We start from the raw sequence: 117,730 nt of genomic DNA, 5'->3' as shown, positions 1-117,730 counted from the left end.
CGCGCACTGCTGTTTCTGCCAGCTTTATTTTTCAGGAGATGCTTGTAAGTCTACGAACGATGTCTGTAACTGCTGTAGAGCGCGCCGGGTTACTTATTTTGGTTTTGAAATTTTTCTTTGTTCCGAAATTTCGCAATCCAGCTATACACACACACAATTTTTCTCTAACTTTGGAGGCTTTTAGCTAAGTAATGAAATGAACGATGGCTATAATTAGCTTCCACTGCGTTATAAGCACAATTGCTTACTAAATGACATAAAATTCACTGATATATCTTTGATTGGTATGGTCATATTATTGCTCTAACTTCAAGAAACCACGCAATAAATATATTGCATGAAGAATTAAAATATTAACTATTATTTTAATTCCACTAAATGCGGGAATTCTTTGTTATAATTATTAGGAAATCGGGTCAAACTTTTTAGTTTCCTTGCATGCAACTACATGGTGTATGGATTTGAACATTGCATATGGCTTTGAACATGACTGAACATATGGCGGCCATTGAAGAGCTATATACTGCTAGGCTTGAGGAACTGGCTGGGTGCTGTTTCGAACTTATGGTTATGTGAATATTAACAAGTATTGCACAAAGGCCGTATAATATTGTTGACAGATAAAGCCTGTACAATGAGGCCCTTCTGCACAGCTCGACATAGTTTAGCTGTGAATTAAGCTGTTTTCTGCAAAAATATGAATCACCGCAACAAATTTTCAGGCATTAATTGTAAAATATTAAACGTTATACATATGTAAAAGAGGAAAAACTGCAGTGTGCGTAAAAAAATGTTTTTTAGGTGTGCTATGTCTGCTACACTGGCGATATTATGCTAAATGTTTTAATGGCAATCAATATTCATATAGTGCACAATATTGGAACTGAATGTAACAACTGGCAAAAATTATTTTTATAACTGTCCAAATTTATTTTGGTACTATAAGTTTTTAAAATGTGTGCAATATTATTTCCAGTTCCAAAAATATGTCAATAAATGTTATATTATCTGGCCGGTAAGGTTGTGTAGAAGCAGTGTTAAGCGTTTGCTGCTATAGTTTATTTCTTATTTTAAGTGAAGATCTCTGAAGTTAGCGAAAAAAATTACGTGCACCATATTCGGAAAAGTTTAACAAAATATAAGAAATTAGAAATCGGTCGAAATAACGGGGCATAATCGTCAGCTGTCATAAACATTCTGTTTAACTTTACAGCTATGTCCTTGTAATATATTTCCAGTTATTCTTAACCTAATTTGGTAAAAACAGCAGTGCGCGCGAACGCCGAAGCCTACTCATCTTGATCAAGAACTTTTTGTGTTTCGAATTGTTTTTTTTTAAATCATCGCAGCATGCCTGCCTTCCGGTCACTAGGCGACCTGATACAGAGGTTGTTTCGCCGAAGACTTCACGTAATTTTTAAAAACAGGGTTTTTGAGTTAGAAGAGGGCTCTTTTCTGCATAGCATTGTCAGCGCTGTAGTACATCAGAATACAGCCAAGACGTGCTAACTAGGAGGTTGGTTAAACTAATACTGAATAGTTAACTTTTTAACTATTACAGTTAGGGTCCTTATTTATTGAGAGGCGAGTAGCTCACCATGAGCAATATCCATAGCAGTTTTTGAAATTCCGACAACGTGCTTACCTTCGGCGCTGTGGTTTAACAAATTTTAGCTACATTACCCGCCGCGGTGGCTGAGTGGTTAGGGCGCTCCGCTACTGAGCCGGGGTACCCGGGTTCGAACCCGACCACGGCGGCCACGTTTCAATGGAGGCTAAACGCAAAAGGCGCCCGTGTGCTGTGTGGTGTCAGTGCACGCTAAAGATCTCCAGACAGACAGACAGACAGACAGACAGACAGACAGACAGACAGACAGACAGACAGACAGACAGACAGACAGACAGACAGACAGACAGACAGACAGACAGACAGACAGACAGACAGACAGACAGACAGACAGACAGACAGAAAAACTTTATTTCGAAAGTGAATTTTAGACCCTGCTGGGTCCCTGGGCCACTGCGCGGTCCCGTACACTGCATCATGCAGGTCATATCAGGACATGACGTCGGCAGCCCAAGTCACCGCAGCAAGCTGCGATTTCGGGTCTGCCGACGTGAGCAGGACCTCCTAGTCCTCACAGCTCGAGATGTCGTGCTGTCCCTGCGGGGGAGGGTCAGCAGGGCAGCCGAAAAGGATGTGGGAGAGTGTGGCGTGAGGGTCACCGCATAGGGAGCATATAGTGGGATAACAGCTGAGGGGTGATAGAGAGCGTGTCTGGAGGCGTCTGAAGAGGATCTGTTGGGTGTGCGTAAGAGAGGGGTAGGGAGGGGGCTAAGTCCGACGGTCCAAACGGGGTATTTGCGTCAGCTCCGCAAAGGTGTGCGCCCGCTACCTCGAGAATCCTGGATCGAGACTGTCCTGAGCCCGGAAAATCAAACCTCGGGCCAATTTATCGGCAGCCTCGTTTCCAGGGTTCTCAGAGCTAGCCGGCACCCACTGGAGCACTACCCTGCGCTGTGAGTTTTGGGTAGGGGTGTTCAACAATTGCCAGGCAGGGGTGTAAATCCTGCCCCTGGAGAAGTTGGGCAGCACCGTTTGGGAGTCTGAAGATGTATTGGGCGTCCGAATAAGCATGGAAGGGCTAGGGCGATGGCGGTCTCCTCTGCCTCTTCGGGCGTAGAGCCCGAGGGAAGACGGTGAGTTAGGGGTTGGGGTATGGTTTGATTGTAGGCAACTGCTACCTTTTCATGCCCTGTACATGCTGCGTCTACCCAAACGGCATCGTGGGCTTGCCCGTAATACTTATGGAGGGCGTTAGCGCGAGCTACGCGGCGAGGGATATGGTAATGGGGATGGAGTTTCTATAGAAGTAGTTTCACAACTAGAGGTGTACGGATGTGTCGAGGAATGGCTGTAAGGGTTGACTGGTTAGCCGGTATGTTGATGTGAAGGGAGGAGAGTATATGGCGGCCAGTGGTGCTCGTGGCAAGTCTAAGGTAGTGTGTCTGAAGGTGCGCGTCAGCTAGTTCCTGAACGGTGTTATGCATGCCTAGTGCAAGGAGTTTGGCTGTGCTAGTGTTACGAGGTAGGTTTAAGGCTGCCTTAGTCGCAAGGCGGATCATGGCGTTCACGCGTTCGGTTTCCGTGCGGTTCAATTTGAGATATGGGGTTGCGTATAGAATGCGGCCAAGCGTAAATGCATGCACTACTTTCATGTTGTCCGCTTCGTCTAAACGCTTGTTAAGGGAGGACACTCGGCGTAAAAGGTGCAACACGGATTGCGTGGAGGCCTTGAGTCTTGTAAGGGTATGTTCATTTCGTCCAGAATCCTGCAAGTGGAGGCCAAGGATGCGGAGGGCGGGTGTGATGGGGACAGGGGATCCGTTTAAGGCGATTTGGATGGGCGCCCCACCTTGAGTGTGTTACGGAAGCAGCCGTCAGCAGGAGCAATTTTTTGTTTACATAATAACTATGTTCTCATTCTTACGAATATTCATAACAATTATTAATAACATTCGTCCATTCTGTAATCACGGAGTTCCCGGGTTCGGACCCGACCGCGGCGGCCACGTTTCGATGGAGGCTAAATGCAGAAGGCGCCCGTGAGCTGTGCGATGTCAGTGCACGTTAAAGATCCCCAGGTGGTCAAAATTATTCTGGAGACCACCACTACGGCGATTCTTTCTTCCTTTCTTCTTTAACTCCATCCTTTATTCCTTCCCTTATGGCGCGGTTCGGGTGTCCACCGAGATATGTGGACAGTTACTGCGTCATTTCCTTTCCTCAAAAACAATTTTCCAATAATTCGCGCCAAAATAGATGCGCTTTCGAGAAGTTTCGAGGCAAAGCAACCTCTCCAGTGCACGTAACCCGTCGAAATAGCCGTGATTTCAAATATCGGTCTCTTCAGAGCCGTGTAGAAGCAGAGAAGCGACGCAAGCTTCAAGGACGTCAGAGACATTTAGCAGAGCGGACCAGCGGCCAGCGGAGCGGACGAGAGAGGGCGCCAGTGCGCATGCGCAGGACGCTCAGGAGACCAGCGGGTTTACGGCGCTGCGCACTCGCCCGCTCGTCTGGTCTTCCCAGCGGAGATCGCCCAGCGAGTGCGAGCGAGCGAGCGTCGTAAATGACCCGAATAGGGTATAGAAGCCGTCCCTGCCTTTACTCCTTCAAGCGCGGATTAGGGAAGTGAGGGTTCTTCCTTGCGAAATATATGCCTCTCTCTCAAAGGTTGCACGCCTGCAAAAAGTCGGCAGGTTACACGGCAGTAGAGTTTTGGCATTTGCTCTCAAAGCATAATGGAGATTGTGCATTTTGCTTTTCTCGAAACGCAGAAGGCGACCATCTCCTTTTGCTCTCTCCCCTTTCTATCTCTCCCTCCGTTCCCCTTCCCACGTGTAGGGCAGCATACGGGGCGCTGCCTAGTTAACCTCCCTGCCCTTCAGTTTGTCTTTCTCTCTCTCTCTGCTTTTTTTCGCCTCGCACACGCCGTCGATTAGTTGTCGCTAGGGCAAGCGTTTCATCACTAGATACGGCTAAGAGTTGGACAGTCGCGTTGCTTAAGCTGACAGTCTCGCAGCAAGGACCTCGAAGAGAGGCCCACCAAGGGAGGATAACGCGCAAGACGTTTTTGCAGGACAGTCAAAAATCCGCAGAGCTCACATATTACAGTGTATAAACCTGTTACGAGAGTCTGCAGTGCAACCTGCGTGACAGCTCTGCCCGTCAAAATATATTCACTGTGACCGAATTGAGTCCTCACTGAACGTAATGACGCATGGCATGTATAGCGTTAGGTTCCAGCATTGTGTAAAGCTCTAGGAGCTCGCATAGCTCAGTTCGTATTCACCAGCCTGGCCGACAGCGTCTCCACAAAAGGCGAAAAAAAAAACACAAAACCAAAAAGAATAATTCAGAAAATAAATAGCCCGAAAGTTATCGGGCCTTTGGAAATAAACGCAGTTGAAGCGTATGCCGGCAAATGCATGGATAAGATATTACAGCGGCCCTAATTTGTTGGTTGATTGGTTTGGGTTTAACGTCCCAAAGCGACTCAGGCTATGAGGGGCGCCGTAGTGAAAGGCTCCGGAAATTTCGACCACCTGGAGATCTTTAACGTGCACTGACATCGCACAGTACACGGGCCTCTAGAATCTCGCCTCCATCGAAATTCGACCGCCACGGCAGGGATCGAACCCGCGTATTTCGGGCCAGCAGCCGAGCGCCATAACCACTCAGCCACCGCGACGGCTCGGTCCAAATTTGTGAATGGAAGGTGATTTCAAAACACTTTTTTTCTCCCCACAGCGAGATTGCAGTTTGCGACATCGCTTTATGCGGTGAATAACGTTTCGCACTAAACGGGAGACGCCGACCACTTACGCGTACATCCACAAAGGAATAAGAAAGCTGGAACAAGTAGCAAGTCGTTTTCAGTAGGAAGACTTCTGGAAAGCCCTTCCGGGCACACCCTGTTTCGTTCTCTACTCACTGGCGGATGAGGAAGCACCGGTGACTCGGTCCTCCGATGTCCGATTCTGGCAGCAGCCACGCCGCCTGGCTCGCATTTTCTTCCGCTCGCAGAAGACGTGTTCGGCCGGATGCCGCGTGTTGCGACAGATTGGTGGCGAGGCGAGCACACGCCGACAAAGACCCGAAACGCGCCGAACGAACGAAAGCCACAGTAGTCGGGCACCTCCTATATACCATGCGGCCGCGCGGGCACAAAAGGCGATGTGCAGCAGTGCTTAATGCACTTAATGGTGCCCGCGGAAGGAGCTGTGCTTGCACAAGGTTTCTGGCGTGCCTGCACCAATTGTTACGGTGACTGCTGAAACCGCCCGTAGCATACCGTGATTTCTTTTACACGTTAGACGACCTAGTTTCCGCTTTATCTGTATGGCTTCATTTTCCTTTCTTCACCGGTAAACTGGAACTGGTATTCACCTGCCAGCTTTGCTCACTGTTGTGTGCTGGGCGCTTTCCTAACTAGTAGGATGCAATTTGTTGTGCTTTTAAGCAGTTTGGCGGCAAGGAGGACTCGCCGCTACTTCCTACCACCAGCAACTTCTTTCCCATCAATTTCAGCAAAGGGGTGCTTGATAGGTTTATGTCATTACGTTCAAAGGCTTAAGTTCTTGGATGAACTTAAAAAGTGCGAAAGCTTAGAATGGCATGACGGATTGGAATTTCTGGATTGCGCGGGTGTTCGTAGATCATAAAATTATGCACCATTTCTGATGGTCATTCCTACTACGAATGCTAGTTAATTTTTACAGCGAACGCTTTATTAGCTTTGTATAAGTCAATTAGGGGCTGCAACGGAAGTCGTAACGCGTTACCCGTGATGCTTTTGAAGTTGTGTACAGCGTGAAGCGAGGCTGCTACTGAGCCGTTCCTTTACTATAAACTAACCGGTGGCTCTCACTCCCTCCGTTCACTCGCCCCCGCCGATGGGAAATGGTGAAGTTGGAAAGAGTTAAGGCACACGGCCACCTTTCGCCTTCCATCAAAACGCGGCCGCCGCGGTCATGTTCGAACCTGGGTACCCCAGCTGAGTAACCGAGCGTCCTAAACATTGCGCCATCGCGGCAGACAGAGCCCAATAGTAGTACGTTGCCAAACTAGCAAACATCATCATTTGGAGGCACTTTTCGTGGAGCGGCGGGCTACCAAAGCATTGGGACTCTCCTTTATAGGACACGCTACACGCGTAAGACGTGCTTAAACTAGCTTAAAAAAATTTGTTTGCCGTTTATTCTGACCCGCCGCGGTGGCTCAGTGGTTAGTGCGCTCGGCTACTGATCCGGAGTCCCCGGGTTCGAACCAGACCGCGGCGGCTGCGTTTTTATGGAGGCAAAACGCTAAGGCGCCCGTGTGCTGTGCGATGACAGTGCACGTTAAAGATCCCCAGTTGGTCGAAATTATTCCGTAGCGCTCCACTACGGCACCTCTTTCTTCCTTCCTCCCTTCGTTCACTCCCTCCTTTATCCCTTCCCTTACGGCGCGGTTCAGGTGTCCAACGATATATGAGACAGATACTGCGCCATTTCCGTTCTCAAAAACTATTATTATTATTATTATTATTATTATTATTATTATTATTATTATTATTATTATTATTATTATTATTATTATTATTATTATTATTATTATTATTATTATTACTATTATTATTATTCTGAGTGTACGTTCACATTATCTCCTAAGCTATCTTTGCCAACTACGCATAAATTTAATGTCACTTGTAATAAAGACATTGAGATAGCGAATGCACGGAGAACAACTTATGCGATTGCAGCGCTAAGAACGTCAGTCGGAGTCAGCCATAAAGCTTTCAAAAGACGCAGTACAGCGCCTTGAGGGAAATGATAAAGAAGGGAGCGAAAAAACGAAGGCAGAAAGAGGTGCCATAGTGGAGAACTCTGCCGGAGCCTATACGCCAAAAGCAGCACCTCTTTCTCTCTTCCTTTTTTTACTCCCAAATTCATGCCCCCCGCGGCCTGCTATGCTGCTCCACTCCTTTCCTCCCTCTCCTCCTCACCACGCCAGCTGCGGTAAAGGTGTTGATAGAGATATGAGACTTATATGGCAGGTTCTCTCAGATCATGAATGGCAACTTACCAATGTCCCTCACGAGAAAAGTATAGACAACAGCTGTATCTTAGCGGTACTCACCTGTAAGCAGAAACGTGGAAGCTAACGAAAACGGTTCTCAAGTAAAGAAATTACGCGAGAAATTTAAATGAGAAAATAATAACTTTATGTTTATACTGAGTGCAACGATTAATTTTAATGCTATAGTCGCATGATGAAAACCAACAGTCATGTTTTTCGTGTCTTCTTTTCTCTGCATATGTTTTATCGTAAAGCTGTAACTTCCTTGTGTAGGCTTGTTTGGCGTTGTGGTCGATGCACACCGCTGGTTTTCATGTCTAGTACTTTCGTACGTGCTTGAACAACTCTAGGAAAACTTTTATTTCCAGTTCACTGTTCAAACTATGTCTAACTGTCACGGCTGCACTGCTCTAAGACCTTTTAAATGTGCTCACGTTGAATTTTCTTGTTACTAAACACTTTCGATATTGTGGAAGGGACGGCGAGGTCGTTGCCAACATATTCGATGAATTCCTTTCGCATGTCGTCGCGTACTTGACGACGGAGCTCCACTCGTTTCTTCCTGGCTGACTGGCTGTCCCAACCAGTTACAATAGGCGTGCACCTTTGCGCCGTACTCCTGTTAGTCGAAACGGTACGTAGCATTGGTGATGCCGTTGCAAGCGATGCCTTATAGCCAAGCGGATTTATTAATTCCTTCATATCTGAGGTGAACAAGATCTATTGAGCACAGTGATGTAATGACACAGTATGTCGAAATCAGGCTGGAAGAAAAGTCGGTCGTCCTTTACCAAGGACATCGCGTATGTACATAGAATATTGTATTCTTACTGCACTACAATCGACAATCATAGAGACGTGCCGACTATCCTTATCAATCATGCCAACGGTTTACAAAAATAAGGAGGACGCTTAAGCTTCGCCTTAAGGGTAGACGCGATAGCGTCTCTTCCTTGTATTGTTATTTTAATTACTATATGCACCTTTTGTGGCATATGGAACAAAGGTATCTGTGATGAAGTCATTGAAGTGATAGATGTTCTCGTTAAAATGAAAGAACATAAATTTTTACGTCATACCAACCGACATGGTTGGGGTGTTTCTGTTCTTACCGTAACGGGCAATAAAGAAAAAAGTTTGTAGCCTATGTTTGTGTGCCCGCCTGGCATGCAAAGGGCCTGGGTTTTAACTTCAATGACGGCGAGTTTCTTTTTTTTATTTGAAACATCTGGGAATATTTCCGTCACATTTCTCGGGGTCTTCCTGTCAAGCCTAGGTCACGCGTCGACAGCATTTCGACCGAACGATCTGTATACGCTGTCGCATACCACTCAAAACATGTTCGAACCCTATAGAAAAAGACAACGAAATTTTTTTTTTGTCACAACAAATATTGCTCTAGTATTTTAGGACCTGACAACAGACATTTTTCTAGTAACAACAGGATTTCCTGTAGTATTGAGCAGTCCCTTGTCGTAACGACAGAGCCAGTTCTGTCGCAACAACAGACAACTTCAAAATACTACAGAAAGATCTGTCGTAACGACAGAACGACAAAAATTTCTGTTGCATCTTGGGACCAGCGCTGTCGTATTTTTCGACTGGGAAGAAATTGTCGCATAGACGTGTCGGAGCTATAGAGTCAGAAATCCTTTACACACTAGGTTCGCAGCACGCTAACGAGGGCAACTTCCTCACGCGCTGAGGGCCTCTCGCATCAAAGAGAATTGCTGCCTTCTGCTACGGTCCGTTTCACGAAGCTGATAAGGAGATGAGCTATTGCAAGTCGTTTTGACCAGGGCGAGTTCCTAAATGACAAAAGATAACGCGTTCGCCACCTGAAATTACAGGGTATGCAAATCCGGAGTAGCTCTTGCTCTTTTACTAGAGGCCATGGTTTACGCACTGCCCGAATTAACTAACATACGGCCTTCAGGCTTCGTAAAACTGTGCACAAAACTCGGCAAGTGTAAGAGTAAAGCTGCTTTGAATAATAGGATTTTAAAATTGCAAAGTTATAATTGTTATCGCATCACACAATACCCTCGCCGGCATGCAATGCATGAAGAAAGTCATTTCATTCCAACGGATAAATTACTCTCAGGTTATTTTTCGCAAACGCTAGTTTTGTGACCCCGTGACCTGCAGATGAGCCTAAGCACTCAAAAAAAAAAGTTTCTGAGTGGTCTCGCATTTTTCCTGTTGGTTCCTAAAGCTTATAAAATAAATAGTTAACGCTACGAATCACATGGATGAAGAAAATGGACGAACAGATCCTCCGCGGCATGGCGCGGCAAGCTAGCGTCACAATAGGCGTAGAGCCACATCAGGTTGCGGGTGGAATGCTGCGGCCACAAAGAATCCTGTTGTGCCCAGCGTTTTCTCAGCCGTTGTAACCCTACTTTCTGCAGCTAGACGACTAACTAGCGGTTTAAAACCCACTGAGAGGTCAGTTCTCCAATATTCATCACCAAATCACGGCAGGTGTGAGGCTTTTATTTTGTGTCACAGGTGCCACATCTACAAACGTCTTTATACAGGGTGATCCAAATTAAGCTCACAGATTTTTAAATTTGGAGCTAAGAGGGAAGTGAACTTGACCTGCGGAATGCGGCCAGGAGGAAACAAATTGAGATAATATTTGGTGCCGTTAGGCACCTAATTCCCCAAAATATATTAATGAAATTTTTAGCCACTGCGAGTAGCGTGATTGTTAACATCGATCACAGAGAGTCGGTCGAATTTCTAAGCTACTTCATTTCGTAGCATTTTTCTAGAGCACACTTGTTCCGAGATATTCGCCTCCGGGGTTTCAACTGATTTCGTGTAATTACGCATGCAAGGTGTAAGCACGACGCAGCTTTTGCGTCGGGCGTTTCCTCCATTCGGATAGGCGAAAGTGAAAGGGAAACAGTTATCAGCTTCACCGGTCGCCCTACTCTATTGGCTGCAGACGAAACACTGCGTTACGCCGGGAGAAGTTTCGCGCCGAACTTCACCACCTTGCATGGGCAATCATAGCCAAGGTTTCTTGACAAAAGCATTTTTCAATGGGAAAGAGTTTATGAGCGCAATATTTAATACATTCTAAGATTTCACTACAACAATCAATATTTCCGCAGATATCCCGTCGGCAGGCTTGCATTATTTTGCTATTAACGTTTTTGCTCTCATCGAATGCGTTCCGTATTGATTTTCTATGGCAGTCTTGATTGCTCGATGCGAGCCATGGAAACGCAATAAAAGAAAAATTTTTGCTACATATCGGAAGAATGGACCATTATCTCCAATATTCCTGTACCAGTACCTTACATTTTTCGCGCAATCAAAATTTTTGTACAAGAATGTTGGACATATACGAGGATCGAGCCCAAAAATTTGGAAGCGGATTTCCCAGAACGAATGCGTGCCAGCACAATTCTGCCAAATGTAAATTTGTGGGAATAAGACTGCTTCTAAGTTTACGATATCAATATTCCTGATTACTGCAGGACTCGACTTTAATTAATAAGGTGCCTGACGCTGACAAATATCATCTCACTTGGTGCCTCTCTGGCCACATGACTTATGCGCAGAGGTAGAATTCCCTTACCTCTCAGAGCCAAATTTTAAGAAATCTGTAAACATTAATTTTGATCAAACTCTGAGTGCTTGTTCTTTATATTTAACATTATTTGGTTATATATCGACACATGCACCTTGGGGATACTTAATTTCGCAGTTGTTGTTGCTCCGTAACAATAAATATCTACAATTTCATGCTTTTAATTCTAATCTTGAGATCTCCTAAAATACTACTGCCGCCCCAAGACTACAAAACTCGCCGAAACTGCTCATTCCTAGAAAAATCCACCTTAATTTTTTTTTAACCAAATAGGTGGACTCACACCACTCCAGCCTTTGCTCTCCAATCACGTCTCAAGTGGGCATATGATTCATGATTTCCACAATGGGGCCGCATGACCGCTTCTCATGAAAGGCTAAAAAGAAGTCAATCATTGGTTAGTACGTAAAGTGCGCGGCAAAAATGTTTAGTAAGAAAATTTTTGCGCACGTAGCCTGCGTGCTATGTGTTAGCCAACAACCATGTTCTCTTATTGCAGACCTTAATTGCGCACCCTCTTATTGTAACTAGCTGAGTAGTATGCAAGATATATATATGCAATTCTCCTTTCGAGTCCGTTGTCAGACTCCGGGCTATGTAAATGCACACATAGCAGCCGGCCAATCAGACCGTAGAATATACTGCAGAAATTCAATAAGCGATGAAGACACGCCTTATTACGCCGATTGATCAACTACTAATTTATCCTCAGTGATGTGTACGCCGGAATACCGGTAGACCCGGTACTGCATGGGCAGTACGCCCAGATGAAGGAAAGTGCTCTTGTCGAAACGTTGCCTAGCAGACTGAGGATCCTCCTCAGCCCTTGTTCACCATGTTATGTGTGCTAAAATAAATTACGTGAGAGAGCAGAATCTGTGAAAAGCAAGTATCATTCTACAGTGTGTTCGTTCAGTCACTTCGACTTTGCATAGCCTAAAGCCACTAAAAACCCCAGAATGTCTAAATATGTGTTTCCCCAATTGTATTGACATGCAATCTTGACGCACAATTCACAAAAAAAAAGATCACCAGGAAAGAGTGCATGAAAAGAAAATGTGCGCTGCTGAATGTAGCGCGAAAATGAGCTGGAGCGCAGCCGTTCAACATATGCATTTTCAGCGCAAACATGGAGAAAATATTTGTCCTTTTCTACGAAACTGCGGCTGCACTGCAACACCACAAAAAATGAATGTGTTTTAACGTAGCTAAACCAAGAAGACGTTCGAAAGCATGTGTTCGTTCTTGCTGTTCCCCTTCGCACTCTCTCTCCACTCGGCGGCAGCTGGCGCGACACCCTCCACCCATTGGCTGCAGCTTGCGCGACGCTTCTCCGAACTAACCCGAGCTTACCCGAGTTACTTCGATTCTTCACACAAGATTTTTGGTTGGGTTTGGCCCCATTATGTAGCGGTTTCGCACTAAAAGATTGCGAAGTCACAGGTGCAGAAGTTTTAAGTCTCTGTTCACTTAATAGTATTATATATCGTTGGCACCACTGCGTCGTCTTGAAAGCCCTTGTTAACCGCAGGCTGTCGAGTCACGGGCAGTTTCTTCTGAAATGAAAAGAGGCCAGCCCTGCGAAAGACAAAAAAAATGTGATAAATTACGAACAGAAGTACTAACTTCGAATACGCACTGTCGTAATAGAAACAAAAGAAAGATGAATAAACTGAAGTCGCATTGCATTCCAGCTTACTTTTTAAAAAACAGGCACGCTAAGCACGCGTGTTGCGCCTTCCACTGCCACGTAGGCCTTCTCCTTACCACCGTTTTCGCCACACGTTCCACCGAGATACGCGAGACAGTTTTTGCGGCATTTCCTTTCCACAAAAACCAACCAACGAATTTCCTTTAACTATAGACGCTCTATAGACTATCTGTAGACTAAAGTCTATAACCGCCATAATTTCCTTACGTCTACACACAGTCTATAGACCATCTGCGGTCTAAAGTCTATAACCACCTTAATTTCCTTTTGTATATAGACTATAGACTAAAAGTTTAAAACCGCCTTAATTTCCTTTTGTCCATAGGCGGTCTGTATAGACTATCTATAGCATAAGTCTATGAATTCCTTCATTGCTTTTTGTCTATAGACTATCTATAGCATATCTATAATAATAATAATTGGTTTCTGGGGAAAGGAAATGGCGCAGTATCTGTCTCATATATCGTTGGACACCTGAACCGCGCCGTAAGGGAAGGGATAAAGGAGGGAGTGAAAGAAGAAAGGAAGAGAGAGGTGCCGTAGTGGAGGGCTCCGGAATAATTTCGACCACCTGGGGATCTTTAACGTGCACTGACATCGCACAGAACACGGACGCCTTAGCGTTTTTCCTCCATAAAAACGCAGCCGCCGCGGTCGGGTTCGAACCCGGGAGCTCCGGATCAGTAGTCGAGCGCCCTAACCACTGAGCCACCGCGGCGGGGTATAGCATATCTATAAATTCCTTAATTTCATTTTATCTATAGAGGCTCTGTAGGCTATCTGTACCATGTCTATAAATTCCTTAATTTCCTTTCTTCTATAGACGGTCTATCACAATTTATAGACTAGTCTATAACTGCTAAAGCCTATAACAGCCTTAATTTTTCCTTGTGTACAGACAATCTATAGACTATAGACGTCTATAGACGGTCTATTGTCTACAACCACCTTAATTTCCTCTGTCTATAGACAGGCTATAGACTATCTATAACACTGGCATAAGTCTATAACAGCCCTAATTTCCTTTTGGCTATAGAAAGCGTGTAGACTATCTATAGCCCGAGTCCATAATAGGCTTAATTTCTTTTAGTTTGTATATTATCAATATGTCAAAGTCCATAGCAGCCTTATAGCCTGTAGACCGTCTATAAACGATCTATAGACTATAGACAGTCTATAGTCTGAGGACCAGTCTATAACAACCCTATTTTTTGTCTGAAAGTCTAAACACTGCCTTTCGACCGAGTCCAGAACAATGTCAATTTTTTTGCACTGCATGATGAGGAGAAGTGCACCGGGTGACCACACCTATGGCTAGATACCTCCATCTTCTTCACTATTTCGGGAATTACAAAAAATTACCTGCGGTTTAACCACTGCTGAGCCTGGTTAGAGAGCGAAAGCTGTGGTGTATCGGGCAAGTAGACGCGGCTTGGCGTCTGTAACGTTGAATGCGTTCCACACACTGGATAGGCAGCGCGCCCACCCTGCCTCCCTCGCACGTTGCAGTTAAATTAATGGTTGAAAGCGAGAGGTTCCTCACCCAATGAACGCTGCGGCCTATATATTCCCCTCCAGACTGACGCCACAATGGCACTTTCCATCGCACGGCCTCACGTGGTTGTCACGTGACTATTCTACCGCCCTCTACCGGCGAATCGAAAGGTCAAAAGTCAAATGGTGCAACACCTTGTTGGGCCACTTATGGTAAGGCCTATAGGCACACTTGACCTCTGGCTCATTTGAAGGTCAACCGGCAACGCACGGTGAAAGGGCTTTACCTAGCGTAGTGAAGCTTTCGCTTCAAAAATATTGTGTGAGGACATTGCAAAGCCCTCCAGGGCACTGTTTTTGGGAGCCTTAAAAGCTCCTTTTAGTTATACCGTGAGGTATATCGTGAATACAATTCAAGAATATTTAATGCTAACAGGTAAAACGAGGAAATGCAGCCATTCCTGAAGCAAGGGTGCCCGCAAATTGTACTACATAAAACGAACACGCTCTCCCTTAAAGGAATCGCTCGATACAATTCCATTTCATTTTTTTTATCATTACTGTCCAACGCGCTTAAGAAACATTTCATCAGCGATTCTACATTTCTCTTTAAAACGTCGTGAAAACAAAGGGGAAAGACGGGTGTGAGAATTCAAGGATGTGTCCATCTCTTAGAAACACCGTTAGAAGAGTCTCGAAGAGCGTGGAAAAAGTGCTCCGACGCCACAATCACAAAGTCAATATTTCTTTTGTTCTTCCTTATACACCTGTTACTTCGGAACCGATGGCACGCTGATGTCGCCCATACCAGTTTTCTGAACACTAACACACGCAGAAGAATACTTTATGCTATGCAACTTATTAGTTACTATTCGAAAAGTGTGCCGCATACTATTCGGTGGGATATGCGGCGCGTGTGGACAAAGCACTAAGGTTTGGCTTCTATTTTAAAACCTTATAAAAACAATAAGGTTTTTAAAGCGCGAGCGGAGAATTTAAGCTTACAAACAAATTGCTCTGTGTGCTCTCTGACATCAGATCAAGCTACATAGGGCGATAGGGCGAGCAGTAAAGATACGACCGTGAAATGGGTTTCTGTTTCGCGTTTTACCCATTTTACCGCGAGACGGCGGGAAATCATTCGGGCTACAAACAACTATGTGCGCGCATGTGCAGTGTTGTCGGCGTGTTCTCTCCGGGATTACGTTTTCATCGAAATCCAATGAATCGTCCACTTACGGTAAGTCTACACGATTATTTTTTATTCATTTGGTTTCCTAAACCACTCTAAGCAGAGCTGTGTGTGCAGAACAGATTATGTGCGCAGTGACAAACCTCCTGTCCTCGTGTGTAAGCGGCGTTATAAACAGCGGAAGCCATCGGGCTCTCGACTACTGCCGCTTATGTCTGTGCCGCTATGTCCTTCCTAACGCGCGGAAAGTCAGTGGGTGTGAAACCCGTGATGGTAAGCCGCTCCACGCGAGCTGTCTACTGGCTTCGTCGTGTTCCAAGATAATGCGCGGCCAGCATTATCGCGTAGCCCGTGAATGACGGCCGAAATGGCACTATGCGTTAGTTAGCGCCGTGTGGGCTCGATTTACTTGGCCCCTCTGGATACGCACACTCACGCTCTGAGATGGATTACATTTGCTTTTTAGTCTTAGTGTTATCGCCTGTCCGGACTATGGAGTGCCATTCATTGAGAAGTGTGCATTGCTTGCTACGTGTAGACGCTCGCTCGGTGTGTGTCGTCGACAGCGCCGTTTTACCAAAGGTGTTTTGTAACGCTATAGACTGGACCACGGTACGTTCGACAAGGTTGTAGCCAAGCGCCGCTGGAGGAATGCTTATACTGCGATGGTTGAATAAAAGTCACTGTCGGCGCGAATGGCCAGCGCGTACAAACACCGCGAAGAACCTACGAGCCTGCCATCTCCCCTTTGGTTGCACTCGTATGGATTCGTCCACCTCTGCTATCCGAGCCGTTGGCTGCCACAGCGGGCCTGCGGGCACTTCATTTTGAAAGCCGAGTAAAGGTCACCTCGACAAGAGATGGCTTACATTTCGTTCCCAGAGGCTCGGTCACAAACCCCTCTCACGCGTGCACAGATTTCTCCAATAGCATTTGGGCGAGAGCCAGAGTATGCGTTTCTGATCTCAGACTGGTTCATTACAAAAACACCAATGTAACTCGGCGCTTATTTGCGCCACGAATGCAGTTCAGCTCGCGCTGTGTAATTATGGCAGCGCCTGTTGATGAAGACGTTAAATTTCATTGAAATAGTTCCTACTTTGAGCGCTTTCGTTGGTTTTTCCAGCAGCGTTAGGTTAGAGTACCTGCATGCAAGAACCACCGCTTCACTGCTCTGTTCGGGCTGCCCTTGAAGGAAAAACTAAGTGAATTTGAGACGGTACTTCATCTTGACAGTAATGCGTATGTTGTCTCAAGCTCACGTCTGCTTTTGAAACGACACAGCTGCAGCCACTATGTACGGTTCGAATTTTTCTGGATAATGAGCGCGGCGTGGAAGCGCTGCAACTCGCGTGTTTCTAAGAGCGCGCGCTGATTGATGTATGATTATGCTGTTCTGTCTTTGTGCTTCAAGTTATGGCCTCAAAACTGTGACGAACTGGTTCGCAGTCTGCCTGGGACGTTTTGCAAGGCTTGTGCCCGTTTGAGTATCAGCGTACCAGGCTTCACGCAGGGTATTTTGAAGCGCTTGTTTAAGCGGGTATAAAAATAAACGCAGCAATATTCTCCTCTGGGGATCCCTGTGTAATGATCATTGAATATTGAATGCGCATTTTATGGGGATGACATTCACAACAGCTGATAGTGAGTCAATGCTAATGTGTGGCACAATTATCCGTAGTCTTCTGCTCCAATTAATGTAAAAGGAACGCCATACAGAGATCAGTACTGGCAGTAGGTATTCGTTGCAGGGGTTTGCTCCAGGGATTATGGGTCTTAGTTAGAATGTTTTATGAAGACCGCTTAGAATTTGTCATGCGTATTTACATAAACGATGACGCCGGCGCGATGGCTCAGTGGTTATCGTATTCGTCCGGTGACCTGAAAGATGTAGGTTCGATCCCGGCCTCGGCGGTCGCATTGTGATAGAGGCGAAATGCTAGAGGTCCGTGTACTATGCGCTGTCAGTGCACAGTAAAAAACCGCAGGTGGCCGAAATTATCCGCTACCTTTCACTACAGCGTCTCTCATACCGAGTCACGTTGTGTCTTCGAACCCCATAAACCTAACCAAAATACCAAAATTATATTCATAGAACGGGATAGCCAGGATATGCCTTTCGTTGTAACGCAAATGTGTAGAGAAAGAGTTGGAATTTTTTTTCAGTTCCCCTTTTATTCTTTCCTTTGTGACGTACAGGCCGACATGGCCGATGTTTGACTGCAGACAACAGGTCGCAAGAATGCCTCTGAGTAAACTAGTCGAACCGTTACTTTTAACATTTATTTGCACAATGTGGTGCATATTATGGTCCATGTGTTGCATATTCGCAGCCTGGATAGCTTGAAAATAAACTAAATTTGTAAGTATATTGATCATCATGTCATTTGTGAAGGCCGCGTGGTGACCTTTTTCAACGGTTGTAGACAGTCTGTCTAATAGACGCCAGTAGAATTTTGTATACAGACTGTCTATAGAGAGAAATCTACTTTAAGTGTATGGCCATAAGTATATAGATAGTCTATAGACTGTCTATAGATCTGTGTCGACTACACTTTCAGTAGACATTTGTGTATAGGCTCTATAGATAGAAATGTATAGAAAGTGTGTGACCATAAGTCTATAGATCCTCTACACGCTGTCTTTAGACCTGTGTCTATTAGGCTTTCAGTAGACATTTGTCTTTAGACTGTCTATAGACAAGTCTACTAAAAGTGTATGTCATAAATGTATTGACTGTCTCTAAACTAGTCTACAAAATTTGTCTATAGAAAGTCTATAGACTTCGTAGACTAGTCTACATACATACTATTGACTGTCTAAAGAAATTTTTGTGAGGAGGCCAGCTATGGCGTGCCTCTGCCTCCTACGCTCTAAACACAAATACACCAATATGGTAGTAAAAACGCAGTAAGTTGTCCTCTAGCGCACCGGGCTAGGGGACAACTTACTCCCTTGACACACTTTTTTTTTTGTTTTGAGTGCCTAGAGCGCTCGACAGGCCTGCTTTTGGCTTTATGCGCGACGCCTACCGATAACGCCTGGTTTGAGCCAGACTGCACCTGAGCATGCGCCGCCACACTGGTGACACTGCCTCCATCTTTATCACCACGCAGGACCGCAGCCGCGGTCGCAACCGATCGCCGCTGAGGGCGCTGTAGGCCGCAGAACCAAAGCAGAGATAACACGTCTCGGCACACCCTGCAGCAAAATTTTTCCGAAACGTGTTATCTCGGCTTTGATTCCGCGGCCTGCACGATCGCTTTCAGCGGCGATCATTTGCGACCGCGGCTGCGGTCCTGCGTGGTGATAAAGATGGAGGCAGTGTCATCAGTGTGGCGTCGCATGCTCAGATGCACTTCCACCTTCGGGCGGCAAAATTACAATTGCCCAAGGGCCACATCTTTCATATTACTATTGCGATTAAACCCGTTATACATATGTGGTGCGGGTGAGGCCTATTTTTCTTTTTCATTTTGTTGCCTCAACATACCTAGTGTATCCCAAACCAGGCGTTACCGGTAGGCGTCACGCATGCAGCCAAGAGCTGGCCTTTCGAGCGCTCTAGACAGACGTGCTGACGACTGTATACATGCACCAATTTTTCGTGGGAGCCCGAAACAGCGCAGAAGCTGGTGTCAGTACATTAAAGACAAGGCGGTGATGGCGCCGCTGCTATGGCATGCGTCTCTAAGAAGCAGAGCGGCTTCTTGACGTTGCGGCATCTTTCGTGGGAGGTTTATTGTCTAGGCAAGCAGCGGTAAGTAATTTTCAGATTTTAATAAGAACCTTTTCTTGAGTTTGGCCGAATTACAGGCTGGAAATAAATGTTCGTCGATATGAGCATGTAATGCCTAGTTAGCAAGTGCCCCAAAAACTCCGTCGGCGTTGGAACATCTATCGAATTCGGCACAGTAAAGTGCTACAAACACTTTAAACTCGTTTTTCTCAGCTTTTACGTTTTTTTTCTTTCGCTGTGTTACTGGGCGGCAAATGCCGTGCCCAACTTTTTTTCGCTCTTTTCGCGGTTTTCGTCCCTACCGGAAAGCGCAATACTACACTTGAGTTTTAAGCTGTAGTCTCAAGAACTGCTTTATTGACCCGTACAGTCTGGCGCTATATTTTATGCTTAGACGATTGCGGCGTTTACCCGCTTATATACGGAATGTGCATACATTGCGCGCTGATCTTATACTAAATATCTCGGCTAGTTTGTCTGCAGTGTACGTTGGTCACATAAGCGGTAATAGCACAGGCAATGTACAGTACTCACGGATTGAAATAGGACATTCGGAGCGCTAGCCTTGCAGTGCCACGCAGGCATGTGGTAAACCACAGGCCGGCTGATTGGCTACTAGAAGGAACAATTCTGCTTTGTAGATGTTCTCCCTCTCACGCCATACCACAATGCACCACCTTGGTTCCATGAGCGTCTACGGGCGGCGCTCCATGAAGCGACGGCCACGCGCTCCGAATGTCCTATTTCAATCCGTGAGTACTGTACATTGTTTGAAGCGGCAGCCAGAGGGTGATTTCAGCTTAATAGAACAGCCCAAATTAGTGCTCGAAATCCATTTTTCGACTAGCTTCGGAGAAGCGCTGTGATCAAGCGAACAGACGGTTTGGTTTACGCTTTACGGAGGTTTAAAGTCCCAAAGCGGTTAAGGCTATGAGGGACGCCGTAGTGAAGGGCTCCGGAAATTTCAACCACCTGGGGTTCTTTAACGTGCACATGACATCGCACAGTACATGGACCTCTAGAATTGTGCCTTCATCGAAATGTGAGCCGCCACGACCGGGATCGAACCCGCGTCTTTCGGGCCAGCAGCCGATCACCATAAGCACCGAGCCACCTCGGCGGCTGCAATCACAGGCCAGAAAGCCGCGTTTAATCTAGACCTGAATAGAGTGAAGCTGGATCACAGCCGTAACGAACAGCTGCAATGCAGTGAAATACATAAGGGAACGAAGGAAAAATATTTTTTTGGATACAAACATTCGCCAAAAATTAACAACATACTTCACATCCGCTAATAAAGCATTGAAGCTAAAGCACTGCACTGCTTTAATGCAGGTGCAGTTCGCTACGATAATCGTATAAACTCCGAACAGGTATGCACTGACGACGCGGTATCGTGGCGTCAACAAACTACGTCGCTGAGAAACATACGGACCATGAGGTTTAAACCCCTCACCAATCTGCCCAATGCACTTAATCACTGCTTTTTGCACTTTTTACTTGCTTGCAGGAACATTTTTGTTTTTTTTCCCAATGTTCATTCACACACACAGTGGAATAGCAAAAATTTTCTCATTTTTGAAGCGCATTTTCACGCTCCAAACCACTGGAGTCGCCCGCGTCGCGAAGAGCGATCACCGGCTCGCTGTTTCAGAAAGAGGCCGCGTGGCGCCGCCACCGACGCTGAAACGACCTTATACTTATCGAAGCCAAGTTGCGAGGAAACTTGACCAGTTGTGTGAGATGCATTGCGTGGTCCTACCGTTTCTTTGAGGAAGGCTGTTCTATTGCCGGTGCTTCGCTGTCACGGGCAAAAAGCGGGCAGAAGCAGAGACCCTGCCCTTTGCCGTACCGCTCCCCGTCCTCTATGGTCTGCGGCAACTCTGCTCCTGCCGTCTCCGGCAGGAGGAATACGAGCACACTGGACAGCAAGGCCAAACAGCCAGTCACAAGCATCGGAAGATAGGCGTCCACATGAACCTTGAAGGAAAGAGCCGAGAAAAAAAAAACGATGAGAAGGGAAGTTAGTAATACAACTTTTACAGAGTTCAACTGCAAATACATTGCAGCTTGAACACTTTGATTGATTGATTGATTGATTGATTGATTGATTGATTGATTGATTGATTGATTGATTGATTGATTGATTGATTGATTGATTGGTTGGTTGATTGATTGATCTATTTATTTATTTATTTATTGGTTGGTTGGTTGGTTGGTTGGTTGGTTGGTTGGTTGGTTGGTTGGTTGGTTGGTTGGTTGGTTGGTTGCTTGGTTGACTGATTGATCGATTGATATATTGATTGACTGATTGATTTCCACAAACAAGCAGGTACAAGGTTGTGATGGAAAACAAGGGGCAAAAGCTGCAAAGTATAAGACAGCTTGACTCGCCCCAAGTTTAATCGTTTAGTTCCCAAGTAAATGTGGAAATATTTTTTTTTTGCTTGCGAATGCGCCTTATCATTTTTTTTCAAGCTTCAGAAGAAATCTCGTCGTCTGAAAATATCTGTGTCATGAGGATTGCTCTTGTGTTTCGATGAACCCCTTTTGGAAATCAACGCTTCCGCAGATATTCGCGGCAACGTGGACGAAAAGCACACATATCAGAAATAGGGAGCCAACAGCTATAGTATCAAAACAAATATCATATTTGCTCGGACATTGAACGCACTTTATTTCCCAAATATAACCTAGAATTTTGAGGACAGCTTTCATTACGCGAGGTGAGATGTTCAGAATATATTTCAACGGGTAAAAAGGGGACAAAAGCTAGGCAGGTGGGTTAAATACTTCATACGGTACCAGTCACTCTCTAGATAAAATAAAACGCACTCTTCGGCACGATTTTCGCACTCGAGAGCATAGTCAGCAACATTTATCTTAATCGCGTACTTTAAACTCGCGGTCCATAGTGCTCTCGACAGAAGCACACACAGAGTTAACTCTAGACAAATTCGTAGCATTTAAAGCGCAGCCCAACCGCAACAAGTTGCCACAGTCATTAATATGGCAGATCAAACAGAGAAGCCTTTTTGGGACCGGGAGTGGTTTTTATTGGTTGTTCGTCCCGTAGGGTGAAGTACGGTAACCTTCGTATTCGACAGTTGGCAGTTTTGTAGTTTAGGTAGTTGTTTTAGCGTTCTAAAACGGGCATCCGTTATCACCGCTATCAGCGACAGACGGGGGGTAAGAAAGGGATGTGTTTCACAGTCGAGGGTAAAAAACTGTGCTTTTTCATAGCATTGGCACGATGTGCGTTCCATCTGCGAGTGCATCCGTCGCGCGAGTAAATACGGTAAGCCTCTACATACTCGGTATTCACTTTGTGAGCATGCCAAGTATAGGTCAGTCTTGACTGTAGTGCTTCTTCTAGGGTAATGAGCAGACAGCGTTGTTCCAAAAGCTGCACGCTTCAAGGCTACTTTGAATTGAAGGTGGCCGATATAATCGCAACGTTCTGGAATCGTTACACTGATCTATTTTCGCCTTTATCCAAGCCGGCAACCAGCACACTTGTTGTAAGGTGGTCATACACAGCAGCACCTCATGAGAAACATTATTCTTTGGTTAGTCTCTAGAGCAATTTACAGGCAGCAGTGATTCGCGGGAGGTCCACACCGATATGAAATCAACTAGAAACAGCAGCTTCGGTAACGACTGAAATAACACAATCAAAATCATTGACAGAGCCTACCAGTGAGGCTACCTGGGCTCCCAACAGGCCACCGACATCTCCGAGCATTCTCTGAAGCAGTACAGCGCGGCCCCGGATAATGGTTGGGAACACCTCGGATGCCACCTGGACTGCGATGTTGTAGCCCTCGGAGAAGAAAAAGATCAACGTCGTGGACATCACGAGCGTCCACGTGTCCGAATCTGCAGGCACGGAGTTGAAGAAAATTGTAAGCAAGATGAATCGGAGCTAATACCTCTGACGGCTCATTCGAAAGTTTGCGGCTATGTCTCAGCTTTCGAAAGAACTTCAGCTTGGACCAACGCTAGCTTTTCTTTTCGAGTTTGTTTGTTTATTGACGGTCATAGGGAACTGAGGCTGTGATGAATCGAACAAGGGTTTGTTTTTTTTCATCTATTCGAATGCATTAAAACATACAATTGCTTTCATTACTGAATTGTTGCACTTTCAGAGTTCTCAGAAATAATGAACTCTAGCTCTACCAAGTGTTCAAAGCAAAGCTGAGCTTAGATACAATTTTAGAATGAAGGAATTGCCAGAAATTGTGGACCGAGAAGTGAAGTTTTATTTTTCAGGACGTGCCTCTGCAAATTGGAAGCAGTTACCAGAATTCTTGCCCTTCATCGGTTGGGCCATTTGAACAGGAAAACTGGCATTTTGAACAAGCGTAAAGCAAAGGTCCGATATCTCCTTTCATTAAACTTTTTTCATTACCCTTTCTTCCTTTCTTTCTTTCTTTCTTTCTTTCCTTCTTTCTTTCTTTCTTTCTTTCTTTCTTTCTTTCTTTCTTTCTTTCTTCCTTTCTTTCTTTCTTTCTTTCTTTCTTTATTTTTAATAACTCCGGTGTGATTCGAGCTGTCAGTCTCGGATATCAGCTGACTCATGTATAAAAACTGGAAATCCATAGGAACGCAAGCAATCTACGTAATCTGGTCCAACTGCAGGACAGAGCTCCAAATTAGATAACAGGGCAGACTGAACACTGGTTAGTACAGGCTAGAGGACTAGAGCCCGGCCTGAGCCCGAGACTTGGAGCCCTGGAGCCGGTCTAGGTCTGCGGCCTCAATCTCGGGCACAGCCCGGGTCCACTCATTATCGCTCTAATGAGCCCTGCCAGGCCGGCTAAGCTTGACGTGAGGCCCGGGAAATTTGCCGCAGCACCTTGAGAGGTGAAGTGCTGAATGAGTGCAAGCAGTATCCTGCTGTACAAGTCGAGAAGTGGCCGACAAAGGTGCATGGTAAAATCGCAATAACACTTGAAAAAAAAGAACTGCTTTGGTAAACGCAAAAACAGAAGAGATGGTTGGTTTGCTTACTCAGATTTTTTAGCTGTGACCTTCTCTCTGCATGGCCCCGAAGTTCCGTGAGCCAAATGAAAAGGGTTGCATACATGCCTAATAAAATTTGCATTAGCTCTAGATTTTTAATCGGTATTTTTTTACGGCCCGCGATGTCTAAATACTAAACCGTCCTCGAAGCAGTATTAATGCTATTTATTTTTTTTATCAAACCAGCATGGTTTTGCGGTTGAAGTCATTGCTGCACTAGCCGCGTTTCTATGGAGACGAAAAGCGACGGCACTTGTTTATTGCGTAGTATACGTTTGAAGGCCTGAAGTGTCATAAATCGTTATGTTCCTCTCCAATGACATTTCTCGTAGCGTAGAGATGCATAATTTGTGGAGGCGAAGGCAGCCAGTCAGACTATCTTAGAATTGACCGCTACCCGTCGACCAATCGAATGAAGGTCATTTTTCAGGGGTTCTTATGAGGCTTCCAATGTCAAGTTGTGAGTGGGAACACAAAACTGAGCAGCTGTGCAGCGCCTTCTAGCAGAAAACGCTGTAAGGGAACAAACGAATGAATCGGAGAAGAATTTTTGCAAAATAATGCACACTTTCTCGTAGTCGAGAGCTGGCGTAAGCGTTAAATGCTTTCCAGTACCGACGTAGCACATTTTAAAAACTGAACCTCGTTGTATGACAAGGCCCGTCTCGACCAAACACAACCATCCGTCCGCAGCGTCCCTCGGGCGGCCGAATGCAACGTCTCGTGCGGAGCCATGGCGCCATCCTTCGGCGAGGCTCGGAACCCGTTGTTAAACAGTGAGGACGGCGGAAGGTGGGCGCGTCTCTCGCTTTACTCCCGCGTCACGAGGACTACGCGTGCACCACTCGGGCTGTAGGACGGAGGGAATGCTCCTTCGCTCCACGCTGGCTTCGCGGCTGTTGACGCACGCGCAAATGCGGCGGTAATGCAGCACTTAGGCACCAGGCGGCAGGCAGGAAGTTTCGCCAAGTTTCCTTTAGATTCACCTTCGTGTTCTCCCCATCGGTACGGCTCCAAGGTCGCCCGCGGCGCGCCGACAACGAGAGCTAAAAGCATGTGATGTTCTAATAAACTACTGCTCACATTGCTAGCCTTCTCTACTTAATGCCCATATATAGATCTCGACTAGCCTGAAAGCAAAGGTGTTGATAAGTAAGACACATACGGTGATTGTTGTTTATCCAGATGGTAAATAGTTCCGTACTAAGACACAGGTACTGACGTACGACTGTTCGTTTTTCGCCGACATGAGTCTTTTATTGCCCTAAAGCAGAACAGAGCCTTAACATAACATCACTCACCGCTTCGAAGCAGCCACATGAGGATGCAGACCACGCCGCCGGCTAGCATGCATATCGAGCTTGGCCAGCGCCGCCCCAGTGCATCCAACGCAAAGATACAGAAGATATTGACTGGCAGCTCGGAAGCCACAGCGACCGAATAGCTGGTGTATACGTCCAGGCCCAGTTGTCCGAGCTGCACTGTAGTGCCGTTGTAACACAAGCTGATTGTGAACCTAGAGAGGGGAATAAAGAGCAAAGCCGGGCGGTGTTGTGCTTTTCGTTCCTTCGTTCGCACATAATTAATACCCTCATGGAAATTTATCAATACTATGAAAGCATATTTTGTCCCGGCTCCGAGGTCCATAACCGCAATTTAACTTATTTGTCAAAAACGCCAAACGCGACTGAAGAGTTAAAGGAGACGGGATAACGCGCCCCATATACAGCCCGTAATCCCAGATCAAAGGCAGCTGATTGCACAGCGAATAATATACTCCGAGCAGAGATGGCGCTGCTGGCGCCAATCAATACTGGCATTCCCCGTCGAAAAAAAAAACACTGCAGAATAGTGTCCAAAATACGACACAATGTTTTGACGGTTTTGTCTTAACGACAGGTTTTTCTGTAGTGCCATAGCATTTTTCAGTAGTGTCGCTACAAGGGGCAGCACAATACTAAAGAAAATTCTGTTGTTACTACAAACATTTCTGTTGTTACTACCAGTTCAGTCGAAAATACTATGAACTCATAGAAACAATAGGAATGTTTGTAGTAACAACAGAATGCTACAAATATCTTTTGTTAAAACAGAAAATTCGGAGTTTCGTTTTTTTACAGTACTTTTTCTGTCGTTTGCCATAGATATACCTCCAGTGACTGCAGTTTCTTTTTTTCAAAATTTTCGGGCTTGAATTTATTGCGACCATCATGGAATGCAGCGCTCGCGGGATTCGCAGCGCAAATTCCTGATTTAGGCACCGCGCATTCATGAGAGCACAGGCTTCGATGGCAGCTTTAAGAAAACCTACGCTGCACGCTTTAGTCTCCAACATCTTGGCAACTGGAACCAAGAACCTGCATAGGTGCACCTCGATCTGCGTTAACGTCACCTATCACAGCCCATGGGGCCAGTCTCACTCGCTACTGCTTATGACGACCTTTTGATCGTGGCTATCCTGAAGGATGACTTCATCGCGGTCTAATTTCTTAGATTTATTCTCCTACTCGCCACAAAGTAGTGACAAAAGAGACCGCCTCAAAGCGACATTTTTGCCATCTTTGTAAACAAACGGCATCTAAATTTTCCGGCCCAAAGAGGCATGCTTTTAATGACAAATTGTAGGGAACTTTTGTGCAGCCACATTAAATAAACAATTTTAGTATTCCGAGTGCTTAAAACGCTCATTGTCTTCGTTTGGCACACATGGTGAATTGAATAGCATGTAACACGGTACATGTGGCAAAATTGTGCTTTTTTCTACCTTACCAAAATGGTGCCGTAGAAAAATCAATGTCAAGCTGTAATGCGATCGGACTGACAGTGTGGCGCCTTCAGCATTTGCACACGTGTCGCGAATGTCACTAACGCTCACAAAAATTGCGGAGTAATTTATTGCTTTTTGTAAACCATGCCTGCCAAGAACATACAGCTTGCTGCTCGTGAAGCGTGCTTTTCTGTAGCGCACGCTGCAACAGCGTAAAATCACAACGCGACATTTGAGATGATTGTTCAGACCCTAAGAAGCCTAAATGATAGCAATGGAATCATGCTGCGGCCTGTCAAGTTTGTTTTTTTTTTTTTTCTGGTGAAGCCTGTGCAACGCACCAGCTGATGTACATAAGCAGCGAGATCCTTCGGATATTCGGCGACTTCATCATGAGCACAGTCCCCTGCCAAAAGCTCGGGGCCTTTTTAGCGATCATCTGGGCCTTTGTGTCACTGCCGGTTTCCTGCAGTTCAAAAGAAATGAAGTAATTAGAACCTTTGAGGGACTCGTGCAACTTACGTACATGTAACCGCGTATTTAGGCTGTTGAGAATCCATTATATAAGCATTTCCAGGACTTGCCTAGCGGTCTCTGCCTGCCGCAGTATAGGTGCAAAACAGACGCTCAGAATGTAGGCTAAGGCTATGATATGAAAACTGCTTCTCCTGAACGACTAACTTCGGCAAAATGCTTCGATGCCATATTGCGATATTTATCGTTAATTGCAGCAGCAATCACCGCGTACAGTTTGCACAGCTGTCTAAACTACCAGCCTGGGCCGGGATTTTCATAGGATCATACTTTCTTTATTGCAATTAGTAACGTTTAATGACATTGTAAGTTATTCCCAACTGTACATAGCGTGCCACGTAAAGTTTGGAATTTTTTTTAATAGCATTGTAATAAGTGTTAAGCTGAAGCAGTACTGTTTGCGGTCGGATTAAACAAGAAAGAGTATTTGATACTTTATAATAATAGATGCATAAAATGGCTGGTGGTTTAGCATTGCTAAGCACGATAAATGCCACGATAAATATGTTGTGAAGCCAGACGGCAGTACTTGAGAGGAAACGTAGCTCTCGAGGCCGCACGTCGGGCTACACGAAAAGCTTGCGCGATTCGGGGAAACACCCAAGCGGATAGAGCGCCTTTTGGGATATTTTCCGGCTTCACAAAATCCATTTACCGTGGTGTTTTACGAAGATTGCTTCGAAATAACGTAGCATACTTCGTCGCACTCTTCTTCACAGCACTCGCCAGCTGTTAACAGCCGCCTCCGCGAGTACTCTGTGAAACGATAAAAATATTTCTGAAAGTTTTAATAATAATAATTGGCTTTTGGGGAAAGGAAATGGCGCAGTATCTATCTCCGATATCGTTGGACACCTGAACCGCGCTGTAAGGGAAGGGATAAAGGAGGGAGCGAAAGAAGAAAGGAAGAGAGAGGCGCCGTAGTGGAGGGCTCCGGAATAAATTCGACCACCTGGGGATCTTTAACACACACTGACATCGCACAGCACACGGGCGCCTTAGCGCTTTGCCTCCATAAAAACTCAGCCGCCGCGGCAGGTTGTGCATGCGTTTTTATGGGCCGCGCTCCCGTACCATACCCGCAGCCGGGAGTCACTCCCATGCGCAGGTGTTCTAAAAATACATTGCCTGTGAAATGATGCTAAATACTTACACAGCCTGTTCTAGGATGAATTTAAGGTTTTGCACGTGTACTGACATCGCAGAGCACACGGACGCTAAGGCGCCCGTGTGCTGTGCTGTGCGGTGTCAGTGCACGTTAAAGATCCCCAGGTGGTCGAAATTATTCCGGAGCCCTCCACTACGGCACCTCTTTCTTCCTTTCTTCTTTCACTCCCTCCTTCATCCCTTCCCTTACGGCGCGGTTCAGGTGTCCAACGATTTACGAGACAGATACTGCGCCATTTCCTTTAATAATAATTAATAATTGGTTTTTTGGGAAAAGGAAATGGCGCAGTATCTGTCTCGTAAATCGTTGGACACCTGAACCGCGCCGTAAGGGAAGGGATAAAGGAGGGAGTGAAAGAAGAAAGGAAGAAAGTGGTGCCGTAGTGGAGGGCTCCGGAATAATTTCGACCACCTGGGGATCTTTAACGTGCACTGACATCGCACAGTACACGGGCGCCTTAGTGTTTTTCCTCCATAAAAACACAGCCGCCGCGGTCGGGTTCGAGCCCGGGATCTCCGGATCAGTAGCCGAGCGCCCTAACCACTGAGCACCGGGGCGGGTACCATTTCCTTTCCCCAAAAACCAAATTTCAAATTTTCATCACAGGTGCACTGCGAAATCAGACTGGAAACTTTTTCTTCCATGCAGAGTTGTAGGCGTTACCGAAAAAAAGTAACTGAGTACGTAACTCGTTACGCTAAGAAAAAAGAAACGCGTTACCGCCCTACGTCACCTATAGGGAAAATTAACGCGTTACCATTACCGTTACCGAAAAAATGTAGCGCACGTTAGTTTGCGGTTACTTCATGGTTATAAATTTTAATTAGTACGTCTTCGCTGCAAGAACTCAAGATAAAAATTTTATAAAGCCCATATTTCACATAAAACTTACAGCCCAAACAACCATTTTACGCGATATTTTGCTCAAATGTGCAGGAGTTTAGAAATGTTATAGTGGTCTAAAGTTGCCTGTAGAGTTACATGTGTTGGATTCTAACTGTATGGCACATGGTGAAGCCATCTTCTGAATGTTCCATTAAACACAAAATGGCACTTCATCAATTCTAACTTCAAAAAGAAAACATCGCTGAACTAATTCTGAAAAATGTGATGTTCCAAAATGCTCGGCATGCTTCCACTCTTTAGAGAATTGTGTGTGTGAGTTTTTTGGGAAGGGGAGGTAGGCGAAGGCGAGTGTGTGAATGCGTGTTCGTGCACGTGTTTCGTGCTTTATGGCTATTGTGTCTTTTTTTTTAGTTGGGTGCGTCGTGAAGGGCAGGTGTTTCCTAGCATGTGTGCGAGCCGCAACAAAGGTCGTCGACAGCACCTGTTTGTTTATTTACAACATCACTTTTGCGTGTTCTGCGCTTTTTTTTAGAAAAAGGGAACGGAGTGGGTGACAACGGGAACAAAAAGTAATTAGTAACGTGACACCTCACGTTACCGAAAAAAATTAAGGTAAGTACGTTACTCGTTAAAGGTCCCAAATGGTAACGAGTACGTTACTAAGTTACCGAAAAAAGTAACGCGTTACCGCCAACACTGCTTCCATGTATTCTTCTTTCACTCCCTTCCTTATCCCTTCCCTTACGGCGTGGTTCAGGTGTCCAACGATATATGAGACAGATACTGCGCTATTTCCTTTCCCCAAAAAACCAATTATTATGTATTCCTGAGGGCGCTAAGCCTGCTTTTCACCCCCGGTCAGAACTGCTTGCCGAAAACCCCTGGCTTGTTTTTAAATACGATGTTGGTCTAAAGAAAGACGCGCGCACGCACGCTCGAGCGCGCTCTGGTTAACTACTAATAGCAGATAGTTTTTATTCCCGTGATAATTTTTACTAATTATTCGGATAAACCTAAGCGAACCACTCTTAAGGGCTATTTGGCAGGTTTAATGGCTTCGATATTTCTTTCACTGACTACTGCTTAGATGAGGAGCTGTACATTTGCGTTGCTGTGGAATTATGAGCAGTTTTCTTATCGATACGGTCCATGACGACAGGCGAAAGGCATGTTGGAGAAGGAAGCGAGGAAGCCTTGTGGGAAGATAGGGCTATGTGAGACGCCAGTATAAAATGGCTGCACGATACCCACCGTCAAGAGCTTGTCTATCCGTTCTTCAGACACGTCCTTGCCGTTAAAACGGGTGATCCTCCCGAGGATGACGACGGCGTCTTGCTTGCGGTTCGCTGACAGGAGCCAACTGGGGGACTCGGGAACCCACCTCGGAAAATAAACGGATCATGATTGGAAAGGTGGCTCGGTAAGCAGTATTGACTACTAGAAAAGACGCATCGATGCGACAGAAGCAGAGACAGGAGTAAAGAAACCTAAAAAAAAAAAACCTTCGCGATTACAGCGCTGGTGAATGGAGCAAATTGTGGTGTAGTGGCAAAACATACAGGAGAATTTCCCTCCTGGTAAATGTGCCGATTTAAAAGCTCACATTGTCTAAAAAAAGTTGTTCCGCAAATAAAGGACGTTTATTCATAAGCGCTTCAAAAATGGTGATTTCAGCGCTGTTTCTTGTTTTTCGTGTTGTAAGCACACAGGCCTAAGGTGGAGAAACAGTTAAGCTTGCAATTAAATGCCGCCAAAATAGGATAAGGGCCTACGGTACGTGCGCTGTATTCATTCGATTCACTCGGTCGTGTAAGCTAGGGAACAAAGCACAAAGAGAGCGCATCGCTTTCATTAGCTGGAATCACATGTCACTTTTGACAGGCCGTCCACTGCGGCCGTCACGTTCAAGGCCAAAGAATCACTATCTTGTTTGCCCCATTTTAAACCTCGCTGTTCCGTTTAAATATGTGCACCTCGAACTGTAACATCACTGACATCGTGGCAAGATTACCCGAAAAACGCTTCTCAATTGCTGCGTGTTGGCGATGAAAGTTCAGCGGATATGACTATTTTTTCATTATTTCAGTTTTGGCTCTGTGCCAACAAAGGAGAGCCTTCGCTCTTGTGCGAAGCCTCATTATATCGGCCAGTTTTTCGCCTGTAATGGATGGAGGCGCTGGCCGTGCTGGTACAACCACTGATGAACGTTCATTGGGCATGCGCTTTTGCGCAGATGAAACGACCTCAATCGCTTTAGTTCACGTAAAGAATTAAAAATACCAGACACTACAGCGTTGCTCCAACTTTCTTTATATTATAAACCATTACATCTTTCTCCGGAAGATGCGCGAGCTTCACATTTGGCTCAGTGAACGACAAGCCTCAGCCGGTAGATTAAGTATAAGCCCACCAGCCTGCGTTCGCCCGTTCAAGCTATTAGCTAAGCCTTCTACGCCGTTCGAGCTCCTACAATAAGCAAGGCCTACTACACCTAACTGTTTAAGCAAGCCAAACCTACGACGCCGTTCGATCTGTTCAATCGAACTAAGCCTACTGCGTCATTCTAGGTGTCCATGCAAGTTAAGCCTATCACGTCTCTCGAGCCAACCAAGCAAGCTGGTCGCTTCCAACGTTCAAGAACTCGAGCGATGCCACGCAGACGCGTCAAGCCCGAGAGAAGAGCTCGTTCGGCGACACAGCGCCGACATTGAAGCAACTAGCGACGCAACTTCGACACCGAATCAGACACCATTACCCACAAATATCTCTTTGCATAGTGGAGGTGCGCATTAAGCTGTAACCTCACTACCACCATGGCAACGTAGTACTATAAACGAGTCTTTGTTACTGCGTGTTGGCACTGAAAGTTCAGCAGATATTATTTTTTTCCGCTACAGTTATTTCCTGGGCTTCGCATCGTTGCAGTGTGTACTTGTCTGTCGCAGTCGTTGGCGTAGCTGGCGGGTTCGTCGCCTTGGAAACCACTCGAACGGGGGTTACCTTGCAAGGAGGAAAGCTTCACGTGAGTGGAGAAACAGGCGGGTGGCTACCACAGGAACTATCCGGAGGGTGGTTACCAAGGAAGGAGGAGGATATGGCGAGAGTGTTAAAGGGTGCCACAGGTCGGAGGTTGCCACGGAAACCACCCGGAGTGTAGTTACTTTGGAAGCACGAGAAGGGTTACTACGGAAGGACGCTTTATGGCGAAAGCGTAGGAAGGCGGAACCAGAGGGTGGTTACAGCGGTAACCGCCCGGATGGGGGCTAGCGTGGAAGAATGTGAGGTTGCCCTCATATTCACCACCACAACATATTGCCGCGAATATTTGCAGTGTTTGTTCGTTTTTCAAATCTGCCGCGACACCACTTTATCGCTTTGTTTGCGACGCAAGACACGACTAGATTTATCTCGATTGATCGCAGCCAGGCAGAGCTGATTCTACGTTGTTCCGGAATATTCTAGTAACTTTGCGCTCTTTATCTCGAATGTTCGCTATCAGCTTTAAATTGAGCACGGCCGACAGCGGCGGGCATTCTGTTCGACGACCGCCGAGCACGCTTGTTGCTTCGCCGCCGCCAAGTGATTCAGTCCATTTTGGGTGCGAGTCAGCCCAATAAACAGTTCTTTTAGAAGACCCTTTCGTCCGTCTTCATCGCTGCTTCGACTGCCTTCACCACTACGTGACAATATGATAAAGTACAAATGCACTAACAGCTGTCGCTTAATGTCGCGTTAACGTGTGGTAACCGTCCTGTCAATCTGATAATAATAATAATAATTGGTTTGGGGGGAACGGAAATGGCGCAGTATCTGTCTCATATATCGTTGGACACCTGAACCGCGCCGTAAGGGAAGGGATAAAGGAGGGAGTGAAAGAAAGGAAGAAAGAGGTGCCGTAGTGGAGGGCTCCCGAATAATTTCGACCACCTGGGGATCTTTAACGTGCACTGACATCGCACAGCACACGGGCGCCTTAGCGTTTTTCCTCCATAAAAACTCAGCCGCCGCGGTCGGGTTCGAACCCGGGAACTCCGGATCAATAGACGAGCACCCTAACCACTGAGCCACCGCGGCGGGGATGTCAACCTGATTCCCCCCCCCCCCCTTTTTTTTTAAAGTCCCCTATTTTAAACTTATTTTCCCCTATATTAAACTTCGCTTTTGTGCCAACGCAGCGTATTCATTGTTGTCCTGCTAAGCCTTATTATCTCTGCATGCCGGCCTTTCCCCATACTCCCCACTTTATGAGCTGTGCATCTTTTGTTGGGCACTTCTTTATCACAGGTACGATACACTCGCGATGGCCACATTTCAATGCCAGCGATACATTGTGCTTTCATAGTGTGCTCTTTACCTGCCAATGCCTACTCGTTAGCACTTTATTAGAAATTGACCGTTACCGCACCAAGCTATACCGATTATTTTATCATGCCTGGCGAGTATCGGCGTTCGCCATGCCACCCTTTATACTCCCACTGCCTTAAGAAGTGTGAAAGTATGACGTGTTTCAGCTAAGAAAGGAACGCAGACAAACCACAGACAGAAAACGCTGTGTGCGTGTCTGGCTGTCTCAAGGCGTACATTTGCTTGTCGACGCACGTTAGAATGCGTCGTCAGAAATGACCCGTCCGCCACATATGTAATGGAAAGTGATGCGGCAACGGTTCGCAGCAGCAACTCGCCGCACGTAAAACATGAGAGGAATAACGCAGCTGTTCATAGTGTCGGGCAGCCCTGACTTTCTCGTCTGATCCATATGAGACCAAAGAGGGGCCTTTGCTCTACCCTTGACATGCTGGTGCCAGGCATGATTTTGTGTAATTGGACGTGACATCGCAGCTCTTGCGCTAGTTTGAGGAGTCATTATCCAGTAGGCAATGTACAGATGACCGTCCTCCCCCAAATGAACATTTTGGTTAGCTCGTTAATGTGTATTATGCAGAATTTGGCTACGCGAAGGTATTGGTCACATTATAAGCAAAGCAAGAATGGAGGGATATGATCAAGTTAAAAAAGATTCTAAAAGCTCACTAGTAGCGTTAAAGTTTACCTCTATATGTATATGAAACATAACTAAATATCTTCATATGTTGGTCTCATTCGGAGGTTAGGACAGGAAGCACAGAGTAACTAATGTCTCTGTTCTTGTTTCCACCCAGAAAGCATCTATATTAGTAGCATGGAGCGGCACGTGCACAGGCCTACCTTTTTCTGTAAGGCAGGATATGTTCTTTGTTTCGTAAATTCCACCTGTAGATAGTGGCTCAGTGGTTAGGGCGCTCGACTACTGATCCGGAGTTCCCGGGTTCGAACCCGACCGCGGCGGCTGCGTTTTTATGGAGGAAAAACGCTAAGGCGCCCGTGTGCTGTGCGATGTCAGTGCACGTTAAAGATCCCCAGGTGGTCGAAATTATTCCGGAGGCCTTCACTACGGCACCTCTTCTTCCTTTCTTCTTTCACTCCCTCTTTTATCCCTTCCCTTACGGCGCGGTTCAGGTGTCCAACGATATATGAGGCAGATACTGCGCCACTTCCTTTCACCCCAAAAACCAATTATTATTATTATTATTATTATTGTGGGTTCTGATTCGCCGATCTCCACGTAGGCGACTACGTTTTCGCATCATGCACGGCTCAACTAAGTAAGTATCGTTGTCAAACTTGCTACGATACAAAAGTTACCATAATACGCAAGCTTCTATGTGCAGTTTCACCGCAAATGAACCAGCGGTTGAGGCGGGGTAATTTTGAAAGTCTTCACGACAAAAACCCACAATACTGTAAAAGGCATAAAATTCTTTTAATCTCTGGCTTCCTTCTAGCATTTCGTGTTCTCGCCGAACCAGTACCTAAAATAGCGTTCTGCCAGTCGTTCAAACGCGTCTACAAACAATGGTTAGTGACTGCAGCCGCGGGAAAAACTAAACGATCACTGACAGCTCTTTCGCCGTTCATGACAGGCACTTCTTTGTAAGCATCAGTTGAGTACACTCACCACGTGACGAGGAAAAGGACGACGCCGAAAGCAGAGCTGGACACGACGAGGGCCCTCCAGTTCTGGAGCAAGTAGGCGTACCAGGGGATCAATGTGCCAAAAACAGTCCAGCTGACGCTCCATATGAAGGCCACAAGCGTCCTCCGTTCCACAACAGTGTACTCCATGACTGAGCAATTGACACAGCAATAAGCCGTATAGCATATTAAAATCAAAGATGTTCACAATAGAAAAACTGGGACCGCTTTACCTACTATATAGCCAACAAATGTTTTCAGCTTCGTCAGGGCAGATTCATTGACTTGTCGCTAATAGGTACGAAAGAAAGCAGTAAAGTAGGCTAATGAAGCTAGTCGTAGTAAAGGGTTCCTCATTACTTTAGTAATGGGTGCTTTCGCATTTAGCCTCTACTGAAATGCACATGTCTAACATTCTCCGACAAACATTTTTAAAATTGCAAAATTGTAAGACACTGTTATGGAAATATCGAAAGTAATGGTCCGTTCTTCGTATATGCAGCAAAATCTTTCTTCTAAAGTGTTTCCATCTATTGCATCGAAAAGTTAAGACTGCAACAGAAAACCAGTCGGGAATGCTTTTGACGTTAGAAAAACATTAATAGAAAAAAGTAATACAAAGCGTCGGGTGATCTGCTGATATATTTATTGTTGTAATGAAATCTTACATTATATGAAAAAATTGCCTTCATAAACGGTTTCGCGCTTAAAAATGCTTTCCTCCAGAATTGTTGAGTATTACTAGTGCTCTGGTACTCAGCGTACAAATGCTTCAGTCACTGAACCACCGCGGCGCGTTAGGGCAGCTCGGTCACGTTTCCAGCCTTGAGAAATGCCTTGTTCTGGTGTATGTTATGCAGTCCGACGAAAATATCAGCAAAAACAAAGGATCTTTGCTGAATTGTTTTGAGCACAGGTAAGGAAACTCGGAAGAGCTGCCCGTTGAGCCACCCTCTTTCATTCTCTTTTTGAACTTTACATCCATTTCTGCCGTGAAACCACTGAAACTACACAGTTTTACTCTTATGCAGTGGTTGCAGGTCTTTACTGTGAGGTAGAACTAGCTAAGAGAATAAGAATGGGGAGGAGTGTATTGAATAGGCACTCTTAGGTCATATGCCGCCGCGGTGGCTGAGTGGTTACGGTGCTCGGCTGCTGAGTCGAAAGACGCGGGCTCGATCCCTGCCGTGGCGGTTGAATTTAAATTGAGGCGAAATTCTAGAGGCCCGTGTACTATGCCATGTCAGTGCACTTTAAAGAACCCCAGTTGGTGGTTGAAATGTCCGGAGACCTTCACTACGGCGTCCCTCATATCCTGCGTGGCTTAGGGATGCTAAACCCTATAAAACCAAAACCATATTCTTAGGTCATGAATATCAGCTTACAAATATCCCCCAAAAAGGATATGATGATTTTAACTTTGTCGTCATTGCCCTATGCAGTTTAAACTTGCAGGTCCAACAAAAAAAAAAAAGGCTCGAAATAATTAAACCGCGGATCGCGTAGCACGCTACAAAAATAGAAAATGGTAGCGGTAAAGGTAGAGACAGCGAAAAAGGAGCGGTGGTGATACAACACTTGCACAACACTTGCAGCTTGCACACGGAGGTCGGAAACGGATAATTTTCACACACCGACGAGCCACGAACAATTGTAGGCACTGAAAGCTGCACTCTTTGGGTACAAAATTTCACGGCAAGCACCGCAGAGCTATACGTAATAGGCCCGTTTCTTTGCCACATATTCGTGTAGATGTCTGCCAGGGGAAACCGCAACAATATGTCGGGTGTAGTACGCAATAACCGCGCCGGAGTATGCGAACATACAGAGCACAAGTAGTAGGTGCGAGTGAAAAACAGATGTTACATGCGGCTTCTTTGCGTGGGCTATATGAAATGCTCAAGCACTGGTCATTAAGTGCGCGCAAAAAATAACTCTTAACACTAAAGGTCTGTCACCAATATAGATTGGTTAAGCCTCGCTTTTGACATAAGAAATAGTTTTCTGCATCCTAAAAATCACGGACATTCTCGCGGATGCGCTGCTTGGCGCGTGCAGCAGTAAGAAGGCGTATACCGTTTGCGGGAGGTGCGGGGTTCGATCCCCCGTACCTCCGGGTAGCCACCGGTGATACAATGGGTATACAAGCTTCCCCCTGGTCTAGTGCTCGGCTTATTTAGGGTGAAATGCTTGGGAAATGGGTCTTTAATTGACCCCACCTTGAGCAAACCAAAAATACCTTGTGCCATGGCGCTCTTTGGCCGCAAATGTCCTTGCGCCATTAAAATTCACTATCATCAGTAAGAAGGTGTCCGACCACTACGTCGTTGCAGTTTTGAAGAGTTAAGTTTTAAGCCACTTACGAGTGTGTGCTATGCAAAAAAAATTATCTGAAACTCACAGGACAGTTATGACTATGTAACGCGAGATTCAGCGATAGCTGGTTAGGCGTTTAGTCATGTGACCACTGGTGTAGTGATAACATGATGTACCCCTGCACTGGCAGGCGGCTGTTCCAAACAGAGCCACCCGTAGGCTTATGCGACCCAGGTTGACCGGCGCAACCGGTGGGTGCTAGCGCACCAACCGGTTACGCCGACGACGGCGGACGACTACGACGCGCAAGCCAGGGACGGGCGCCTAACAGCTATCGCTGTAAAACATTTTAAACTTCAACACTTATCGTTTCACGGTGTTATCACTAGAACAACTTTGAATCTCAGCTCAACTGGCTGTTGATGTCTCGCGCCACAGATCTGATGGGAGACGACAAATATATGATTGGAGCGACGGAGCGTCTACATAAAGCGCACTTGTATAAGCGGTGATAGCTGCTGCTCCTGCTATTATATTCGTATATTCCGTGTCCCCAAAGTTGTGTAAAGCAAACATTATAATGCGATTTTTCTCCTTTACCTTACATATAAATACCACGAGTGTACAAAAGCAGCTTCCGTTTGGTATGGCCCGTTGTTGCTGCCCGGCCACTATCGTAATCAAAATGCGTTGGTCAAATGTTTAGGGAAATCCCCCAAGGTGAACTAGATTTGTAATAAGGGAGTAATTACTCATTGGTATCCACCCAAGCACAGGCATACGGCTACAAAGGAAAGCTATACAGCTTTCCCAGAAACTTCTCAGTTAAAGAAAAATTTATCCTGGTCCGGAGTTCGAATCCATGTCTACCGCTTCATCGGAGCAGTCGCTCTACCAACTGAGCTAACCGGGACGGCAAGCTTATGGTAGGGCGAGAGCGAATTGGTCAAACTAGAAGTGGGAACAGAGTTGGTCAAATGTTTAGGGGAATCCCCCAACGTTGTGTAGATTTGTAATAAGAGAGTAATTACTCATTGGGAGTAATTGCTCCCTTATAAAAATCAAAATACGTGTGCACTCCAAGGGTTCTTCCACAAACTTCAGTAGAGCTCACCAAGCACGAACACTATGGTGGTGACCGGGAACGATCCGGCAGCAGCGAAGACCTTGAGCACAGTGTAGCTTAAGAACTCGTAGAAAAAGGCACCCAACAGGTTGAAGGTGGAGCCCACGGCTATGAGCAGCAGCGCCGTCTTCCTACGGCCGATTCTGCGGAAGAGGAGAAAACACTGGAGGAACTCGAAAAAGACTCCTGTCTGAGCATGTTTCTCTGCGCAACTGCAACAGTGCTCTATTTTTCGCCTAATAACCTTCTGATGTACGCCAAAGTTGTTTTAAACTATTGTAGAATATATTAACCATAGCAATGGTTACGATAATAAAAAATACAGCCTTCATTTTAGCTTCTAGTCTGAACAACATACCGTAAGCCGCGCAACAAAGGCTCGTAAAACTGTGTAACATTTTCACAGTGCAGGAGAAACGTCATTTCCCAACATATTTATCAAAGCAAAGTGACAGCTGAACGAAATGCAGCTACATAAGATAAATCATTGCAATAGGTAGCCCTGCCCGTGCATAACAACACTTCAACGGCCGTACTGCTACATCAGACAATGTCGGAATGATTTTGAATTGGGCTGTTTGTTGGTTGCATGTTCCTCAGTACATTCACGCAGCTTCATCGTCATTATATGTCCGGAAATTCTTACATATTCGATACATGAGGTATGACCTTTTGCTGTCCCAAGCTAATTAGGCTTTTGAAGTAGTCGTAGCGTTCTCTCTCTCTCTCTCTCTCTCTCTCTATATATATATATATATATATATATATATATATATATATATATATATATATATATATATATATATATATATATTAGCACGCATACAAATGAAATGAGGGGCTCATTTGACGAACATATTAAGGAAACCGACAGTCACCGAAAACCGAGGTGCATAAGAGAATTTTTTCAAAAGTTTTTAAATTTCTAGTGCCAATCCATTGCCTTCCGGCGGCATGGTTGTTTTTTCTGCTGCTTTATAAGTCACTTTCTTTAAAAAAAACTAATTGATTGGCTTAAAACAAGTTAACTTAAAACACGTCCATCTGACGCGAGACCACTACAGTACTGAAGAAGACCGCACCGCGGTCGAAACGTTGATAAATAAATGTGTCTCTGTAGAAGTGCCCACTTCTCTTAAATCTATATATATATATATATATATATATATATATATATATATATATATATATATATATATATATATATATATATATCACATTTTTTTTACACTTATACTGTCCAGATGTCATTACGGGCGAAAAGTTTAAACATCAAAGGTTCTATCCAGCAACTTCATTGCCTGGGCATTATAGTTAAAAATGTGAGAATAAACACTACGCACCTATAAAAAAAGGCAGTTTCATTTCTCAAAAATTTATTGTCATTCATTGCAAAAAAATCATGAAGCAGCGAGATTATGAGAGTCGCTCGTAAAGCTTGCGTGTTCGCCTACCAAAGGAACCGCGGGAAAAAAAAAACATGTCTGTCTTTTTTTTTCTACGTTTCGAAAACGTGCTCTACTTACCCGCAAATGTGAGCGTCATTAATTTCGCTCCCAAGGTTTGCCCATACGGTCACAGGTGCCGCTAGTATGTTTTCCTACGCTTTTCGATCGGACAAAATTTGAAAAGATAAATTACTATATGGCCGGTGTACGTTTACTGCGGCCCAAGGGTATGATGTACCGGATGCCCGGATTGCCCCCCCCCCCCCCTCTCTCTCGCTCGCACGTGTCGTACAAGCAAAGAGAGAAGTGTGGGGAACGACATAGCTGTTTTACTTATGGTAAATGGCACATCCCGCAGTAAAAATTATCTTAGGCGCTGCCATTCGGTGAAAAAAATTCGAGCGGGATTTAGGCCGCCGTCACACTTAACGCAGAAATCGGAGCATTTTGAGTACGACATTTTTCATTGCATTTAAGATTTCGTGCTCGTTGCCGGCACACGTGGCGTTCAAACTGCTGATAAAATTCGACTCGTATAGTTTGGGTTTATGTGTTTATGGGGGTTTAGCGCCCCAAAGCGACTCCGGCTATGAGGGACGCCGTAGTGGAGGGCCCCGGAAATTTCGACCACCAGGGGTTCTTAACGTGCACTGACATCGCACAGTACACGGGTCTGCAGATTATCACCTCCGTCGAAACCCGCGTCTTTCGGGTCAGCAGCCGAGCGCCATAATTACTCGTATAGTGATTTAGCGCAAGGTTTGCAGTCACACTTTGCTTGGCAACAGGCACGTAGCCAGGAATTTTTTTCGGAGGGGGCCCAAGGTGCCAAGGGGGCCAAGGAGGGGGCCTGCTTGGCAATAAAACGCAAGAGCACGCGCACTAAGCCGCAGGCGTGGTGGGCAAAGAAAGCATTAATGAAAGTTGGTTACCCTGCGCAAAGAAACAAAGGCGTACAATAAATATATCCCCCAAAAGTAAGTGAAGCCGAAAAAACATAGAAAAGGAGACCTAAAGTAAACACGTAGAAAAAAAAGAAAATGAACACGTGTATTGTACATATTACGGTGCTCTCGTTTTGACATCAATATGGTAAATGTAAACTAAGGGAAGAAAACAGCTATGCACGCTGCATTAGCCGCAGCGGGAAACAGAAAACTGCTCGTAGAGCAGTCCTGTGAAAACGAAAGTTAAACTCGGCCGCAGCGGGAAACAGAAAACTGCTAGTAGAGCAGTCCTGTAAACACGAAAGTTAACTTAGCCGCAGCGGGAAACAGAAAACTGCTAGTAGAGCAGTCCTGTGAAAACGAAAGTTAAACTCGGCCGCAGCGGGAAACAGAAAACTGCTAGTAGAGCAGTCCTGTAAACACGAAAGTTAACTTAGCCACAGCGGGAAACCGAAAACTGCTATTAGAGCAGTCCTGTAAACACGAAAGTTAACTTAGCCGCAGCGGGAAACAGAAAACTGCTAGTAGAGCAGTTCTGTAAACACGAAAGTTAACTTAGCCGCAGCGGGAAACAGAAAACTGCTATTAGAGCAGTCCTGTAAACACGAAAGATAACTTCGCCGCAGCGGGAAACAGAAAACTGCTATTAGAGCAGTCCTGTAAACACGAAAGTTAACTTAGCCGCAGCGGGAAACAGAAAACTGCTAGTAGAGCAGTCCTGTAAACACGAAAGTTATCTTAGCCGCAGCGGGAAACAGAAAACTGCTACTAGAGCAGTCCTGTAAACACGAAAGTTAACTTAGCCGCAGCGGGAAACAGAAAACTGCTATTAGAGCAGTCCTGTAAACACGAAAGTTAACTTAGCCGCAGCGGGAAACAGAAAACTGCTATTAGAGCAGTCCTGTAAACACGAAAGTTAACTTAGCCACAGCGGGAAACCGAAAACTGCTAGTAGAGCAGTCCTGTAAACACGAAAGTTAACTTAGCCGCAGCGGGAAACAGAAAACTGCTAGTAGAGCAGTCCTGTAAACATGAAAGTTAACTTAGCCGCAGCGGGAAACAGAAAACTGCTAGTAGAGCAGTCCTGTGAAAACGAAAGTTAAACTCGGCCGCAGCGGGAAACAGAAAACTGCTAGTAGAGCCGTCCTGTAAACACGAAAGTTAACTTAGCCGCAGCGGGAAACAGAAAACTGCTATTAGAGCAGTCCTGTAAACACGAAAGTTAACTTAGCCGCAGCGGGAAACAGAAAACTGCTAGTAGAGCAGTCCTGTAAACACGAAAGTTAACTTAGCCGCAGCGGGAAACAGAAAACTGCTATTAGAGCAGTCCTGTAAACACGAAAGATAACTTAGCCGCAGCGGGAAACAGAAAACTGCTAGTAGAGCAGTCCTGTAAACACGAAAGTTAACTTAGCCGCAGCGGGAAACAGAAAACTGCTAGTAGAGCAGTCCTGTAAACACGAAAGTTAACTTAGCCGCCGCGGGAAACAGAAAACTGCTATTAGAGCAGTCCTGTAAACACGAAAGTTAACTTAGCCGCAGCGGGAAACAGAAAACTGCTATTAGAGCAGTCCTGTAAACACGAAAGTTAACTTAGCCGCAGCGGGAAACAGAAAACTGCTATTAGAGCAGTCCTGTAAACACGAAAGTTAACTTAGCCGCAGCGGGAAACAGAAAACTGCTATTAGAGCAGTCCTGTAAACACGAAAGTTAACTTAGCCGCCGCGGGAAACAGAAAACTGCTATTAGAGCAGTCCTGTAAACACGAAAGTTAACTTAGCCGCAGCGGGAAACAGAAAACTGCTATTAGAGCAGTCCTGTAAACACGAAAGTTAACTTAGCCGCAGCGGGAAACAGAAAACTGCTAGTAGAGCAGTCCTGTAAACACGAAAGTTAACTTAGCCGCAGCGGGAAACAGAAAACTGCTAGTAGAGCAGTCCTGTAAACACGAAAGTTAACTTAGCCGCAGCGGGAAACAGAAAACTGCTAGTAGAGCAGTCCTGTAAACACGAAAGTTAACTTAGCCGCAGCGGGAAACAGAAAACTGCTAGTAGAGCAGTCCTGTAAACACGAAAGTTAACTTAGCCGCCGCGGGAAACAGAAAACTGCTATTAGAGCAGTCCTGTAAACACGAAAGTTAACTTAGCCGCAGCGGGAAACAGAAAACTGCTAGTAGAGCAGTCCTGTAAACACGAAAGTTAACTTAGCCGCAGCGGGAAACAGAAAACTGCTATTAGAGCAGTCCTGTAAACACGAAAGTTAACTTAGCCGCAGCGGGAAACAGAAAACTGCTAGTAGAGCAGTCCTGTAAACACGAAAGTTAACTTAGCCTCAGCGGGAAACAGAAAACTGCTAGTAGAGCAGTCCTGTAAACACGAAAGTTAACTTAGCCGCAGCGGGAAACAGAAAACTGCTAGTGAAGCAGTCCTGCAAAAACGAAAGTTAAGTTTACCGGTTTTCAGAAACGCAAAAAAACGCATAATTTTGATTCGCATAACGCATAACTTTATTCTCAGCAAGTCCCGGTCATTTAATAAAGAGGCTACTGAGAAATTTTGTGGGTGCAACATGACGTCTCCTTACTTATCGGCGAGAAGTCCTGAGAGGAGATTGCCTGTCATTGATCCCACCCAGAAAGCAGTGTGGACTGCGTACATTTTCCAGGTCTCAGCACATACCCAGCCATTCTGAAAAACCGAAGTAAAAGAAAAATATTAGCGGCACCAATCATGCGAACTCTGATATTTATAGCCACAAATGTGAGTAGTAGTAGTAGTAGTAGTAGTAGTAAATTTTTCTGCAAGTGATAGTAAATAACGGGAGGAAAACTTGTGTACCAGCCACGGCAATTGCTATTTACTACCGTAAGCTGAAATAAGCGGCCGCCGTGAATGAAAGGAGCAGTAAGAGGACAGAGAGGCGAAACATAGACAAGAGCGATAGTGAGAAAGGACAAGTTATGTACGCTATTGGCAGAACATAAAAAGTAAAAAAAATTGCGCAGCTCGTACGCCAGTGCCCAGGCACTACCCGAAATATAACTGCGCACATGCGGCACTACAACTCGATACAAAATTTGCAAAGTATTTACTAGCCGCATATATGTCATGTCCTGTCACAATGAACCACGTGCGCGGCACACTGCACTAGCAGCCAGGGTGGGGCTCCAGGCTATGAAGGCACGAAAGCTCACCTCACTCGCTCAAAAACAACGTAAGCAAACTGGCGATGCTGTCTGAAGTAAAACAAAGAATGCAATGGATAGAAAGCAGTCAGGATGGGGGGGGGGGGGGGGGGGAATTTAACGCTATTCATTATCATCTTGGTGAATTGCTTGTTCAATGGCTTCGCCATGTAATCGTCAGCCATTTGTCAGTGCGACGCCAGGAGGTTTCTTTCTTTATAGTGGCTTTGGCATGTACTTGCATCTAACTCCAGATCAGAAGGTTGCGTGTTCGGATCACGTCCGGGTCACCAATGTAGGCCTAACGCATCAGGAGCGAAGGAAACGAGACCACTGCTATGAGCCGACACCAGAACAGAACTGCCAGCCGTGGCTGCACGAGCCACGACCAGGTGCCGTCTTTATTCTCTTCGCAGGGTGGCGCGCGCTAGCCGGGTTGTCGGCGCCGCCCAAGAGAGGGTGCCACATACTAATCGTAATGTCAGCAGCATTAGCTTATTGTTGTTGTTGCCTTATTGACAAGGCACATAGCCACGACGGCGGATAGGCAGGGTTCAGTGAGGAAAGCCAATTTCACGGTTCTTGCGAACTTTTGCTGTCATTAGAAGCTTGACGATTTTTTTTATTAATCACGATATCGTTAGAAGCTTGACGATGTTTTTATTCGTCACGGTCTTTCAGTTTCTTGCATAGCTTATGCCCGCTGCGTATTCACGAATATTCACGGGAATTCTGTGAGTATAAGAATATTTTCACTGCATCAAACGCTATAACGGAATTCATTATTTCCGAGTTTCATATGGATTACCTTTCAATTTTGAGCGTATGTGGAGGAATGCGTTTTTCAAGTTTGTTTTAACAGGTGCGCTCGGTTTGTTGCGTCTGCGTGCGCAGCAATTACTTCCTCGCCTTTTATCGCGGCAGCTATCATCCGACGGTTACAGCGTTTTCATGCACGTGGATAACATGAACGTTCTTCCGAAGCCAGTGGTTAAAAGTCACAATTACAATTAGTTTTTGAGGAAAGGAAATGGCGCAGTATCTGGCTCATATATCCTTGGACGCCTGAACCGCGCCGTAAGGGAAGGGATAAAGGAGGGAGTGAAAGAAGGAAGGAAGGAAGAAAAAGATGCCGTAGTGGAGGGCTCCGGAATAATTTCGACCCCTGGGGATATTTAAAGAGCACTGACATCGCACAGCACACGGGCTCCTTTTGTGTTTCGCCTCCACCGAAACGCGGCCGCCGCGGCCGGGTTTGAACCCGGCAACTCTGGCTCAGTAGCCGAACGCCTAACCACTGAGCCACCGCGACGGGTATCTAATACCTCCTGTAACCGTTTCTTACACCCCTCTTTGGTAGCGGTTTATGCAGAACTTTTGCGTTTCGATGCGTTTGTTTTTGTAGTTCTGTGTTTTAGTGATTACTGGTACTCCGTGTCGTGAAAGAGGTTCTCCAAAGCATTAACGTAGATTCTGTTTCCACTACTGTTCCTTCTTTTTACCTCACCTCACCTTTACTTAACCTCACAGGACGTGACAAGATGTTTGCTCCTTGCTGCGACTATTTTTTTTTGCTTTCAAATCAGCACTAACAGTGAGTGAAGTAAATCTGTCGTCATAAGCGGGGCATGTTTGATGTCTTCTGTCAACTGCCATATTTGTCGTGCGCCGGACAACATAGAACACGTTTTTTTATTAAAACTAAAGGCACCGATCTTTAATGGTAAACAAACAAGAAAGACAGATTTAAGTTCTCGCAGTGCCCGATATCCAAACAGAAATTATTGCTGTCACCTGTTTTGTGACATTTCTTTTTCTCTGTGGGCTTCATAGCTTCCACTTCGGACGGCAGTTCTTAGTCAGATGTTTACCTTGATTTTCCTCTCAATAAGATAATCTACTACTTAAATATGTCTGCGACGCACGCGAACCGGTACTGCAGTGCCACTTCAGTTTATTCTTGCCTGCTTTTTAGTTGTATGGACCAAATAGAAGTGCTTTTTAAGAGCTTCTAGCAAATGAAGCAGCTTTGTGCATATCTTGTATAAAATGTCACTTTTAGACTTTTTACGATATTATGCTAGTGGACACGGGCATCAATAGCTGATAACTATGTGAATCTGGCGAATAGAAATAGCATGTTTCAATTTTTCCTTGATGCTTTTATATCGACTATAATAGTTTTCGTGGACGAAAAAAAAACGTTGCCTAATATAGCAGAGCGCCAGTTTTGTGATTGGGAGGTGCACCTGTTTGCTTGACTCTGACGAGGGGTGGAAAATCATGTGTGGATGATGTTAGGCAGAGTTTACTTAATGACCGAATGGCCAGCTTTTAGCTCGGTTCTGCAGCTTGGTCACTTGTGTCTGTTATAATTTGGTGTACATTTCGGTTCTTTTGCAGTTGGAAGTCATTTAAATCGACCGTTTTATACAGAAGTGACACGTTTACATTTTCTTCTCACGAACGGTGCCAATAGGTAGAAAAATGCAAATGGTACAAAGAGGGCTAACAGTGCGGCCATTTTCTTTGTCATGCAAGCAATGTGCAAAGCCGATTACAGTTCTCGAAAGCGTGGTGGTACCTTATTACGATACTCTTTTTGATTTGGGATAAGATCTTCATATGTGCTGTTACAGCACACATTAAGCTTTCCGATCAGCTTACTGTCCGTGACCTACAAGGTATTTACTAACGTAATTGCGAATAGAGTCAGGGCAACCTTAGACTTTAATCAACCAAATGATCAGGCAGGCTTTCGTAAAAGATACTCCACAATCGATCATATTCACACTATCAATAAGGTGACAGAGAAATGCGCAGAATATAACCAACCCTAATATATAGCCTTCATTGATTACGAGAAAGCATTCGACTCAGTGGAAACCTCAGCTGTCTCACAGACATTGAGGAAACAGGGAGTAGAAGAGCCTTATGTGGAGTGAAAATAATGGAAGATATCTATAGCAACTGCACAGCTATACCATAGTCCTCCATAAAGTCAGCAATAAAATTCCAATAAGGATGGGCGTCAGGCAAGGGGACACGATCTCGCCAATGCTATTCACCGCCTTCTGTTTACAGTAGGTATTTCGAGGCCTGAATTGGGAACAGGTGGGGATCAGAGTTAATGGAGAATACTAAAATAATCTGTGATTTTCTGATGACTTTGCCTTGCTGAGTCACTCAGGACGTGAACTGTAAATCATGATCAATGAGTTAGACAGGCAGAGCAGAACGGTGGGTCTAAAAATTAATATGGAGAAAAGCAAAGTAATGTTCAGCAGTCTAGCAAGGGAACAGCAGTTCACAACAGGCAGCGAGGTGCTGGAAGTGGTAGATGAATACGTCCACTTAGGGCAGGTAGCGACCGCTGATCCGGGTCATGAGAGGGAAATAACCAGAAGAATAAGAATGGGTGGAGCGCATATGGCAGGTTCTCTCAGATCATGAATGGCAGTTTACCAATATCCCTCAAAAGAATAGTATACAAGAGCTGCATCTTACCAGTACTCACCTGCGGGGCAGAGACAAGGAGGCTAACGAAAAGGGTTCAGCTTAGGTTAAGGACAACGTAGCGAGCTATGGAAAGAAAAACGATAGGTGTAACGTTAAGAGACCGGAAGCGGGCAGAGTAGAGGAGGAAACAAACGCGGGTTAATGACATCATAGTCGAAATAGATAGGAATAAATGGGCTTTGCTAGGGCATGTAATGCGAGGGCAAGATAACCGCTGATCCTTAAGGGGTAACAGAGTGAATTCCAAGAGAAGGCAAGCGTAGCAGGGGGCGGCAGAAGGTTAGGTGAGCGGATGAGATTAAGAAGTTCTCAGGCATAGGGTGGGCGCAGCTGGCAAAGGACACGGTTAATTGGAGGGACATGGGAGAGTCCTTTCTCCTGCAGTGGGTGTAGTTAGGCTGATGAATACGATTATTATGATGATGATGATGATGATTATGATGAGCTGTTCATTCATGGCGTCTATTATTTTACGATGAACTTATATTTCATGCCCTACGCTACGTGTAAAAACTCATTCAACTCTTTTACCCGCCGCGCTGGCTCAGGGCTATAGCCTTTGGGGACTGAGCCCAAGGTACCGAGATCAAATCCCGCCCACTAGAGCTGCATTTCGGTTACGCAAGATTCAAAATTTGCCCGGGTGCTGTGGTATATCAGTGCATGTCAAAGAGCCCCGGGTAATCCAGATTAAACCGGAGCATTTCACAGCGGCGTCACCCATTTAGTCCACATGTGCAGCCATGGGATGTTGAACTCCCCGCACGTTACTTGTACTACTACCTTCCGCCGTTTTACAACTTTTGCTCTCTTGCTATATTTTTCGATGCTATCCCGCATGGCACTTTTTGAAGCAATTTTTGTGATCAACGGTGAAGCTACTGCGACATCCTCCACTATTATATGAGCGCATATATCCAAGTACACGCTGCTATGTCCTCTATAGCCTTCTTCTGCTGAATTCGGGGTGTTTATATCTAAGCAAGAGCAAATTCAAGAATACTAGAATCTGGATCTTGTCCGCTAGCAACAAGTTTACTCACTTCCATTGTTACTGATGTGAAGAACTCAGATGGGTCGAACCGCCAGCCAGTGGGACAGAGGGCAGTGCTGCCATCGGCAACGGCCACGTTGACGCCGTCCCTGGACAGACTGACCAGCTGACAGCGCCCTGGGGGTAGTACTGTGTAGTCCGGCAGGTCCTCGAACGAAGTGCCGTTGACGAAACACCACTGGTTGGTTGGTGCGACGAGCAGCAAAATGTGGAAGTAGTAGCACAGCGCTGTGTTTGCCGTGGCCAGCACCAGAGCGGTCGTCATTACGATCTTGTTGAAGAGGCCGAAGCCCACCACTTCCCTGAGCACTTTCTCGAACTCCATGCCCTGTGAGGTGTCCTTAGAAGGAGACGAGCTTTCATCAGAACCTCGCGGTTCGCTTCTTGCAGCAGGAAATGAAGAAGACATCGCGGAACTAGCTTTAGTCATAATGTTTCAAGTAGACCTGAGGATTGAAGCTGTCCTTCGGATGACATTTCAGCGGTGCGGAACATGCGAGAATTGCCAGCTGTCCGCCAATGATGAATAGGAAGCACGCACAGTGGGGCCTGGGTTCTCTAAATGGACGCAGTCATAGTGAGTCGATTGAAGCGTCCTTCGAACTGCGGCGCCGCCACTCGCTCCCCACTCGTACCTGGCTCGACCAGGTTTACGGAACAACTGGATGTGAACTGGAGCTGTGCACTTTATATGTGATTCTCTCCGCACCGCCGTGAGTTGAAAGCTCCAGTCGGAACAGATGTGCGCACTGATCGCTGCGCACACAGCTTTCGTGTCAAATATTCGAGACATAAACCCGCACCGCCGGTTGAATGCAGTCGCAAGCCGTCCGTTCCCTGTTTCCTTAACATGGATGCATTCAACGGCCTCTGTTATGCGCTACCAAGAGCTTGGGCTTAGATGTTGTTAAAATGCCTGTCAGAAGAATGTAATGGACAACGAAAAGCAAAATTAACGAATGATGGCAAAACAATGACGGCTTCTCGCAATGAGCTCTCAAGAACCAGTGAATTATGTTTACGGAACCAAAAGCATCGTTTGATTGTCACATATATTCGGCAAAGTGATACATCAGTCGTGCGAACTGAAGGACAGGCACGAAGCACGTGAAGGAGCTGTTGACTGTAAGATAAAAGAAGCCTGCCGGAGCAATAAAACAGTTACGAGGTATTTTGTGTACAAATGAAGGCTGAATACCTGGAGGAACCAAAATGGCCACAAAACGTGACAAAGAGGACAAAAAGACGGAAACCACACGTGTGGAAACCAGGCACGATGATAACCGCAACCTGACATAACTTTCTCAGAACGTGGATGGATTCTGGTGTCTTGCAAGTTATACTGCCTTATGTGCCCACGAGGGGGCACATCGGGTAAATCGGCAAGGATAAAAAAAATCCAGATCTGATGTTGGGACTCGGCCGCTTTCAGTCGCAGTCCTTCCTGTAAGTACTAGACACCAAACCGATCCGTCAATTGCGATCGTATTTTCCGGCCCAGATCGAGCATCAGCTGCTGCTACGGTGACCTCATGGCCTGGAAGCGCTCAAAGGCAAAGGGGTAAGTGACCAAGCAGCGGCTTGCTTGCGCATAATTTAAAAATTACGTGAGAAGTTTGACTAAAGGTGGTTTTGGTTACTTTCAGAGCGAGAGCACTACTTCACGAGGTCAAGCCGGCTCTCCGAGTTTGTGTGAAGCTTGACCTTGGTGGGGACCTTGGCCAAATCACAAATAAATTAATGAAATAAATACTGCCACGACTGGGATTCCAAGCCACGGCGGCGCGAAGAGATCAGATTCGCTGGCCAATGCACGAGAGCACTGTGCTATTATGTTGTTAGCCTATCAAAAGATGGCACATACCCACACTGGGGGATCGGCCAAGAAACGGGTGGCTATTCACCTGTATTCAGGTAATTAAAATGAAAAGCACGCGGGAAAGCAACACCGGTGAATTCTTCCTCATGAACAGAAAATTGATGAAAGTTTTGACTGACATGTCAGTGATATGTCAGTGCACGTTAAAGATCCCCAGGTGGTCGAAATTATTCCGGAGCCCTCCACTACGGCACCTCATTCTTCCTTTCTTCTTTCACTCCCTCCCTTATCCCTTCCCTTACGGGGCGGTTCAGGTGTCCAACGATATATGAGACAGATACTGCGCCATTTCCTTTCCCCAAAAACCAATTATTCATTAATTAATGAAAGTTTTGACTTCAAAATTAGTAATTACAATAATAATAATAATAATAATAATAATAATAATAATAATAATAATAATAATAATAATATTAATAATAATAATAATAATAATAATAATAATAATAATAATAAAGAAAGGAACTGCATGAAACAGAATTATTAAGCCAAAATATAATAATTTAGAGGAAAGAAAATTTTGTAACCCTTAGCCTGGCAGTCGGTGAGATTCTAGCATTACCGCAGCCGATCACGCCTCGTGTTAAACTGATACACTCGCGCGTCTTCTTCTTCTTCTTCACCCCAGGTATAAATGCACATCATCGTCTTCATCAACTGATAATACTATGGAACTAATATACACCCTCTGGCGCTGTGCATTGCACATCATCGTCTTTATCAACAAATACTACTGGAATAAAAAAATTATCATGCGCCGACGTCAACGACGATGAAGCTTCGGCGCTTCCCACGTCTCAAGAAGCCCAGTTGATGAAATGGCAGCGTCTTTTGCAAATTCCATTTCATCAACTGGGCTTGCCTGTGTCCTTGCGGTTGTTCTTTCCATTGGCGCTTCTTTGCTTGGACGAAGCGACAGGAGTGTGCGCTCTGCTGTGCAAAATTTTCTTCGCGAAACGCAGCGACTCCCATTCTAATTCCTTTTTACCGATCTCAGTCAGTACGACATTGAAACACTACAGGCATTGTAAACTATTATGCACATTAAGCCATTGTCCCGTCCTCGATCTCCAGGTTAACAGGACCCCTGTCCTTCCGTCTTCCAATCTATCAGACTACATACTATTACCACTCCTTTTACCGTCAAAACTTTCCTGTATCCAGGAATTAACCGCCTGTGTCTTGGCCACTCCCCCGTAGTGGGTATGTGCCAGCAACGTCTGAGGTCTTCCTTCCTTCCTTCCTTCCTTCCTTCCTTCCTTCCTTCCTTCCTTCCTTCCTTCCTTCCTTCCTTCCTTCCTTCCTTCCTTCCTTCCTTCCTTCCTTCCTTTCTTTCTTTCTTTCTTTCTTTCTTTCTTCCTTCCTTCCTTCCTTCCTTCCTTCCTTCCTTTCTTTCTTTCTTTCTTTCTTTCTTTCTTCCTTCCTTCCTTCCTTCCTTCCTTCCTTCCTTCCTTCCTTCCTTCCTTCCTTCCTTCCTTCCTTCCTTCCTTCCTATCACTCTTCACTACTCTAGAACTTGTATCGTCGCCAGACGTGCCGACGACCCATGAACCCAAAAGCACAGGCCCCAACCAGGCTAAACACATGCTTTGGCACGTCTTCGGGGTTGAACTACGTTGAAACCTTACCGCATTCTTTCTCTTGATTACGAAGTTATTCCTTTGTTATCACTTATACGATACAGATGGGCGGGCGGACGAAAGACCGGCGAGTGGGCGGCCGGGGAGACTCCCCTCATATTAGAACAGGGGCCATTTTAACCGACGTAGCTTCTAACGTGCCGTCTTCAAGTCCACAGCTAGAATTTCCCTCAATTGCTATCATCGATCAGCCAGCTTGTTCCAAATTCCTCTTGACTGACTACACAATTGCTGTTTTAATGGTGGTTTCAACGATACATATACCGTTTGAATTCTCATGGCCTGTACATTTATTCTGTCACTGGGTAATGAGATAGATTCGTCAACTGATTGTGTATCCATTGCCATTTCAGGCGGTATATGCGTAACATCACACCATTTCCTTCCGATTCTAAGCCAGCAGTTTTTTCTCATCATTTTGGTAAAAAAAGCTCCTTTATGGAGGTTAGGCTCCGCTTCGACTTAAGCGTGGTCGAATTGGGTTCTGGTCGCTGCATTTATTTTCTTGTGGAATTGGCAAAGAATAGCACTGCTGTGTAATGCTACTAATCAGTTGTTATAGAGCAATATTTAATGTCTAATTAAATATGAATAAGTTTTAGAAAATAATTCAGATTTAATTTTAGCCAAGTTCTTCTCCTCCCACGATCAACGCTCGAAACAAGCAACGAGGAATAAAAATACGCAGACAGCTGAAAGAAACGTTATTTTCGACTTTTATTATAGGAAAATGAGAAAGCGTTAATCAGATCACATTGGCGCCACCGCAAGAATCGCTTGCAGTTCTCGCGAAATAGCTGCTCGGAGCTGACTGTTGCCCTTCTTCGACTTTGAACCCATTTCTTAAGCTGGGGCTCCACCTATTAAGCACGCCGCTTCATTATCTGAGTTCGAAGCAACAATTTCAAGCTGATCGTAAAATGGTTCGTAAAATCTGCCATATTGTTTGTTTACATTTCTCATCTTGCGGCTTGTCATTCATCTTGTCTTGACCCGGACTACACGCGCAGTGTCTGAAGCAATTAAATACCCCTCATGATATAAATCCTACAACCACAAATACGCTGTGCAAGTTAATTTTAGTAATAGCGGCCAGAACTTTCCTCGTATCGTCACAAGGAGGACGATATGGCTGCTCAAGTCTGATGGCGCAGCCGTTTGCTCGACAGTTTTCGATTGTGCTCTATGCTGTGGCCATGTGAAGTGCGGTGTATGTTTAGTGTGCGGAATACATTATGCAACCGGTGAAGTCGCGTACTTGTGTGAAGCGCAGTATGCCAAGTGAAGGGGTCATTTTTGGCAGGTTCCATAGCAACCACTTTACGCGCATTGCTTGCGAAGCTGGTGGAAACGGCGCCGCTGCCTGGGATGCATTAACAGCGCGCTCTCCTGTGTCGAAATATGCATGCACGGCCTCCATCACGATGTCATGGCGCCAGGAACACACTGCCCACTGCGCCGTGCTTGACTTCGACAACGTTGCCAACTTGCCAAGGTCATTGTTGTTCCCCCGTTTCCGAACCTTCTTGCTGCACAGGCCCACTGCAAGCACGCTTTACTTCTGTGGTTCCCGTAGCATTTTAGTTTCCGCTTTCTTTACATCGTATCAAGCGTAAAACCGTTTAGCAGTACGCTCAGTGCGCGTGGCGGTAAAGAGATCCCGCCTGCGGGCTCGAAAGCTTTGCGGAGAAGCCAACCCAAACGGGTACTCACGATGAGATTTTCCTCGCCTGCCCTCTGTTGCAACGGCCCGTTTCGGCTTCGGCACCTATAAAACGGAGCCAAATATCCTGAATACGTATATCACTGTTCTCTACAACATTACTTCGCCAAGAATCGTCTTCTAGCTGATGACCTTCATGCGGGCCACGGAAGAAACAGGCGCGCGTTGGCAAGGCTGACATGATCGCTTCGTGTACCACCGGCCACGACATGGGCGCTCGGTGCGCTTGTTGAAGGCAACCGCAATGCACATTTCCGGCGCATTAACATGCTGTCCTCAATGTACAGAGTGGTCGGTAAGCCCTTCCACATGCGGAAGTTGCAACCAAGGTCACGTACAGATATAACGGATAAACGGATACAAATAGGAATTACAGCGCCCCTTACATTTCGTTGTACAGGGGTTCAACTCTGCCTCCAAAGCCGCCCTACAGCAACGTTGGAATAACTTAAACTTCGCAATTAAATTCACCTTGGCACATTTTAAATGTTATTCAACCGTTCGAGACGTTCTTGTGCTCGGTCAAGAGTTTAAGCAAAAAAATAATATTAGGAGAGCAGGCTGGAGCCGTCGTTGTTTCGAATATCCGGCGGTGCAATGCAAGTTAGCGGTTATTGTAACACAAAAGCTGAACATGAGCGTAGCCTGAGCTAAAATAAAAAGGCTGCGTTGCAGAGCGCAGCGTAGAAGCAAACAACACCTGTCCTCGATTCGCTGGCACCGACGCGGAGGACAGCTGAACTGAACCGTGAACTAAATGGTTTAGGATGCAATATACGACGGATGAGTAATTACTCGTTTATTGTGATGAGAATGGGTCAATGCTGGGAGGGAAATTAAGACAGCAATTAAGTGTCCGTACTGCTCGCATACATATGCGAATGTCCGAATTAGTGAGTAAAAAAGGTACCAACGTTAGTTAGAACGAGCAATACGTAATGTGATCGCAAGTCTGACCGAAGTTTTATCCTATTGAAAACAACTAAAAGCCAGGCTTAAAATTACAGTTATGGGACAGTAGGGCAAACAGAACACGGTCGCCTGTTAGTTAGCGCCACCTAAGTTGCAAACGCGCAATCAACCAAATTTGAATATTTAGCCAGAGTGATCCACCGCACCTCCACTGCAAACCTACTTGAAGGTGACGGCATTGGTCTCCTCTATCAGAGAAAAAAAAAATTTTGAAGTGAGTGTTGGCGATTTAGAAAACAGTCGAAAAGGCGCCAATTTCCATACAATACCATTTTCGCAACTGTGCAGTTCAACGGACTAAATCGCCTAGATTAATTAAGTATTTATTTATTATAATTGGTTGTAGGCATTATCTTCTTCGAAGTTTTAAAATGTTCGCGGCTCGCATTGTTACCCGGGAATTATTTTAGCCGCAATGAAAATTTGAGGCAAAACACGACACTGTGATGTTCTGCCGCGCATGAAGTAATGTTCATGCTTTTATTGCTTCCCCCAAAGCGCTTTGTTACGTCGTTATGCAGTATGTAGCGAACGGTTATATGGAAAAAATTTATTGGCTTTCGAGGCGATAAGGTCATGAAAAACGTTCTGGGGAGCATCACGCAGCGCCGGAGTCACCGAGAGTTTTGATATCTATGAAAACAGCCTCTGAAAAGAGAAAATAAAAAAATGGCTGTCCGTTTAGCATTGCTAAGCGGGAAGTATTGTGTAAAAGCACAGTTTTCTGCAGGTGAACACCACAGCCACGCACTTAAAACGCGGTTAAGGTGTCCACTGACCTAGGAGCCAGTTATGCGCGTCTTCAAATTTTTCATCGGCAATGCCTATTTACGCCGGCGAAGTGTGCTCTAGTGCCGAGTTTCTGCAGCAATGTTGTCGATACCAACGCGTATTGCTCTAGCCCCATGTTCCTGCCACAGCGTATCAAGGCAACGCATGCAGCGCACATCTGTCACTACCGCCACATAGCTCAAAGCGCGAATATTGTTGTGATAGCAGTGTTAGTTGATGAAGGAAATGGTGTGCAATGCGCACCGCGAGAGTGTGTTGCAGTTTAACACGCGGCGCCTTCGGCTGCGGCGACAGCCTAGAGCTCTCGTGCAGTGGCCTGCGAGACTGATCTGTTCGCGCCGCCGCGGGTTCCAATCCCAGTCGCGGATATTTATTTTTATTTATTTATTTCACTTGGCGCAAACCCACAAACATCGCACTATCTTGCTCGGGGTTTATCCATGGGAATAGTGCTTGGGCACTAATAAGGGAATATGCAGGGCAGGATCTGCCCAGAGTTTTTCTGGAACGTAAGCGGCTGTGCTCTTTAGGCCAGCAAGAACGGCTACTTGTAGAATACATTCTGACACTGGGGCAGACTCGGTTCGGTCTGACCTGCGGCCACGTTCAAAAGCTCTTGCTGACATACTGCTATTCGAACCAAATCGCATATCCACTGGCCAGGGAAGAAGCGAAAGAGCAACCATTGTTGACGTTGAAGGAGAAAAAAAAATGTAATGGAAAGGAAAATGAAGAATTTAGATTTGAATAGAGAAAGCAGGGAATTCAAAAAGGATCGCGCAAAGCCTGGGTTAGTACTGCATAGTCTGAAGCGCGTCATGAAAGAAAACAATCTGGGGTTCTGTATAGACAACGTTTATAATGCGGGTGGGTTCAGAAAGATACGGTTGCTGCCATGGGGGAAACATTGAGAGTTTTCGTTCCAAGACCGAATTTCGTACTAATTTTGGAAGGCCATCTCATTTTGCTGCCGGGTTCAAGACAAAAGGCTACATTTAAAGCTTTCTAATATATCATAAAGCTTTCATATTTACTGAACCCGACGCTAGGATGGAAGCAAATAATTCTGTAATATTAATTTGTTGATACTTCTCAGCAACAAAAACACTGCGACCATTTGCAAATTTGTGTCGCGCTTCGTTCCGCTCACCGCAATCATTGCAGCTTTACGCAGTTTAAACTTTTTTTTTGGGTGCTTTATTAGCACTGCGTTTTGCTCTTAACGACCGTGCTTTAAATACACGACCGCCACAAGCTCTGGGTGCAGCCGCTCCCTCACAATATGACCCAGGATACACGATGGAAGACGCGGAGCACGCGTTCGGCGGCTGCAAACCCGATATGGTTTTAACACACGCTTGCACTGTGTGGATGTTGCTGGCTCCGTTAATGGGGGTTTCTACTCGGCGACAGTTATCCTTCATGGAACACAGGTGGAGCTCTCGTTGCACCCAGTGGAGCATGTGTTGCACCCGGTGCAACACATGCTGAGGAAGTCGTTACTGCGATGGCCGCCTCTGACTGCAAGTCGAAGGTAATTATCACAGACTCACGCAGGGCCTGCAAGAGCTACCTAGCTGGAGAAATTTCCCCTCTAGCCTGTAAAATACTGCGCACCTGCTTCCGGCGCACAGATTCCCTACCAAACTTGTATCTTGTGGACGCCTGGCCATCACGGAGCAGGAGGGAATGAGGTCGCTGACGCGGCTGCCCGAGCGCTCAATTCCCGGGTACTTCGTCTCAGCCCCGCTGGCTCAGAGCAGCCGTAGCCCTTTCTGTGCTTAAGAGAAATTCTAGTGTATTACAGCGACAAGCGCCACCGCTACTCACCCCCAGCGAAGGGGCTGGGGGAGGCGGAGAGCGAATGCTCAGGCGCTACTAACACTTTATTATGCCCGGCAGTCTTGAGAGACGTTGACCCGACGGTCACTGGTCTGTGCCGACGCTATGGGGAGACGTCTGACATCTACCGCGTGCCGTGGGCCTGCCAGCTAAATTCAGCCCTCAACCGTAACTCCCACCCCACAATAGAGGACTGGGAGGCGGTTCTTCAGGCCCAAAAAGCCTTGGTCGCGAGGTCGCGGGTGCCGGTTTCGTCCAGTGATGTCCCGGAATAGGGATGTCAATAAGTGGGCAGAGACTCCGGTCTCCTACGCTCTCTTTTGATGCAATAAATGTTTTTCACTCACTCACTCACTCTACGGCAACAATCTTCAAATTACTCATTCTGGCACGCGCACTTATTCAAGAGGTTTACAATTCAAGCAATTTAAATACATCTATATATTAAGCACTTGTTAGTGTCAGCCAGCAATCTATACACAGACTCAGAAGCCTTGATGGTGTTACTTCACTCTGTATTCATGTGACATGCGAGAGCAGATTACCGAACATTTGTGTGCGTGTGTGCCTAGCTGGGCTAAAAAAAATGCGCTTCCAGTCTCTGTTTTCTGAACCCATGCGAAATGCGAATGCGGTATCACTGAAGCTTCTTTAAAGAGTCACATATCTGATTCCCCATTTGCTCGTGGCAACTCACCACCGTTCCGGGGACCAAAGAGAGTCGGGGTTGACCATGAAACGCCATTTCTTGTCTCTGCTCAGTGCCAGGCTTTCAGGGAGCGCCGGTACGAAGTAGTGCGATGCAATGGGCGCTCGTTTTAAGCTGCTTCGTGCCGGACTGCGTAAAGCAGGTGGTACGGTTATTATGCGCAAAGCAGTGCGTCATCGGAGCCCGTTTGCGCAGGGAAGAAATTTATGTGAACTGAACTCCCCAGTCGCGCTGACAGCCCACCTGCAGATGCAGACTGAGGATGTCTTGTTTGCTTTATTCAGCAGTGCAGAGAGCCCGCAGCTCATGCCTTTTGTCCTCGCATTGTTTGGGAGAGATTCGGCGCAGTGACGTAGACAATAAATTAGGCTTCTGAGTAGCAGATAAGTCTGCTTTCAACACTCGTACGTTTAGTTCTGGTCGCATTTCCACGGCACTCCATAGCACTTAACCGTTGTCAGTCGACCTAATGTCGAAAATATGGAGAAAAAGTGACATAGGGCAGTATGTGACAGTCTGGTACTTAACGCGCCCTAAATTTTAAACGCGCAGCAAAATTAATTGCTTGTTTACCTAGATACTCAGCCACGTGTCCACTTCAACTCCTCTTAAAAGCTCCGTGCAAAAGTTTTTAACGTGGCTATAAAATGCGTGCAGTACGTCGAGTAAAGCTTGCTGGGCATTCATTTCGAGTACAAGTCGTGAACTGCGAGCCAATAATTTAAAAATATATTTTTTAACTTACCATTCCGGCGCCTCGCGGTCACGTCCAGTGCCGGACCCTTGCGCGAATTATCCTTTTCACCTCCGTAAGGCACACGTGACCTCAGCAGTGAGGGGCTGCCATTGGCTCGCCAAAACCACCAGTGATGTTCGTAGACTACGTAGGAGCAAGCGGCGTCTTTTGCGGCCGCCTGGATACCTTGCTCCCTCACTCCCTTCCTCTGCCTCCCTATTGTCGTCCCGTGATGGGGCCCGAGCCCAGAAAAAATGAAAACTAAACCAAGTCGAGTCGTCCAGGTGACGTTTACGTGGGCGAAGACTATAGTCCCTGAACATAATTTTTATTTTCTTTTTCTGGCTAGCTCATGCGCATATTAGTTGACAGGGGAAAGGCAGAAGGACATCTTTAGTCGCCGATATCTGTGGTCCTGCATGAGCTATACGAAAACTTTTACGGGAGAATGAGGCGTGTTCAATTGCAAAATTTTTGTTTGTAGCGGTAGCTATATTGCGCTAGCATTTCAAGACTTCAGCGTGGCCACCCCGTGGCCACCGTGGCGGCGCCGTGGCTAGTCAAGTGGTTGTTCACGTGGTTTGTCACGTGGTGCGGAGTAGCTGCCGGCGGCTCGGCGCGCCGGCGAAACCGGGTGGGGGGGGGGGGGGGGGGGGAGATGGGGAGAGAGTGAATCAACGGCCAGGAACGAAGATGAAGAAGGACCGCCCAGCGAAACGGAGCGGCGAAAGACTGGCTTCGCAATTCGACTGAGCGAGTTCCACTCGGCCAGCTGTAGCGATCGCTTCACTGCAGGTTTAATCAGCGCTAAACAACAGCATTTTTTTGCTTTTATAACTGTTTGTGAGAACCGTTGCATGCACCCTTTAAGGTTGGCGAGGTTGTACAATGCAAGCGGAGATAAAAATAGCGAATTAAGCCTTGTTAAACAGAAAAGTGCTCAAAAAATGGACATCGAAGGGAAGAGGACATGGAGAAGGAAGGGTTTACTTATCGATAGATGCCTTTTTGAGAAGAAGCTCTCATTTGAGAGTCCAGATAGCCCAGTATAGGACGAGGTGAAGCGCACTTATTAGAAACAGCGACTTCCAACAGGAAAGTTCAACAATCTAGAAAAAAAGTAATTTTATTCAACTAGAACTCCAATTTCCTTTGGTGTGGACATTATTTTTTTTTTTTTGCTGAAGGCCATGCATTAAATAAGTCCCTATCTGTGTTAAAACCTGTAAAGGCGGCTCCTTTGTGCGCACTTCAAGGCAGAAAAATAACACATTTCAGGCTCCTAGATCTCTTCGTTAGCCGGGAAAGAACAGTGACTACAACTCCCCACCTCTCCCACCTCCGACAGGGATGCTTACTCCAAGGACATAGATCAGGGCACCTATGCTCAGGGCACAATCTTGAAGGTACAATCTCCCCAGCTTACCTAGAGACAGTTCTCATTGCCCAGGTGTTAAGCCGGGGAGTTGTCGATTACGTTATACTACGACGATGACTCCGTCTCCCCCAGAGAAAGTCAGTCACGCTGCTGTTGCAGCAAAGGAACAGCGACGCAATCTAACTTATTCCAGCGAAAAGCAATGCTTAGCTCTGCTGCGGTTCCAGCCTGCCCAACATTTCATGGGCAAACGCAGCGGCGCAGCTGCACGTTGTGTAAGCTGCGCGTGTACGCCGCAACATCTGGCGAATCTCGCTAGGCGGGTAGCGTCCTGCGCTCCTAATACTAGCACTGGCGTGTGTACCGCACTACATGTACGCTTATGCCAGCCAGACTTCAATTTCCATCCGCAACGGCAGTAAAGCTTTAAACTACCTGGCCTTCATTTGCATCAATAAAACTTGTCGGCCTATAGTTGGTTTATTATTATTCTTCGTTTCGAGGACGACGACGAAGTAAGGAAACACATACCACAAAGCGCTGCGCTTCTGTGTGTGACGTTCCTTTACTTCGTTTTTGTCCTTTTCGCGCAGCAGACACAAATCTCATTTGCGATTCTCATTATGCATTGTTGCCACGTCACTCCCCGTTTTCATAAGCATGTTTACTTCTATTTTCATTAGTTTTACTAATACCACAGTTACACGCACCTGATGAGTTCTTCGAGCTGCTTGATAGCCGTACTTGAACCCTAGCGTGATGTCATGTTCTGCGTCGCCCGTCACAGCATACTCCCTTCTGTCAGGTGGTAAATGTTAATTATGTGGAAAAGTTAAGAAGCCTGTATGGACTTTGAAATGCATAAAATGCGAGTATGCATCTTTCCGACTATGACTGGCTTACAGAGATTTGTTCGCGGTGGTCTGAAGAAGATAGGAAAGGCCGTAGCGAGTTTGTGGTCCAGCGAATTATTTAGATACGGCTGGTATCCATAATGGTGTTTTTCTGATCGAATTTAATTAAGACCGTAGGAAAAGAAGTAGCCGCAGTGCTGGCTGCTCAAACAAAGGGGCCTTCGATATTTTCTTGTTCAATTGGTTTTTTCCGAAATATGTTCGAATTTCTCGCATGTTTGTGATGCGGAGTGCATTACAGGTCGGTGACTAGCTCGGCACTCTCCAGTCACGATATAGATAAACGCAACAGTTAAGGTATCGGGAAACCAGCAATTTTGCACGGAGACGTACAAACAGCTTCGTGAATATGGGGCCGCATTCGTGAGATTTCTTTTGCAAAAAGATCGCCGTGAATGGCTGGAGCCCAAGCGATCACCAGTGATGACAGCCACAATAACAAAAACGAGCCAATCGTTAACTGCGTCACTCAGTCTTCTTCAACGTCGTATTTAAAATAGACTGTGTTTTTTCTGCGCAAATTAAGCGTTAGCCGGGAGCCTTTGTATTACGTATTGTTTATACCTGTTTCGGCTTCACAGTAATGAGCATGACGTTTGATCTTCATTTTGTAATAAGCGCCGTAGGCATCACGAGCCGTGTACTGGTTCAGGCGCAGTATTCTGGGAATTTGTGCAGCAAGGGCAGCGCGAACTGCACGTCCTTGGTACTGGCACATGCTCTGCGTTTTTGTTGCCGTTGCTCCGACTACAGTGCACAAGGCTGCCTTGCGCCACCTTCCAGCGATGAAACAGGCGCAACGAGCGAACTTATCAATAGGCTGAAAGGTTAGTGAGCGTATATAGGCTCGAATGTAAAAAAAAAAGTACGCTGTGCTGCTTCAGAACGGTAAGGCATTTTTAGCTGGAGTTCCTTACTTTTCGCCAGAGACTGTTTTTAGTCCGAAGTTGAAAATTGAGGTTTGACGGCCCGCGCAGGTAGAATACCAGCTCCTAGCCGCAAAAAAACCCTCTTACTGAATACAAAGCTCTTGTGAGGTAGAAAAGAGCAATAACTAAAATGCCGGTATCGCCGCCACAGGCCAATTTCGCGATTACAAGAGCGATTGCTTAATTTCACAATTTCCATGCCTTCATGCGCACGTGCACAAACACATAAACGTATTTTTGATTATAACCGCGCTGACTACAATGCCATTAATATAGGGTTACAATCCTTTTGTGACACATATCTTCCGACTTTTTCTCAGCGTTCGGCCAACGAGAACTGGGTTTTGTTCAAAAATAGTTTACTGGAATTAGTACACCGTCATATACCACTGCTCACCCTCCGCACGAACGCGTCTAAACCATGGTTCAACAGGATGTTACATGCATTAAAAAACAAGAAAAAGCGACTATTCAAAGCTGCCAAACGCCTTGGCACACCGGCTTCATGGCAGAAACACAAAACCGCCGAAAAAACATATTGTAGTGCCATCCGCAAAGCAAAGCTTAAATATTATTCCCATGACCTTCAATCCCTTATGACACACAACCCTAAAAAATTTTGGAAAACGATATCACCTATTGACACTCCGGTTCTTGTTTCGTTGTTGGATAACACTGGTGCTCCAGTTATAGAAGAAGAATGCCCACTTATATTTAATAATTATTTTTCTTCAGTGTTCACACAGGAAGACCATTCCACTACTCCACCATTAGTAGATGCCGATTACCAGTACATGAGTCCCATAGAAATAAGTGTCTCCGGTATTGCAGCATTAATAAACAATCTTAAGATTTCGACTTCTGCTGGCATTGATGATATTAATACAAAAATTCTCAAAAGCACAGTGATCCATTCAAGCAATATTCTCTTCCATATATTTCGTCAGTCGCTATCAACTGGTGAAATTCCATGGGATTGGAAAATTGGTAAAATTATCCCCATCTTCAAATCAGGTGATAAAACGAACGCGCAAAATTATCGCCCCATATCATTGACATCTGTCCCATGTAAGATCCTCGAACACATCATCGTATCAGCAGTGGCGCAGCATCTAGATAGTAATAATTTCTTTTTTTCTAACCAGCACGGGTTCAGGAAAGGCTTCTCTTGTGAGACTCAACTACTGGAATTTACTAACGAGCTACTACACAACATGAACGAGAACTTCCAAACAGACTGCATATTCTTAGATTTCTCAAAAGCATTCGACCGCGTTGCGCACTCACGCTTAATAGGTAAAATTACTTCCCTCAACCTAGACTCACTAACAACCTCATGGCTAAGGAATTTCTTGTCTTTTCGTAAACAGTTCACGGTTATTAACGGCCACTCATCTCCGTTTAGCGATGTTCTATCTGGTGTTCCTCAAGGAAGCGTCCTGGGCCCGTTGCTGTTCCTGATTTACATTAATGATCTGCCATCTAACATTACATCAACCATTCGCTTGTTCGCAGATGACTGCATAATTTACCGCAAAATCCGATCACCTGCAGACCTTCTTGCACTTCAAAGGGACCTCGATCATGTAACCGCTTGGTGTTCATCATGGCAAATGTCACTTAACACTGAAAAATGCAAGTTAATGACATTCAGCCGCAAAAAATCTAACTCTTCGTTCAATTACATGCTCGATAACAGCTTAGTCTCTCAGGTGTCTTCTTACAAATACCTCGGTGTCCATTTTTCATGTAACTTGTCCTGGTCCACTCATATACAGAAAATAACAGCTAAAGCATCTCGGACCTTAGGATACCTAAAACGGAATCTTCATGGAACTCCTGCGACTACCCGTAAGCTCGCCTATCAAACATTTGTTCGTCCGCAACTCGAGTATGCATCATCCATTTGGTCACCTCACCAGGCTTATTTAATTAACTCCCTTGAATCAGTCCAAAATCGTGCTGCGCGTTTCATCTCCAGAAACTATGACCGTCACTCAAGCGTCACAAACATTAAATTATCGCTCTCTCTTTGTACCTTGCAATCACGAAGATTAATTGCCCTAATCTGCTTATTTCACAAGATAGTCTATAGCACTAATCCTTCGACTCTCCCTCTTGCCCAACCTCACCGCACCTCGCGCCGTTTAAACAACCATCTCAGCTTCAAACGCCTTTCAGGTAAAACCGTTGCATTCAATTCATCCGCTTTGCCGCAGGCTATTGTTCACTGGAATGGTCTTCCGGAACACATCGTCAATATTCGTGATCCAGCTTCTTTTAGGACCGAAATAACAGCCATTTTTTCTAATTACTGACGCGTCAATAACTATTGTATAATGATGTTCTTACTGTTTAATGAGTACTAACAGTCAATCAGCATTATATAATCGTGTCATTCATGCTCCTGTTATTACCCCTATTTATGTAATCCCCCCCTCACACAATACTCCATGCTTGGAGCCTGTGAGGCAACGTGAATAAATTAAGACTACGAGCGCTACGAGGACTACTACAATTTTGAACATGTTCGTACGTAACAAATCTCTATTCAACAGTCGTGACGGTGGCTCGGAGGTGACAGGTACCGCACCAGTAGCTTGGCTTGCTGCCGACACTGCCGACTCCTCGGCTCTCGGACTATCCTGCCAGACCCGCCGCCTCGGCCCTCAACAGCATCGCACGCTGTGTGGGGTTGAGGTCGCTGAAGTGCAGGCCACAGTTCTTTGCGAGGGCTTTATTGTCGGGATTGGGAACGGGATCCATAGTAACGCTGATGCAAACGTAAACGAAGCGACGACGGCTGATAGAGGCCTTCAATGTCCAGCCAGCCGGCAGTGTAGTTTTCAGTTCGGTTGCTGCTAGGCTGCACCGCTCACCGTCAGCAATCAAGGAGTCCCCGTGTACGTCATTTTTCGGCTATTTCGTCATCAGAAAGTCTAGAGTTTGAACCAGAGCTCCGGGATAATGTTTTTCAGCTTTGAATCTAAATCTCTTCGTTGTCAGACAAGCAGCAATAAAGCCACGAAACGCTCACCTATCGGATTTTTGCTATAGAAAACAAAATTTGAGAGTTATCCTCAGTGTCCCTTTAAATAACTTCTTATGGCCAACGTCAATGCGATTCAGGATGAAGTACAAAAGTTTTCCTGCTGATGCAGTGCGCCCTCTTTGTCAGAGTTTGCGCCGAGCCAGTAAATTATTTTTTTTTTCTGAAATTCTCAAGTTAGTGCAGAAAAGAATATTTTTGACATTGCTTTACTTAGTACCGTTTCATATGAAACTCGTTAATCAATAAAAAAAACTTGCAGATTGTCTTTAAAACCGCGAACTGCTTTGACGACAGCCATATTATCCGATTTTGTTAAATGAGTGCTATATTATTTTGTATTTTATTTTTTTGTATGGAGGCTAAGTAAATATATAGCCGGTCAATAGCTATGCGGTTTATTTTGTTATCTTGTGTGCGCAGCGGCGCAATACAAAAGCGACCATTTCTGTGAAGAGAAATGCATTGCGCGCCAAAGATCTTTTATTTAGTTTGTAAATGTGTTGTACACAAGAGACGCGTATTCAGTAGACATATAATGAAACTGATCCAAACGAGTTGTGTAAAGGTGATTTACCCTCAACGTTTAACGCGACAGCATTACAGGTCCCGTTCAAGAGAAAAGCCGGCGTCTGCGCGTCCCTATAACGAAAAAGGCCCAATTGACGAGAGGGACATGACGTGATGTTAAGCACAAATTTCCCCGAAAAGAAAAAAAAGTGTTAGAGCGTAAATGGAGCCACTCATCTATCTTACCGGTATTCACCTACGGGGCAGAAACGTGGAGACTAACGAAAAGGGTTCAGCTTAAGTTAAGGACGACGCAGGGAGCTATGGAAAGAAAAATTATAGGTGTAACGATAAGAGACCGGAAGCAGGCAGAGTGGGTGGGGGAACAAAGCGGGTGTTCATGACACCCTAGTCGAAATCAAAAGGAAGAAATTGGCTTGGACAGGGCATGTGATGCAAAGGCGAGGTAACCGCTGGTCCTTAAGAGTAACGGAGTGAATTCCAACAGAAGGCAAGCGTAGCAGGGTGCGGCAGAAGGTTAGGTGGGCGGATGAGATTAGGAAGTTTGCGGGCATACGGTGTGCGCCGCTGGCAAAGGGCAGGGTTAAGTTGAGTGACATGGGAGAGGCCTTTAGCCCGCAGTGGGTTTAGTCTGGCTGATGATGATGATGATGGCCTTTGGGTCTCGAGCAGCTTTTTTTAAGCATGGTATTTATTACAGTAACATTATGTTCCATTAAAACCTACTTGCAAAGCTTTTAGGAATAGTTCAGTTCGATAGCATAGAGTCTTTGTGTGGCCACCTCATCCTGCAGGGTAGGCAAAAACAGTCATTGGAGCAGCCAATCAGCGTCACCAGTTGGAGCGAACAGTTATCGTCGCCAATTAAAAGCAGCCTATGCGCACTGAACAGCTGCAAGCGACAGGTGTGATGTGCTATGCTTTCGCATTGCACTGCCAAGGGTAAGTGAAGCCTCGTACAAGTGTTGTTCCTTTTTCATGTTTCGAGGCTCAACTGCTGGGGTTGTCCGCGCATTGTCCGTACTCCGAGATTCGTCGGTTCCGAAACCACCTTGTCCGGCCCAACCCGATTACTTAGAGGATGTGGCGACTCATATGCAGCGAAAATCGTCGAAGAAACCGGAAGGTGACGTCACACAAACAGACATTGCGTAGGCTCCCATAGAGCATATTGTCAAGGATCCCAATGAGATAAATAGCCAACATGGCGGCACGCTTTGAAGCGGAGCCTTTCGCTTCGGAGTGAACCCGTCAGTGTTACTGCGCTTTAGAGCGAAGGCTCTACTTCACGACCAAATCTGCAAAGGCGGATTAATCGCTGAGGCCCTGACCTTGAATAAGTAAATAAATAAATAATGCAGCGACTGGGATTCGAAACCGCGGCGTCGCCAACGAACCAGCTTCGCTGGTCACTGCACCACGCTATCGCCGCAGCCCATCACTCCTCGTGTTGTTGTTGCCTCAAAAGCGATGGTACATACCCACGGTGGGGGATTGGCCACGGTTTGGTGCAGATCCAAACAGGAGAAAACTCATCCAGGTTTATCTCAAGCTTGTTAAAGTGCAGCACATTCTCGCGCTCTGCATTGCACATCGTCTTATTCATCGACTTCTATCTGTGGCGCGAACAGATGAGATCAGCTTAAGCCGCAGTGGCACAGTGGTTATGGCGCTCGGCTAATGATCCAAAAGACACGGGTTCGATCCCCGCTGCGGCAGTTGAATTTCGATGGAGGCGATATATTAGAGGCCCGTGTAGCTGCTGTGGGATGTCAGTGCACGAAATTTCCGGAGCCCCTCACTACGGCGCCCCTCATAGCCTGAGTCGCTTTGGGACGTTAAACCTCCATAAACCGTGAGAAGTGCCGACGGCCCCGCAAAGCCAAACCATGAGCCAATCAGGATAAATACATGCTTTTGCACGTCTACTACTTTTAACTACGTTGAAACTCTACCAATTTGGTGCACAGCATCCGCTTCGTCTTTTCTTGCCTGTAACAAACTAGATGCACGATAAATAAGTTTTTTTTTTATTTCGTTGGACTATTAAGCAGCTCCTAGGACTAAGGAGGACCGTCAGTTTGCTGCAGAAATGGTTCACTTTATGAAAACCAAAAGTCGCCGCTGTCACTGCAGTTATCGCTGCGTCTGCGTTTGCATGCGTTGGAGGATGTGACATAAAGCGTACTGTATTCACTCGATTCTGATGCTCCCTGGATTTTAACTCGTACCTGTTCTTCAAGGTGAAATAAAAATAAAAATTCAATAGCTTCGGTTCTAACGCGCATCATATTTTCATGCTTGGATGCACATTAGCACCTTATTTTAAAGCGCTAGCTTGCTTTGCACATTATTTCGCGCCCACGTCGGCTTCCGTAGTGCAGACCTCAGCAACGCGCCAAGATGCTGGGCTCCGCTAACATCACGGCGAGTTCATCTTTTGACAGGAGCTCCGGCGACGGCAACGCGCTCGGCCAACTCAGAAGAGGGCCAAGGCGCTGTGCTGTGTGCCCCGACCGGGAGCGTCGACGACGAGTAGTAGTAGTAAGTGGTTTTATTAAATTAATAGTAAAAAGGAAGGAAAACATTTTTGCTAGCCCCGGCATCTGCCATCGATACTGAAGCACCTGAGCTGGGGCAGCGGAAATAAAGGATAGCAGGCAGAATGGAGAAATTAAATGAAAGAGGTGAGGGGACAGGAAGAGAGGATAGGGGGAGAAGTAATATACACAAACAATTTACACAATAAGAAATGTGTACAGGTTGTGCGCGTGATTAGTTCATGGTGGAGCAACGGCGACTATTGCTCGCCCGGCTTCCCGGCTGCACCTGTGTGTGCCCAGAAAGCCTGCGCACACAAGCTCACCTTTATTTTTTTTTTTAACCCGGCGTCGTGCGGGACTCGTCGCGTCTTCACAACCGGCGTTTTCATGTTGGCTCAAGTCCAGCTCGACGCCTTGCTGGAACTCTTTAAGGTGATAGCGAGGCCTACCGGCATCGAAGACTAGATATAGTCTAGGTAGGCAATATCGATCGTATCGGTGTGCAAGAAATGATTTTATGATGTCTGCCGATTGTAATAAAGTGTTGCAATTGGGGGGTGGGGGGTAGTTTGACGTCCACCCAAGCCTGAGGCCGCACAGAGGTTCGATCACTATAGAGTCTCTCAGTATTACCTAGAGGAAAAGCAGGCGGCACGGCCTTTAATCCACCATGGAGATGCGCAGGAATGTCGGGAAGATGAGGTTTCGTATTTGGCTTGGCTATTGTTCGGAATAAAACCCGGGTTAAGCCACAACAATGCAACTCCTATAGCAGCAAACTTCGAAGAAATGCTACAAAAGTTTCCATACCAGCCAGACGCTTGTATTAAATTTACTGAAGTTGTGAAAACGCACCATTAAAATAATTTCATCTGCGCTCTGTGGAGAATATCGTGGCGCACAGTGGCTAAGCTGCCGATTCATCTACGTTTTCGTCCTTACACTAGCCAAGCCAATTAAAAAAACTCGCCTTCCCGGCATTCCCGCGGTTGATGAAATGCTCTTTAAGAATATTGCATAGACACTCGCATAGAAAGTCTATGACAGCAGCAATTTATGTTCAGTAATGTTGCAGACGGCAAGTCGTCACGGCGACTTGCTGCTTCATTCAGCACTGCAGTAAGTGTGCACTGTATAACAATGATTGCACGTCACAAACCCTTCCACTCTTTCTCCCCCTCGCGTTGTGCCGCGTTGTGCCAAAGAGCGAGCTGTCTCTTATTTACCACTGACGCCCACCATGCCATCTGTAATCGGCATGCGCATCTGTCACCATCGATTACTGCAAAGCCCTAAGCCTTATGCGTAGTTGCGCGCATTTTCTTTTTATGCACACGTCCGGCCTTTACGGCGCAGAAAAGATTACCCGAAGTATTTTTTTCTATTTGTTCTATTTGTTTGGGTCAATGAAGCAGCTTTTTAGTGCCTCTTTAGTGAGGCATCCAATGCGCAACTAAAAATCAGGCTGCTTTTTTCAGTTTGTCGTGCTCCGTTTACCGGCAAAGAACAATAGTGCTGTTGGGCGTTTTGCTGCTGCAACTCGAACGCAGCGACATACTGCAGCCGCTGACAATGGCAGCCGAACTGACACCTGCATCTGGCGTTTAGGCCAGTCGGGTGTGGCTTAAAACAACGGTTTCGAAAGTGACGAAACTCGAGTACGGGTCATGAACTCGATACATTTCGGGTGAGCCTCCGCGTTGCTGCTGAGGTAACATAATCGTTGCTGGTAACATAGAGATCTCAATGGAAGCATGGCACCCTGACGGACTTTCTTCGAAACAGGTCGGATCTCCGTAACTGCCGTGTGTCGGAAATGAAACCTCCTGCCAGCGTCCCCAAAATAACGTTCCCCAAGTGCACCAAACCCATGAGGAATATATAGACTAAGCAGTGGTCGGTCTTAACGCTGCTCTAACCGGAGCCGCCTGGTCCAATTAGATCGGAGTGTTGCAAATCCGACAAAACAGAAGCCGGTCAGCGAAAGCTGGCAGCCAGGTTGGCGTAGAACACAGACGGCTCGTTGGGCGAACGTTTGCTCAACATGGGTGACAACTCTGCATATGTGACAGCATCAAGTGGATTAGGTGGTCCCTGGGATAAGGGGCCATATTTTGTAACATTTCGCTTCGTTTTACTCTCGTTTGGCACGGACGCCAGTCGGGAAGAAAATAACAGGATGTGGGGAAGCAAGCGGCGAATGAGAGGCACAGCGTATACGGTATATGTGGACGCGCCACCTCTAGCCATTCAATCGCAGCCGCTTCCAGTCTCGCCACGTCACAGCGACAGTGCTCTGCCATTTAGCTGCTCAACCACGGCATAGCTTCATTACAGAGACGGCATTTCTCGACAAACATATGTTCCGACAATGCGCACCAGCCTGGATATTTCAGGAGCGCAGTGAAAAACACTAAGTGCGCCAACATTCCACTAACAATCCCGTGCGTTTGGAACACAGCTCTGTGGGCAATGCGCGCGGTGTTGCTGCGAAAGTGCTCACCCGCCGGCTGTGTATCCTGTTGGAATAAACTATCGCGGCGAGCGTACGTGCACTACTATTATGTACAGTTATATATATATATATATATATATATATATATATATATATATATATATATATATATATATATATATATATATATATATATATATATATATATATATATATATATATATATATATATATATATATATATATATATATATATATATATATCCCCTACCTTTTCTTACTATTGCTCCGCACTTTCTTTCCTCACTGTCCTCTCCCTATACCTTTTATTTCCGCTGGCCACAGCTCAGGGCCTTCAGGCTTCGATGGCAAATGCCGCTGCTAGCAGCATCTTTTAACGGAATAGCGTTAAATGCTCCGTTCTCCAGAAGATACCGTATTGGCGTTGTGATCGAAAAATCACGGGCACGGCTCTGACAGGCTGTCCCCAGAGAGCAACCTAGGAGGCAAGTGGGCCGGCTAGGCCACGTGTCCCTTAGGCGTCATCGCTACCCGCCCACCGGATAGTGAGAAAACTGCCCATCGTGGCAAGTAGCAGTTGAACTAATGGCTGGTCGCTCGGGAAGAGCAGCCTGGGCCGCAAACGGCCCGCCGGTGGCAGCACCTGCCATCGCAGGGCAGTGGCGCATCGCTTAACCGCTACATCACTGCGCCATGAAGGGTTTGAGGACTCCCAGCGATCTATGAATGTAAAGTAGGGAATGACCTTCCGCGTATGTGGGAATTAACCCATTACGCTATCGCATCATACCATTAAGTACCTTAAGCTTCATTTTTTTTCTTCCGTTATTATTTTATCTATAAAGCACTAATAATAATAATGTTTTGACAGTCTGTTGCATCACAAGCTTACTGACTGACGCCCGGATTGTAAAGAATTTTACGTATGTGGGCGATTTTTTAATCCTTTTACAACTAAGTTCTCGTGACAGCGTTGACTCGGCTGCAAATGACATTTTATCTGCCTTTAATGAAACTTCCTCAGACTTCCAGAGACTTCCTCAGAGTTCCACTCATGACGAACCACTTGAATGCATCAGGTTATTCGACTCGCTTCTCACCTTTTCTGACGATAGCCACGTTTGCTAGAGTTAAGCTCCTCGCGCAAGGAAAGACTTGTTGCGCTACACCGCGTCGCGTCCTAAACTAGTGAAAAGAGGTATAGCCAACCACTGCACAGGTAACGCGTTAAGGAAAAACTGCCCACACGTTCTGCACAACAGTTTTCTAGAACAGGTTTGCCGGCTGCGGTCAGCGGGTTATCATGAACAGGTGATTTCTGTTGCTGAGTCATTACCTACCAATCTTAAGCAACAGCAGATGAATCGCAACGACTATGCCCCTTGTCAAGAAATGAGACAAGCTGTAATAGCAAGCGCGCACTACGTTTCGCATAATATTAGACTGCCACGAGATACGATGCCAACGTTTTCTTTTCAGCGCCCACAAAATATTTATCATTGTGTGCCCATATCTCTGCAAATAAGAGTACAAAAATGCACCATCAAGCATCAGAGTGTGTTCACAAAATGTACAACCAATATTGTATGCTCTCACCTCCTGTCGTGTGGAAAGGCCTACATCGGCCAGAGCGACCAGTGTATTAACAAAAGCTTAAGACAGCACTGCACATTGCTGCTGCCAGATAACACAGGCAACCTACATTGCGACCATTGTAAATACAGCGCCCCTCTCTTCGGTAATGTCAGAATCATCAGCCGCGGAAAGAAACAGAGCAACAAATTCTAGAAGCATCTAAAATCAACAAGTTAGGCACCGCATGCGTCAGCGACAGCTGTCAGTCTTACTGCAACAGGATACAACTTGATTAACGGGACACAGTTTGTCGCGTGCAAGATTGTCACGTGCAGGTTTGTCACCTGCACCTTGAAGTGTTTGTTGTTATTTGCTGTCGGCGTTGTTGTTAATGATTACGGGCATGTGCGCCCGGTTCTGATGTGACAATTTTCACCGAGGAAAATTCAGTTTGAAGCGTCCTCCTGTCTAATCATTCTTGTGAAGCACGCGTTTTTTTCTGCCGGTTTTTTCCTTAACAACGCACGAAATGGCTCAGAATGCTAGGCTTCTACAATAAAACTGCTATATTAAAGACTTCCTTCAACTAGTGCCTGTCTTTTACAAAATCAAAAATTGTAGGGGTCACTTAAGCTCCACATTGAGTGTATGATGCGACAGAGTTAATGTGTTAATGATCATATATGCGGAATTGGTAATTCTTGACTTCACATTCATCGATCCCTGGGAGTCCTCATACCACTCCTGACGCAGTGGTGCAGCGGTTGAGCGATGCGCCACTGCCCTGCGATGGCAGGTGCTGCCACCGGTGGAGCTTGCGAGAGACAGGTTGGTTCTCCCGAGCCATCTTGCGTGACCAATGATTAACTTAACCACCACCTGCCACGGTAGTCAGTTTGCTCACAATCCGGCGGGCAGGTTGTGATGACGCCGCAAGGTCACGTGACCCAGCTGGCTCACCTAGTTTGCTTCTCCGGGAATTTTTAGCTCACAGCGCCGACGACGACGTCGGATTTTCTGCAAGACGCGAGCCTTAAAGCTAACGCGTTAAAAGGCTTGGTGTAGTTTATCGGGGTTTAACATCCCAAAACGACTCAGGCTATGAGGGACGCCATAGTGAAGGGCTCCGGAAATTTCGACCACCCGGGTTTCTTTAACGTGCACTGTCATCGCACAGTACACGGGCCCCTAGAATTTCGCCTACATCGAAATTCGACCACCGCGGCAGGGATCGAACCCGCGTCTTTCGGGTCAGCGGCCGAGCGCCATAATCACTGAGCCACCGCGATGGCGCGTTAAAAGGCATATCTTTAGAGTCTGAAGCCGTGCTTCACGAAAACGCAGGTCGTCGAAAGGCCACTTGATTTATTTGGACCGTTTTCGTAGGCTTGAGGGTTTTTCGGTGCATCGGCCTTTCTGCAGGTTTGAAACAGAATAAATTCCCAAGTTCTAGGCCACAATAGCAAGAGGTCTTTTTTTCACACATCCTTTAAAAGAATTAAACAGCAGAGCAACGCATAAAACGCGAGAGCGGTTTATTTATATTTGTTAACACGTAACTTGGAAGTTAGCTCTCATGTTTATATTAGTTTACAAGATGGCAGCAATAATCGGCTTGCAGGCCAGTGAAATATTTATGAACGCGTTATTCGCGATGACCACAGACTTTGGAAGCTTCACATAATGGTACTGTATATTGTTGGCACCACCATGGAGTCGCTGTCGTATGCTCTGTTCACAGCAGGTTGCTGGGTGACGGGCAGGTTCTTGCGAAATAAAGATGTACGGATCCTGTGCGAGAGAGAATCGCCGAAATACATTAGAACCAAGCAAGGTTCTCTCATGCGAAACTAAAGCGGTGGCTATAATAATGTCAGACTACGCAAGTTGGTAAAAGAGTTTTGGCTAAAATCTCCTCTAAACCTGCAGCGTCGAGCTGAGGCATGCTTATCTATACATATAAACTCCGAGCAGTTATTTCGCTAACGCACGCTTCACCTATGACTTAAGCAAGCACTTCGCAAAGGGGCAGTGTGGATAAGGTCCCATGCCTATTTTTTATTTGGAATTTTTGGTTGTAATGTGGCCACAAGTATGTTTTTTAGGGGTATGCGAGTATCAAAATGTTCTTACGTGAATCGAATGCGAGCAGTCGGCTTCGAGTGCCGAATCCAATATCGATTAATGAAGCGCAGCACAAAAGCCTTTTCTATTACTGCATGTCGGTGCATTAAATTTTGTTGAAGTATGCACCAGTAAGCCCTAAGCTCTAGAGGCATGGTTCGTATCAGTAATATCACAGGTTGAAACAGGGCTGAAACAGAATTGAATGTGAACGGTTTTACAAATTTAGTGAGATAACAGTCAGGGTGAAGCTGCCGTAACTGGCCTTAGCCCGCTACGTTCACGTGTTTCCAGTGGAGGTAAATGTCGTGGTGACATCTTCAGCGCGCTGCCATCGCGACTATTTTGTGAAGTAGCTCTCGTGTCCCCCTTCTTTACACAGTCCCATTGCACCTCGTACACTGTGGCAGTATTCGCTAGTGTCCGTATTTGCTTTTCATTTCGAGCCACATGTGCGCGCATTGCTAAATGCTCAAGGCCAGCGTACCTGTCCTCCATGAACGAAATAGGTGAAGTACTACAAAATATCGCGCACGCTTATTGTGTGCACAGAACAAAAACAGATTAATCGCTTCTACACGAACGACCCCCTCCTCTCTAGTATGCCCTCTCCTTCCGGAAAGACATTTGTAAACAAAAAAAAAAAGATTGACCGAATGACCGGAATACCTGAGGCTAGAAAGCTGCGACAGTAGTTAGATTTACCCTCGATTATTACTTTGATGTTTTTACTCTAAGCTTTGGCCTCACACACGTGACGTAATTTTTGTGATCGAGGGTGGCAGTAGATGAGTGGGTGGGCAGCCTCTGAGTTAGAGGGGTGGATCCGTCAGGGACGTGGCTGCTGGGTGGCGCCTCTAGAGGGATGTTGGTTTTCTTACTGCGTCTTTGAGTTCAATTTCGCCGTCGGTTTTTCGTTCCGCCACTGCGTGAGATTGTAGTGAGCGGAAGCCTTGTGGAAGATGGAGTTAGATAGATGGCGGTGGGCGGAGCTTCTCGAGGGCGTACTTGTGTGGGTGGGTGACGTATGGCGCTTCAGAAGGGTGAAGGTGGCTTAGGATGCGGTGGAGAGGTGGTTCGAGCGTGGCGGTGTACGGGTGGCACCTCTGTAGAGTGGAGGCATCACTCATCGAAGCTTCCCACAGACAACGCCCGCATTTTCACCAAGTACCACTGGAACTGCTACCGAAGTAAAATAAACGCCTTTTCATCGATCACAAGTGTTGATGCTGTCAAAAGACATAGAAACTTGGTTTCTAAGAAGCCTCACTTCCTTACCGCATTCTCGCGCACCTTATCTCGTGTCCCGGCGCATCGGAGTCGCGGTTGAACAGTGGGCAGAAGCATAGACCTTGCCCCCTGCCGTAGGATTCGCCATCCTCAATCGTCTGCGGCAGTGCAGTTCCAACCGTCTCTGGGAGAAGGAAGACGAGCACACTGGCCACCAGAGACAGGCAGCCCGTCACCAGCATCGGAAGATACGTGTCCAGTGTGGCCTGAAAGAATGGGCAGGTCTGATTGTCTGCGCAGGCGACCTCAACCGGAGCCCTTTCAAAGTCAACGGAAAGTGCAAGTGGTGCTCCAACAGACTACGAATCTCGCATTAAAGGGCCATCTGCACAGCTTTGCATGTGTGAAAGGTAAGGTATTTCAGAGCAAGGCATCATCCATATTGAGCGGACAAAGTTATTACTGAGGCATGTATTCCTCCATGATTGCATCCATGATTTCTTTGTACATCATGAGTTCGTTGGATCTGCGTGCGCGCCTTCCCACCCAGTTGACGACCCTATGTACATGTTATATCACTGAAGAGAGCAGGACATCAGAAATCGATTTCGATTAGTTCTATAATTATTTTATTATATGGTGACGTTCGCTAATAATTTTAGACCTTTATAATAGGCCCGCGCCGCTTCGTCCAGCCACAGGTGTTCCAGCTGCGGCACGGTGACTGCTTGCAACTATGTCGCCATCTGTCGACAACTTGCGAGACAAACTAGAGCAGCAGCGGCGCGGCGACAAGGCGTGGGCATCGACTGCGCAATGGGGCACTCACTAAAGAGTATTTTGGCTATGCATATCGGTGATGCAAAAGATTAGATTATGTTTATCGCACTCGAAGGGTACCTTCACCGAACACGCAAGGTTTGCTTTAAAAACACATCTAATGTACACGCGGGGTATGTTTATTTTAAGGCAGTTAAAGAAGGTGGCATTTTTTTTCTTTTACAACAGTATGCCCATCAAAGCTCTCTTTCCAGAAAGTCAGCACACTAGTGCGATGCTGTATAGATAACACTACGCCATTGTTGAATACTAAATACATCACAGTGGTTCAATACGTGTCGTAAAATACAAACAACTGTCACAGCAAACGAGCTGGCTTGTTGTTACTGCAACCAGATTCTGTCACGCAAACAATCGGCAGTGGTTTCTCGGGTTTCATCAAGCGCAGTCGACGGCACAGAGGAGGATGATTTAAGAAAGCTGAAGAAGCGCGTGACGTCATCGAAGGAGGGAGCTGTTACTGTATTCAGTTACTGCACTTGGCGCCGGCAACAATACCTGCATGTCAATCATGATCAGCGCTGTTTGTCGTTTGTTCGTGATATGAAGGTGCACAAAAGCGTTTTCCGAATGACTGCATGCTCCTGAGAGCTCATTTTATGTCATCATGACGCATTTTTCTGCGCCGCAGGCAGTGATGAAGGTTAGATGCACTTTCTTTTTACTTGTCACAGCTGTAGGAGAGCCATAGGCTCAGAGCTTCGTCGCAAGAAAAGTAGATGTTTTGAGGGGCTCGAAAGTCACTGCGATTTTTTCGGACTGTTAGGAAGACAGCCATTGCCATTGGACTTGGTCATGCGTATATGGGCAGCTTCATGATCTCATTCACACCTATGCTCCTACTTCATTCCGTTCACAAATTCAATTCAAGCGTCGATTTGGTCACTCATGTAGGATTGCTTGAATCAATGCGATGCCGTAATGATTTTCGGTCAGAATCCACTGCTACTTATTTTATCAAGTTTTTGCCACGTCACGGCGGTAAGCCTTGTGAACGCTGTGCTTGCGGGAACTCCTAACAAAGCAGATTCGCTGAGGAAGTCCCGCCGCTGAGTGGAAATATGACATGGACTTAAACTGTATCTGCATAGATTCGGCTGTCTTTGCAAACTTTTGAGGTAAACTGGAATTAATTTATCCATTTGAACGCTTTTTTTTACGTTCTCAGCTGCATGACATAAAGTATCCATTCTGCAGGAAACAGGCTTTAAAGTTTTCTTTTTAGCTCTACAGACTCTTAAAAGCTCTTCCTCATTACATAAAAGACGAACTTCATGAAGGAAGCGTCCCTATTAAGCGCGGTCAATGCGCGGTCGGCCTCCGGCTGCCCATACTGACGTTTCTTGAAGCGCATCAGATGGCGAAGATAAGTACATTTGCACGTGTCTTTAAGGAATGGCGTTCTTCATTAGTTCTGCAGTTTAATCTGATTAGTCCATTAAGCAACTAACGAGTTGTGGGTACACCAATGTGCATTGTGAAACACAGCCGCACCCATTTCTGTGTGTTGGCATTGCACTTTTGTGACGAAACGGCACGTTCTCTCAGTTGGATGGGCGCTTACGAGAGCTTGCGAAAGCCCGAACGAAAGAATTCGACTGAAAGCTAATCTTGCACAATTGCGCAAGCAATGCGCGGCAGACTGCGAACCCTGCAGGTACCCCAGTGACAGTCCCGACTGTGGCGTATACTGGTTCGCTAGATGGGAAAAATTGATTCCGTCATTTGTACACGCGCCCCGCCGCGGTGGCTCAGTGGTTAGGGCGCTCGACTACTGATCCGGAGTTCCCGGGTTCGAACCCGACCGCGGCGGCTGCGTTTTTATGGAGGAAAAACACTAAGGCGCCCGTGTGCTGTGCGATGTCAGTGCACGTTAAAGATCCCCAGGTGGTCGAATTTATTCCGGAGCCCTCCACTACGGAACCTAATTCTTCCTTTCTTCTTTCACTCCCTCTCTTATCCCTTCCCTTACGGCGCGGTTCCGGTGTCCAACGATATATGAGACAGATACTGCGCCATTTCCTTTCCCCCAAAACCAATTATTATTATTATTATTATTATTATTATTATTATTATTATTATTATTATTATTATTATTATTATTATTATTATTATTATTATTATTATTATTATTATTATTATTTGTACACGCGGGGCCTTTACAGTGTGGCGATGGAATTGGCAGCCTTCACTGAAGCCCTCTGCTCTGTCGACATAGCGACAGTAGTGAGTGCGAGACGCAGCTGGGTCGATACTCTGACCCCCACAGCAAGCAGTCACCTCCACAGCCACGCCGTCGGACAGTCCTCAGGACTGATTTGCAAGTTTTGACTGCAGATCGCTTCGAACCTATGCGATAGAACAGGTAGCTGGATCGGAAGGCAAAATTTGTAACCGGTCACAAATACATACCCGAATCGCGGGGCTCAACGCTCTCGGCAGGTAGTTAGCAGTCGCGTAATCAGTGAGATCGAAAATATGTTCGCTAAGAACAGCGCGGTTTTAACCAATCCAACAAAAAAATAAACAAAAACGGTTGTCGACAATGTAGCGCCAGCTGTGAATCTGACTTTCGTATTCGGCCCGTAGAGAGATACAGAACACTGCCAGTGGGGTAGTTTTCCTGAATGGCTGCCTGTATACTGTTTAAACGCTTGTCAGCGTGTAATTAACTGAGCTCCACCGAGGCCTGCCTTAGCAGCCATGAGAATACAAGTGCGAAAAAAAACGCGTACCAGTGAGGCGATCTGGGTTCCCAGCACGCTACCCACATCTCCGAGCATCCTCTGAAGCAGCACCGCGCGTCCCCGGATCACGGTGGGGAACAGTTCGGATGCCACCTGCGCCGTGGTGTTGTAGCTGGCGGCGAACGAGAATATCAGTACGGTAGCCATCACAAGGGTCCACGTGTCTGAGCCTGGAGGAATTGCAAGCGCAAGAATAACAAGACCAAAATAAAATATCAGGACGCTGTCGCGTGGGAACCAATGTATGTACAGCGTTTGTTAAAAGTTCTCAGGCTACAAAATCTGCTTTATAGCAGAATATCCGGGCACTTACGGTGTTTGTGAAATTACCGGGGTTACCAGGAATGCAGAGGAGGCTCGCCTTTACCCTCCAAAATGTTTAAGCTTCGCGAGGGTCGCAGTAAGTGCGGCATGTGAATTTTTGACCGGCCTAGCACACGGCTGCCTCCTCAACCCACGTTATTAGCTCCACGTGGCCCTTTCTAACCCTATCCGGTCCTATGCGGAACCGCCAAGGAACAAAAGAAAAGTATTCGAACCTTACAGTCAGAAATATATATGTGTTCCGGCCCATCCCACACGTTTCAGACGGCTTAGAAAATAAAACTGTCTCGCTAGCTCATAAGCACACCCAAAAACCGGATCTCTAATTTCTCCTTCAAACAGGCGCTCATTTGAAGACCCTCTCGGATAGAGTTCAAGGCCCCTTGTACGCTGCGAGTAGTCTGATGTTTTACTTGTGTTTGACCAAAAGAAATAAACTTTCTTACATTTTTTTTATCATAACGAAGGGTAAATTTCTTCTAAATTTGTATATATTTGACCCCTGCTCTGTGGACAGTTTCGCCAATAAAAAACCAACCCACACATATGCGTGACTTCCCGCTACAGAGGATTTAATCTTCTGTTTTGATGCTGCGTATTCTGTCTGACGACCTTAAAAAGCAACGGTTTCACAAATACATTAGAACTAACCGGTTAGCGTGTTCATGGGTCTAAAGACAATGTCTTGCATTGTGTTAATGTTAGTTAGATCACTGTGAACTTTCCATTTATATTTAGGTATGCACGATGCGACAAAAGCTATACAAAGTAATTCTTTAAGGCTGCGTCAATTCCATGCACATAACAAGAATGCATGAGCTCTGTTGCGTTTGACCTTTCGCACTAGCGCATCGAACAGCGAGGTAAATAGAAGCGAAGGCTCCAGTGTGCTCCTGTGGCAACAAGATTCATTATTTAAAAGAGAATCGACACATCCACACAATGAACGTACAATGGTGCACACACCTTTCATTTGCAAGACTTGCGCTGATTAGGATTAGGTTGACAAGGAGAGAATTGAAGTCAACACCAACGGTTAACCGCAATCTACCAAGTGACTATTTATTCCATTCCAGTGGAAAAAGAAGAGCATGCGAGAAAAAACCTGATAAAAGCACAAGAGGAGAAGAGAAGGCAACACGAAAGCGCACTACGCTGATAGCAAAAATGGCAGAAGAAAATTTAAAAAAAATGAAGTCTTCAAAAAGAAAATAAAACATGATCACCAAGCAAGTGTTTGTAAAGCTCGGGTGGAAGTTTTGCAGCCTGACGATATCCCCTCTGCCTTACAGATACACACGCGTGGCTGACAATCATGTGAATTTTCTTGCAGTCCTTCGTCTGTATAGTCCTGTACGCTGTGTTTCGCTTCAGTACGCGGTCTATATAACGCCATGCATCTGATTTGCGAGTCAGCCCCCTTTGTGCGCAATGCAAGGTAAGTATATAGCTGGATATATATATATATATATATATATATATATATATATATATATATATATAGAGAGAGAGAGAGAGAGAGAGAGAGAGAGTTAAAGAGGCACTAGTACTGAAGGAGTTCTCACTCACTGTCCCGCAGGAACCACATGGCTATGCTGAAGATTCCGCCCACTAGCATGAACACGGCGTTCGGCCAACGACGCCCCAATGTGTCCAGCGTCAAGATGCAGAAGATGTTGACTGGAAGCTCAAACGCAATGGTTACAGAGTAGCTGGTGTAGATGTCCAGGCCCAGTTGTCCGAGCTGCACGGAGGTGCCGTTGTAACACAGGCTGATTGTAAACCTGCGTGTGGCAAACAAAATTTGGGATGGCCAGTGAAGTTTCCAGCCCTGGTTTTCACTTCTTCGACAATCTAGGAAAATTCACAAACATTTTGAATCGTGTGAGGGGTCTAATGTCGAACTATGTAATTTCGGAGTTTTGATTCCTCGTCATTTGCTTCTAGGTAACCCAAAGCTGCCTTGAGGCAAGCTTGATCATTTCGAAACTTATGATCTGAATTTTGTTTAGTAGTTTTACTATTACAACGAAACCGCCGCGCTAGCTCATTGGGTGAGCTGGTCGGCTGCTGACCAACATAACAGCCGCAGAGTCGCATTTAGATGGAGGCAAAATGTTAGAGGCGCATGCAATGTCTGTGCATGCTAAAGAACACCATGTGATCAGAATTACCCGGAGCTCTCCACTACGGCGTCCCTCATAGCGTGAGTCGGTTTGGGACATTAAACCCTATAAACCAAAACACACCTATTAATGCGACATATTCAATCTTTAAGATTTGAACTGCTGGGCTGTATTATTTTGTTGAGAAAAATAATCAGTTATGAAGTTAAGAAGCGAGTGGTGTCGGTACGCTCTTCGATATCAGAATGCTTTTTCGACGCCATTGATTAACAATCGCTAATTCACTGGACTTTCGTTCAGTGGCCTCCTGTAGAGACCTGCTTGTAGCGGCATGTAGGTATTGACGAGAACAGTTTTGTGGCTGAACGATCTCGTGCTTCATAGTGCACGCACCAGTAATATCTCTTGCTCTAGCTTCTGATTAACTGATGATAGTGACTCACATTCCTTTCGCAAAGTGCATATGTTTCTTAAGTCTGTTTTACAAGGATCAATGGCATTCACCCTTTGTTATTACTTTCTTGTGACAGCATATTTCCTCACCTTTTCTTGCATTACAAATTACATTAAAAAGGAGGCGAGGCCAGGTATGGGTTACCCAGTTTCTGAAGTCAAGGCCTATTAATAGAAAACTACGCACCGCTTTCAGCAATATTTTCGGGGCGCTCTTAGTTGCTACAGATGAGTGTATTTCGAGGCTGTCGCCGCTTGGCTACTGTGCGAATACATATGCAACGTACCAGCCCATGTATATGAGCAGCGCCATCTTGCGGATGTTCGGAGACTTCAGCAGCAGCACTGTGCTTTGCCAGAAAGTGGGAGGCCTGTTGGTACCCATCTGGGCCCGCGCCTTGTTGGCTATTTCCTGCAGGTGGTGACGAAGCCAGGATGAGAAGATGTTATACGTGTGCTGCACAACGCTTCGCCCAGCCTTTGCACAGCAAGATTGGTAGATAAATAGGTAGTAACGCCAATAAGAATAGGGGTGGAATTAAATTCGCGGGCCGCCGAGCAGTGGGCCATCCACAGCTCATACCCGGACGCCTTTGACTTGTTTTTTGTAAGCGGCTCGTCGCACGGCCCCCACCCCGGCGACTCTTGCCCAGCCGTTCTAAAAAAGAGCAAATGCTGCTTGCAGAGGGCTGCCGAGTCAGTAAAGTAAAAGCAGCAACTGCAGCGAGGGGCGCCGGAATGGGCCCCGCTCTTTCGAACAGTGCGTGCGCGTCGCACACCCCCGCCGCAGTGTCTGGAGTCAGTTTTATGGCTTTTTCGAGCCATGATGTCGAACAATTTCGAAAGCCTCCAGGACGTTTGGATAGTGAAGCTCGCGTGGAAAGCAGCTGGCGGGCCACCCGCTGTGTGCACATGCGAACGGTCGTGCTGCTGGAAGGCAGTTAATGAGCTGTGTTTGCTCTGTTTATGGCCAGCGTAGCTCTGATGCCACCCTGTATCTGTGTTCTGACTCACGGCTGGTGGAAGTTGTGCTTGTGCGTATTTTGTTGTCGCGTCAGTGTTGTTTTGGGAGTTTGTGGAAAAGCGGAATAACGTGATCGACATCTTGAAATGCACTTGGTGCTCGCGAGTAAACAGGCTCGTCGGCACCGGCGTGTCCTTTCAACTCCGAAGAAAATTATCCGATTGCCTCTGAGAAGCTCACTTCTGATTAGTCGCTAAATGGTCCCCAGAACGCGGGGCGAAGTAATCTATGTATGCGTTTTGGCGCCAAAAAGGGGAGACTTGGCCAGGGGGTATCTGTGGAGAGTCGGGGTAGAGAGTGTGGACAGGGCCAATCTTTGCACTGGCCACGTTCCGAAGAACGATGAGCCGCTACGCGTAGCGCGAGTTAAGTCGGTCAGGCAAGACAGGGTTACGTAGGGGCGAGCTCTGGCCTGACGCTCCCGATCGTTCTTGATGCTAGCTACCACCCTGATCGATGTGTAAAAACTGTAAACAGGTTGTAAATAAATCAACTCAAGCTGTATATATGTGCCAAGAAGTCAGTATACGTCTTTATCTCCCTTCTGCAACGTGTAGCGCCCAAACGTACCCCCCCCCCCCCCCCACTCCACCGAAAACCGATATTTCGGAACCGCAAGAACGACACCAAGAGCACCCAAGTTTAAGCGGTGCTGGTAACTACCACCCGTCTATTAAATACTGGCATTCTGAATCTCTTCGGATTTAGTGCCAATTTTCTTCTTCCCCTATCTTGCCCTTCTCCACCAATCTCTAATTACCTGCTACACGCTTCTACTTTTTGAAAGCTGAGCATCTCCTGGCTGTTCCTAACCCATAGTGCTCCTCAGATCTCTGCGGCGCCTTCGAACACTTAGGGCTGGAGCGATTTTCACTGCATAAGAACAAGTTATATCGTTTCTCTGTTTTGCACACAGCAACAATAAATGCCATCCGTGGCGTCAAATTTTCACCGCAAACGCTTCGTTCTCAAGCACGCAGTATTACCACCGAAAATTAAACGTTTCCTCTTGCAACTTTGCAACTGTTGAAAACGTTAATCCTTTTTGTTTTAGTATTAGCCGTTCTATTGGCGGTTTTTATAAGAACGGCGCCAGTCTGCAGCGTATCCGCGAACTACTTAGGCCCCAAGCCTCTTTGTCAATGAATGAATGAATGAATGAATGAATGAATGAATGAATGAATGAATGAATGAATGAATGAATGAATGAATGAATGCGCGCGCTCTAGCGCTCCATTTACTTTATTGCGTCACTGCTTCGCCACATGAGGCGCTGTTGTCAGAGGTTTTGGAGTAAAAATATACCTACGGGCGCTATTGCATAGACGGTTGCACGCTAACGTGATAGAGTAGTCGCTTAGTGTCACTGCGTGAATGAGAGAACATAAAAACTAAGTTTCAACGCTGTTGCGCTACGCTTGCTAGTAGCATGAGATCGCGGTTCTGTTCAAGCACCGAGCATCTTTTTCTGAAAAGGTGATTTCGCTTTTTATTAAGAAATGTTGCTGAACGCTCGTGACTAAATGGTACCTTTTAAGGGCGAAGAAGTTGTACTGGCTGCCTCTCTAATTGTAGGACTTAATATTGCATGCGTGTGTGGTGATGTGATGCTTTGCTATTCATAGAGAGAGAGGGGGGGGGGGTTATATAATGATTTCATTCGACCTGCGCTTCATGCTACTTCTTTCTGCGCTATGCCCTCGTGATCGCTGGAAATTGTCAGACAGACAAGCGAATGGAAGAATAAAATATAATCACACAAAAATATTTATATTATTTTAGTCATACATACATTACATGTCTTCCATCCACGCTTATGTAAAAACGGAGCGTTCAAGGCGCGGTTAATTGATCCGAGAAGACAAATCCCGGAAAAAGGCCAACTCATTGTTCTCACTTTTCATCTGGACTCATGATTAAAAACCAGTAATGATGTAAAAAGTAGAAGATTGTTATGAAAATTAATGAGGACATAAAAAAACTCGAAATGTCGCAGCTTTATAGGTTACAACGCACGCGACAGGCGCTGGAGAAATTTTACTGCTTGTTTTTGCGAAACATGAGAAATTGAGAATCACTGGTTCTTGCTTATTGCTTAACAGTCGTGCTAAATGCAAAAACAAGAAAGCGCTTCTAGTTCCTTCATGTGCCCGTTGTACAAATCTTTATTGTCGATGTCCTTGATTGTAAGTCCTTTCAAAAGCGCGCGTCCGCTCTCGCACCGGGCGTTTTCAAACTCTTTAGATAGTGATTTCTTCCTTGCTATCCTTTATTCATTTACGTCCCTGAAAAAAAGAAAGGAAGTGTGGCGAACAAGACGCTTCCACCATCGACAAATAAGCGTGAATTAGTCGTGAAATTTAAAAAAAAAACACGATTTCAACTCCATAGTTGTGTGACATTCCTTGTGTGCTACGAGGTACATTCCTTGTGTGTGCTACGAGGTACATTCCTTGTGTGTGCTACGAGGATCCACGTTCGACGGCGCGGCGTAGACGGAGACCCAGATGACAGGCATCATCAATTACCCAGCCATGCTCGTTGAGAGTGACAACCAGAACGAAGTGGTTTAAGCCCAACCGGACCCAACCGGACCCGCCGCCGCCGCCGCGGGGAAACAGGCTTTATCCTCCCCAATTGGCGTGGCGGTTTCAGGGGCGGCCCTCCCGGGCACATTCCAGGACAAGGGAACTGTCAGCGATCCAGAGCGCGCCGTACCACAGCCGACGCTATGCGCTACCGCGAAGACAACATTCTTTCCCTCGGACTCAACACGTGAGGGGGGCGAGACAATAAGTGCGGTGGTATGTTTGTGCGCCCAAGTGAAAGCCCCAGCCCCCCCTCCTTCCCCTCCGGCGTGGGCGTCCTCACCCTAGGGAGTGCGGAGAAGAGGATATAAAAATCGAGAAGCAGTACGGAAGACGCTCGCTCAGGACGACATCGTTCGCCAAGAGGGCCTTCAGCGCCGAAGCCCGACGGCGTGCAGCTTCTGCCAGCAACCGCTCGAGCCCAACTCCGGAGCCACTCCATCGCCCCCATGAAGTCGTCGGCACGTAAGCTCGGACGCCCCAGCCTCTGAATCTTAATCATGTATGATTATTGAATATATCTGTTTGTTTAAACTGAGCCATACGGTGTCTCTTTGCCTCTCCGTCCCGTGTGGACCTGCGCATTATGGGGGTCATCACAGTTGTCCCCGAAGCAGTCCTCCTTGATGCCGCCATATTGGATCAGTTGATGCGCACCCGATAGGTCGTGAAAATTGCTAGTAGCTCCGCTACATCACCTTGTCCAGCCATCCCTTTTGGCAGTGCGTATTTTCTAAGGCTGATACTTTCCGTTTCACGGTTATCTTACCATGTTTTCATCCAGTTGTCTAATGTGTTCATTGGCAGGCAACCGAGTTTTTCTCCTCCATCTAGCATCAGTATACCGCAGCGGCTCAAGTAGAATCGAGCCTACTTATAATGAACCTGACGGTGGTGTGTATTTCGTTCGTTGTATCCGAAGTTCGTTGTAAATGTACTCTGGATTGTATTTGTTTAAATACTTCACGGTATGTGCGTCTACTTAAATCGAACTACATCATATAGCCGGAACTTCCAAGCTCTCCAGCGCAGACACATGCTCCTCAGCGATACCCTCGTCAACAAGAACATGTAATAGCGCCGCGAAATAACTAATCGCGGTGGAAGCGTTTACGGCAACTCGAGGTAGGCCGGCCTCCTCGTCACTGTCTCTATCAGATTCCTAGCAGTAGGAGTGTGTTCTTGCTTCGCGTGCGAATATTTTCGTCAGTGCATGGCTCTGCAATGTAGGCGTCATCATCCTCACCAACGAAGTTACTAGGGGGCATCAGGTCCGGCCAGTTGTGCATCGACGAAGCGTTACCGCAAACTCGCATGCGTCCGATAATGTGGATGTTTGACAGCGTCGTCCGTCGTTCCAGGTTCCATAAATCCTGCCCCGCATGCAAGCAATTCTGAATTCATTCTGTAGTGAGTTCCATCCACGCGACCTTATCATTCCTCGGCGGGGAACAGCGACGAACTGGTGTACGTCGACACATGGTCGATCAACTGCTTTCAGCATACGCTGGTGACGCGCCGCCGATAACACACCGGGAGCCCGTTTTTATGCCCATATTAAGTGGCCGGTCTTGCTCAAAGCGTAAGGTGGCGAAATAGCGTGGTCACCACAGTTTGCCCACGTTTGTCCAGCACGAACAGGACCTTGGTATTTTTCTTCACCTTCTCTTGGGCGAGCTACACAAGCCCCTCGATAAACAAGTCGCTCGTCAACCCCATACTTCATCTAAACTTACGCCTGAAGCGGCACCCACCGTATAAAAAGAAATCACTCATCATCATGGCCTGTCGGGCCTGTAGTGCACGAGAACGTAGCTTCCAGAGCACTGTTCCTTGCGAGTCTTCCCAACAGCGTTAGCTGCTGGCTGCTCCGTCCTCAACATGCCAAGACTATCCTGCCTGGTTGATCATGCAACCTTGTCGAATTTTGTGTACAAAATATTTTTTTCGTAATTTTACTTTAAGAAGCTTTGTAACTTTTGTGCAATTTTATCCCCATCCTGGAGAAATGCAAAGAAGCTAGGCACTGTGAGGAACTCCTAGACGCATTGTTGCAGCACGAATCACCTACCGTGAACAGCTTGGCCACCTGCTCTTCGGGCACAGCTTTGCCATTGATGTGCGCAATCCTCCGGAGAGTGGCGAGGGCTTCTTGCTTCCGATTCACCGACAACAGCCAGCTGGATGACTCTGGGACCCACCTTAAGATGTAAAGTACAAGATAAAATACGGCTGGGAGCGCTCGACGGGAGCAGTCTCACTTGCGGAAAACAGCGTGTCAAATCGTATGAAGAAAGAAAAAAAAGGAAAAACGAACAGAATGTATACAGGGGGCAAAATGTTTGGTACGAAGTACGCGCCACCTCGGCGAAGCGCAGCACGAATTAGGGGGACGAGGGATAATTAGCTTTCTGGACTCAAGCGTATACGGGCTGCGCATTCTAGTGACTGCTCATTGTCATTACGGAATGTTGCTGATTAGAAATAGCCTGCTGTTGCAACGTTTTCTTGTTTGACAGGTCACCGAAGCGAAGACGGTTTTTGGGACCGAGTGAGCAGGAGAGAGGGAAGACGAGCAAGGCGTAACAGCGTGGAAAGACGAGGAATAAGAATACTGAGGCCGTCAGTGAATGACCGAACCTGACGCCGAGAGAGTGCCAGTCGAAGGGAGAAACCAGCAGTGGACCCATGACGACGACTATGAGATGAAGTGACCGTTAGAAAAATTTAAGCAGCAAGCAATGGACCCTCGCTGAGAATATGTCTATGAGATGGATATAACGAGCTGGCTACGGAAGCGCCGAACTCAAGATTATAAAGGTGTGGGCTCTTGGCAAACGCATATGCGTTTGTGTGCTGACATGTCAGCATATAAACTCTCTTGGTTATGACGGTCCCATTCGTGATAATTAACCCTTTGGAGCCGCTTGACAGTAGCAAAATTTGATTTACCACTTAACACGTGGCGGGCCATCCTTCACGTGGTCTATTATTAATCGTATTTCGGTACGTGTAATTTGTTTATACTCGTCGTTTTCTTATTTTATTTCTTTCTGTTAACGAATCGAAGCGAGGGGAACAGATTGCACTCGTATATTGTATTCCTAAAGACCGTTACACTCGTTTGTTCAATTGGGCGTTGCGATATTTTCCACCAATATGCTTTGAAAGCACCCGCAATCATTGTCACGGAAGGTTGCGGTTGTTTTGATCTATGCGAGGAGGGAAAAAAGTGCCACGTCTAAAATAACATATCCAATGTATGAGTTGATAATAAGCACGTTCTTTGACCTGCACGCGGATAGTTTTCGCTTCACTCACTGAATGCAAGCTCAAATATTGCATACATATTTACGCAGCTTTGTGTATCAGAACGCAGACCAAATTGTTGTGTGCGCCTGAATGCCACGGAAAAAGAAACCATGCTGTTGCCGCCGTGAGCCAGAACAAAAGTATGCAGATGTCAATGACAAGCATGTTAACTTACTGAGGGGAAGGACGCCAAGGGCGAGTTATTACGGAGCACTGGGCCCTAAGCTTCCCTTCAGCAGCTAAGCAGTAATGCACGTAGATAAGAGTCAGTGCTCATAGAGTTTAAATATTGCCGTATTCTTGTGACTTAATATCGTATTTTTGTTTAGTTACTTGTTCTATAAATAATACAAGCAGTAGCTAACGAGGCCGGTCAAAGCTGAAATGGTTGGTTTGTATAGAGATTCAATTTTGGTACTTTCGTGTACGAAAGCGTGAGCAATGTCGCACTCTAAAAATGATCTCCCTTGCAGTAAAAACAGCACCACCTGACGACATTCAGAGCAGTCCACTCTAGTTTTTCACCTTTAAATACTGGACACTGATTTTTTTTCCCACTGTCATTAATCAATGTTGATGTACGTTTTGCAATACTTCAGGACATCCCATTTTCCATTTGCGGCCACTATAACTCCGGGTCCTTCACCACAAGTCGTTGTAGGATAAAAATAGAACAGCACAGCTCGTGGAATATAAGGGGGAATGCATCCACTTCGTTTCACGGGCGGATTCTCAAAGAATTTCATCCGCAATATTGCGGTACGCCACTTACAAGGTGACAGCGCCATTGTCGCAAAAAAAAAAAGACCCTAGAGTGAGCACGAAGCGTTCTCAGATTCCGCGGGAAAATAAAGCAAGAAGGAAGGTTGTGGCAGTTCCTTCTCGCCTGTTACAAAAAAAATTTACGACGGCTGTTGGGGAATTCAGGGTATGACCTTTCACTCACTGGCCACAGACGGCATTTTAAGTGTGTGGTATGGCGCATTCGAAAGGAAGCCGAGATAAATATGCAAAATTGAGTAAAGGTTAAAGTATTTTGCACCGGCTGGAAACGTTTTGCTTCTTAAGCATGCACAAGCTAATGACAAGTACCACTTTGCCATCATGTGTGCGGGACGTCGCATTCAAAAAGCCACCGGGATGAACTTGCAACAATGACCCTTTTCCCAAGACCCTTTTCCCAAGCATCCCACTCCAGAAGAGCCGAGAACCAGGCCGGGGGAAATATTGTACTCGTTAGAAAACCAGTTGGTACGCGGCGGCACTGGGGATCGAGCCCAGCACTTCCCGAATGCGAGGCGGATGCTCTACTACAAGGCCAGCGCTTCTTCTTTTCTTTTTTTTTCAAGGCCACCGCTTCAGCAGCTTCGGTAACTCTGCGCGGCCGTTGCCAGCGTCCCACGATACTCTCCTCTTTTCTTTCACCCGCCGCCAAGGAGGCAAGTGGCTGGGGGACTTATTATTGCACGACTCGCTTCGACGATCGCGCAGCGCAGGCCACAGGAAGAGTTGTCGATGCCATTCCTATACTCCTCTTCTTTTGAATCGTTCTTTATCTTACTTTTTTTCACTTCCCTATATTTAGTTCCTCCCTGCTGCTCGATTTCATTATAGCAGGTTTTCCCGGTCAACCCGTCTTCCTCTTACCCTCATGCCACCTGTCGTAGCCCCCGTGTCCGAACAAACAACTATTTAACTTCACTTTATACCTCCACGTGCTGTCCACCCTCCCCACTTCCCCCGGATTTTGTTCTGCTGGGCTAGCCTATTTGTTTTTAACAGTTTACTATTTTTCTGTAACAGTAGCTTGGTTTGGGCTAGTTGGTAACAGTTCTTAGAAAACATAGCGCAAAAAGGACACGGACGACACAGAAGTGGACAGGACAGGCCGCCTGTCCTATCCACTTCTGTGTCGTCCGTGTCCTTTTTGCGCTATGTTTTCTAAGTACTATTTTTCATGTCGACCGCACTAATCCACTTTATAATGCCACGTGTCGTATACCCCATGCGTGGACAACAGTCTTTGCAAGTTCACGTCCCCACTGTGACCGCCCTTCCCCCATCACACCCTCCTCCTCCTCTTCCTCCTCACCCGTGCTTCCTCCTCGGAGCGAAGGCCTAACGTATACCCCTGTCAATCCATTTCCCAGACAAAGACAAGTGCTCTTGTCGAAACCTTGGATAACGGCCTGAGGCTCCCCCTCAACCGTTCTTAACTTTTGTTTTGTGTTTTCGAGAGTCCCATCTTGCTACTCTCTCTCTACCGCTGTATATGCGTACATTTCAGCAGCTACTTATGCGCCAACGTAGATAGGAATTAAACTCGAACACCACTACAGCGCAGTTCACGCACCCACATCTGTGCATCCACCTGTGTTACTATACTTACAGGCTGTCGTAGTGGCAGACTTGTATCCGTCTGCCAGTTGAACGAGCCTGAGTGCGAGCTGCAGTGCAGGGTTCGCATTTCCGGGATGCGTGTTGCCGGAAGGCCACATGTGAACGCTACAGGTACGACACGTGGTTCACCTTTCGAGCACGTGTCTATCCGTCGCCGTTTAACTGTTTCTATTAAAAACCGGGATGTTCGAATTTCCATTTGTATGGACATCGGCGCTGAATGCTCTCCCTTAGGTGCTTCAAAACCTCACAGTAAAATTTCCTATTGACGGCCTTTCTAGGAGGACCGAATTCCCTGCGGAAAATCCCACGACTGTTGAAGAAAACAACCAGCATATACTCGACATGACTGCGAACTTGACGCGCCTTTTTCGAACGCGATGAATTGGGCGACTTCGAGTGCGACGACTGCTGTTCTTTTCCATGCTCATAACCGCAAACCCATAAAACATCACCGCTTATGATAGTGGAGACTAAGCTGGGGTCGTCTCTGACTTGTTGTCTGAGTTCTGTAAAGAAAGACACGATGAAACTTCTGTTCTTCGCTGAGGAGTCTTGGCACAAATTCGTTAGAAATGCGTCTCATGTTCAAAAAGTCCATCAAATTGCGCTGAATTGTCCCATATGACTGTCCGACAATATTACAGACATCGTAGTTATTTCGCCTTCGATCTGCAGGAACAGGATAGTGAACTTCTGCTATCATTTCTGGTATTGTGCTTGTTGCCTGTCGTCATAAACGTTCTTCGTCACCGACAGACATTCCGGGATCTTCGAAGCGTTTGTACCACAAAATGTCTTGCTTTGGCACATATATGGGCCACGGCATTACCTCCGAAAGCTGCCAGTTTTATGTGATAGATTTCTGCAGCAGTTTTGTTACGTCCGAAAGAAAGCTTGAGGAACATTCTTTGCTCCTTAACGACGATCATATCGGTTGAAAGGAAAGGCGCCATATCACTCCAACGTAACGTTCCAAAATCACGCCGAACGAAACAACACGTCCACTCAGCTGCAAGACTGTCGGCCAACTGATACTCGAGGTGGACCACTCCCTACCTCTAGCGACGGAAAGGCGTGCTCTTTAAGTTAGCGCGAAGTGCTTAAATTACCCGAACTTTGGGTAGCACTCGTAGACGGCATCCCGAAGATTTACGCCCTTTTCTGGTAGTGTCGGGCTGCAGAAAAAATCGCAGCAAGAAAGCAACCTATAGGTCTGAATCCAAACCGGGAACACCTCTAGCGCCAGGGACACGTTCCTATCTCTGTCAACTTTTAGCGCGTACCGCCGGCGTACACCGTCGAATGAGATCTCTCCTTCCCTATTCTCCCTCCAATTCCCTGACCAACAAAAGAATTTGGTCGTCAGTTTCCCGAATAGAAAGGATTCTCAAACGAAACAATGAAATCTGCCTTCCTTACTTTGCCCATCATGCACCCAGTACTATGCGACCTTCATGCTAACTCAACTGCCACATGTTTTCTGCACGAAGAGAGGTGCGTGTCCTCTTTGAGAACGCCACTTATTTCTGCGCTAGTGTTATACATGGAATGCTTACGCACGAGCCCGTGCCTTGTATCATGGTGGTACATACTTCTCCCAGATTTCGCGAGCTCCTTTATCATGCCACCGTTCAAGGATTCACGTGTCACGGAAATTGGAAGCGCATGTGCGCCTGTTGCAATGCGCAGCAGGATACTTTCCACACGAGTATTCACGTTTTCGTATCATGATGAGGTGCACCTACAGGGGCACCTACAGTTTTGTCACGAGGAAAGCTTGCAGGCTAGCTCGCCGTTTCCCGAGCTCAAGAAGTAGCAATATTCGTGCTTTAACCCTCTGCCTGCAGATGACATATTTCGGAGGGCACTGGGGACGCGCACTTCATACGTACGTGCTCATGGTGAGCATCAATGTAACGCGTGTTGGATCACACAAAAAAATAGCGCAGAATGACAGAGCGTACACTCCTAATATGACAGCCACTGAAGACTTAGGAGCGCGAACCAACCAGCCTAAAGCAAAATCTTCACTCAGTATAATACTTATTCATGCATTTCTTCGGTACAGCCATGTTACACATAAGTTCCTTGTTCTGCTATCGCATTACGTTCTCTCAACTGATGCAGCTCCTGATTTTCTGACTCTGAAAATTGGCTTGGTGAGTTAATACCCAAATACTTACGCGGCCGTTCGAGACAGCGGCGAGTCGTGTGGAGGCCGTCGGAGGCAGAGAGCATTAAACACCATTTGCGTTCACTCACCACGTGACTACAAAAAGGATGACGCCGGAGCAGGTGTTAGTCACTATGAGGGCCCTCCAACTCTGCAGCATGTAAGCGTACCAGGGCAGCATCGCACCTAGGGCGCTCCAGGTGACGCTCCATATGAAGGTGATCAAAGTTCGTTGCTCAGCTACGCTGTACTCCGTCACTGCGTCAATGAAACGTCGTTCGTACAGCTCTAACGGGTGAAGTGAAATGCTGGCTTCGGTGGGTGCCACCTTTCTTGCAAAAATTACCGGGGGAACTTAAGACTTAACTTACGAGCGAGTAATGCGAAACCACTACAGTTATATTCCACTTCTATTGCAGTTCTATTTCAATTTTCTTTCAAATATATTTCATTCTTATTTCAATTCTATTCCATTACTTTGTACCTGGTGCAGTTCTAAGTACTAATACTGATTATATTCCTGGTTAACATTTCATATTTTCCCGCCTTTAATGGCGTCACACCGCTTCAACAAACACCGCGTTTCGTAACACCGGCACTTCTTGGGCGACGCCAGGTTTTCGCGTCGATGAGCCATCTAATGCTTTCGCATTAAAATAATGTAGGGCTTGAAAGAGCAAAAATTACGGCCACTTCGGGATATAACGTTCACGGTCATTGAAGAAAAAAATAACAGGGCGTTTACCTTTTTGGTACAGTGCGAATTTCAGCAACAGCTAGGGTGAGGCGAAGGGCTGGTGTTTATAGTTATTCTCAGCATGCGTATTGCGTCACTAACAGCGACAGTGCTCCGAATAGTCGGCGTCGGGTGCCGCGTCGCTCTCTCCCTCACACCTTTTCTCCTCGCACTCCTTCACTTTACGCAGATGGCGATGTGCCGTAAACCAAGAACTGCCGCTGGGAAATTCTTTCCGCGATAGAGTCAACGCTTAAGGCAATGCAACGTACCTAAAACGAAGATTGTGGCTGTGACAGGAAATGGCCCCATGGCAGCCAAGAACTTGAGCAACGTGTATCCAAGAAATGTAGAGAAAAAGGCGCTCATCAGATTGCAAACTGACGAGACCAACACGAGCAGCAGCGCCGTCTTCTTGCGGCCGAACCTGCGAACGAGGTAAGTGGACGCCTTTCTGCCTCCACGGAAATCCAGAACTTTGCGCAACCTGCCATCAAGGCGCTTCAACGTTGAACGTGCAACTGACGCGCAACTGGATAATTTATTCCTTTCTTTTTTACGCCGTAATCTAACATTGGTGCAAGGTACCTTCATTTCCTTTTGGATATTGTCAGAAAAGACAAATAATATTGCCCCCTATAGTCTAGCTCGATAGTTCGGCACCCGGTCGTATAGGAATTTTTACATTCACAATGCTAATTCCCCACACTACTCCACGCGAATAACCTAAATATTACTTAACTAGAAAAGCTGGCTATTGTTAATATTACTTCCTGCGGTTCGCCTTCTCGCATTGATGGTTATCGCCTAGACCCTGTCCATGCTATCCCTTTTTTCGTAATATTTTGCACTGTTCTCGTATCCTTGTAGCGTCCTTCCCTGCAATTCATAACACGTTTCTGAGGTATTTGTTCTCTACTGTACGTATGCAATGTTAACAATTACAATTTATTTCATTTTGAACACGTTTTATTTGATCACTTGACAAGTTACTTAGAAGATTTGCTGCATTATTTTGTCACCTGGCAATTCCGTCTGTATATGCTGTTATTTTTTTAATCTTACAGCAAATCTGTAACAAAATTTCTACATTCTCATTTCATTTCCACCTGAAGCATTTCTACGAAGTAGCCGCGTAACATTTTCGCAATGGGTGATTTTAATCTACCTGAGATGGATTGGACAATTATGCACCTCTCATCCCCTGCAACTTATGCGATCGTCGATTTAATGTTGAACTTTAACCTTCGCCAAACTGTATCATGTGCAACACGGACGCAAGATACAACGAAAACAATACTTGATCTTATATTTCTCAGCGATAATTTTCCCCTAGACCAGTCCCAGACTGACATCATCAAAGGGATGTCTGACCATGATATTCCCATATGCGTACTACCCCTGGGGATCACTATCACGCCTCGAACTGAATTAACAACGGTGCGTAATTTTGACAAAGCTGACGATGCTAGCATACTCACTTATCTCGAACATGAATTTCATTCCTTTTCCGCACTTTCATGCAATACAGATACAGATATTAATGCTCTCTGGCTTAAGTTTAAGAACACTGTAGGTCACTGTATATCTCATTTTGTACCGCTGTTAACAAAACGCCCTCGAACAAAAAATCCTTGGATTACACGTGAGGTTATTCATGCAAAACGACGAGTTAAACGGCTCAGGCAGAACATGAAATCCAAAGGAGTAACCGCACTTGAAACAAGTAAACCGGGGCATGCTACTTCAGACTTTAAGCAAAAAGCAAAAACGGCCAAACAACGCTACTTTCAGGTTACACTTCCTAATTTCCACACGAATAATCCGCGACGGTTCTGGAAACATTTTAGCACCAACAGAAATAATACTTCACACTTGCCAGTTGAAGAAAAGATTAAAAAAGCAAATGCTTATAATGATTACTTTCGTTCAGTTTTTACTGTAGATAACTGTGTTATACCCAGAGCAGAATTATGCAGTGGTTCGGAAATTGGTCCCCTTAGCATTACCGACGCTGGTGTTTTCAATCTTCTGCTCGGTCTGGACAGTAAAAAAGCAAGTGGCCCAGATGAAATTCCAAACGCCTTTTTAAAACGATATGCCGAACCCTGCAGCAGGTACCCAGGTCTAATCTACCGTAAATCCCTTGCCACTTGCAGACTACCAGACGACTGGAAAATCGCCAAGGTATGGCCGATACATAAATCAGGCAATACTTCTTTGGTTTCCAACTTCAGGCCGATATCACTCACTAGTACCGCATGTAAACTACTAGAACATATAATTTCAAACCACCTAACAGAGTTTCTAGAGTGCAATACCTTATTGTCGCCTCATCAGCATGGATTTCGCCGCGGCTTATCAACAGTTACTCAATTAACAGAAGTTGTGCATGACCTAGCTTTAAGTATTGACAAAAACAGCCAAACTGACATTATATTACTCGACTTTGCTAAAGCCTTCGACTGCGTATGCCATTCCAAACTAATCGTAAAACTACGGGGTTACATCGGTGATGGGGAACTTTTGGCTTGGATTGAAGATTTCTTGTGGCAACGTTCCCAACTCGTTTTGTATAATAACATTCAATCTGAAACGGTACCAGTCACATCCGGAGTTCCTCAAGGGTCTGTCCTTGGGCCACTGCTGTTTCTTATATTTATTAATGACATTACCACCGACATTACCTGTAACATCAAACTCTTTGCAGACGATTGCATAATTTACAGAGAAATCAGAAGCCATCAAGATCATGCCATACTTAACAGATCATTGCAAAAACTTTCGGACTGGTGTAGTGATTGGCAAATGTCAATTAGCAAAGTGAAATCTGTAGCAATTGCAGTAACTAGAAAAAAGCAACCATCAAATTTCTTGTACAAAATCAATGGTACTCCACTGGCCTTCGTCAATGAACACAAATACTTAGGAGTTACATTAACTAACGATCTTAGATGGGGCAAACACATTGACAACATTACTTCAACTGCATTACGAAAACTGTTCTTTCTTAAAAGGTGTCTCCGTCTTGCGCCAACACAAACTAAACTTTTAGCTTATAAAACGTTTGTTAGGCCTGTACTACAATATGCTAACACTGTTTGGTTTCCTCAGTCTGTAACCAATATTTCGCGACTTGAAAGAATTCAACTTAAAGCAGTGAGGTTTATTCACAACAGATACAAAAAAAAAACGACTCACCAACACAACTAGCTGAAATCTCCAGGCTTGAAACGCTGTCAACAAGGGCAAAGCGCGCGCGACTAAAATTTCTTTATCAGCTCCTTAATAACAATTTTAAGATCGATTCATCAAAGTACATTTCACTGTCACTAAAACGTGCATTAAGAAACCAGCACGCGTATACGCTAACCGAATATCCTTATCACAGTGACACCTTCAAAAATTCTTTCTTCCCGCTAGTAACAAGAGAATGGAACCGTCTAGACGAATCCATAACTAACGCCGATTCATTTTCAAATTTTTGTACCGAACTAGAAGCCGTGTTTTAAAACTAGAGGAGTGGTTAGAAAGATTTTTTCTGCATTTTTGTCTATTTTAAGGAGTACACGACGTGTTGTGCCCATGTTGATGTTCATGTATGTTGTGCCCATGTTAATGTTCATGTTTTCGAACGAGCATGTTTTTTTCTTCAGTTACTTGAGCAAATATGTCAACTTCTTTTGAGTTTTTTTTTTCTGTGATATGAACTGTCTAATTTATAGCTGTCTTTCGCACAGCCGCTTTTAGAAATGTTATCCTCTGCTGTGATACGTGTTATGCCCACCTGCTAAGGTCTCAACTAGAGACTGGCAGTATTTCAAATAAAATATATAAATTGTCCTTACTTATCTGCGAGAAGTCCCGAGAGGAAGAAACCTGTCATCGATCCTGTCCAGAAAGCAGTATGGACAGTGTACGTTTTCCAGCTTTCAGCGCATATCCAACCATTCTGCAAATCGGAAAGCAAAAAAAAAAGCATTCCGATCGTCAGCAGGGACGGGCACAATGAGGATATTACGACACGTTCTACTTACTTTTTTCTTTTTAGTGGCACATTATTTTAGCTTGAGGCTGCAAGCCGTCCATAGCACTAGGGAAGGATGGCAAGTGGCGGTAACCTTGACGAAGACGCCTAGGCTAATGCTAACTCACTGAGTAATGCGTATGCAACCTTTAGGACGAAGACGAGGAAGACGACGATTAGTGGACCGGCGGTTCATGAGGAAAAATCCTCCGGTGTTGCTTTCCCGCGCGCTTTTCATTTTTATTACCTGAGTACAGGTGAATAGCCACCCGATTCTTGGCCGATCCCCCAGTGTGGGTATGTGCCATCTTTTGATAGGCTAACAACAACAACTATCTGAGCCCAGTACCTAATTTTCAGTGTTTCTTCACAGTTTCAGTACTCGTAGATCTTTTCTGGCTTGTGTATTCGCTGCGCGACGACCTGGGGCTTCCCGGTCATCGGGAGAAGCTTGCCAAGCGATCCTCTGGGCGCTCGGCGTCGTACCCGCCCCGACAGGGAACGTCCCCGCCGGCTGCGCTCCATGCTGCACTCATGGAAGCAGTGGCAACCGCTGCTCCGGTGGCCACTGTAGCTCCGGCCGCAGACCAAGACCCAGCAAACAAGAGACTCTGGGCAGAACAAGCCACTTGCGAGCCCTTTGGCGATAATGCAGAGCAGATGGACCAGGCATCATTCACGGTTGTATCCTATAAGAAAAAAAAAAGCTGCTGGTGTTCCTGTGATCTTCAGGCGTATACCCTGGAAGGAGGAAGCTTATGGAAAGTGAACCCCAACGTCGTAGCGTTGGCGGTTGTAACGTCGGCTCAGGAAAAAGTTCTCAGCCATCGAATTAACAAGGATGGAAGCCTCATGGTTACAGTTTCAACACTACAAGCTGCTAACTCGCAGTCACTACACTGGCTGGAGTGGTCGAAGAGGCCCGTGTACCTTACTCATACATGGCTAATTATGTAAAAATTCAAGATGTTCCAATCACGTACTCAAACGGAGACCTACAGGAGTACCTACGCGACCAAGGCGTCATCTCAGCAAGGTGGCTCACCTCTCACGTTCCTGAAGATGGTGGCAAGATCAGAGAGGTACGTCGTTATCTTGGAATTCGCCAAGGACTCACCACTGCCTAAAGGGGTAACACCTGGATTCTGCACTTGCTCTGTAACTGAATATATTGGGGTTGCAGCTCAATGCTACAAATGTCAGAAGCATGGCCATATTTCGAGGCATTGCACAGGGCCTGTTCGCTGCAAAGTGTGTGCTGGCCCCCATTCGCACAAGGAATGCACATGCATATCGCAACCTAAGTGCGCGAACTGCAATGAACCGCACCCTGCTTCATATGGAGGGTGCATTAAAATGAAAGCTGCTACACTTGCACGCACTACGGAGCAAGTTCAAGAGAAACCGCCCAAGCGATATGAACCATCGCCTAGCCCTGACATGGTTTTCACGAACACGCCAGAGATTAACCGAGATGCATCAACGCTGCAAGACAAGAGAGCTGGAAACACATATGCAGCAGCAGTAAAAAAGAAACGTGGCAAGCCCGCCACCTCACCGCCTCCTTCAAAGCTGTCGGAGCATTCGACACAAGTCCCGACAAACGGCTACTCTCGCTCTCAGCCTAAGGCACCGCAACCTGACAGGATGATCACCGAAAGGCAGCAAAACGGCAGCAGAGAACAAGATATCACATGCCAACTGATTCCGATACTCTTTGCAGCCATCAAAGCTCTTATCCGCGCCAGCCTGTCTCACCAGGTCTCCCAGGAGCAGAAGCTGTACTTGCAGTGGAGCCGTTGGTGTCGGCCTCCTACGCTCCGCAGGGGCGTTATACTAGACAGCAATAATCATGGTTTCCGCAGCGGCAGCTTCACCGCAGCTGACCATCCATGACATCTTTCGCACAAGCACCATTTTTCAGTAAAACGCTCGTGGTTTACGCTCGAAGCTCTCCGACTTCCGGCAGCTCGTGCGAGCGTACCACTTCCCTTTCATATGGCGATTTCCACTGGTCGTTTGGAGCAACTCCGTTCCATAGGTAGCGCACTAGACTGATCCTCAGACCAGCGGCGGATCTCACCGGAACTTGTAATGGGCGATGTCGTCATTTCCGAAGCACACATGTGATTTTTGGTTATTTTTAGCGCGTGCAGGAATTTCAGCTGGGAACACTGAGCGCTGTTTAGCGCGCACGCGTTTTGCGCGCGTATGTCGTCTTCGTCGCCTCCATCATGGCGGTTACAACTCTCAATTATGGCATCGTATAGAATAGCAATAGCCCTCGCGTTGTCTGATGAGAGCTCGTCGGAATCTGAATGCGCGCGCTCTCAGACAGCAGCAGCGAACACAAAAAGTACCTCTTCGAAGCTTTTTTCGAGAAACATTTCGCCGAAGCCCCTGCGAAGGGCAATTTCCTCGTTGGAAATTTCCCCGTAAGCACTCTGCAGAATAAATGTATCGGCTCTGGAGCTTGCCGACACATCACTACCAATTTCTATACTCACTCGACCCATGTCTGAGATCAAGACTCCCGCCTAGCATTCCTTGCCACCTGGAAACACTTTATCACCGACTTCGCCTGAACGCTGCGTATACAAACGCCTTGCGATACCGTTTCAGTCAAATGAACAGTCCGCTTTGTGACAACTGCGGCTCGATTGAATCTGTGGAACATATTCTGCTTGAGTGCCCTGCGTATGCTGACGAGCGTGCGTACTATGAACAGTGCATGGAAAAGCTCTCGCCAGTGCCTCTAACAATGAATAGTATTTTACGTCCCTTCTTGATAAGCTCTAATTTCATCTGGTATGTTGCTCTCATGCATTTTTCTCGCAGAACTTTGTTAGGTTATTTATCAGACTTTGCACCTCACCATTGCATATGTTACATCATCTCTCCCCGATGCCGCTTAGTAGGCACTTAATGGCCGCATTTTATGTTCTCCCACTTTTTTCTTTTCTAATTTTAACTTTCCCGCACTCCTTTCCTTCCGTCTTTACCTCCCAAATTTCCTTCCCCACGCCGCAGAGTATCATGCCACCGATTTTTAAACGTCGGCTAAATTCTCTGCTTTTTCATTAAAGGGTTTCTCTTTCTCTAACCTTTAACCATTTGCAAAAAGAACACTTTTGCATAGTTATTTCTTCTTTATTTTGTCATTTCCAGTTTTATGCAAAGTTTGTGTCACAGATGTGGCAACTTATGTTTCGCAAGCAACACATGCTTAGACCTTTCCATTCCTTTAATCTTTTCGGGGTAAGAGTGGCGTGGCGTAGTGGCTAAAATTCGAAATTTAGAGCACATATCTGTTTAGCACATTCCGTGTTTTTCTTTTGGCTTTGAAGAGAGAATTTATAGTATATGGAACTACAATGTATTTTTCTGCAGTTACTCTACTGGGATGATGCTCTTACTATTTGTTCGTCTCTAACCATTGTTGACTGCGGTGATACGGCCGGAGATGATTTGGAACCCGCTTTCAAAGCCGGCTGTGCTGCTGCCAAAGCAGCACGTAGGCAGCATGTCGCAGGTGTCCCTCATTTTTTGCATTTTATACGCATAAATCTCGTCTAGGTTTTGCTTCATTCGTATTTACAAAGAGACACAGGTGCTGTTGTGCGCAGGATCCGCCGGGAGAGTTCACGTGACGTGCGCTGAACGTTAACTTAACGTCTGCGAATCTATGACGTCACCGAGGGAAGGAAGATCTCTTTTAGCTAAGCGCTCTGGCTGATAAATTCAAAATAATTCATAAACCTTACGCACGCATCGCCTGCATTTTTAGTGTGGAAGCACTATTCCAGGAGGTAAAACCGGCTCACCGGTTTGTGTGATGCGTGGACCTGATGCAAACCATAAATAAATAAATAAAATAAGTCTTGCCGCGATTGGGATTCGAACCGGCGTCAGCGCGAACAGATCAGCTTCGCTGGCCACTGCACGAGAGCACTAGGCTATCGCCGCAGCAGATCACGCGCTGTGTTAAACTGTTACACACTCTTCTCGCACACTGCGTTGGACATTGTCTTCTTCATTAACTAATACTGCCATCAAACTAATATTCGCGCTTTGAGCTATGTGACGGTAGTGACAGAAAGGGGTGCGGTGCATGCGTTGGCGTGGACTTCGATGTGGCAGAAACACGGCGCTGGAGCAATACGCGCTGGCTTTGACTGCATTGCTGCAGAAACGCGGCACTGGAGCATAGGCCGCCGGTGCACGTGAAGTAAATTGACATGACGATGAAAAAGTCGAAGACGCGCATAACTTCCTCCCTGAGTCAGTGGACACCTGAAATCGCACTTTCAGATACGTGGCGGTGGTGTCCACCTGCAAGAAAGTGTGCATTTCGTGTTTAGCAATGCAAAACCGGCAGGCATTTTTTTTCTCTTAGGTCGCGAATCAATATGCATATACACGTGGTGGTTAAGTCTTGTTTCGCCAATGTCGGAACATCAGCACGAATGCGCCAGGTATATTTGTTGCAGTGGGAAGCACATTAATAATAATAATAATAATAATAATAATAATAATAATAATAATAATAATAATAATAATAATAATAATAATAATAATAATAATAATAATAATAATAATAATAATAATAATTGGTTTTTTGGGTGGAAAGGAAATGGCGCAGTATCTGTCTCATATATTGTTGGACACCTGAACCGCGCCGTAAGGGAAGGGATAAAGGAGGGAGTGAAAGAAGAAAGGAAGAAAGAGGTGCCGTAGTGGATGGCTCCGGAATAATTTCGACCACCTGGGGATATTTAACGTGCACTGACATCGCACAGCACACGGGCGCCTTAGCGTTTTTCCTCCATAAAAACGCAGCCGCCGCGGTCGAGTTCGAACCCGGGAACTCCGGATCAGTAGCCGAAGCACATTAGGAAGATAATTTTTTTTTTTTTGCTAATCAAGATCAACTGATATGACGTCGTTTAGCAAAAAATTGGCACTTGGATTTTGGCTCTTAGTACAAGCAGCAGGCAACTCTAGCATATTTACAAACAACGACACATCAGAGTGTTAGCCATCACGCTTGAATCTTGCTTTCTCTTGCACGCCGCCCATGCAGAACGAAGCTGCATGCGGATGAAAGATCGTGCCTCTACACTTAGCCAAACATTTTGTAATGCAGGTGGAAATCTGCCATTCAGAGTTATGCTTTCTTCGTTTTTCTCACAGGTGTCTGACACCTGAGTCTCGGCACTTCGGCGTGACACTCTGCAAAGACGCAAATCGATGGCAAAAAAGCACAGTATTCGGTTGACGACATCAAACCTCTGTGTGGCAACAACCAGGTAGCAGTCGACTTTGAAAGGCATGCAAGTCATTGCAAGCAGCAGATACATTTCGAAATATCGGTTAGTGAGTATTTAAATTGCTGCACAGCTTTTTCTTTTAAAAGCCATAACAACGTGACGCATATTTCACACGTTTACTCGGAGCAATTTGCGTACTTCTCCAAGTTTTCCTACTATGAAGTGACGTGCAAGATTTCACCGGAGGAGCTTTCGAAGCCAGAATCACGAACAAACCTCGAACACTATAGGTGTCATCATTTGCAGTGATTAGGGCGTATTATGAGGTGAAAGTCAATGTCACTATTTATGACTGCTATTACAATGAATGGTTTCTACGTGAATGCTCAAGGTGCTACTTTCTATATATAGCAGCGTGGTATGATAGGTAATGCTTATCAACGTTCACATTCAATGCAAAATGACGCTGATGCCTGTGCAAGGCGAACATGCTTAAAGCGCCCTTTGTGGGAATTCGAACAGAGACATTTTCTGTGCTTGCAAGCATAGATGTAGTGCTCAACCATGTGATTAAATGGTTGGTCAGTTTCGCTCAATTCTGCTTGTGAAATTTCGCAATACAGGCCTATGTAAAGATTAGTGCTCAACCATGTGATTAAACGGTTGGTCAGTTTCGCTCAATTCTGCTTGTGAAATTTCGCAATACAGGCCTATGTAAAGATTATGGCCAGTTAAAAAAACTTGCTGTTAATGTCTCAACAAAGACATTGCGGCCATTAAGTTAGATCAGATTAATGATTAAAGAAGATATGTGAAGCTTTGAAACAAATTTCAGATAATGTCGCCATGCCGGCTGCAGACGTGGCTGCGATATTTCAGTGTTATCCTACATGTCCACTTCTCTGAACAGGAGCCTGCTCGTACGTGCTAGCCATAAATGCGGCTTTTGTAAGGCTAACAAATAGTGAATCTCAATGAGTTTTTTTTTTTTCTTAAGCAAGGCCAGGGGTGTCGCTGTTCTTTAAGCACAGCCCGAAAGGCAAAGAGCATCGTCTTTTCTCCTTCTTGCGCAAAACACATATAAAGTGGTGGCACAATTCAGAACTATTAAGCACCTGCATAGCTTAGAATATCTTTTGGGGCGCACTTTCATTAACAAAGGTATAGCTGCTTTTTTGACCCCTTAGGCATGTAATTTTATAAACCCAAGTTACTTGCATCATAATGAAGAGAAGATACTTCCAATATTTTGTAGTTACTTAATTATCCAGGAGAACTACGTTTATCTAGATTTGGTGAAATAGTGCCAATAAGCATTTGCATATAGATACGGCTTTCTGAAATGTTTATCTTTATTGTTCGTAATTAGAAAATGGTACGTTATATCTTGTAATCGTATTTTGTGGTCAGGTATGGGATTTCTAATACGCTCCTGGCTGCTCAGCGCTACGGTCAGGTGCTCCGAGCTATTTATTTATTTATTTCAAATACCCTCATGGCCCTGCGGGCATTATTGAGGGGAGTGGAACAAGACGTACAACAACACAGATGACCAGAAATGGAAAGACGTTCATGGGCTACAGCAATACATATGGCTCACTGCATGGAGTCTTATAGATTTCAGCAATTTTGCGCCTCCATGGAAAGCTAGAAGACAAAGAAACGAGAAAAGAAAACAAAAACTAAAGCCAACAAGACAAACTACAAATCAGCAACACAGATTTCATGTGGCACTACGAACCGAAGTGCACACATGTCATGAACAAGAAAAGCAGGCACTTAACTTTTTTTCTCAAAATGCCCGAGGTCGTCGGTGAGTGCCACATCTGTTGGCAAGTGATTCCACTCGGATGATGTAGTTGGAATGAAAGAATTAAAGCGAGCGGTAGTGCGACAAGGGGAAAGGAGCACTTTGCGCGGATGGTCAATGCGCGATGGAACGCAGGTGGGTGCTATGATCAAAGCGTTTTTCAAAACAGTCAGCTTGTAGATCTTTAAAAAAAAAAAGACAAGAGTCGTGAAATTTTTCTGCGCAATGAAAGTAATTGCAGTGACAAAGCGTTCTTCATTAGCGTGACACTTGATGTGCGGTCATAGTCGTAGAGGATAAAACGAGCGGCACGGTTCTGAACAGGTTCCAGAACAGATATAAGTGACTTAGCTCGAGGGTCCCTTATCGACACACCGTATTCAAGCTTCGAACGAGCCAGTGTTTTATAAAGAAGGAGTTTGACTGAAATGGGCGCATTAGAAAAGTTTCTGTTTATGTAATCGAGCATATATATACGGTTAGCGTTTCTAGTAGTGTAGGTGACATTCTGGTTCCAGGATAAATTTGATGTCAGATGTACACTGAGGTATTTATACGAGGTAACCGGGGCTAACGAAGCATTGTTGATGTGGTAAGAGGCTGGTGGCGAGATGCCTTGACGTGAAAAGCGCATGGATTTGAATTTTTATGCGTTTAAAACCATTTTATATTTAGTGCACCATTCAGTAACACAGTTAAGATCTGCTTGCAATAAGTGGACATCAGTAGTGCTTTTAATTTCATGGTATAGTATGCAATCATCTGCAAAGAGTTTGATAGAAGATTTTATATTGTTAGGCAGATCAGTAATGCACACAAGGAATAACAAGGGTCCGAGTACCGATCCTTGTGGTACACCAGACGTAACCGGCATTGAAGAGGATTGAAGACCGTTAACTTGAACAAACTGCGAGCGATTAGATAACAAAACAACGAATCCTTGCTAGAACATTCGGGTCGATATGAAGATGAGCAAGCTTATACAACAGCAGACTATGGGACACTTTATCGAAAGTCCTGTAAAAATCTAAGAAAATGACGTCGACCTCTGAACCTTCATCAAGAATGGAATAAATTTCGTTGCTGAAAGATAACTGTTTCACAGGGAGACTGCTTTCTGAAACCATGTTGTTTAGGCGTAAAAAAACGAAAATGATCCAAGAAAACCGGATAATTGAGAAAATATTATATGCTTCATGATTTTACAGGAATTGGAAGCTAATGATATGGGACGATAATTGAAGGGCGAATGCCTGTCGCCAGATTTATATAGTGGAATAACTTTACCCAGTTTCTATTCTTGTGGTATATCTCCTGTTTCAAGCGATTGCTCACATATCTTCAGTAAAAAAAAAATTGCGGAGTACACTTAAGTATTGTTCAGGACTTTGTTGGTAATGTTATCAGGCCCGCAAGAAGAGGAGATTTTCAAATTGTTAATTATGTTAATTCCTTCATAATTAAACCTGACAGGGTCCATTGGAAACTTTATGTTACATGCATAGTCTCTAACATCAGTAGTGTCAGTTGCGGTACTCGAAAAAGCGGTAGTAAAAGTCTCGTTAAGAATGTCAGCGGCGTCAGTGCTTGAAATAGGGTTTGACTGAGGGTTGACGAGGGATGTAAGTGACTAATGGTCTCATTTATTGACACTACTCCAATTTTTTTTTTTTTGGATTGCTCGTTAGAACTGCTGGCAACGTCACATTAACGTAGTAGCGCTTCGATTCCTTCAAAGACTTCTTGTAACTGTTAACAATTTTTTGCAGTGCTGACCAGTGCTCACGCTTTCCAAAAGACAGTCTTGCGCAGAAGCCTCTCTTTTTTGTTTACCACACGTTTTAGTGAGCAGATGGATAGTGGCAGTTATAAGCTTTTTTCGAGGAATATACAAGTCGAACAACTCGCAAAGCTTATTTCTGAAAAGTTGCCAATTGATATTTACGGCTCTTTCGTTGAAGTTTGCCAGAGGTTCGTCAAGAAAGTCTTCAAGCGCTTTATTGATCCTAGTGTAATTTCCTTTAGCACAATCATATATTACTTTTATATTGTTATGCGACGTTCGAACAGGGACGTTCAACATGACATGTAATAAATAATGATCGCTTATACCTGATAAATAGGTAATATTGGACGCAGCATCAGGGGCTGTTTTAGCAACAAGTCTAATACATTGGATGTTGAAGATGTGACCCTCATTGGCTGCGTTATTACCTGAGTTAAACAAAAGTGAGAACAAAGATTTACAAAATTAGGCAATTCTTACGTAGTGTTGATAGTGGTATACGAAACGCTAGACCAGGTAATATTAGGGAAAATAAAATCACCAAATATAAAAACACGAAGATTCGGAAATTTGCCACACACAGCGCTAAGCACGTCATAGAGGTCGCAAGAAAAACCAATCCCAGTGGAGGCCGAACGGTAGCATGCACAAAATAGAAGTTTTTGACATTCAGTCGTGATATGCACACATAAAAACTCTAGTGTCGTGGGAATATCAATGGCTATCAAGATGACTCGAGACGGCGACCAGAACACCGCCACCACGTGCGACTGCGCGATCACAGCGAAATATGGAGTACCGCTTTTGGGTAGCGAGGATTTCAGTGCTTCTAACAGAATCATTCAGCCATGTTTCCTTTAGGAGAATAACGTCGGCCGATGTGGTATCGGCGGCACAGGAAAGTCCATCGCGGATTGCGAACAACACTGCGTATATTGGTGAAAAGCACTGAAATTCCAGAGGTCTTTGAGAAATTGTGCCATGACACCTGCACAATAGGTTAGACTGCTTGGAGCACGAACTCCAATTCTGCAATTACAACATGTCCCCTAAAATAAAAATTATAAAAGCCAATTAACCTATTTGTTTAATTGGCTAACTAATTAAAGCATTCTACCTCTTACTTGGTGCCCGCCGTCACCACCAATATAGCCTCAGGGCTAAAAAAATATAAAGTTGCTTTTTTTTTATTTTGGACCTAAACACAGAGAATGTTTACTACATTCAAATTAGTGCGAATTAAAGCACGTATTTGTGCTACGTAGAAGACGACGATGAGAGGGCAGTGCCGCGGAACGGAGCGCTCGCGCTAGGCCAACAGACGAGAGAACAGACAACGGACCATTTTACTTGGTGCTGGTATCCATTGAATTAGTGCTGGCTCACTAAAAACACCCGGCATATTCGTTTATGAAGAACCAATGCGTCAACAATCCACTCGGCAAGATAATTTACGCTTCAGTATAGATTTGAGCATGGTAGCGTTTTGCTACTACAGTTCCTACAGTACATGGTTTGAGCATAAATCAAATTGTAAAGAAATTATAATTGTTGACTACTGCCAGACAGGCATTCAGTGTTGATGGCTCAACGTCTTATGAAAGCGCAGCAGCTCGGATTAGATGTGCTATAAAGCCACTCAGCAGTCTGACGTGGGACATAGTATTGTTTCTTCTTTTCCTGCTACTATGTCGTATGTTCATGCTGTAATCTCTCTCTCCCCCCTCCCCCTTACTATAATGCTATACAGACGTGTGGGTAATGTGATAAATAAATAAATAAATAAGTAAATAAATAAAAGAATTCCACTTGCACTGACAGTGGTTAACTTTTGAGAAATAGTTCGGCGCACCGGACCAGAACAATGGACGGCTCGGTCTGGATGTTCATAATCAGCACGCAACAAGTAAAACAGCAAAAAGTAATACAAAACGGTGTATTGGTAACATGCACATAAAAACAAAACGCAATGCGCAGGATGAGAAAGGGAGTGTGTTCCGCGCATGCTCTGTGTGGTTATTCTCTGTTGTGTGCGTCCTCCAAAACTGCGTCGGAGCAGGATGTTTCCTGGACAGATCATCTGTTCTCAGTACGTTGCTTTAAAGAAGCCAGAAAAGGACTCGGTAAGCGACAAGCTACTCGCGGAAAGTACGTCACGGTCGACGAAATGAATTTACTGCACGCTAAAAATTCGTGCCGTGTATTCCATACACAGCGCTGTTGGACGTTCGCGCTTGTGCAACATACTACTTATAACGAGAGAGCAGCACTGCCTGTCAAACGTCTGACTACAGGTGTACTGATGCACACATAGTACCTTCCCACCGCATTGGTCCCCATATCCGTACTGCTTACTCAATGGGACGCCGCACTGCGTCGAATGATCTACGAATGCTGGCCAAAGTCGTTATTTCAATGCCGGCGTACGGACATGATCGGCGCGAGACGGCATTATAGGAACGGATTCCTTCTTTCACCATGGCGACTCCCGAAACGTTGCCAGAGCGGAAACCGAGCAAGGCCCAGCGTTGCTTGAATCTGTGCAACCGGAATGCATAAAATATCTCTGGGATGGTCAGACAGCAGTGAAAATGAGAAGATGGAGGCAAGATATCCACAAAAGGAACGCCTAGCGCACAGCGCCCTGCTCGTTTTAAACTCGCCCTGATACCTATATTCCGAGATGACCACGGGAGCGGACGGCGGCGTGATGGCAACCATCGCTGTACGTGTTGATGTCCACGCCCTCCTTATGGATCGATTAGTCAGACACGGTTAGCCGGGGTCACTTCCACGAAGGTTGGATGAAATGCGATACAGTGGCTCTTCGACGAAGAGGGGGCAATGCAGCGGCCTGGCAAGACAGCACAGGATACCCTGGTTGCAATTAGTCGAATAGGAACAAGCGGAGTCTTTCCTGTGAGTTGTGGTACCACCCAGTCTTGCTAGCACCCTGGCCCAGAAACAACAGTTAATGAGTCTAAGGTATCTTACGTCGCACATTCGATGGCGGCTCGTATAAACAACAGCTCTATGTGCATGGAATGCTGTGTTTTCTCAGGGGATGAATTTGTATCTTTCTTCTTTCCCTTTTCTGTTGATGACGTTTTGCGTACATTCTCAATAATGAATGCTAGATGTGAAGCACGTGACGACAGTTCCGTTTTATTTTTGAGTCTAACAAGTACGGACGAAAAGGAAAAGATATGAAAAATGCCTGGCTGACAGCTGCAAACATTCTTTTTCGCTTCAAAAATAAACCGAAAAAGATCCCAGTTCTAAGTTGTTTGGGTTATCGTACGTTTGAACCATTTAAGGAATTATGTTACTTGTTTTCTTTGGGAAAGAGCCTAAAAATTTCCGCGCGTTCTTATTCAAGTAGACTTGGTTAAATAAACTGATACTTATAACAAATAACTTCTATGAGCCTCTGCAGAGGGCGTGTATAGAGGTCAATTGATAGTTACAGGTTATGATTAAGAGATCACGAAAGCTTAAATCTCGAGATGAATTACGTAAGCTTCGCATATTTACGCACCTCCATTGCGACTGACGTGAAGAACTCGGTCGAATCAAACCGCCATCCCGTGGGACAGAGGGCCCTGCTGCCGTCAGCGACGCTCATGTCGCCATCGTTGGAGAGACTGACCAGCCGACAGCGTTCGCGCGGCAGCACGCCGTGATTCGGGAAGTCTTCGAGTGAAGTGCCGTTGACGAAGCACCACTGACTGGGAGGCGCGATGAGCAGGTACACGTTGAAGAAGTAGTACAGCGTTGAGTTCGTCGTGGCAAGCACCAGGGCTGCCGCAAGGACAATTTTGCTGTACAGTCCAAAACCACCCACCTCCTTGAGCACTTTCTCGTACTCCATGCCCTGGTGTGATTACCTTTCCTTAATTCTACGTGATTTGCTACTTGATACGCGTGAAACGGACAATACGCCTGAGATCCAAAGGAGGTACCAGACAGTAAACGCAGGCTGTGCAGTAATAGCTGTTCAGAAGTACTATAAAGGCTCTGTTATGTATGCTCCGACGTTCTCGGCGGCGGTCGCGGTCGGACACGTCACGTTGGCGACGCTGCGCCGGGCTGAAATTCGCCCCGCTATACTCCAGCCGCGTCGACGCGAGACAGCGCTGAGCGACAAGCGGCGCGCATGCGCAGAAATCCATTCGTCCGGCCTGCTGCCTCCGAGTAGCGGCTGCACGCTCCGCAGACGACGCGCGCGGTGCATTCTGGGTTCGCGGCTTCGACGCGACCGGAGCAGAATAGGCACATGTTCGATTGCGACGCCAGCTTCGTCAAGCGCGCCGAAGTTGCCGAACACGTCGGTGCAGTGATGCCAACTCAGGTCAACGTTTTATCCCTAAAATGAACCCCCAAAAATCTCTAGATTGAAGAAAAATCCCTAGGTTTTAGTTCTTTACTTGTTAATGTGGCGATTACATCTTTAACAAAGTCTCAACGCAGTTCACGCTTTGTTTCATGTCTTGTACATTTTATCAGAGATAAATAAATGTGTGTTAGCCGCAACTGTAGCTTTTCTCTTAATTTTTTGTAGAGTTATCATGCATAGAAGGTCCACAGAAGGCACCACCCGATAAAGGGGGAGTCAGCAACGATGCTCTCTGACTCCCACTCTATCTGAAGTAAAATTCGAGCAAACGACTCCTGTTTCACCGCACCGCCTTTTGAGCTGCTCCTTCAGCAGGCTCATCTTTACGCGCAAAGAACCCTTGCAGCCCTTTGTAAATAGAATGGAGTTTATCCCAAGTTGAAAGAGCTGGCATTGTTTGCTAAGCCCCCTTAACGCATCAAAGTATTTTGTTCAGACAACATTAAGAGTCTTTTTAAGATGCAGACAGAAAGACGAACACGTTTGACTTCGTGAAAGTCCCCTTCTCGCCTCAAACAGAACACTCAGAAGCGGTGAAATGGCGTACCTCACCGCCCAGTACTTAATTTATCAATGTTTCAATCAAAGATCGTCAAATTAACAGTAGTTGGAGCGACTAAGAAATGACATCGCGAGAACTTGACATCCTCAAAAATGTAGTCTTGCTAGTTATATAGCAGTGATTCAGACGTAGAGTTGGTAATTACAAAATCAGAAAATGGTTCCTTAAAACTGAGAATATATATGTTGTTTTGGAATTGAGCAGCACGTTGAAACGAAGCGGTCTAGCAAACGCTTGATGTAGCATTCAAGTATGCATTTCAGCATGGGCGAAACTTTTTCATGGAGCAAGTGGATTCTGGTTTCTTCCGACTGCATTTCCTTATTTAGGTTAGTGAAAAAATGCAGGACATACTCAAGGAACTCGAGGTAGAGTTTCGTTGACGGGTCAATCAGTTTTTCTAGAATGGCTTCTGCAGCAAGCAGGCGGTCGTCAGTGGCGGCTTTTTTGAAAAACAAAATCAGGGCAGACATCTGCTCAAGTAAGCGTGTCACAACAACTTGTAGAGACAGCCACCTCGTTTGGCTTGGGTGCAACAGCTTGTGTGGTTTCACCTCTGCAAGCTTCTGGAATTCTTGGAAGGCAGATGTCTGCTTCGGCGACAAAAGGTAGTTGAAAACATTGCGTGCCAGATCCTCGACTCCTCTCGGAAAGTGTTTTACATGCATACGAGGTGCACAGATGCAACGAATGACAAACGCACTTCATAATGAAGGGGCCTGGAATTTCTGCCTGTAGCAGCGACGTGACGGAATGATGTGCACCCATCATCACGTTCGCTCCGTCGGCCGCAAAACCAATCAAATATTTGTCGTACGGAATTTCCGCAGCACTGAACACTGCCTTCAGGCTAGTGTAGAGAGGGCTGGCAGTCGCATCACTGAGTGGCACTAAGTCCAAAAACGCATCCATTATGCCGCCGTAGGCGTTCATTACTCGGGCGACGAGGGACAGATGCTTCACCGTTGCCATGTCAGTGGATTCGTCGACTAGAAGGGAGAACTTCTGTTTGCGCAAAAGCTCACAGAGCCCTTCGCGACTCTCCTCTCCAAGCACATTCTTTATGATGGCAGCGCACTTTGTCCGGCGGCAACTTAAGTTCTTTTCAATCTGCGACTCGTCACACGATGCTTTGACAACATCAACTAAATACCCCATGGCATTAAAGGGTAGATTGTGTTCCGTGATAAACGCCGCAAGTCTTATTTCAGCCTCTTTGACAGATTTGTCTACTTGAGTTTGCCCACTTATTGAAGGCATGGATGTCAGCGCGCGGGTCGATTGCAAGCTCGCAGCGCTTTTTTTTTGTGTTTGGAGCTCGCAAGGTGGCGGTCGATTTCGGATTTTCCCCCTTTGTAATCGGATCTGCATGCTTTGCAGGAAAAGAACAAGGGCCCTTTTTCACTGGCTGACAACCAGCCTCTGTACTTTGGATCCGCCTCCCATTTTGTCAAATATTTTTGGTCGTATGCTTTCGCTTTCTTTTTGCTTGGCTCACCTTCCTCACAGTCTCCCGGTCCAGAAGTTGCCATCTGACATGCAGCACGTTTGAACGGATAAGGTACGCGGTGAGTGTAAACGTAGCGCGTTGATCCAGACAATGCAAGTCAAAACTCAACTTTTTTTCTGTCGTAGAGCAGCAGCCACTCGTAGCGTCAGTGATGACACGCACGACTAAACAGTTTGAAAGTCATATGGCTTCGTTTCTCCTCTCTGTGCAGCAGCCGATTATTTCACGTTGAAGAACTGCTTTCGCCATCTATCGGCTTGGCACAACACCAAAAATAGAGGAGCAGTAACTAGGATTTTTCATAGTTTTTTTTCTGTTCGGAAGGCAGTATAATCAGATACGAATTATAAGGCCTCAAAATCCCTAGATTTCACAAAAAGACGCTAAATCCCTAAAGCAAAGAAAAAAATCTCTAGATCTAAGGATAAATCTCTAGGGTTGGCATCACTGCGTCGGTGGCAACGTTTCTAGATAAGGACAGTTTGAAAACTTGCCTATAACTTGCCCCCGGGAATCGACCCACTTCCGTTGCCGCTTTCATCGCAAAGAGACGCGAGTGCCATCTCTAGGGCTTTTACAGTGCAAGGTTAGTTTTCTTTGTTTTATCCAACGTTATCTAAAAACGTTCCTCAACGTTTTTAGATAAGGGCAGCCGGGCGCAGAGAGGACCTAAAACGGGTGCCGCCTAGGCGGTGGCGGTGCGGTCGCATTGGGATGGGCGCGTCGTCTGCTACTTCCAGCTTGAGGAGCGTCAGCAGACGGTGGCTCGCGTGCGTACAGAAACGCATTGATAATGAATACAAACGTAAGTTGCGCCTCCGTATCTTTTGTATTAATGAAACAAGACGGCTTAGAAGCATTTATAACCATAACATCAGCCGGGCACGTTGAAGACGCGTTGGCAAACAGCTTATGACATGCGTATAAGACACGCATTCAAGAAGTAAGGCTACCGTGCTCCCAATATCGATCACTTATAGAAAATGCCTCAACCACCATGACAATCATATTTTCATCTCAATGCATTAAAGCATAGTGGCTGAAGAAAAAATTGAAAGTGCGTATGCAGCAAAAAAAAAGAAAAAGCATTTAGTATATTTGTAAGCTTTTGCCGAGTTTTATTTAGACACTCAAATTTAGTGGTCTAATCAATAGAGGAAAGTTTAAGTCTACTTTGCACAACCGCATATTACACACGCGAGGAACCCAAACTGCGAGGGGGTAGCGGCACGTCGTGTTTCTCTGATTTTACCCACGTGGGACCGCGGAAAGAAGGTCTTTTAAGTTTCGGCCGAGATGTACAGACAAAAGCTCAACCCCGAGCATCCTGGTCTCTCCTACCCCAGGCGTAGAGCGCACGCGAACTTAACAATACGTAGACAAGCGCGGCTTGAAGCAGCCGCGTCCGGCGCAGACTGCGTAGACCAGTTATGCAGCAAACTGTCCATGTGACCAAACGCAGCCAATGGCCGTAGCGGCGAAGAGAAAACCAAGAAAACTAACTTGGTACTGTCAAAACCCTAGAGATGGCGCTAGCGTCTCGTTGAGATGAAAGTGGCAACGGAAGTGGGGTCGCATCCCGGGGGCAACTTTTCCAACTTAAAAACGTTGATCGGTGGTCAAGCGGCGTCGGAGTACAGAGGGTCTCGCTTTGGCCAACGTAAGGCCACATTCTCACAGCCGGCCTCCTCTACGGCGCGGCGGCGACGGAGCCGAAAACCGCGGCAGCAACGGAGCGGCGCGGTGTTCTAATCGAAAGAGGCGGCCGGACACCGGCAAACCAGTTATGGCGGGCGCTCGCTTCTCCCACGCGACTCTACGCCAGTGCCTTTTTTCCCCGCGTGGAAAAAAACAAAAACAAAAACAAAAACGGCGGTGGGGGGGTCCGAAGGAGATGTCGAAGGGGCGGTGAAAGTCGTCTGCTTGCGTTGCTTTGCTTGACTATTATAGCAGAAAAAAAAAAATGCGATCTCGCAAGCGGCGGCAAAAGTTTGAAGTTAGTTGAATAACTTTGCGCGACTCCACAGTTTTTACAGCGAAACACCACGCGTACAGCACCACAACATATTTATACGAATATAGCAAGCTACTACTAAAGCGCTGCGCTCTCTGCAGTCACATTATTCTGGCCATTATGAACGAAATCGAACATATGTGGGGTGTAATGAACTCTGCTCTCAATACAGGAATGGTTTGCCGGGGCTTGCTAGATGGGTCTTTATACTAACATTCGAGAATTAGGCCAGCAAAACAGTTTGGAGAATATTTTACCAGTATCGGGTAATACACATGCACATTTTCAGATAAATCTCGATAGCAGAAATCAATGAGTATCTGAAAGAGATCAATCCGTCTTGCTATTAACATTCCATACGGGATCGTTTTGCTGACATTCCTGTCTGTTTTAATGAATTTTATTCTGATATGTATCTGTGTGTACAAACATGTCTATCGCAAATGCTGGTATTTTGCATTTGTGTGTTTACTATATGTGCTCGAACTAGCCAATGTTTTGTTGAGTAAAGGGATGAATTTTTGCCCAACGTTTCTCTCTCTCTCCCTCCATGTAAATAGAACAGGTGTCCAGCTAAATGTAACCACGTTTTTAACAATGGAAGGAGTGTCCTAGGCGCGTAAAATGGGTTCAGTACTGCTGAGGGTCGTGTGGCCTACTCTGCAGTATCTATTCAGGCGAAACTTGAGTTTCAGTCCGGTGTGCGTATATGACATTGAAGTGACCTTCGCACTTGGTGATTTCATAGCAACAGACAGAAGAAGTTGGCGCGGAAAAACGAGGACAAGCGAGACAAACAAAGACGCTTGTCTCGCTTGTCCTCGTTTTTCCGCGCCAACTTCTTCAGTATGCATATCAACCAACTAGCCCAACATTCTGCTCTCATAACAACAGCTTTAAGTCAGATGACAAGCATATTTTGACTATGGCCAATGCGATGGTGTCTCCAAATTAGACCCGGGTCGTTTCCGAAATGTTGCCCATCCCAAACCCGAAATTTGACCTTCATTGATTTGGACCAAAATCTATTTTCAGGCTAATTTCAATGTGCTCGATACGATAGCAGTCTCTAAATTTGACCCGGGCCAGCCCCGAAATTTGACCTCGGCCTATTTGGACCAACCATAACGAGCGTCCAACCATATTGAGCGTGCAACCATAAGTGAGCGTGCCCGACACGATGACGACCTCCAAATCTGGTCTGGGCCATTGCCAAAATGCTTTCGCTCGACCTTTGGTATAACCATAATTAAACCCTGCCTAACTTTCTTTTTCGCACT

General features: G+C 45.8%; 2 protein-coding genes across 4 annotated transcripts; both read right to left on the bottom strand.

Moving 5' to 3' along the window:
* Nucleotides 1–12,279: 12,279 nt before the first annotated feature.
* Nucleotides 12,280–58,991, bottom strand: LOC144123465 (solute carrier family 22 member 7-like). 3 transcript variants are annotated; one of them, XM_077656286.1, is made up of 11 exons: nucleotides 58,853–58,991; nucleotides 49,297–49,647; nucleotides 44,134–44,237; nucleotides 39,144–39,298; nucleotides 35,697–35,865; nucleotides 30,953–31,082; nucleotides 27,495–27,619; nucleotides 25,688–25,902; nucleotides 23,059–23,240; nucleotides 21,124–21,341; nucleotides 12,280–12,803 (listed from the first exon to the last, which is right to left on the bottom strand). In XM_077656286.1, the coding sequence occupies exons 1-11, from the start codon at nucleotides 58,898–58,900 to the stop codon at nucleotides 12,692–12,694; spliced, it is 1,809 nt and encodes a 602-aa protein (XP_077512412.1). In that variant the 5' UTR covers nucleotides 58,901–58,991; the 3' UTR covers nucleotides 12,280–12,691. The 3 variants fall into 3 exon arrangements, with proteins under 3 accessions (XP_077512412.1, XP_077512413.1, XP_077512411.1); XM_077656287.1 differs by lacking the exon at nucleotides 49,297–49,647 and having other exon boundaries at nucleotides 58,853–58,978; XM_077656285.1 differs by lacking the exon at nucleotides 58,853–58,991 and having other exon boundaries at nucleotides 49,297–49,951.
* Nucleotides 58,992–74,411: 15,420 nt separating this feature from the next.
* Nucleotides 74,412–112,070, bottom strand: LOC144123464 (solute carrier family 22 member 7-like). The gene is made up of 10 exons (XM_077656284.1): nucleotides 111,507–112,070; nucleotides 98,924–99,027; nucleotides 95,348–95,502; nucleotides 94,429–94,597; nucleotides 88,523–88,652; nucleotides 83,127–83,251; nucleotides 81,830–82,044; nucleotides 79,925–80,106; nucleotides 76,413–76,615; nucleotides 74,412–74,786 (listed from the first exon to the last, which is right to left on the bottom strand). The coding sequence occupies exons 1-10, from the start codon at nucleotides 111,837–111,839 to the stop codon at nucleotides 74,672–74,674; spliced, it is 1,731 nt and encodes a 576-aa protein (XP_077512410.1). The 5' UTR covers nucleotides 111,840–112,070; the 3' UTR covers nucleotides 74,412–74,671.
* Nucleotides 112,071–117,730: the final 5,660 nt, after the last annotated feature.

The sequence above is a fragment of the Amblyomma americanum genome, chromosome 3 (assembly GCF_052857255.1).
Source record: "Amblyomma americanum isolate KBUSLIRL-KWMA chromosome 3, ASM5285725v1, whole genome shotgun sequence".
Lineage (NCBI taxonomy): Eukaryota > Metazoa > Arthropoda > Arachnida > Ixodida > Ixodidae > Amblyomma > Amblyomma americanum.
The sequence above is the reverse complement of the archived record's forward strand: the minus strand, read 5'-3'. Positions and strand labels throughout refer to the sequence as shown.

Excerpts from the sequence above, each read along its gene's own strand:
- LOC144123465 (XM_077656285.1), bottom strand. The coding sequence starts at position 49,737 with ATGACTAAAGCTAGTTCCGCGATGTCTTCTTCATTTCCTGCTGCAAGA. Across the intron at positions 39,299-44,133 it reads TCAGGACTTCTCGCCGATAA|AATCGGCCGTAGGAAGACGG; the intron begins GTAAGGAGACGT and ends CCTCTTCCGCAG. Across the intron at positions 25,903-27,494 it reads CTGCTTATGTACATCAGCTG|GTTCACAATCAGCTTGTGTT; the intron begins GTGCGTTGCACA and ends TCCCCTCTCTAG.
- LOC144123464 (XM_077656284.1), bottom strand. The coding sequence starts at position 111,839 with ATGGAGTACGAGAAAGTGCTCAAGGAGGTGGGTGGTTTTGGACTGTAC. Across the intron at positions 99,028-111,506 it reads TCACGTCAGTCGCAATGGAG|AATGGTTGGATATGCGCTGA; the intron begins GTGCGTAAATAT and ends TCCGATTTGCAG. Across the intron at positions 80,107-81,829 it reads CATGTGGTTCCTGCGGGACA|GCTCAGACACGTGGACCCTT; the intron begins GTGAGTGAGAAC and ends CAATTCCTCCAG.